Source organism: Ranitomeya imitator, chromosome 6, assembly GCF_032444005.1.
Source record: "Ranitomeya imitator isolate aRanImi1 chromosome 6, aRanImi1.pri, whole genome shotgun sequence".
NCBI lineage: Eukaryota > Metazoa > Chordata > Amphibia > Anura > Dendrobatidae > Ranitomeya > Ranitomeya imitator.
Genome location: NC_091287.1, coordinates 15073440 through 15217618, shown reverse-complemented (window position 1 = coordinate 15217618; position 144179 = coordinate 15073440). Strand labels below are relative to the sequence as shown.

Genomic DNA, 144179 nt, shown 5'->3' with positions numbered 1-144179 from the left:
CCAGTAGGAGAGACTGCCCTTGGTGAGAATAACTCTGTTCCGCTAAAGTCTGTGTCTGTTCCGGTGCCTTGTGGGAGCTTCAGCCCTGCAGATGTATTCAAGCTGCTAACCAGATGGAGTCTAAGTGTGGTGCCTGTTCCACAGCTCCAGAATCCTGTGAAGGTGTTTGGTGAATGCCAAGTCCTACTTATGAACAGTCCAGTGTCAAAGGGACTACTACAGCTCCAAATCGGAGCATTATATTCAGACAAATTTGATTTTCACTTGCTGACCAGTTTGCCCATTGGTCGTTCTGAACCGGGTACTCTACTGCCCAGTCCGGTCCGAAGACCCAGCATGGTGCTGCATTTTGAACTACCTAGTCTCCAGACGTCTCTAGTTCCTATAATGCAAGGTCAGTCTACAGTGTTGTAATCTTCTCCACCTGATCTGCTGGTTGTCATGGTGTGCTGACCTCACTGAAGTAAAGGAAGCAGTGGCATCCTCTCCGCACACCTCCAGTGACCAGTTCCCAGGAACATCCCTGTCACTCAAAAATTTTTCTCTGAACTATGGGCAGAAGATGCTTCCTGTAAAGATGCCTTCAGACTCCATGTGGCAGGTGGATGAAGAAGTTGAAGCAGAAGCTCTTGTATCTCTGTTCTTCACCAATCCGGAGGAAGAGATGGTCCAGTTTTGTCAGAGTAACAAGCTGATGGGGCTTCCTGAATGTATGCCTTCTGCTTCCAAGTGGCTACTTGATACTAAGACAGAGACTTACTCATCCTCCAATCCGAAAGAGGAGGTCCAGTTTTTTCAGGGTTCCAGGCTGAACATGTTTCCTGTACATATGCCTCCAGCTTCCATGTGGTCATTGGGTGAAGATCCCAAGACAGAAGTGTTCTCATCTCTTTCCACCAGTCTAAAGGAGGAGGTTCAATTTTCTTGAGATGATGGGCTTAAGTTGGATCCAGTGAAGGTGTCTTCAGTTTCCAAAGAATCAGATTATGTTGAGGTCAAATCAGAAGCTTCCAAGTTGCTGCTTTCAGTCAACCAGGTGAAAGACGTCCTGTCCCTTGTATCTTCTGTGTGGGAAGCTGATCTTACTGGACTCAAAGAGACAGGGCAACCTGAGATCTCTAATGTCTCATATACCTCATTCTACTAGAGGAATGTTGTGATGGTTCTGACTATGTGTGCTCCTATCCTTCTTCTACAAGTTATTCTGGCGGGCTTGAAGAAGAGGGGCAGTAAAAGGGGGGTACTGTAACAACTCTGCTGGCATCACGGCATGGCCTCTCATCTCTCACACTATCTTACCCACTGCTCCAGGCCATGATGCGGTTTCTGTTTCTTGCCAGCTCCATATTCTGTGCCTCTGCCCTCTGCATGCTTCCTGGCTGTGTGCATAGGGGGGCGGCGCCTGAACTCTCTGGTTCTTATAGGAATCAGGTGCACCTGTCTAATCTGTTGCTGACCAATTACCAAGAGGCTTCCAGTATTTAGTGCAGCTCCACCCAGTAGACTGGGCCTGTGCAATGTGTTAGCTCAGTTTGTGTTTAGCTTCTTAGTTTGCCAGGCCTTGCTCTGTGTTAAGGTACCGTCACATTAAGCAACTTACCAACGAGAACGACAACGATCCGTGATGTTGCAGCGTCCTGGATAGCGATCTCGTTGTGTTTGACACGCAGCAGCAATCAGGATCCCGCTGTGACATCGCTGGTTGTCGCTGAAAGTCCGGAACTTTATTTGGTCATCAGGTTGGCGTGATTCGTCCTGTTTGACAGCAAAAGCAATGTTTTTCCATGGAGCGAACAACCAGCGAGAACGATAAGTACGTCACTGGATCGCTCCTGCATCGTTCTGCTGTTACAGTGTTTGACGTCTGCTAGCGACCTAAACAGCGAAGCTGCAGCGATCAGCATCGTTGTCTATATCGCTGCAGCGTCGCTTAATGTGACGGTACCTTTACTCCATCTCTAGTGGTCTTTCGCTGTGTTCTTTCCTTGATCTTGTTGTCCGCCCTCCAGGAGGCAGATTATCCTGGTCCCTGCGTCTTTGTTCTTGTCCCTTGTCTGAACTTAGTCTTATCTCGGTCTCCTTTTCTATGGCTTCCTTCCCTGCTGTGTCTTTCCTTGTGTTCTCAGTCTGCTTACACTCCGCACTCTTGTGGCTCTGCCTGCTCCATACCCTTGTGGCTTTACCTCTGCTCCGCACTCCTGCAGTTCTGCTCTGTTCTACTCTGCTCCGTTCTCATTTCTGCAGTAATCTCTTGCTGCAGCTCCTCTCCGCATTCCTTGCGGTTCCGCTCTGCTTAGCTTCTGCAGAAACCTCTTGCTGCAGCTCCTCTCTACATTCCTTGTGGCTCTGCTCTGCTCTGCTTAGCTTTTGTTGCTACACTATCTCTTGCTGCTCTTCCGCTCCTATCTGCAGCCTTGCACTTTTCTTCCTGTGTGAACAGGTCCCAACCTGTTCCTTCATTCTCCTTTCCTTGTGTCTTGTTTCCGTACCTGCATCTCCTGTGTGAACAGGTCCCAACCTGTTCCTTCATACTTTATTCCTTTCTGCTTGTTTTCTTATCTGCACCTCCAGTGTGAACAGGTCCCTACCTGTTTCTTCATACACCACACCAACCAGCCCTGTGTTCTCTGCCGTGCCTGCCAGCCCTGTGTTCTCTGCCGTGCCTGCCAGCCCTGTGTTCTCTGCCGTGCCTGCCAGCCCTGTGTTCTCTGCCGTGCCTGCCAGCCCTGTGTTCTCTGCCGTGCCTGCCAGCCCTGTGTTCTCTGCCGTGCCTGCCAGCCCTGTGTTCTCTGCCATGCCTGCCAGCCCTGTGTTCTCTGCCAGTCCTGCCTGATGCCCGCACCTGTCCTAGTGTTCCTGTTCTCCAAGTGGGATCAGCAGCCACAGCAGACACCACCCTGGAGTAGCACCTGGCAGCTGCCTGCCGAAAAAGCCTGTCCTCACCATCAGAGGCTCCAGTGAAAACCCAGGCAGCTGTCATAGTCACACCCCTTCCAGGGTAGTCTGGTTTGTGGCACAGTGGGGCCACAAACCCCCTGAGCTCACGCCCACCAGTAAGGGCGTGAGCATGACAGGTGCGATGTACTGCTGGAGCAATGTACTGTGGAGCGATGTCATGGCTAACTCTCCACCTAAGGCAGTGTTCCCCAAGTTCGGTCCTCAAGAGCCACCAACGGGTCATGTTTTCAGGATTTCCTTAGCAATGCCCAGGTGAGAACTCCATAATCTAGACAGGCATCAATTCCATCACCTGGGCCATACTAAGGAAATCCTAAAAACACTTGTTGGAGGCTCTTGAGGACTGGAGTTGGGGAACACTGACCTAAGGTGTGGAGGATGGCAGGAGAGTCGATCTCTGCTGGAACCAGCTAATGATGTAAAACTACACACACTGACATCTCATGTAGATGGCAGAAGATGAAATCAACTACGTATTGTCCTGTGTAGAAGCAGACAGTGCTCAGAAGAGTAAGGTGAATGGTAATTCAGAGAGGTGGGGCTTGTCAGGAGGGGAGGGAGGGGAACGCAGCACTGAGGGGAAGCAGGCTGCTGTTAGGAAATGAAGTTTTAGGAGGTAAGATCATGACCATTCTGCTATGGGAACCTGGATGCACCCAGGGGCAGATGGAGATGAAAGAAGACGCAAACAAGAAAGAAACTTTATGGTGGGCTTACTCTCTATTATCACTAAGTCTGCAGTTACTGTGATCTGTGAAAAATAATAAAAAAAATGTGAATAGAAATTACCCTTTAAGTGACAATCCTCTGTGTGTCGTCCATAGATACATAACCGGAAGAGGCGAGTGATGCAGGCGGTGTTCTGTGAACATGTACGACAGGTTTAGTGACATATTACCATCTCAGGTATTCCTGGAATTGCATTCATGTCCGGAACAGACGGGAGACAATTTTTATCCATGTGCAACTTGTAATTTTTGTGTTGTCAGAGTTAAGTGCCGCCCTGTGGAATGAATGAGATATATATAACAATATATAGTCCTGGTCAGCGACACTTATCTGTCCGCTCTGTTGTATGATTCAGGTCTCATAATATTATATTCACACAACTATTATACGGTGCAAAGTAAAATGGGGGCACAGTACTGCACCCCTGCTGCACAGTCATACCATGAACATCCCTAGTTACAGAGGACATGTGGTCCTGAGCAGGGACTCCTTCTCCTCTTTGCTCCAAATTCTCTCGTTTTGTATTTGGAAAATGCAATTTTGCAACCAGACCTGGATCTCTGTTTATCTTCCCCTCATCCCACCCCTAATATTACAGTCGCTCATCATTGCCTCTCAGGTCGGGAGTCACACACTGTTCAGATTTGGCATTTTCAGGCTGTTTCCTCATTAATCTGCCACATCAGCAATTGCATCACCGGACATAGCAGGGAGACGAGACATAATTACATAGGAGCAGCCTGGTCATAGGCTGGATGTGCTCCACAATGTCACTGCGCGTGGTGACATCTGTCTATTATCTGTAGCTGTTGAAAAACTATCATTCCCAGCATGTCTTTACAGCCGTAGGGGTGAGACAAGGAGTCCTGACATCATAGACAGCCAAAGCACATTATATATCAATCAAAACATTCCTCATTATGTCCCACCCTGACATGATCATCACTGTTCAGTATTTGCATCAATAAAGTGTGTCCCAGCTAGAGAGCATGCCCATATTCAGTGCCCGAGCTAGAGAGCATGCCCATATTCAGTGCCCCAGCTAGAGAGCATGCCCATATTCAGTGCCCCAGCTAGAGAGCATGCCCATATTCAGTGCCTCAGCTAGAGAGCATGCCCATATTCAGTGCCCCAGCTAGAGAGCATGCCCATATTCAGTACCCCAGCTAGAGAGCATGCCCATATTCAGTGCCCCAGCTAGACAGCATGCCGATATTCAGTGCCCCAGCTAGAGAGCATGCCGATATTCATTGCCCCAGCTAGAGAGCATGCTCATATTCAGTGCCCGAGCTAGAGAGCATGCCCATATTCAGTGCCCCAGCTACAGAGCATGCCGATATTCAGTGCCCCAGCTAGAGAGCATGTCCATATTCAGTGCCCCAGCTACAGAGCATGCTCATATTCAGTGCCCTAGCTAGAGAGCATGCTCATATTCAGTGCCCCAGCTAGAGAGCATGTCCATATTCAGTGCCCCAGCTACAGAGCATGCCGATATTCATTGCCCCAGCTAGAGAGCATGCTCATATTCAGTGCCCCAGCTAGAGAGCATGTCCATATTCAGTGCCCCAGCTAGAGAGCATGCCCATATTCAGTGCCCGAGCTAGAGAGCATGACCATATTTAGGGCTCCAGCTAGAGAGCATGCTCATATTCAATGCCCCAGCTAGAAAGCATGCTCATATTTAGGGCTCCAGCTAGAGAGCATGCCCATGTTCAGTGCCCCAACTAGAGAGCATGCTCATATTTAGAGCTCCAGCTAGAGAGCATACCCATATTCAATTTATCATAGACTCAAATGGAGCTATTTCGGCACTAGTCCTTCCTGGTAATAGCATCAATTATTTCCACATGTGGAGCAGTTTGCCATACACAGAAACTATTGGTGCTGCTTGTGTTAGAAATAATTCAATGTCATCCAAGAAAAAGTGAAAAACGTCACTCACCGGGTCTGCGGTAAAATCCTTTATTGCATCAATGGAGCAAACAAAGCGGTAGGTAGGGAGTGAGCGGAATCCGTAGAAGCGCCATGTCAGCGCAAAACGTCCTTTGGCCCTCACAGTCTCCCGCTCACTCCCTGCCTACCGATTTGTTTGCTACATTGATGCAATATAGGATTTTACTACTGACCCGGTGAGTGCCGTCTTACACTTATTATTGGATGATATACCCATATACAGTGCCCAGATAGAGAGCATGCTTACATAAAGTGCCCCAGCTAGTGAGCTTACCAATTTACAGCGAGCGTTTACCCTTACAGTGCCCCTTTTAGAGCATGGCCATATGTAGCACACCTAAACAGCATGCCAATGTACCGTACAGTGGCCCAGCTAAAGAGCATGCCCATGTACAGTGCCCCGGAAAGATAGCATGCTCATATACTGTACACTGTCCTGATAGTGATGATGGCTATATACAGTATAAATCCCCATATACAGTGCCATAGTTCATAGATCCTTACAGATATAACAAAATACCCGCTACAAACTGTGCCACAATTGGGTTGATAAATAGTGATTACATCAGAGCATGGCCCTATATACTCAGTTCTTGCCCTCCGTTGCCAGAGTAAGAGAATGCCCTTTATCCAGTGCTGCATCCAGAGGATTTGTATATTCAGAGAACATCACAGAATCAGAAAATGCAGGATATGAGGTCCTGCAGAAGACGGATTATGGGATTATAGAAATTGTAACATACTGATGATGATTCCTTATAAATGTATTGTCATCAGAGGGGTGTGTGATATTTTGGGGAGATGCACCCAGGCTATAGTAGGGAGCAGGCTGAGATACTGATAATCTATTGATCCTCACATGCCAGACACAGAGATGAACTGACCTGCGGCATAAATATGATTTAAGATGCCAAATATGAAGGGAGTCAGACAGAACTGATTTCAGTAAGAAATTACTGTAAAGCCCAGCAGGAAGAATTAATCTCCATCCTAATCTCCTAATCTTACTATGTCATGCAGTGTATCTAAGGGTACCGTCACACAGTGGCATTTTGATCGCTACGACGGCACGATCCGTGACGCTCCAGCGTCGTAGACTGCTGTCACACTTTGCAATGTACGACGCTGGAGCGATAATTTCATGACGTATGTGCGATGTAGAAGCCGTTGGTTACTATGCGCACATGGTATACAATATCGTGCACACCTTTGTTACACCATGCGATCATGCCGCCACAGCGGGACACTAGATGACGAAAGAAAGTTTCAAACGATCTGCTACGACGTACGATTCTCAGCGGGGTCCCTGATCGCAGGAGCGTGTCAGACACTGCGAGATCGTAACTATATCGCTGGAACGGCACGAATCGTGCTGTCGTAGCGATCAAAATGCCACTGTGTGACGGTACCCTTACCCATCGTCTCAATCCCCCTGGAGCTCACAATCTAATGTTGCTATCTAAAAAAATGCAACACTCCTCCCATCATCCATGACCCCAGGAACTCACAATCAAATCTCACACAATATATCACTGACATAATCTTTGCCCCAGCAGCTTACAATCTAATCATAAGCACAATGTATCACTCTCATAATCCTTGCTCCTTAAGGTACCTTCACACTAAACGACGCTGCAGCGATACCGACAACGATCCGGATCGCTGCAGCGTCGCTGTTTGGTCGCTGGAGAGCTGTCACACAGACAGCTCTCCAGCGACCAACGATGCCGATAACCAGGGTAAACATCGGGTTACTAAGCGCAGGGCCGCGCTTAGTAACCCGATGTTTACCCTGGATACCATCCTAAAAGTAAAAAAAAAAAAAAAACGCTTCATACTTACCTTCCGCTGTCTATCCTCGGCGCTGTGCTTCTCTGTACTGGCTGTGAGCACAGCGGCCGGAAAGCAGAGCGGTGACGTCACCGCTCTGCTTTCCGGCCGCTGTGCTCACAGTGAGTGCAGGAAAGCACAGCGCCGGAGGACAGACAGCCGAAGGTAAGTATGAAGCGTTTGTTTTTTTTAACTTTTAGGATGGTATCCAGGGTAAACATCGGGTTACTAAGCGCGGCCCTGCGCTTAGTAACCCAATGTTTACCCTGGTTACCAGCGAAGACATCGCTGAATCGGTGTCACACACGCCGATTCAGCGATGTCAGCGGGAGAGCCAGCGACCAAAGAAAGTGCTGGCCCTCTAGCCCCAACCAACGACATCACAGCAGGATTCTGATCGCTGCTGCGTGTCACACTGAACGATATCGCTAGCGAGGACGCTGCAACGTCACGGATCGCTAGCGATATCGTTTAGTGTGAAGGTACCTTAAGAGCACAGTCTCTGTCACACAACTCATAGTCTCGGCTCACTCACAGTCACATTCAGAACCTTTGACACTCATGTCTTTAGAATTTACTTACATGTCACTAAAAATCTTGGTAACTTAGCTCTATTATGTACCTTCCCACAATGTGCTTTTTCTTTGTCATAGGAAATCAGAATCTTTCTAAATGAAGGCATATTTTTGCACATTATTCTTTTAACACAGTATTTTAGTACATGAAAATTGGTTTTACCAAGTATTAAACAATTTTGTGGTGGGACCGCCATGGACACGGCAGAAACCTCACTACGTGAAAGTTTCAGCTATATAGTGCAGCTTTATTTTTTAAGGGACCTGCTGTACATGACTGTAAGTACAGAGAAAAATTGTAACTGCTTAGTTATTGGATATGACGTAAATAGTAATTATAGAGAACCTCCATGGACTCTGCATTAACCACAGAGCAGGAAAGCCTTTATTGTGCTGATCATAAGCCATCTGTGGCTTCCACTGTCAATGTGAGGTTCCCTTACATAAGTGTAGCACAGTCGGTCTAATCTAATAATATGGGTCCGACCAATAGGCTGTTAGCCGGCAAAGTGCACTACATGTAGCTGTATGCCTGGCACTTTGGATGTGTAAGTGGTTGTTCATCAGTATTTTGCACCAGTGATACCTCCAAAAACATCTCATGTCTGTAGGATTCCTCTTTTTGTGTATCATCCTTTCAATCATTACACGTCCCAAAGCCCTAGGAGGAGTTGGTCTCCCAGGTTTACTATCATACTATAGAGCCGACCATCAAGGATTAGAGATTGGTGTTGACACTATTGAGCAATAAGCCTCCTATGGATCCAAACTTTATCACTATCACGCACACATACCACAATGGATCCCAATTGACGTTGCTCACACTATTCTCACAGATGGAGTTTTCTTATTCACCTTCTCAGTTTTTCCCTTTTGGGGATAATCTCTCCATCCCTTCTGGCTTGGGGGAGGCTCATTTTTATGTGGCGTATGGTCCATAAATGTAGAGCTCTTCACGTTTTTTAGAATAATAACCATCCTCTACTCTTTCTCCAGATTTACCGTAGACTCTTGTCCACTCGGAGTCTGGAGACATCACGTTTCATGTCATCTTCAATTGGCAGGAACTGTGCACTCTTTGAAGTGATTTTCTCTACTCGCCATTCTCTTTCTCATTTATGTACATGTCTCTTATCTCTCCTGCAAACTTATTCTTCCCAAATTATATTTCACCTTGGGAAAGAGACCTCAAAACTTTCACCTCTGAAGAAAAACCCAGATTTTGTTTTTGCTTTCTGCACAAGTCCTCGTTGTCAAGAGCATTTCAGATGGTACAGAGTCCCCTCTACACTGCATGTCCTTATGCACTGTGAGGCAGCGAGGGGGATCATATGCAGGGGTCAATATATGTCCCCCAGGATACTGGCGGAGTCCTATTAAACCCGACGGAGCACCTTGTGTTCACAGCAGAACGCCGTTGAAGGCAAAATAAAGCAAATAATGGATTGGGTCCAAGTAGTGACCAAGTCAGATTTTTAGGAAAACCCGTTAAGGGCTTTTTTTTCTTTTAGAGGGATTTGCAGGTTTGATAGTGGGGCGAATCTCTCTCTCCACTCCGGGTTTTGGAAGTGGATCTATGACCACTGTATGGCCACAATTCCATTTAAATCTGTCAGTTTTGCTCTGGGGATGTCAGCTTGGAGTTTGCAAGCTGCAGAGCAGGAGGCTCTGTGCAATCCCAGGTCTGTGTGGAGCTAACAGAGTCAGGCAGCTGACGCACCCAAGAGACACAGCGGTGCCATTGTCCATGACAACGGGTTTTGAACACGGACTGTATTTGTGGAAACTCGGCTTCGATCCGGAGGACATCACTCCTGTGTGTGAGTTCTGAGAATAAAGACACTGTTTATGTTGAACTTTCTGTGGTCTCTGCCTATCTGTCGCACTGCACCAACGCAGCTGCACTACAGCAGTTACGGTATCTTACCATTGTGCTGGAGAAGTGGGGAGAATACAGATACTCTCAAGCATATTGAACAGGGTCTGGAAAATAACTTCCAAACTCACTGATTTTGCCCTCTCTTTTTCTTTGGATCTCTCTCTGCTCCACTTTCTTCCTATCGTAAGTCAGTTGTCCGCCATTTAATAAATGTAGCCAGAGCCTCCAATCCAGCAATGCAGAAACAGAGGATCCTCCCTCATTATTATTATTATTATTATTATTATTTAGCATTATTAATTCCATGGTGCTGTACATGTGAAAAGGGGTTACATACAGGGTTATAGATATCGTTAACAGTAAACAAATTTACAGTGACAGACTGGTACAGAGGGGAGAGGACCCTGTCCTTGTGGACTTACATTCTTAAAGGGACACTGTCACCTGAATTTGGAGGGAACAATCTTCAGCCATGGAGGCGGGGTTTTGGGTTTTTTGATTCATCCTTTCCTTACCCGCTGGCTGCATGCTGGCTGCAATATTGGATTGAAGTTCATTCTCTGTCCTCCATAGTACACGCCTGCGCAAGGCAAGATTGCCTTGTGCAGGCATGTACTACGGAGGACAGAGAATGAACTTCAATCCAATATTGCAGCCAGCATGCAGCCAGCGGGTAAGGAAAGGGTGAATCAAAAACCCCACCTCCATGGCTGAAGATTGTTCCCTCCAAATTCAGGTGACAGGGTCCCTTTAAGGATAGTGGGGAAGAGACAGGAGGTTGGTGTGCTGCAGCACTGGTGGTGGTGAGGCGGCAGCTCGGGTGGTCGTGGCGGCAGCTCGGGTGGTCAGTGACATAGCGGCAGCTCGGGTGGTCGGAGACATGGCGGCAGCTCGGGTGGTCGGTGACGTGGCGGCAGCTCGGGTGGTCGGTGACGTGGCGGCAGCTCGGGTGGTCGGTGACGTGGCGGCAGCTCGGGCGGTTGGTGAGGCGGCAGAATGGTTATTGCAGGCTTTCCTGAAGAGATGGGTTTTCAGGTTCCGTCTGAAGGATCCAAGGGTGGTGGATAATCGGACGTGATGAGGCATGGAATTCCAGAGGATGGGGATTAAAATTTTGTCTTTCTAAGGTGCGGGAAGTACTGCAGATGAAGGACCTAACAGCTTCTTTGAGAGGCCTACGATTAATTCCTTAAAACCTAGCATAACCTTGCTTCCTCAATTATTTATTTTATGGATGTTTCGAGGACCATATTTTGACACTGTTTAATCTTTAGCTTAAAGAAGCGCTCTCATAAAACTTTTTATCCTCTAAACCTGTTCAAATGTGTATGTAATATAGTGTAAGAGTTACAATGTAAAAGCAACATCTAGGTCATGCATAAACCACTATGAAATCCAGTGAGTTGTATTTGCAGTCTTGTGTTTGAGAAGAGGTCCAGAGCAGTGTTTGAAACTGGAGAAGACGGCGATCAGCGAGTATATTAAAACACTTACACTACATTACATACACAATTACACTGGTTTAGGGAGTTAAAAAAATTATGGGAGCGTGTCTTTAAACAAAGGCAAAATTTTGCTTTTTACGTTTTACCTTCTAAAAATCTATGTGAATTTTTTTGCTTCTGGTATGCCAATTTTATCTCTAGTATGTAACCTGCTACAATGCATTTCTACCTGGTGATAGGATATCAGATATCAATTTGCATCTGATGTTCTGTTAACAGAGAAATTAGGTCAATGATAACTAATTTTTCTCTACAGAGGAAACCATGTTCCTTGGGAACCGCCATGGATACAGCAGCAACCCCAGAGCAGGAAAACTTCAGAAGTATAGTGCAGTCTGCACTGAACAGCATTACCTTTATGGGAAATAAACATAAAAGTAACTATTTAGCATTTCTGCAGAACCACTCCAGACTGTGCTGTAACTCCAGAGAAGGGAAGTTTATTTTGTACAGATCATAAGCCGATCTTGACTCGTAGCCACATGTGGTCTCTACAGAAACTAATTTCAACTTGGCTCTAGTGAGTAACTTACCAAAATTTACTGCTTTCCTGGTAATCCGAATATTTCTAAATGCAGCTTTTAATGTGACAAGAGAAGATATGTAGTATGAAGCCTCCAAGAAAAATAAAGCAAAGCATATATTTTTACTGGAGCGGCGATGTATCCCTCTGTATCTAGTATAGTGGTTGCAATCAATATACAGTACCTATTCTATTGGCCACGTCAGCAATCTGTGACAAATGGACAGGAGCCCCGAGAACCACCTCTTGCGTTACGGCAATCACGACTCTTCTTTTGATAGTTCAGCTTGGTGCAACTTCATTGTTGCAATAAAAATGCACATAGCACATCGTGCCTAGTTGGCTAATCAAAAGGAGAGTCGCGGATGCCTTCACTCCAGAGGCAATTCTCAGGGCTCCCGTCCAGAAGCCACAGTTTACTGATGTGGCCGACTCGATTTGCACCAAGTGTAACAACTAGTTATATTTGCAGTCTAGGAAAGTTGGATGACGTCTCTTGTAAGGGCTATAACTGTAGAAATATTGACTGTGACTCAGTTCCCAGAAGTAGATATAAGTAAGGAACAGCTGAAAAGAACTTGACAGCTGTTCAAGAAGTCAACTTAGTGTCCTAAATTTGGGGATGTCATGGTGGAAAATTATTAAGCAAATTTTTTTTTTTTTCTGGAAGTTATCAGGACCCAGCAAACAGAACAGCATTGATTACATTACTCGCTAGTGTGGTTACAATACACATGACATTAGTGTGAGACCGGAGCAGCTGTTTCCAAATATCATTGTCCCCAAAGGTCACTTAGAAGCAGGAATGTAACACAGAGTATGAGACATATCCGGGATTCCACCATATAATCCAGCCCAGAACCTGGCTTCTGCCATGCTGCTGCAGGGGAATTTCCAAAACCAGATATCTGCCTAGACATCACTTCATTAGGCATCAACTCCTGGAATTGTCTACTTCAGATGAGTCTGGTTATCAATTTGTACTTAATTTGGGGTCAAATAATAATAATTACAAGATATGAAATGTTATTAGGGAACTCACATGAACATAGCAGCAACCAAAGAACAGAAATGCTTCACCTGCATGTGAATCGTGCAGAAAAAAGGATAGCATTACTTTTTAGGGGACCGCTATGGACATTGCAGGAACCCCAGAGCAGGAAAGCTTAAACTGTAGAGTGCATTTAGGAACTCTGGATTGTGTTTCATGGCAGCAACTATCAAAGCGGTAAAGCTTCAGCTGCATAGTGTATTGGTATACAATGAATAGTATTCTACCTAAACTATTATGGCTTCGATGTAGCTCCCAGAACAAGAAAGATTAACTACATAGTGTATTAAGATGTAGTTCAGAGGGTTCCTAGGAAACTTTATACACATTACTGTGACTCTAGAGCAGGGAAGCTTAAGCTGCATAGTGCATTAGGATGCAGCAAATAGCATTTATAGGAAACCGCTAAGGACTACTTGGTGAATTGATTATGAAGTGAATAGTATTTCTACTAAATCCAAATCTCCATGAACTCTTCAGTAACCCCAGAGTTGGAACACTTTAGCTGTGTAGTGCATTAGGATGCACTGGATAGGGTTTTTATGGATCCTTATGAACACGATCGGTACCAGGAACCAGAAAAGCTTTAGCTTCACTGTGCAATAGGATTCAATGAATAGCATCTATAGGGAACTGTTATGGACTCTGCAGCAACCCCAAAGAAGGTAAGGTTTAGCTGCATAGTGCTATGGGATTTGGTAAAAAGTATTTATAGGGATCTGCTATGGACTTTTCAGCAACCCAAAAGAATGGATGTTTCAGCTGCATAGTGCACTGGGATGCAGCAAATTGCATTTGTAGGGAATGGCCACAAACTCTGCAATAACCCCAGAGCAACGAAGCTGCATATTGCATTAGGATATTGTGTCTTGCTTGTTTGTATGGAATTGCCAGTAATGTACCCAAAGTTCACTGAATTAAATGCTTCTTGCCATACACTAAACATAACTATGGGCCATCTTTTCAACCATGAGTGATTGCATCAAAAAATTATCTGCTCATGGATTCACAGAATTTGAAGATGTGATCAAAGCTGGGTGACCATAGCTGGGTAATTACCCACTATGATAGATATGATAGGATAACAACAATGCGATCGAAAGTCCAAAATCGGACATGCCCAATCAACATTTCCACCAACCATTAGTCGACCAGCGCCCTAAACACATTAGACCATTGACCAAATCTGTCAATATTGATGGGTTGAGCCGACCTTAGTCTAATGTACAGTATACGCGGACCTATTACAGGCACTGATGAGGTGGGCCACTTTCAGGCTGTTATCTAAAGAAGCTAGGTCAGTGTTACTCTACGACCATGCGGCACAATGAAAGATAGATATAGGATGGTCCTGTGGGTTATTAGAAGAACATGTGGTACCGCTAGTTGGGCAGTATAAGGGAGGGTTATTGGAACACCACGTGGCCTTGCTGTTTGGGCAGTATTATTGTAAGACTACCTTGTCATGGTATTCGGGCTATGTAGGACACTTTTATGTGAACACCTTGTGGTAGCATTATTTGGGATGTGTAGGACACTATTATTGGAGCACCATGTGGTAGTATTATTTGGGATGTGTAGGGCAGTTTTCTTGGAGGACCATGTGATAGTATTATTTGTGCTGTGTATGGTAGTATTATTGGAGGACCGTGTGGTGGTGTTGTTTGGGCTGTGTAGGGCAGTATTATTAGAAGACCATGTGGTAGCATTATTTGGGATGTATAGGGCAGTATTACTGGAGGACCATGTGGTAGTATTATTTGATCTGTGTAGGAAACTTATTGGAGGACTATTATTGGAGCACCATGTGGTAGTATTATTTGGGATGTGTAGGGCAGTTTTATTGGAGGACCATGTGATAGTATTATTTGGGCTGTGTATGGTAGTATTATTGAGGGCCATGTGGAGGTATTATTTGGGCTGTGTAGGGCAGTATTATTGGAGGACCGTGTGGTGGTGTTGTTTGGGCTGTGTAGGGCAGTATTATTAGAAGACCATGTGGTAGCATTATTTGGGATGTATAGGGCAGTATTACTGGAGGACCATGTGGTAGTATTATTTGATCTGTGTAGGAAACTTATTGGAGGACCATGTGGTAGCATTATTTGGGCTGTGTAGGGCAGTTTTATTGGAGGACCATGCTGTAGTGTTATCTGGGTGGTGTAGGGCAGTATTATTGGAGGACCATGTGGTAGTATTATTTGGGCTGTGTAGGGCAGTATTATTGGAGGACCATGCGGTGGTGTTATTTGGGCTATGTATGGCACTATTATTGGATGACCATGCGGGGGTGTTATTTGGGCTGTGTAGCGCAGTATTATTCGAAGACCGTGCAGTGGTGTTATTTAGGCTGTGTAGGGCACTATTATTGGAAGACCATGCGGTGGTGTTATTTGGGCAGTATAGGGCAGTATTATTGGAGGACCTTGCGGTGGTGTTATTTGGGCTGTATTATTGGAGGACCATGCGGAGGTGTTATATTTGGGCTATATTATTGGAGGACCGTGTGGTGGTGTTATTTGGGCAGTATTATTGGAGGACCTGCGGAGGTGTTATTTGGGCAGTATTATTGGAGGACCGTGCGGAGGTGTTATTTGGGCTATATTATTGGAGGACCGTGTGGTGGTGTTATTTGGGCAGTATTATTGGATGACCATGCGGTGGTGTTATTTGGGCTGTGTAGCGCAGTATTATTCGAAGACCGTGCAGTGGTGTTATTTAGGCTGTGTAGGGCACTATTATTGGAAGACCATGCGGTGGTGTTATTTGGGCAGTATAGGGCAGTATTATTGGAGGACCTTGCAGTGGTGTTATTTGGGCTGTATTATTGGAGGACCGTGCGATGGTGTTATTTGGGCAGTATTATTGGATGACCGTGTGGTGGTGTTATTTGGGCAGTATTATTGGAGGACCTTGCAGTGGTGTTATTTGGGCAGTATTATTGGAGGACCATGTGGTGGTGTTATTTGGGCAGTATTATTGGAGGACCATGCGGTGGTGTTATTTGGGTAGTATTATTGGAGGACCGTGTGGTGGTGGTGTTATTTGGGAAGTATTATTGGAGGACCATGTGGTGGTGTTATTTGGGCAGTATTATTGGAGGACTGTGCAGTGGTGGTATTTGGGTTGTGCAGGGCAGTATTATTGGAGGACCGTGCGATAGTGTTATTTGGGCAGTATTATTGTAGGACCATGTGGTGGTATTTGGGCAGTATTATTGGAGGACCTTGCGGTGGTGTTATTTGGGCAGCATTTTTGGAGGACCGTGCGGTGGTATTTGGGCAGTATTATTGGAGGACCGTGCGGTGGTATTTGGGCAGTATTATTGGAGGACTGTGCAGTGGTGGTATTTGTGTTGTGTAGGGCAGTATTATTGGAGGACCATGCGGTGGTATTTGGGCAGTATTATTGGAGGACCGTGCGTGTTGTGAATTCTGTGGCAGAGTTCACTCCTGGTACTTCGGCTGATTCTCTCTGGGATCTTCCGTTTGTGGAGGAAAGTGGTACTGCAGCTTCTGAGTTTCCTCCCTCAGGTGATCTGGTGAGCTCGTTATCTTCTTCTCTACTTAACTCCACCTGATGCTTTGATCTATGCTTCCTGTCAATGTTTCAGTGTGGGACTTGTTTTTTCCCTGGATCATTCCTGTGGCCTGCTGCTCTGCAAAGCTAAGTTTTGCTTATGTTATTTTGTTGCTATTTTTCTGTCCAGCTTGCTTTATTGGTTTTTCTCGCCTGCTGGAAGCTCTGAGACGCAGAGGGACCACCTCCGTAATGTTAGTCGGTGCGGAGGGTCTTTTTGTCCCCTCTGCGTGGTTTTTTATAGGTTTTGTGCTGACCGCAAAGTTATCTTCCCTATCCTCGTTCTGTTCAGCTAGTCGGGCCTCACTTTGCTAAATCTGTTTCATCTCTATGTTTGTGTTTTCATCTTACTCAGTCATTATATGTGGGGGCTGCCTTTTCCTTTGGGGAATTTCTCTGAGGCAAGGTAGGCTTATTTTTCTATCTTCAGGATTAGCTAGTTTCTCAGGCTGTGACGAGGCGCCTAGGTTCTGGTCAGGAGCGCTCCACGGCTACCTTTAGTGTGGTTTGATAGGCTTAGGGATTGCGGTCTGCAGAGTTCTCACATCTCAGAGCTTGTTCTATTATTTTGGGTTATTGTCAGTTCACTGTATGTGCTCTGACCTCCATGTCCATTGTGATTCTGAATTGCCTTTCATAACAGTACAGGAAGCCAAAAGTGCTAATGATTCTCAATAGAGGGAAAAAAGAAGTTCTGAGACCATTTTTTTTTCTTTGCACTGTGTTTTGTCTTTTTTTTCCCCTAGACATTTGGGTGGTTCAGGACACAGGTGTAGCAATGGACATTAAAGGTCTGTCTTCATGTGTGGATCAGCTCACGGCAAGAGTTCAAAATATTCAAGATTTTGTGGTCCAGAATTCTTTGCTTAAACCGAGAATTCCTATTCCAGATTTGTTTTTTGGAGATAGAACTAAATTTATGAGTTTCAAAAATAATTGTAAACTATTTCTGGCTTTGAAACCTCGCTCTTCTGGTGACCCAATTCAACAGGTTAGGATCGTCATTTCTTTTTTGCGCGGCGATCCTCAGGACTGGGCTTTTTCTCTTGCGTCAGGAGATCCTGCATTGAGTAATATCGATGCGTTTTTCCTGGCGCTTGGGTTGTTGTACGATGAGCCTAATTCAGTGGATCAGGCAGAAAAAAATTTGCTGGCTCTTTGTCAGGCTCAAGATGAGATAGAGGTATATTGTCAGAAATTTAGAAAGTGGTCAGTGCTCACTCAATGGAATGAATCTGCACTGGCAGCAATATTCAGAAAGGGTCTCTCTGAAGCCCTTAAGGATGTCATGGTGGGATTTCCTATGCCTGCTGGTTTGAATGAGTCTATGTCTTTGGCCATTCAGATCGGTCGACGCTTGCGTGAGCGTAAACCTGTGCACCATTTGGCAGTATTACCTGAGCTTAAACCTGAGCCTATGCAGTGTGATAGGACCTTGACCAGAGTTGAACGGCAAGAACATAGACGTCTGAATGGTCTGTGTTTCTACTGTGGTGATTCCACTCATGCTATCTCTGATTGTCCTAAGCGCACTAAGCGGTTCGCTAGGTCTGCCACCATTGGTACTGTACAGTCAAAATTTCTTCTGTACGTTACCTTGATCTGCTCTTTGTCATCATATTCTGTCATGGCATTTGTGGATTCAGGCGCTGCCCTGAATTTGATGGACTTGGAATATGCTAAGCGTTGTGGGTTTTTCTTGGAGCCCTTGCAGTGTCCTATTCCATTGAGAGGAATTGATGCTACACCTTTGGCCAAGAATAAGCCTCAATATTGGACCCAGCTGACCATGTGCATGGCTCCTGCACATCAGGAGGTTATTCGCTTTCTGGTGTTGCATAATCTGCATGATGTGGTCGTGTTGGGGTTGCCATGGCTACAAGCCCATAATCCAGTATTAGATTGGAAATCCATGTCGGTTTCCAGCTGGGGTTGTCAGGGGGTACATGGTGATGTTCCATTTCTGTCAATTTCGTCATCCACCCCTTCTGAGGTCCCAGAGTTCTTGTCTGATTACCGGGATGTATTTGATGAGCCCAAGTCCAATACCCTACCTCCGCATAGGGATTGTGATTGTGCTATCAATTTGATTCCTGGTAGTAAATTCCCAAAAGGTCGATTGTTTAATTTGTCCGTGCCTGAGCACACCGCTATGCGCAGTTATGTGAAGGAATCCCTGGAGAAGGGGCATATTCGCCCGTCATCGTCGCCATTAGGAGCAGGGTTCTTTTTTGTAGCCAAGAAGGATGGTTCGCTGAGACCTTGTATAGATTACCGCCTTCTTAATAAGATCACGGTTAAATTTCAGTACCCCTTGCCATTGTTATCTGATCTGTTTGCTCAGATTAAGGGGGCTAGTTGGTTCACCAAGATAGATCTTCGTGGTGCGTATAATCTGGTGCGAATTAAGCAAGGTGATGAATGGAAAACTGCATTTAATACGCCCGAGGGTCATTTTGAGTATCTCGTGATGCCGTTCGGACTTGCCAATGCTCCATCAGTGTTTCAGTCCTTTATGCATGACATCTTCCGAGAGTACCTGGATAAATTCCTGATTGTGTACTTGGATGACATTTTGATCTTCTCGGATGATTGGGAGTCTCATGTGAAGCAGGTCAGAACGGTTTTTCAGGTCCTGCGTGCTAATTCTTTGTTTGTGAAGGGATCAAAGTGTCTCTTTGGTGTGCAGAAGGTTTCATTTTTGGGGTTCATCTTTTCCCCTTCTACTATCGAGATGGATCCTGTTAAGGTCCAAGCCATCCATGATTGGACTCAGCCGACATCTCTGAAAAGTCTGCAAAAGTTCCTGGGCTTTGCTAATTTTTATCGTCGCTTCATCTGCAATTTTTCTAGTATTGCTAAACCATTGACCGATTTGACCAAGAAGGGTGCTGATGTGGTCAATTGGTCTTCTGCTGCTGTGGAAGCTTTTCAAGAGTTGAAGCGTCGTTTTTCTTCTGCCCCTGTGTTGTGTCAACCAGATGTTTCTCTTCCGTTCCAGGTCGAGGTTGATGCTTCTGAGATTGGAGCAGGGGCTGTTTTGTCGCAGAGAGGTTCTGGTTGCTCAGTGATGAAACCATGCGCTTTCTTTTCCAGGAAGTTTTCGCCTGCTGAGCGTAATTATGATGTGGGCAACCGAGAGTTGCTGGCCATGAAGTGGGCATTCGAGGAGTGGCGTCATTGGCTTGAAGGAGCTAAGCATCGCGTGGTGGTATTGACTGATCATAAGAACTTGACTTATCTCGAGTCTGCCAAGCGCTTGAATCCTAGACAGGCTCGTTGGTCGTTGTTTTTTGCCCGTTTTGACTTTGTGATTTCGTACCTTCCGGGCTCTAAAAATGTGAAGGCGGATGCTCTGTCTAGGAGTTTTGTGCCCGACTCTCCGGGTTTATCTGAGCCGGCGGGTATCCTCAAGGAAGGAGTAATTGTGTCTGCCATCTCCCCTGATTTGCGGCGGGTGCTGCAAAAATTTCAGGCTAATAAACCTGATCGTTGCCCAGCGGAGAAACTGTTTGTCCCTGATAGGTAGACGAATAAAGTGATCTCTGAGGTTCATTGTTCGGTGTTGGCTGGTCATCCTGGAATCTTTGGTACCAGAGAGTTAGTGGCTAGATCCTTTTGGTGGCCCTCTCTGTCGCGGGATGTGCGTGCTTTTGTGCAGTCCTGTGGGATTTGTGCTCGGGCTAAGCCCTGCTGTTCTCGTGCCAGTGGGTTGCTTTTGCCCTTGCCGGTCCCGAAGAGGCCTTGGACACATATCTCTATGGATTTTATTTCTGACCTTCCCGTTTCTCAAAAGATGTCAGTCATTTGGGTGGTCTGTGATCGCTTTTCTAAGATGGTCCATCTGGTACCCTTGTCTAAATTGCCTTCCTCCTCTGATTTGGTGCCTTTGTTCTTCCAGCATGTGGTTCGTTTGTATGTCATTCCAGAGAATATTGTTTCTGACAGAGGTTCCCAGTTTGTTTCGAGGTTTTGGCGAGCCTTTTGTGGTAGGATGGGCATTGACTTGTCTTTTTCCTCGGCTTTCCATCCTCAGACTAATGGCCAGACCGAGCGAACCAATCAGACCTTGGAAACATATCTGAGGTGCTTTGTTTCTGCTGATCAGGATGACTGGGTGTCCTTTTTGCCTTTGGCTGAGTTCGCCCTTAATAATCGGGCCAGCTCGGCTACCTTGGTTTCGCCGTTTTTCTGCAATTCTGGGTTCCATCCTCGTTTCCCTTCAGGACAGGTTGAGTCTTCGGACTGTCCTGGTGTGGATACTGTGGTGGACAGGTTGCAGCAGATTTGGACTCAGGTAGTGGACAATTTGACCTTGTCCCAGGAGAAGGCTCAACTTTTCGCTAATCGCAGACGCCGTGTGGGTCCCCGACTTCGTGTTGGGGATCTGGTTTGGTTATCTTCTCGTCATATTCCTATGAAGGTTTCCTCTCCTAAGTTTAAACCTCGTTTTATTGGTCCGTATAGGATTTCTGAGGTTCTTAATCCTGTGTCTTTTCGTCTGACCCTTCCAGATTCTTTTTCCATACATAACGTATTCCATAGGTCATTGTTGCGGAGATACGTGGCACCTATGGTTCCATCTGTTGAGCCTCCTGCCCCGGTTTTGGTGGAGGGGGAATTGGAGTATATTGTGGAGAAGATTTTGGATTCTCGTGTTTCAAGACGGAAACTCCAGTATCTGGTTAAATGGAAGGGTTATGCTCAGGAGGATAATTCCAGGGTTTTTGCCTCTGATGTCCATGCTCCCGATCTTGTTCGTGCCTTTCATGTGGCTCATCCTGGTCGGCCTGGGGGCTCTGGTGAGGGTTCGGTGACCCCTCCTCAAGGGGGGGTACTGTTGTGAATTCTGTGGCAGAGTTCACTCCTGTGGTCACAAGTGGTACTTCGGCTGATTCTCTTTGGGATCTTCCGTTTGTGGAGGAAAGTGGTACTGCAGCTTCTGAGTTTCCTCCCTCAGGTGATCTGGTGAGCTTGTTAGCTTCTTCTCTACTTAACTCCACCTGATGCTTTGATCTATGCTTCCTGTCAATGTTTCAGTGTGGGACTTGTTTTTTTCCCTGGATCATTCCTGTGGCCTGCTGCTCTGCAAAGCTAAGTTCTGAGACGCAGAGGGACCACCTCTGTACCGTTAGTCGGTGCGGAGGGTCTTTTTGTCCCCTCTGCGTGGTTTTTTATAGGTTTTGTGCTGACCGCAAAGTTATCTTCCCTATCCTCGTTCTGTTCAGCTAGTCGGGCCTCACTTTGCTAAATCTGTTTCATCTCTGTTTGTGTTTTCATCTTACTCACAGTCATTATATGTGGGGGGCTGCCTTTTCCTTTGGGGAATTTCTCTGAGGCAAGGTAGGCTTATTTTTCTATCTTCAGGATTAGCTAGTTTCTCAGGCTGTGACGAGGCGCCTAGGTTCTGGTCAGGAGAGCTCCACGGCTACCTTTAGTGTGGTTTGATAGGCTTAGGGATTGCGGTCTGCAGAGTTCCCACGTCTCAGAGCTCGTTCTATTATTTTGGGTTATTGTCAGTTCACTGTATGTGCTCTGACCTCCATGTCCATTGTGATTCTGAATTGCCTTTCATAACACGTGCGGTGGTGTTATTTGGGTAGTGTAGGTCAGTATTATTGGAGGACACATGGTGGTGTTATTTGGGCAGTATTATTGGAGGACCATGCAGTGGTGTTATTTGGGCAGTGTAGGTCAGTATTATTGGAGGACACATGGTGATGTTATTTGGGCAGTATTATTGGAAGATCGTTCGGTAGTGTAGGGCAGCATTATTGGAGGACCATGTGGTTGTGTTATTTGGGGAGTATTATTGGAGGACTGTGCAGTGGTGGTATTTGGGTTGTGTAGGGCAGTATTATTGGAGGACCATGCGATGGTATTTGGTCAGTATTATTGGAGAACCGTGCGGTGGTGTTATTTGGGCAGCGTAGGTCAGTATTATTGGAGGACCATGCGGTGGTGTTATTTGGGCAGTTTAGAGCAGTATTATTCGGACAGTGTTATTTCGGCTATGGTCAGACCATGTGGTGGTGGTTGGTGGTGTTTGGGCAGTATTATTGGAGGACCGTGTGGTGGTGTTATTTGGGCAGTATTATTGGAGGACCATGTGGCGATATTATTCGGACAGTGTTATTACGGCTATGGTCAGACCATGTGGTTGGCTTTTCTGTAAGCCCTGGGCCTCCACCCTCCGCGCCTCTCACGTTGTAGCAGCACATTCCTCGTTCACACGGTGCTGCTGTCAGATTGTATTTTGGGCTTCAGACCTCATCAGGCAATGACTCTACAGAATGATCCTCCCTCCAGAAGTGTGTCTGGTGAATCACGACCCATACGATCCAGCGTCTATCTGCAGGCGCTAATGTGTGTCAGAGCCCAGCCAGTCTGTGCATGCTCTGCAAAGCCTAGAGACAGGGACAGAATGCTGTGTGTGCACTGGGATCTACTGAGCTGGAGGATCCAGGACGGCCAGGAGGGAGTGTGGGATCCTAGATTTGGGTGCCATTATCCTACAGTGTGTGACGACGAGCTCGTTATATCGGGTCACACTCCAGAAATCCATGTAATAGGTTATTGATGTATGGTCTGGTCTATCGATCGGTGACGTGAACTCTCTATGAACTATGGGACGCTCTGCAGCACTGAGTGACACTCCACCTGATACATCACACAAAGCAGCAATGAAAGCTGCTGCAACTGCGCGCTTCTTTCTCCGTGTTCTCCCACAGTTCCGTTCTTTATTACGGAGGCCATAGCTGATAGATGTAACCATGAAATGACCCCCAGACCTTGCAGGCTGCACTTTACTATGCAGATGCCCATTGTAAAAAGACAACATACCATAGGCTATATGATTATTTATGTTTACGCATGGTATATATCTCCGCTGGTGGGCTCATACGCAGTGTACGCTGACCCTCGATCACATGTGACCTCGCTGCAGACAATCCTGTAATCACAATTGGCTGCTGACAACTGAGAAGTGACAGCTTGTCTGCATATCTGATGCTGGTTCTAGAGGCAGCAGCGCCATCTAGTGGCAGCCAAGTGTACAGACAAGGCAAAAGCCTTCTCCATATATGTGATATTGCCCAGGCTGTCCTTAGCAAAGATCAGGGCCGGCTCCAGGTTTATGATATTGCCCTGTGCTTACTTAAGATCCAAATCTGCTGCAACCTATCCACCACAGTATCCACACCAGGACAGTCAGAAGACTCAACCTGCCCTGAAGAGAAACGAGGATGGAAACCAGAATTGCAGAAAAACGGCGAAACCAAAGTAGCCGAGCTGGCCCGATTATTAAGGGCGATCTCAGCCAAAGGCAAAAAGGACACCCAATCATCCTGATCGGCAGAAACAAAACATCTCAGATATGTTTCCAAGGTCTGATTGGTTCGTTCAGTCTGGCCATTTGTCTGAGGATGGAAAGCCGAGGAAAAAGACAAATCAATGCCCATCCTAGCACAAAAGGCTCGCCAAAACCTCGAAACAAACTGGGAACCTCTGTCAGAAACGATGTTCTCTGGAATGCCATGTAAACGAACCACATGCTGGAAGAACAATGGCACCAAATCAGAGGAGGAAGGCAATTTAGACAAGGGTACCAAATGGACCATCTTAGAAAAGCGATCACAAACCACCCAAATGACTGACATTTTTTGAGAGACGGGGAGATCCGAAATAAAATCCATAGAGATATGTGTCCAGGGCCTCTTCGGGACTGGCAAGGGCAAAAGCAACCCACTGGCACGAGAACAGCAGGGCTTAGCCCGAGCACAAATCCCACAGGACTGCACAAACGAACGCACATCCCGCGACAAAGACGGCCACCAAAAGGATCTAGCCACTAACTCTCTGGTACCAAAGATTCCAGGATGACCAGCCAACACCGAACAATGAACCTCAGAGATAACTTTATTCGTCCACCTATCAGGGACAAACAGTCTCTCCGCTGGGCAACGGTCAGGTCTATTAGCCTGAAATTTGTGCAGCACCCGCCGCAAATCAGGGGAGATGGCAGACAAAATTACCCCCTCCTTGAGGATACCCGCCGGCTCAGGCAAACCCGGAGAGTCGGGCACAAAACTCCTAGACAGGGCATCCGCCTTAACATTTTTAGAGCCCGGAAGGTACGAAACCACAAAGTCAAAACGGGAGAAAAACAACGACCAACGAGCCTGTCTAGGATTCAACCGTTTGGCAGACTCGAGATAAGTCAAGTTCTTGTGATCAGTCAAGACCACCCCCTGACAACCCCAGCTGGACAAAGACATTGATTTCCAATCTAATACTGGGTTATGGACTTGTAGCCATGGCAACCCCAACACGACCACATCATGCAGATTCTGCAACACCAAAAAGCGAATATCCTCCTGATGCGCAGGAGCCATGCACATGGTCAGTTGGGTCCAATACTGAGGCTTATTCTTGGCCAAAGGCGTAGCATCAATTCCTCTCAATGGAATAGGATGCTGCAAGGGCTCCAAGAAAAACCCACAGCGCCTAGCAAACTCCAAGTCCATCAAATTCAGGGCAGCGCCTGAATCCACAAATGCCATGACAGAAAAGGATGACAAAGAGCAGATCAAAGTAACGGATAAAAGAAATTTCGACTGTACCGTACCAATGGTGGCAGACCTAGCGAAACGCTTAATGCGCTTAGGACAATCAGAGATAGCATGAGTGGAATCACCACAGTAAAAACACAGCCCATTCCGTCGTCTGTGTTCTTGCTGATCAGCTCTGGTCAAAGTCCTATTACATTGCATAGGCTCAGGTTTATGCAAGCGTCGATCGATCTGAATGGCCAAAGACATAGACTCATTCAGACCAGCAGGCATAGGAAATCCCACCATGACATCCTTAAGGGCTTCAGAGAGACCCTTTCTGAAAATTGCTGCCAGAGCACATTCATTCCATTGAGTGAGCACAGACCACTTCCTAAATTTCTGACAATATATCTCTACCTCATCCTGACCCTGACACAGAGCCAGCAAGATTTTCTCTGCCTGATCCACTGAATTAGGTTCATCATAAAGCAACCTGAGCGCCAGAAAAAACGCATCAATATCACATAATGCAGGATCTCCTGGTGCAAGGGAAAATGCCCAGTCTTGAGGGTCGCCACGTAATAAAGAAATAATGATCTTTACTTGTTGAACTGGGTCACCAGAGGAGCGGGGTTTCAAAGCCAGAAATAGTTTACAATTATTTTTGAAATTCAGAAACTTAGCTCTATCTCCAGAAAATAACTCAGGAATAGGAATTTTAGGTTCTAACATAGAACATAGGATTCTGAACCACTAAATCTTGAATGTTCTGTACACTTATAGCGAGATTATCCATCAAAGAGGACAGACCTTGAATGTCCATGTCTACACCTGTGTTATGAACCACCCTGATGTAAAGGGGAAAAGAAAGACAAAACACAGTGCAAAGAAAAAAAAAATGGTCTCAGAACTTCTCTTTTCCCTCTATTGAGAAGCATTAGTACTTTGGGCCTCCAGTACTGTTATGATCAGGTGATTCAGAACCACAATGGACCTAGTGGTTAAGAGCACACAAAGTAACCTGATAGTTACTAACATAGGACGAGCTCTGAGACGTGGGAACTCTGCTGACCGCAATCCCTAATCCTATCATACCACACTAGAGGTAGCCGTGGATTGCGCCTAACGCTCCCTATGCAACTCGGCACAGCCTGAGAAACTAGCTAGCCCTGAAGATAGAAAAATAAGCCTACCTTGCCTCAGAGAAATTTCCAAAAGGAAAAGGCAGCCCCCCACATATAATGACTGTGAGTTAAGATGAAAATACAAACACAGAGATTAAATAGATTTTAGCAAAGTGAGGCCCGACTTACTGAATAGACCGAGAATAGGAAAGATAGCTTTGCGGTCAGCACAAAAACCTACAAACAACCACGCAGAGGGGGCAAAAAGACCCTCCGCACCGACTAACGGTACGGAGGTACTCCCTCTGCGTCTCAGAGCTTCCAGCAAGCAAGAAAAACCAATATAGCAAGCTGGACAGAAAATATAGCAAACAAAAGTAACACAAGCAAAACTTAGCTTATGCAGGGCAGACAGGCCACATGAATGATCCAGGAGAAAGCAAGACCAATACTGGAACATTGACTGGAGGCCAGGAACAAAGAACTAGGTGGAGTTAAATAGAGCAGCACCTAACGACTTAACCTCGTCACCTGAGGAAGGAAACTCAGAAGCCGCAGCCCCACTCACATCCACCAGAGGAAGCTCATAGACAGAACCAGCCGAAGTACCGCTCATGACCACAGGAGGGAGCTTGACCACAGAATTCACAACACCTGTCCTTAGCTAAGATCAGGGTCGGCTCCAGGTTTATGATATTACCCTGTTCTTAACTAAGATCAGGGCCGGCTCTAGGTTTATGATATTACCCTCTCCTTAGGAAAGATCAGGGCCGGCTCCAGGTTTATGATATTACCCTGTCCTTAGGAAAGATCAGGGCCGACTCCAGGTTTATTATATTGCCCTGTCCTTAGCTAAGATCAGGGCTGGCTCCAGGTTTATGATATTGCCCTGTCCTTAGCTAAGATCAGGGCTGGCTCATAGTAACATAGTAACATAGTTAGTAAGGCCGAAAAAAGACATTTGTCCATCCAGTTCAGCCTATATTCCATCATAATAAATCCCCAGATCTACGTCCTTCTACAGAACCTAATAATTGTATGATACAATATTGTTCTGCTCCAGGAAGACATCCAGGCCTCTCTTGAACCCCTGGACTGAGTTCGCCATCACCACCTCTCAGGCAAGCAATTCCAGATTCTCACTGCCCTAACAGTAAAGAATCCTCTTCTATGTTGGTGGAAAAACCTTCTCTCCTCCAGACGCAAAGAATGCCCCCTTGTGCCCGTCACCTTCCTTGGTATAAACAGATCCTCAGCGAGATATTTGTATTGTCCCCTTATATACTTATACATGGTTATTAGATCGCCCCTCAGTCGTCTTTTTTCTAGACTAAATAATCCTAATTTCGCTAATGTATCTGGGTATTGTAGTTCTCCCATCCCCTTTATTAATTTTGTTGCCCTCCTTTGTACTCTCTCTAGTTCCATTATATCCTTCCTGAGCATCGGTGCCCAAAACTGGACACAGTACTCCATGTGCGGTCTAACTAGGGATTTGTACAGAGGCAGTATAATGCTCTCATCATGTGTATCCAGACCTCTTTTAATGCACCCCATGATCCTGTTTGCCTTGGCAGCTGCTGCCTGGCACTGGCTGCTCCAGGTAAGTTTATCATTAACTAGGATCCCCAAGTCCTTCTCCCTGTCAGATTTACCCAGTGGTTTCCCATTCAGTGTGTAATGGTGATATTGATTCCTTCTTCCCATGTGTATAACCTTACATTTATCATTGTTAAACCTCATCTGCCACCTTTCAGCCCAAGTTTCCAACTTATCCAGATCCATCTGTAGCAGAATACTATCTTCTCTTGTATTAACTGCTTTACATAGTTTTGTATCATCTGCAAATATCGATATTTTACTGTGTAAACCTTCTACCAGATCATTAATGAATATGTTGAAGAGAACAGGTCCCAATACTGACCCCTGCGGTACCCCACTGGTCACAGCGACCCAGTTAGAGACTATACCATTTATAACCACCCTCTGCTTTCTATCACTAAGCCAGTTACTAACCCATTTACACACATTTTCCCCCAGACCAATCATTCTCATTTTGTGTACCAACCTCTTGTGCGGCACGGTATCAAACGCTTTGGAAAAATCGAGATATACCACGTCCAATGACTCACCGTGGTCCAGCCTATAGCTTACCTCTTCATAAAAACTGATTAGATTGGTTTGACAGGAGCGATTTCTCATAAACCCATGCTGATATGGAGTTAAACAGTTATTCTCATTGAGATAATCCAGAATAACATCCCTCAGAAACCCTTAAAATATTTTACCAACAATAGAGGTTAGACTTACTGGCCTATAATTTCCAGGTTCACTTTTAGAGCCCTTTTTGAATATTGGCACCACATTTGCTATGCGCCAATCCTGCGGAACAGACCCCGTCGCTATAGAGTCTCTAAAAATTAGAAATAATGGTTTATCTATTACATTACTTAGTTCTCTTAGTACTCGTGGGTGTATGCCATCCGGACCCGGAGATTTATCTATTTCAATCTTATTTAGCCGATTTCGCACCTCTTCTTGGGTTAGATTGGTGACCCTTAATATAGGGTTTTCATTGTTTCTTGGGATTTCACCTAGCATTTCATTTTCCACCGTGAATACCGTGGAGAAGGTATTTAATATATTAGCTTTTTCCTCGTTTATATTATCCTGTCCTTAGCTAAGATCAGGGCCGGCTCCAGGTTTATGATATTACCCTGTCCTTAGCTAAGATCAGGTCCGGCTCCAGGTTTATGATATTACCCTCTCCTTAGCTAAGATCAGGGCCGGCTCCAGGTTTATGATATTACCCTGTCCTTAGCTAAGATTAGGGCCGGCTCCAGGTTTATGATATTACCTTGTCCTTAGGAAAGATCAGGGCCGGCTCCAGGTTTATGATATTACCCTCTCCTTAGGAAAGATCAGGGCCGGCTCCAGGTTTATGATTTTGCCTTGTCCTTAGGAAAGATCAGGGCCGGCTCCAGGTTTATGATATTACCCTGTCCTTAGGAAAGATCAGGGCCGGCTCCAGGTTTATGATTTTGCCTTGTCCTTAGGAAAGATCAGGGCCGGCTCCAGGTTTATGATATTACCCTCTCCTTAGGAAAGATCAGGGCCGGCTCCAGGTTTATGATTTTGCCTTGTCCTTAGGAAAGACCAGGGCCGGCTCCAGGTTTATGATATTACCCTGTCCTTAGGAAAGATCAGGGCCGGCTCCAGGTTTATGATATTACCTTGTCCTTAGGAAAGATCAGGGCCGGCTCCAGGTTTATGATATTACCCTCTCCTTAGGAAAGATCAGGGCCGGCTCCAGGTTTATGATTTTGCCTTGTCCTTAGGAAAGATCAGGGCCGGCTCCAGGTTTATGATATTACCCTGTCCTTAGGAAAGATCAGGGCCGGCTCCAGGTTTATGATATTGCCCTGTCCTTAGGAAAGATCAGGGCCGGCTCCATGTTTATGATATTGCCCTGTCCTTAGGAAAGATCAGGGCTGGCTCCAGATTTGTGATATTACCCTGTCCTTAGGAAAGATCAGGGCCAGCTCCAGGTTTATGATATTATCCTGTCCTTAGCTAAGATCAGGGCCGGCTCCAGGTTTATGATATTACCCTGTCCTTAGGAAAGATCAGGGCCAGCTCCAGGTTTATGATATTATCCTGTCCTTAGCTAAGATCAGGGCCGGCTCCAAGTTTATGATATTACCCTGTCCTTAGGAAAGATGAGGGCCGGCTCCAGGTTTATGATATTACCCTCTCCTTAGGAAAGATCAGGGCCGGCTCCAGGTTTATGATATTACCCTGTCCTTAGGAAAGATCAGGGCCGGCTCCAGGTTTATGATATTACCCTGTCCTTAGGAAAGATCAGGGCCGGCTCCAGGTTTATTATATTACCCTCTCCTTAGCAAAGATCAGGGCCGGCTCCAGGTTTATGATATTATCCTGTCCTTAGGAAAGATTAGGGCCAGCTCCAGGTTTATGATATTACCCTCTCCTTAGCTAAGATCAGGGCCGGCTTCAGGTTTATGATATTACCCTCTCCTTAGGAAAGATCAGGGCCGGCTCCAGGTTTATGATTTTGCCTTGTCCTTAGGAAAGATCAGGGCCGGCTCCAGGTTTATGATATTACCCTCTTCTTAGGAAAGATCAGGGCCGGCTCCAGGTTTATGATTTTGCCTTGTCCTTAGGAAAGACCAGGGCCGGCTCCAGGTTTATGATATTACCCTGTCCTTAGGAAAGATCAGGGCCGGCTCCAGGTTTGATATTACCCTGTCCTTAGCTAAGATCAGGGCCGGCTCCAAGTTTATGATATTACCCTGTCCTTAGGAAAGATGAGGGCCGGCTCCAGGTTTATGATATTACCCTCTCCTTAGGAAAGATCAGGGCCGGCTCCAGGTTTATGATATTGCCCTGTCCTTAGGAAAGATCAGGGCCGGCTCCATGTTTATGATATTGCCCTGTCCTTAGGAAAGATCAGGGCCGGCTCCAGGTTTATGATATTATCCTGTCCTTAGCAAAGATCAGGGCCGGCTCCAGGTTTATGATATTGCCCTGTCCTTAGCTAACATCAGGGCCGGCTCCAGGTTTATGATATTACCCTGTCCTTAGCAAAGATCAGGGCCGGCTCCAGGTTTATATTACCCTGTCCTTAGGAAAGATCAGGGCCGGCTCCAGGTTTATGATATTACCCTGTCCTTAGAAAAGATCAGGGCCGGCTCCAGGTTTATGATATTACCCTGTCCTTAGGAAAGATCAGGGCCAGCTTCAGGGTTATGATGTTGCCCTGTCCTTAGGAAAGATCGGGCCGGCTCCAGGTTTATGATATTACCCTGTCCTTAGGAAAGATCAGGGCTGGCTCCAGGTTTATGATATTACCCTGTCCTTAGCTAAGGTTTATGAGGCTCCATTGGCAACAGCGTCCCCTTTTATTTTTTTTAGTTAATATAGCTGTAACATGACTTTTTTGCATTATGAGCTGCAATTTATATCATTACCATTTTGGGTTCCAAAATTCCATTTTTTGGAAAGATTAAGAAACAAAAAAAAAATAGCGATGTTAATTCAGGGGTTCACCATATGGGACAAATGTTTAGTAATTTGGACAGTCATGCATGCAGCATTAACAAAATGTTTATATTTTTTTTAGAATTTATTGAAAAATTGGGAAAAGAGGAGCGATACTATTTTTATTTTTTTTTTAACCTTTTTAAGTATACTCAATTCCAGCCACAGGACTAGAACATAACAATGCCATCAGCACCCCGGAATCGTGGCGGCAGATGACATTGGAAGGGACACCATATCACCACCCCAAATTGTCAACCTTAAATACCGCTGTGATGTTTAATGGGGGTAAACTGCTTAGATCGGAGCTGGTATAACAGCCGGTGATGGCGCTACGGATTCAGGTCCTGATTCCACATTATACAAACATGACATATGTTAGCCAAACATTATTTATTATTGTACTTGCTTATATAGCGTCATCATATACCGCAGCTCTGTACAGACACCATTGTCTCCATTGGGGCTCAAAACCTAGATTTCCTATCAGTTTGTCTTTGGAATGTGGGAAGAAACCCACGGGGATACAGGGAGAACATACAGACTCCCTGCATATGTTCATGTTGGGATTTGTATTCAGGACCCCAGTGCTAACAACTGAGCCATTGTGCTGCCCTAGATAGTACAGTGCTAACCACTGAGTCATCGTGCTGCCCTATATATATATATATATATATATATATATATATATATATATATATATATATATATATATATATATATAGTACAGTGCTAACCACTGAGCCACCGTGCTGCCCTATATACATAGTACAGTGCTAACCACTGAGTCATCATGCTGCTATATATATTACAGTGCTAACCACTGAGTCATGGGGCTGCTATATATATATATATATATATATATATATATATATACATACAGTGGGGCAAAAAAGTATTTAGTCAGTCAGCAATAGTGCAAGTTCCACCACTTAAAAAGATGAGAGGCGTCTGTAATTTACATCATAGGTAGACCTCAACTATGGGAGACAAACTGAGAAAAAAAAATCCAGAAAATCACATTGTCTGTTTTTTTAACATTTTATTTGCATATTATGGTGGAAAATAAGTATTTGGTCAGAAACAAAATTTCATCTCAATACTTTGTAATATATCCTTTGTTGGCAATGACAGAGGTCAAACGTTTTCTGTAAGTCTTCACAAGGTTGCCACACACTGTTGTTGGTATGTTGGCCCATTCCTCCATGCAGATCTCCTCTAGAGCAGGGATGTTTTTGGCTTTTCGCTTGGCAACACGGACTTTCAACTCCCTCCAAAGGTTTTCTAGAGGGTTGAGATCTGGAGACTGGCTAGGCCACTCCAGGACTTTGAAATGCTTCTTACGAAGCCACTCCTTCGTTGCCCTGTCGGTGTGCTTTGGATCATTGTCATGTTGAAAGACCCAGCCACGTTTCATCTTCAATGCCCTTGCTGATGGAAGGAGGTTTGCACTCAAAATCTCACGATACATGGCCCCATTCATTCTTTCATGTACCCGGATCAGTCGTCCTGGCCCCTTTGCAGAGAAACAGCCCCAAAGCATGATGTTTCAACCACTATGCTTTACAGTAGGTATGGTGTTTGATGGATGCAACTCAGTATTCTTTTTCCTCCAAACACGACAAGTTGTGTTTCTACCAAACAGTTCCAGTTTGGTTTCATCAGACCATAGGACATTCTCCCAAAACTCCTCTGGATCATCCAAATGCTCTCTAGCAAACTTCAGACGGACCCGGACATGTACTGGCTTAAGCAGTGGGACACGTCTGGCACTGCAGGATCTGAGTCCATGGTGGCGTAGTGTGTTACTTATGGTAGGCCTTGTTACATTGGTCCCAGCTCTCTGCAGTTCATTCACTAGGTCCCCCCGCGTGGTTCTGGGATTTTTGCTCACCGTTCTTGTGATCATTCTGACCCCACGGGGTGGGATTTTGCGTGGAGCCCCAGATCGAGGGAGATTATCAGTGGTCTTGTATGTCTTCCATTTTCTAATTATTGCTCCCACTGTTGATTTCTTCACTCCAAGCTGGTTGGCTATTGCAGATTCAGTCTTCCCAGCCTGATGCAGGGCTACAATTTTGTTTCTGGTGTCCTTTGACAGCTCTGTGGTCTTCACCATAGTGGAGTTTGGAGTCAGACTGTTTGAGGGTGTGCACATGTGTCTTTTTATACTGATAACAAGTTTAAACAGGTGCCATTACTACAGGTAATGAGTGGAGGAAAGAGGAGACTCTTAAAGAAGAAGTTACAGGTCTGTGAGAGCCAGAAATCTTGATTGTTTGTTTCTGACCAAATACTTATTTTCCACCATAATATGCAAATAAAATGTTAAAAAAACAGACAATGTGATTTTCTGGATTTTTTTTTCTCAGTTTGTCTCCCATAGTTGAGGTCTACCTATGATGTAAATTACAGACGCCTCTCATCTTTTTAAGTGGTGGAACTTGCACTATTGCTGACTGACTAAATACTTTTTTGCCCCACTGTATATATATATATATATATATATATATATATATATATTAGAGTAGTGCTAACCACTGAGCCACCGTGCTGCCTATATATAGTACACAGCTAATTACTGAGCCACCATGCTGCCCTATATATAATACAGTGCTAACTACTGAGCCACCATGTTGTAAAATATATACAGTGGTAACCACGGAGCCACCCTGCTGCCCTATATAGCAGTGCTAACCACAGAACCTCCGTGCTGCCCCATAGTACCTTTGCTATCAACGACCATGCTGCCCTATAGTACCTTTGCTATCCACTGAGCCACCATGCTGCCCTGTAGTACAGTGCTAACCACTGAGCCATTGTGCTGTAAAATATATATAGTACAGTGCTAACCACTGAGCCATTGTGCTACCCTATATATAATACACTGCTAACCACTGAGCCTCCATTCTGCCCTATACATAGTACAGTGCTTACAATTGAGCCACCGTGCTGCTAATTGGAACCTGGGCAGGGTCAGGGCTTTTGCGTGCTTTGATGCTCATGAATATATTTCTTTCTTGACAGGTGGTACATGCTCCGTAGATTCCAGCTTTTCTTCTATAGTAGTCATCTTCTTGTTACTTTACAGTGATATTGCACATGCGTGGCTGTACTGTCCTCATTGCACGATGTGGACATGTGCACCTGCTCCAATCAAAGGAGGAACATCCCCCCCTCCCCACTGACTACATTGTCCGATAGTGTAGTCAGACCTTTAAAGGGAAGGTACCGCGTTTGTAGATCATTAATAAATCAATGTAATGTAGCGTAACATGGTGTTATAACCAAGTTTTGATTGCATTTGAAACATATTTTGTGTTATAGATTACAGGCAGCACTGGAGGCTGACATCTTGTTTTCATATTAGCAGCACAACACTATCAGTGTTATAATACGGCACCCCATGGTCATAGGAGATAACAGAGGGATGCTGACCCTATCTATTGTAATAATGTCACTGCTGTGAACTGGGCACACCTCTGTGGGCTGCACAATTCACAGTAGTGGGAGTGTTCTGCTGCCATATTCATGGAGCCCTCATATCTGCTAACATAAGCAGCACTGCTTCCAGCAGAACAGATCCTAGATTGAAGGCTGAGGGGAGTAAAATGCAGGAGAATAGCAAGGGCAGAATAGCAGAGACATCAAAGAGGAACAGTGTACCCTTACAGGAGCTGTGATTCATCCCTCAGTAAGATAAGACGCTGCAGGACTGCAGTGAATGACCAGACATTGTGGAGGGGGTGAGAGAATCATGTCATCTGGGTGAGAGAAACAGTAACTGCTGGTGAAAGCAGATCACAGGGCTGTCCCCCACAAAATGGTGCTGCCCTGTGATGCTACACTTCATTCTGCCCCAGGGATACTAGACCACCCGAAAGGGGAAGGAAATGGTGATGTCAGCAGTTACTGCCCCAATTTTGCTGCTAACAGTAAAGCTGGTAAGTCTTACTACAGCTGCTCGAGGTCTAAAACGGAAAATGCTCCCCCAAATGATAAATACCGTATATACAGTACAGACCAAAAGTTTGGACACACCTTCTCCTTTAACCCCTCCATGACCCAGCCTATTTTGACCTTAAAGACCTTGCCGTTTTTTGCAATTCTGACCAGTGTCCCTTTATGAGGTAATAACTCAGGAACGCTTCAATGGATCCTAGCGGTTCTGAGATTGTTTTTTCGTGACATATTGGGCTTCATGTTAGTGGTAAATTTAGGTCAATAAATTCTGTGTTTATTTGTGATAAAAACGGAAATTTGGCGAAAATTTTAAAAATTTTGCAATTTTCACATTTTGAATTTTTATTCTGTTAAACCAGAGAGTTATGTGACACAAAATAGTTAATAAATAACATTTCCCACATGTCTACTTTACATCAGCACAATTTTGGAAACAAAAATTTTTTTTGCTAGGAAGTTATAAGGGTTAAAATTTGACCAGTGATTTCTCATTTTTACAACGAAATTTACAAAACCATTTTTTTAGGGACCACCTCACATTTGAAGTCAGTTTGAGGGGTCTATATGGCTGAAAATACCCAAAAGTGACACCATTCTAAAAACTGCACCCCTCAAGGTACTCAAAACCACATTCAAGAAGTTTATTAACCCTTCAGGTGCTTCACAGCAGCAGAAGCAACATGGAAGGAAAAAATGAACATTTAACTTTTTAGTCACGAAAATGATTTTTCAGCAACAATTTTTTTATTTTCCCAATGGTAAAAGGAGAAACTGAACAACGAAAGTTGTTGTCCAATTTGTCCGGAGTACGCTGATACCTCACATGTGGGGGTAAACCACTGTTTGGGCGCACGGCAGGGCTTGGAAGGGAAGGAGCGCCATTTGACTTTTTGAATGAAAAATTGGCTGCACTCTTTAGCGGACACCATGTCACGTTTGGAGAGCCCCCGTGTGCCTAAAAATTGGAGCTCCCCCACAAGTGACGCCATTTTGGAAACTAGACGCCCCGAGGAACTTATCTAGATGCATAGTGAGCCCTTTAAACCCCCAGGTGCTTCACAAATTGATCCGTAAAAATGAAAAAGTACTTTTTTTTCACAAAAAAATTCTTTTAGCCTCAATTTTTTCATTTTCACATGGACAACAGGATAAAATGGATCCTAAAATTTGTTGAGCAATTTCTCTCGAGTACGCCGATACCTCATATGTGGGGGTAAACCACTGTTTGGGCACACGGCAGGGCTCGGAAGGGAAGGCGCGCCTTTTGACTTTTTGAATGGAAAATTAGCTCCAATTGTTAGTGGACACCATGTCGCGTTTGGAGAGCCCCTGTGTGCCTATGCATTGGAGCTCCCCCACACGTGACCCCATTTTGGAAACTAGACCCCCCAAGGAACTTATCTAGATGCATACTGAGCACTTTAAACCCCCAGGTGCTTCACAGAAGTTTATAATGCAGAGCCATGAAAATAAAAAATAATTTTTCTTTTCTCAAAAATGATTTTTTAGCCTGGAATTTCCTATTTTGCCAATGGTAATAGGAGAAATTGGACCACAAATGTTGTTGTCCAGTTTGTCCTGAGTACGCAGATACCCCATATGTGGGGGTAAACCACTGTTTGGGCGCACGGCAGGGCTCAGAAGGGAAGGCACGCCATTTGGCTTTATAAATGGAAAATTAGCTCCAATCATTAGCGGACACCATGTCGCGTTTGGAGAGCCCCTGTGTGCCTAAACATTGGAGATCCCCCACAAATGACCCCATTTTGGAAACTAGACCCCCAAAGGAACTAATCTAGATGTGTGGTGAGCACTTTGAACCCTCAAGTGCTTCACAGAAGTTTATAACGCAGAGCCATGAAAATAAAAAAAAATTTTTTCTCAAAAATGATTTTTTAGCCCGCAATTTTTTATTTTCCCAAGGGTAACAGGAGAAATTTGACCCCAAAAGTTGTTGCCAGTTTCTCCTGAGTACGCTGATACCCCATATGTGGGGGTAAACCACTGTTTAGGCACATGCTGGGGCTCGGAAGTGAAGTAGTGACGTTTTGAAATGCAGACTTTGATGGAATGCTCTGCGGGTGTCACGTTGCGTTTGCAGAGCCCCTGATGTGGCTAAACAGTAGAAACCCCCCACAAGTGACCCCATTTTGGAAACTAGACCCCGAAAGGAACTTATCTAGATGTGAGGTGAGCACGTTGAACCCCCAAGTGCTTCACAGAAGTTTATAACGCAGAGCCGTGAAAATAATAAATACGTTTTCTTTCCTCAAAAATAATTTTTTAGCCCAGACTTTTTTATTTTCTCAAGGGTTACAGGAGAAATTGGACCACAAAAGTTGTTGTCCAGTTTCTCCTGAGTACGCTGATACCCCATGAGTGGGGGTAAACCACTGTTTGGGCACACGTCAGGGCTCGGAAGTGAGGGAGCACCATTTGACTTTTTGAATACAAGATTGGCTGGAATCAATGGTGGCGCCATGTTGCGTTTGGAGACCCCCTGATGTGCCTAAACAGTGGTAACCCCTCAATTCTACCTCCAACACACCCCTAACCCTTATCCCAACTGTAGCCGTAACCCTAATCACAACCCTAACCCCAACACACCCCTAACCACAACCCTAACACACCCCTAACCCTAACCACAACCCTAATTCCAACCCAACCCTAAGGCTATGTGCCAACGTTGCGGATTCGTATGAGATTTTTCAGCACCATTTTTGAAAAATCCGCGGGTAAAAGGCACTGCGTTTTACCTGCGGATTTACCGCGGATTGCCAGTGTTTTTTGTGCGGATTTCACCTGTGGATTCCTATTGAGGAACAGGTTTAAAACGCTGCGGAATCCGCACAAAGAATTGACATGCTGCGGAAAATACAACGCAGGGTTTCCCCGCGGTATTTTCCGCACCATGGGCACAGCGGATTTGGTTTTCCATGTTTACATGGTACTGTACACCTGATGGAACACTGCTGCGAATCCGCAGCCAAATCCGCACCGTGTGCACATAGCCTAATTCTAAAGGTATGTGCACACGCTGCGGAAAACGGTTCAATGTAAACCTATGGGAAACAAAAATCGCTGTACACATGCTGCAGAAAAACTGCACGGAAACGCAGCGGTTTACATTCCGCAGCATGTCACTTTCTGTGGATTCCACAGCGGTTTTACAACTGCTCCAATAGAAAATCGCAGTTGTAAAACCGCAGTGAAATGCGTAGAAAAACCGCGGTAAATCCACAGCGGTTTAGCCCTGCGGATTTATCAAATCCTCTGCGGAAAAATCCGCAGAGGACCAGAATACGTGTGCACATCCCGAACCCTAACCCTACCCCTAGTTCTTACCCCAACATTAGTGGAAAACAAAAAATTCTTTATTTTTTTTTTTTTTATTGTCCCTACCTATGGGGGTGACAAAGGGGGGGGGGGGGGGGGTCATTTACTATTTTTTTTATTTTGATCACTGAGATCTCAGTGATCAAAACTCACTTTGGAACGAATCTGCCAGCCGGCAGATTCGGCGGGCGCACTGCAAATGCGCCCGCCATTTTGGAACATGGCGGCGCCCAGGAAAGACGGCCGGACCCCGGGAGGCCAGGTAAGTATAAGGGGGGGGGGGGAAGATCAGGGCACGGGGGGGGTGGATCGGAGCATGGGAGGGGTGGATCGGAACACGGGGGGGTGGATTGGAGCACGGGGTGGGGGATCGCTGTGCGGGGGGGGGGAATCGCTGTGCGGGGCGGGGGGTGATCGGAGTGCAGGGGGGTTGGATTGGAGCACGGGGGGTGGGATTGGAGCACGGGGGAGCGGAGCACAGGACGGAGGGGAGCGGACCACAGATCGGGGGGCTGGGGGGGCGATCGGTGGGGTGGGGGCACATAAGTGGTTCCAGCCATGGCCGATGATATTGCAGCATCGGCCATGGCTGGATTGTAATTTTTCACCAGTTTTTTAGGTGAAATATTACAAATCGCTCTGATTGGCAGTTTCACTTTCAACAGCCAATCAGAGCGATCGTAGCCATGGGGGGGGGGGGGGGGTGAAGCCACCCCCCCCTGGGCTAAACTACCACTCCCCCTGTCCCTGCAGATCGGGTGAAATGGGAGTTAACCCTTTCACCCGATCTGCAGGGACGCGATCTTTCCATGATGCATATGCTGCGTCATGGGTCGGAATGGCACCGACTTTCATGACGCAGCGTATGCGTCAAAGGTCGGGAAGGGGTTAAAGGTTCTTCAAAGTAGCCACCTTTTGCTTTCATGACTGCTTTGCAGACTCTTGGCATTCTCTTGATGGGCTTCAAGTTGTAGTCACCGGGAATGGTCTTCCAACAATCTTGAAGGAGTTCCCAGAGATGCTCAGCACTTGTTGGCCCTTTTGCCTTCACTCTGCGGTCCAGCTCATCCCAAACCATCTCGGTTGGGTTCAGGTCTGGTGACTGTGGAGGCCAGGTCATCTGGAGTAGCCCCCATCACTCTCCTTCTTGGTCAAATAGCCCTTACACAGCCTGGAGGTGTTTGGGGTCATTGTTGAAAAATAAATGATGGTCCAACTAAACACAAACCGGATGGAATAGCATGCTGCTGCAAGAGGCTGTGGTAGCCATGCTGGTTCAGTATGCCCTCAATTTTTAATAAATCCCCAACAGTGTCACCAGCAAAGCCCCCCCACACCATCACACCTCCTCTTCCATGCTTCACAGTGGGAACCAGGCATGTAGAGTCCATCCGTTCACCTTTTCTGCGTCGCACAAAGACACGGAGGTTGGAACCAAAGGTCTCAAATTTGGACTCATCAGACCAAAGCACAGATTCCCACTGGTCTAATGTCCATTCCTTGTGTTCTTTAACCCAAACAAGTTTCTTCTGCTTGTTGCCTGTCCTTAGCAGTGGTTTCCTAGCAGCTATTTTACCATGAAGGCCTGCTGCACAAAGTCTCCTCTTAACAGTTGTTGTAGAGATGTGTCTGCTGCTAGAACTCTGTGTGGCATTGACCTGGTCTCTAATCTGAGCTGCTGTTAACCTGCGATTTCTGAGGCTGGTGACTCGGATAAACTTATCTTCAGAAGCAGAGGTGACTCTTGGTCTTCCTTTCCTGGGGCGGTCCTCATGTGAGCCAGTTTCTTTGTAGCGCTTGATGGTTTTTGCCACTGCACTTGGGGACACTTTCAAAGTTTTCCCAATTTTTCGGACTGAGTGACCTTCATTTCTTAAAGTAATGATGGCCACTTGTTTTTCTTTACTTAGCTGCTTTTTTCTTGCCATATACAAATTCTAACAGTCTATTCAGTAGGACTATCAGCTGTGTATCCACCAGACTTCTGCACAACACATCTGATGGTCTCAACCCCATTTATAAGGCAAGAAATCCCACTTATTAAACCTGACAGGGTACACCTGAGAAGTGAAAACCATTCCCGGTGACTACCTCTGGTAGCTCATCAAGAGAATGCCAAGAGTGTGCAAGGCAGTCATCAAAGCAAAAGGTGGCTACTTTGAAGAACCTAGAATATAAGACATAATTTCAGTTGTTTCACTTTTTTTGTTAAGTATATAATTCCACATGTGTTAATTCATAGTTTTGATGCCTTCAGTGTGAATGTACAATTTTCATAGTCATGACAATACAGAAAAATCTTTAAATGAGGTGTGTCCAAACTTTTGGTCTGTACTGTATATTTGTAAGCAAATATATTTTTCATAAAGAAATGTTTGCAAACATTGCATTAACCCATTTTAATTACTATTTTATGCTTCATTTCACAAAAACTACAAGAACACTGGTGGCACCTTCCCTTTAACACCGTGTTGCTCGGTGAAGCCTGCACGGATCCAGCATCTTGCTTGTGGTGAATTGGATGGAGGTTTGGGAATGTGGAGACATGCAGTCCTTGATCTTTCTGTCATATTCCTCAGACTATTATCCTGCCATTAAAGAATCCCGCAGCCGTGAAAGGGGGGACTGTGCAATGTTAGGTAGGTAGTCTCATTTCCATGATGCAGGTAGAACATTGCACCTCTCATCCCATAGTGGATCCTAGCACCATCTCGCACAGAAATGTTGTGCATAGCCCACATCATCCCCATGATGGAAACCATAATCCATCAGACCGGGCCGCCACCTCATACTCAAGTGCCCATTGTAGGCGCTAACAAACACGGACAAGGGTCAGCATGGACAGGGACCGGCCCGCAGCGGCACAAGGGAACTGTCACTCTTCTGTAGGATTGGATCAGACGTCTTCCCTCTAGACTCACATAAATGATCCCCGGGCGCCCAGAACTCTGACCCTGCTTCCTTTTGGCTTTTCTTCCATGGTCGATATAAACCACTGCATACCAGGAAATTCACTTAAGACGCCCCGGAACCCCTATATCAGGAGCCCACCACCACACCTGCTCTTTTGGAGACAGACCCTCGTACCCAGTCATCAATATTTGACCCAAGTCAGATCCTCCCGCTTGCTCATATTTCCTGCTTCCAATAAAGCGTCAAGAAATGACTCAGTCGTTCCTGCAAATAAAGTGTGTGAATGCCAACTATTATTGCACAAAATATAATATAAATGCGTTTATAATAATAAAATACCCAAAAGGTGTTCAAATTATTTAACCCCTTATAAAGCCAGTTAATCCATAGGGTAAATATGAAAAACTTTTAACATCGGAATCATAGCACAGGTGAAGGCAATGGATGACCACGGTCCACAAACCCCACCCTGGTCCCCAACGTGAGCTCATGAGAAATTTCATGCTGGTGAGACAATTCTTCAGAATGGACCAAGATCCGTCTCAAGCAATCTACTCCGATAATTAGAGCTTTGTATGTGCCCTGCCCAGAGGGTTCAACAGCAAGTATGCCAAAGAGAGAGAGGGGGGGGGGGAATATATATATATATACCCACATCTGATCTGTATATATCAAGAGCCTCAGACTTAACTCAGGAACGGATTGTGAAACCCCCAAGAGGTTGTGTAGTGGCAAGAAAGTTGAAACTTTTCCCAACTGGCAAGTCCACCATCACTGCTAAAGTTTGGACGCAGGATAAAAGCTTTTGTTCAACAAAAAAAAATAAAAAATATATATATATATATAAATAAAACCCCTCAATTAAAACCGTTCTATAGGATAAGGAAGTTTCCCTGTGGTCCGAGGACAGCATTGAGAACTACAGCACATTTATGAACACTGGAGGCTCCACAGGAATCCTTGAAAGTCCATCATCATCGCCACCACAAAGTTCTGTGAGCTGGTAAGACAGGAAAGTGGAGATAGAGGTGTAGAGCTGCCATAAAGTAGCCTGGGTGATGGATGGACGTTACCAAGATGATGGTTCCTGGAAAGCTTCTTGGCAGGCATTTCTACAGGTAAGATACACACGTTGGCTTTGGTCTTGGCAACCAGTTGAATTCTGCTCAAATCCAATGTTAGGAACAGGTTTGACAGGGAAAAAAACCCAAAACTAATTCCTGCCCATACGGGTGGTCAGAGCACTGGATTCTGAGTAGTTCCAGAAGTCTGGACTTAGTTTTTGATTAGAGACCATCTTGTGTATTTTGAATAAAAATCCAAAACTATGAAGTGGTTAGGAAAGACCCGAGAGGAGGAAATAAAAACCTGATATATATTTATTGAAGTCCAGACATTGGAGTGGATGGTTATCTTCCCGAGAACATTTTTTTTCTTAGTCTTTGTGCTTAAAGAAAAAAAAAAAAAAAAAAAAAAAAAAAAAAATCTTGTGGAAAGATCTACAAACTGAAATCCCAAGACTTGGACAATGAAACAGGGATCTGGGGGAGAAGATCAGGGCGTCTGTGTCCTAATACACTGGGGTGATAGAACTTCTTGTCTGAGTTGTAGAGGTCATTTTTATCATTACTGCCGTATAATTTCTTCTGCTGATTAGGGGGCAAAGATGATCACCCACTCTGATGTCCAGGGATAGTGAAGGCAAGGGCAAAAAAACAAAAAAAAAAAAACAAAAAACAAGTTGCCATGTGATTCAAAGATGTTCAAGAGGTCTCAACCCAGATCAGCCAAGGAAGCAGCAATAATCCTGTCCACGATGGAGCCTATATAAGCTTTTGCTCAGTCTCTAGGTCTTAAGATCTGAGATCTCTTGATACAAGTCCTTGTAATTGGAGAAATCAGTAGTGGAAATGCAGTAAGGAGTGAAACCTCCAGGTAAAGTTGTTCAGCTAGTCCAGTGTTCCCCAAAACTCCAGTCTTCAGGGGCCCACCAGATCATGCTCTCTTTAGTATTGCACAGGCCTTAGAGCCCACAGCCATTTGATGCCTCGATGCTTCCATCACCTGTACAATATTATGGGAATCTTTATATCCAATCAGTTGGGGCTGTGAGATTGAGTCTCCAGAATATTTGGCCACTGACTGCAGGGAGGATTGTACCTAGACCAATCCAGAGGTGGGGAGTCTAAAGTGAAGGTGGTGGTCTCGTAATAAGTAGGGTTGGAGGAGCCAAGGCCAGCCCGGTTATACCATCCCAGTTGTTACAGAGATACAGACACATGGGTGATGTTTTATGTCATTTATTTTCCTGTAAGAAAAATTATAAAATATGCAGAGATACAAGACTGCATATTCCTACAGGACGCTGCAGACCTCGAGGAGTCAGCGGACAGACATGAGCTCCGTGACGTCACATACAGACCAGACGTACGCAGAACAGCAAAACCCAGATATACTCTTGGGGAAAAGGTTACACTAATCATCCATAAAAGTTACTTCATCGGCTAAACTGGGGCAGTAATATCGCTGCCGATACCAAAGTAGTGGCGTTCAGTAGACCTTGTGTAGGAAAGATGGAAACACCGACATTGATAACCGCAGCTCGGACGCTGCACGTACCCATCAGGTATAGTGGTTGCACAAAAGTAGAGACGAGCGCTTATTCCAAAAACTGACAGTGGGACTCCTGTGCACAGATTGCTACTGGTAAGTGAATGTGGATACAGTGTGAGTCTGCACAGAACGACTGGTCATACCAAGCACAGGTGCTTAGAGCACCCGACGGTAGACGTTCATGTGCACCTTCCACCCGCTTGTTTTCCATCCATCTCTGCTCATAAAGAGAAAGAGGAGGACTACGGGGATAAAGTGAAATAGTGGGAGTGTGCACTTAAGTGTTTGATGGTGCACCGAGCGCCTGCTGTGAGGAACAGTCGTTCTGTGCTGACAGAATCCTTTCAAGACGCAAAGTGACCGAACACCACAGTGCAGAGAGGTGGTGCAGTTTCTGGATGAGAAGTCATGTATTTTTTCTTCTAGACTTTAATGGAGAATCCAGCTGTTTTCTGCAGATAGTAATGGAAAAAAAAAAATCCCCAGTATAGATAAACCTCATTTAAACAGCATGATAATAGACCAATTATGTAGACTCACTACTTGTATCCTGTATTATACTCCAGAGCTGCACTCACTAATCTGCTGGTGATGCACTGTTACAAAAGATTCTTCTGCCTGATCTTGTGATAAATGTACTAGGTTATGCTTTTTTGGCAGTCAGAAGGAGGGGGAAAAGCAAAAAAAAAAAAAAAAAAAAAAAAAAAAAAAGCCATCATTGGAAGAGAACTGGGTTAGACAACGACTCCACCAGCAGAACAGTGAGTGCAGCTCTGAGGTATAATACAGGATGCAGCTCCAGGTCGGTGCAGGATGATACCAAGCACAGCGGTTCTGATTATGTAGATTAACGATATATTAAGTGTGCAAAACCCGAAAATTAAGTGCACAAAGTTGTCTCTGGTCCTGGGTCACACACACCTATCGAACATGTCATTACTACATAATCAGGACTTCAGATTTGTTCCCCCCACCCTAATATAAAAGGGGTATAGGTTAAAACCTAAAACTTGCTTATATACACGAATCCATGATTCAATAAGAACTCCCAAACTGAGAAAGGGTAAAAAAAAAAAAAAAAAAAAAAAAAGTATAAAAATTGAGTACAGGATAAAACTAACAAGACCTCCACACGTGTTCCCCTGAGGGGGTCTCCGCACCATGCACAGCTAGTTAAAAACGGGGTGGATCTCTGAAGATCCTGCTGTGCGTTGTGATTGACCATTTTTGTCCCGTGAACCCTGCCAAATGTGAGTCAGTGGCAGTTGAAGAGTGCAAGCTGCAGACAGAACAGCCCAGAGTTTAAGGATTTACATGTGGCTGCACCAGGCAGTCACAAATAAATCCACTTTCCCAGCTCTGTGCATTGCAGGAACACCGTCTGCTCCACCTCTGGGGTCCGTTCAAGTCTGGAACATTTGTAAAGGTTCCCGGGCGGTGGACAGTACATACAGTGCGTTCAGAGCTTCTTCAGACGGCTGTACAGCTCCCGCTTACTCTTCTCTCCCGCCCACGTCCGGCTTTTCATGCGAAACTTCCGCAAATCTTCTTTAAAGTCTTCGTGGTGCATGGGACGGTAATTTTCTGGATCACAATGAGACTGAAGAGGAAAATAAATAAATAAAAACCAGTATGCAAGAAAAGACAGTCCAGGAGGGCCAAACATGACACACCCTGCTAATGGGGACTTGCACTATAATATGGAGTAGATCTATGTGTAGACTGGATGACCACAGCTGTGAAGTGCCAATCTGCTAACTTCAGAGCAGACAGACCTCACTGGACAGAACCTGCTCAGAAATTGCTCTACAAAGTGCATTTAAAGGCAGCCTGAAGATTTTAGAGATATTTCTGTACAAAGACAAATTTTTAAATAGTCAGAATATCTATGATAAAAGTTTAAAAGCTAAACAAACCATGAAAAGCTTAAAAAAATTTTTTTTAAAATATATATAAAAAAAAACCAAGTTACCCTGCACTTCTGGAAGAAATCCTTGTAGCCCCCCAACAGGATGTATAGCTCGGGGTAGTGCAGGTGGGGGTACTCGTTCAGGTCTCGATCTTTCTCGCGCACAAACTTGCACCTGTTATAGAAACGGAATATTCAGATTAAATTATAAACTTTATTTCTAGAGTCGGGGGAAGAATGGCAGAGACTAACAGCAGGCGACAAAGCATTTAATCTACACAATGCTCCAACTACAGGACTAGATCTGCTGGCAGAGTCAGAGTACAAGATACGACAACCACATTCTGACAGCAAGCAGATCATGAAAACGGCAAAGAATTGAAATAAGAAGCTACAACTCACATTCTGGGTCCTCGCTCGGAGGAGAACTCGCAGTGGAAGATGATAATCACTCGCTTGGATCCTTGTGGCAGGATGGGAGTCTTCAGGAGAAGATCTTCTACCTCTTGCTCCATATACAGATTGATGGCTCCCTGCAAAATAGATTTTAATCCTGCATCAGCCGAGGGATGATTGAAAACTGTCTACTGCACACCTTCTTGCCAAAACGTAGTGGCTAAAGCCTGGTATCCACGTGCCAATGACAAGCACTTTAGTGTTTAGGATAATACTGAGATCTGGTACCACACCTATCTATGCCAGGCTCAGCATGCTCAAGACATTTCATGGACATTGATCTGCTTTCACTAAAAGCTCATTATGCAGCTACAAATAATCGAGAGGCAAAAATCTATTGCTTGAACCAAAACAATTGCAGCAGTCAGCAATGATCTTGAAGATAACCAATGGTCTATACAAGCCCGTGTAACTTCCTTAAAAAAGCTTTTGATGTTGACAGGCAATGAGTTGAGTGGTTATTCTCTGTATGCAATCCTCTTCAAAAGGATGCAACTTGTGTGACCCCCAAAACAGCTGGCGCCCAACATGGGACTAGGACGAGGCGTCCAGATGACAGCCGCACCTAAACAGACCACACCACAAGGTGAAGACTGCAGCTCGGTATAAAGTAATAAAGTTATTTATCTTGCCTAGCACCCTTCTGTCTCCATGCAGGTGTAGAGACAGTAGGCTGTCACTGACGAGTCCTAACCTGAACCCAGTCATAAGCGTTTCCTTGTCTGCACAAATGAAGGTCTTAGCCAGACAGAAAAGATGGATACATTGTCAGTAGATAATCCACCACTCTGGTTCCAGCCTCTGATCTGGCTGATGACCAACATTTCCCACCCAAAACTGCCTAAGATCTGAATCCCAGCTGCAACACGGACAGATGGATAATTAAAATGAAGCTATTGCAGTCTCCCGGTTTAGGACGCATACGTTGAGACGACCTTGTTATTTCGGCCTCAGACTGGAAGATAACGAGGACTCTGGGTGCGCCCTTCACAAGAGAGGAGACCAGTTAAAAACTGTTCTTAGATAGGTATCCAGGGCTAAGTGTCCAGATTGAACAGTAATGGCCGGATAATGTTAGAGAATCCAGAAGGGACATAAATTCCATTCAGCGGCTTGAGAACGCACTAAGATAACAGCTCTAAATCCAGGAGGTAACATTACTACAGGAGATTACATAGTCCCGTATATACAGCCTTCGGGTGTAGAAGAAATCAGGAGCAGTTCAGAGAGGAAACGACCCCAACAGAAGCAGCAGCAGAATTACAGCATTTAAGATTCAGATTATAACATGGCGGTAACCATTCAGTACCAACAGTACACGCCAAAAGCACTAGTGGCGGAAAGAGAAGGGAGGAAGCATGTGAAAAATGCCTATCAGAAAAAAATAATCGCTACATCTAATATAGCTCAATTTCATAAAAAAAAAAAAAAAAAAAAAAAGGAACAATTGGTTATCTTTCCGTTTAAATACCGTTCTTAAATAACTTTGCAGATTCGCATATAGAGAATGTGATTGGATAGTTATCGTAATGTCACCATATCCCCTATCCTCTTCCCTTCCCTAATCCCCATAACGTTGTGTTAATTATTAAGAATTTAATGTCAATAAGATGTAATGCTTGACACAATTTGTAAATAAATAAAAATTTATGTTTCAAAAAAATAAAAAAGAAAAATGTAAACACCCTACTCAAAATGTCAGGGCCATTACCTCCTGGAGGAAGGCTAGATGAGAAGGAATGGAAGGATGCATTAATAGAGAACTCCTTAGGAAACATGACGCCCTAACAGAACAGCAAGAATGAGAGAAGACAGAAAAAGATGTTTATACCAGATGTTCCACTTAGCGCATCCAAACAGTCCAGACTGACCCAAGATGCCCAGAAATGGACAACCATGGTCTGCCACAGACCCTAGACTGGCATGACCCCTGCTCCATCTGTGGGGCGCCACATCCACACAGACCTACCTCTCTGTACCCGGTTATCACAGATGGCACATCAGACTCAGAAACTTAGCTCCAGTGACTACTGAAATCAGTCCCAATGGGGAGGGGCAAAGCCACCCTGTGGAGGCATATGCCCTTTACAATGACATTCAAATCAGCCCCTGCTATTACACAAGAGAATAAAGGTACCGTCACACATAGCGACGCTGCAGCGATACCGACAACGATCCGGATCGCTGCAGCGTCGCTGTTTGGTCGCTGGAGAGCTGTCACACAGACAGCTCTCCAGCGACCAACGATCCCGAGGTCCCCGGTAACCAGGGTAAACATCGGGTAAGCGCAGGGCCACGCTTAGTAACCCAATGTTTACCCTGGTTACCATCCTAAAAAGTAAAAAAAACAAACGCTATATACTTACCTACCGCTGTCTGTCCTCGGCGCTCTGCTTCTCTGGTCTGGCTGTGAGCTCCGGGCAGCCAGAAAGCAGAGCGGTGACGTCACCGCTCTGCTTTCCGGCTGACCGACGCTCACAGCCAGAGCAGGAGGAGAGCAGAGCACAGCGCTGGAGGACAGACGGCTGTAGGTAAGTATGTAGTGTTTGTTTTTTACTTTTAGGATGGTAACCAGGGTAAACATCAGGTTACTAAGCGCGGCCCTGCGCTTAGTTACCCGATGTTTACCCTGGTTACCAGCAAAGACATCGCTGAATCGGTGTCACACGCCGATTCAGCGATGTCTACGGGGAGTCCAGCGACGAAATAAAGTTCTGGACTTTCTTCCCCGACCAGCGATCTCCCAGCAGGGGCCTGATCGCTGCTGCCTGTCACACTGGACGATATCGCTAGCGAGGACGCTGCAACGTCACGGATCGCTAGCGATATCGTCTAGTGTGACAGTACCTTAATGCTCATGAACAGTTGACCATACCCAGACACAAACCATGATAATGAGCCAGATACAGATAACACGCTCTGCCTCATGAATGGACTCCCTGAAATCAAGGCAGGAGATTTTTGCCAGTGATGCGACCGGCTCTGGAGCCAGAGTATCCACAAAGAGTGGCTGATATGTGCAGCAGGACAGGATTTCCTCTGTAAATGTTTTACCCAGGATAAGGACAGCTTGGCGGATCAGGCCACTTCTCTGCAGGAGGTCATGCAACAAGAAAGGAGAAAATAGAGGAGTTCTTCCACTGACTGAATCAGATGTTTGTAGATCTGATTCTATGAGTGGGAGAAATCCCATAAGCAAATCTGAATAAAGGCTTTTGTTCAAGGCCTCTGGAACTTAAGAGGAAAGTTAGACTACAAGACCCGGATACCGAAAACTGGATATGGACGACCTCTTCCGAGTGGAAGTGAACCAAAAGCCAAGCCTCCTTGTACCAACCTTCTAGTGGCACAAAATCTTCAGTGGAACATGGAAGGGTCACCTGCTACAACTGCGGCAAAGCGGGACATCTGAAGAGGAACCTGGACAGCAGAGGCAGCCACCCCAGGGACCACAAGGCCCCAAAACACAAAGCCACATCCAGAGCTGCATTCAAAAACGCATGATAAAGCGGACAGACTTGGCTAAAGATAAAGTGAGCAGGCATCTTAGCAGGGAGCGTTTAAGGTGACAGCACAAGCCTGCAGGTGACCAGAGAAGACAACCAGCTCAAAGCTGCGGTTAACCCCCTGAGGAGGGTCCAATAAAGAGGTAAATGACCTATAAAGTTTTACAGCAAAAGAATAGACCAGAGACTCACCCTTATGTGTCCCCCGTTGTACTCATACGGGTATCTGCAGTCAATGATCACACAGCGATCAATAAGAGAATCGTACCGCCCGGTCAGGATCAGCGCCATCTGCAGGAGATAAGACATCAGTACAGGAGCCACAATCCAGCTCACAGGCGCGCGCCTCCGCACTGCGATGCACTCACCATCTCCGGAGTGATGTATTTCAGCTCCTGATGTCTGCCGCTCACCGTTGGAAATAAAAACGCCTAAGAAGTGGAGAAAATTAAATAAAGATATACACACAGGGTACAAGGTTATAAATCCAGAGCACAAGTTCTGATAGTCATTGCACAGTGTTGCAAGCGCGCCTCCATGCTACACTGCGCAAAACTATTGCAGTCGATTTGAGAGACGTTGGCGCAGTCTGGATCATCAAATCGTTTGGGCAGCAATGTCCATGACCAAACGAAAAAGCAGGTACTACATAAAGTGCTTTTTGTACATTACAGCACCCTTAATGAAAAAAGTGTTAATGATGCATATTGCTTCACTTACAATGGACAGATGACAGTTTAAATGCTAAAAAAGGAAGCAATTTTTTTTATTGGCGGGGTGGGGGTTAGGCTAGGTTCACATTGCGTTATGTGAACCTGTTTAACGGACTACGTTACACCGCGGCATAACGTAGTCCGTTAACGCCGCCATTGCTTGTAATGGCGAACGCATCGCTAGCGCACGCCCACATTGGCCATACGCTAGCGATGTGCTGTCATTTGAGTGATGGACCTCGAACGCTGCTTGCAGCATTCGGTCCGTTCCTCGCTAGCGCAGATCGGGCATCTGCGCTAGCGGGATCAGCTAACATGATCCCTTTTGGGACATTGCATTAGCGCAGTCCGTAGAGCTATGCGCTAGACAGACTGCCCTAACACAGTGTGAACCTAGCCTTAAGACTAGATTGAACATCGTGTGCCTTTACCTTTGAGAAGTCTCCAATAAGATCTCTTTGGTCACCATCTAATATACTTTCAATAGTTTCTTTAGAAAAGGACTTCGACCGCATCAGACACGGACCCTGTAAGATAAAGTAGGTCGGTCATTGTTCACCAGCAGGCGGCAGCCCACCTGTAGAATGACGTAGATCTGGGGATTTATTATGATGGAATATAGGCTGAACTGGATGGACAAATGTCTTTTTTCGGCCTTACTAACTATGTTACTATGTTACCTATCGTTATATCAGACCCTCACCTTCTCAAGCTCATTATCCTCTGTCACCTCGAACATGCTGCGGCGCCTCTTGATTTTCTCCGGAATATCTCCGTGAGCAATCTCTGGCCTCTTTGTAGCAAGTCTACCAGAAGGACAGGATCCAACATCGTAACACTGGAGGGGGCAGAAGCGCACGACTTATAACTGGTCAACATGAGCTGTATGTAATAAAGTAAAGAAATGGAGCAAGAACTTACCAGCTTGGGGCGACTCAAGACCAAGGGAGCGGTCCATAGACTGGCAACACCGCAAGGGATCTCAGCATCGGTCTAGAAGACGACATTTCAGGGTAATCCATTATAATCCTGAAGCTTTAACAATTAACCCCATCCTCCCAAAAAGATGGAGCCCCGTAACTATCCATAGCTTTATTGAAGCAAATGCTGATACATGGTATGTAGGCATGTATGTAGGTAGGTATGCACACAGCCAAACTTTTTTTTTTTGTTTAAATAGTTTTTTTATTGAAAGCAAACATGCACAATACAATTTATGCACTGTCCAGTATTTTACAAAAATTTTAACATTTTCCAAACCCCCAACAATCCCAACCATACCCAAACCTCCCCCTCCCCTGACAGCTCCTTCCCAGTTATACTTTTGTTACCAGTATTGATGGTTCCTTGAGCCATTTGACTCACTTATGTTCGCTTGTTCCTTTGGCACTCTTCCTTTCAGAGGCTCTCACTCTCCCATTTCCCATAACTATTCATCCCAGCTCGAGCCACGGAGACCACATTTTGTCAAACGTTTCTATTTTCCCACGTCTTTTATAGACCCCCTTTTCCAGATTGAGACCATGTTTAACATAATTCAGGAATTCACCCCTCGTAGGCGGTTCCTCCTTGATCCAGTTCCTTGCTATTACCTTCCTTGCCATGTATAATAGCCTAGCTATTGCTATCTTCCAGATGTTATCCACTCTAATTTCCTCTACATATCCTAGTATACACACTATCGGATCTCTCGGCACTCTGCATTTATACGCCCCTTCCACACGGCTCATTACCACCAACCAGAAAGCAACCAGTCTTGGACATGTCCACATCATGTGGTATATTCCTGCATTCCCATTCTTACATCTCGGGCATTCAGAGTCAGCACGCAACCCCGCTCTGCACAACACTTCCGGTGATTTATAGACTCTGTGCAAGATGTACAGCTGCGATAGTCTATACGGCTCGCTCAGCGACACTCGTGGAACCGACTCCAACACCGACTCCCAGGTTTCATCCTCCATTGGGCCTAAATCTTTCCCATTTCGCTCTCGCTTTTAAAGGGAAGTCTAACAAATATGCATGTAGAAGGTCCTTATAAAGGGTGGTAATGACTCCCCTTGTGGACCCTTCCCCACACACGTATTCCAGAACTATGTCCTCTTGGATCTCAACACCACCGCTCCTGTTTTGAGCTTTAAAAGCATGTTTCATCTGAGCATATTGATACTCCCCAGTCGGTCTCAGTCCAAACTCCCCTTGCAGCTGCGAAAAGGACTTTAATCCTCGTTGTTGAACTATCTGAGCCACCAAGTGGATTCCTTTGGCCCTCCACTCCGTCAGCACTCCAAGGGCCGCAAACTCAACCAAATTATTATTAAACCATATCGGTGTAAATTTAGTCAGCCCCGTAACCCCCCGAATCTGTCGCAGTCTGGTCCATACACAGCCAAACTTTGACTTGCAGCACTCTGGCTATGCTATGGATGAGCACGTGCTCATTTACATATACAATTAATACTCACTGCACAAGTCATTTTGGAGACTTACTACCTGCAGGACCTTACCTCCTGATCATCTCCATCCAACATGTCCAGGAAGCCATCATCACTGCTCTCCGTTGTGGTAGAAGTGCAAGAGGACTTTCTTGACAAGGCCAGATCGTGCCTTCTGGATGCAGAGTCCTTCCCAGGAGAAGAAAACTGCAAATGGAAATGTTTTGAGACATATCGCAAATGCTGAATTGGGTACTAAACTTTATGGCACATCCACAGACTGCAGATGTGACTGGCTCTGTACGCAGCGCTGCCATTCTCTGCATGGCGGACAGGCGCAGGAGCCACCTGCCATGCACCATTGTGGCCTGGAAATTAGACTATTGCATGCAGAAATTATTCCACATGGAAAGAAGTAGGCCAATTAGGATTCTGTAAGGAGTCTGAGAGGGCAGCAGGTGTAAATGCACTCATATGAGCTTAGTCTAGGAGTCCCACCGGCAGTGGGTCAGTCGTAAGGAAGCATTGCCGGCAGCTCACCATACATCCTGGAGCCGATTTCTGCCTTTGCACAAGCACTTCCTTGCCCTCTACCTGGCACCGTGGGCGTGTGAAGCTTTGGAAGTTTGGTCTGGCTGGGATCTTGAATTGGAATGGTTCCTAGAAACAAGGAAACTAAAGTGAATAAACTGCAGAACACAAGGGTCAGAGTCTGAACCAGTGAGTAGCTATAACGTCCGGTCATTTACAACCTGCAGAAATACAGAACCAGAGAATAAATGGATTCTGTGCACAAAGGAAGTGGTTGGTATAAATGTTAAGTTTGCAAGTAGCAGATCAGATATATATTTCTGCTCTCTCAGTATTTATTCTTGCTGTCAGTGAATGAACCATCATTCTGACCACAAAAGCTGAAGGTTTGTTGCATTACATCAGTAATGTGAAGCCTGGAGCACAGGATGACAGCAATGTATGGCAACAAGATCCGTTATGAAGCCTCTGGTGTCGTTCTGCTTATATGTGAACAGGAACGAGGACATTCACTGACCACAAGCAGAGATCTTGCCAATGGAAAAAAAAAAAAAAAAAAAAGTGTGACTACTGTATTGTGACACATTACTCACATTTTCTTTGTTCTCGTCATCACCAAAGTGAAATACTTCACAATCCAGCGAATCAGAAAGATTTCTCTTGAAGGCCGGGCTGGAACCAAGGAATTTTTGCTGCAGGAGGAAAAAAAAAAAAAAAAAAAAGATAAAAATCAATCAGAAAGCAAAAGATATTTAGCAAAAAGATTTACATCAGGAAAGTGGAGTCTCTACAACACAAAGCTGAGCGCCATTATAACACTACATAAATGAATGTCCCCCCAACTTTAACCCTTACTCATCTGATTATACATCATGGAAGAATAGTCAAATGCAAAAATACCAATAGTATGAACTGCACAACCCATAAACTACATTTCATCCGGTCTATTGTGTTGAGATTAAGGAACAAGCATATTAAATGTCTCTAGCCAGCTAATCCGACACCATTAAGCATTTAATCCAACCTCCCCCTTCCTACTGTTTCCCCAAATGTATCTGTGTTCCCTTTATATAGACCCATTTTCCACTAAACAAAGTGCTGTTTAGACCTCCCACTATTTCTTCTATTAGGAGGGGCATTATTTGCCAACCAATGCCTATAGTCCTAGTCTGATCTAGAATCTGGGCTATTGGAAATAGTATAGGAGGCGAGCCCTAACCTCCCCCACCGTATAGGAGGCGAGCCCCTAACCTCTACCACATACCCTGGGAGCTACAGAAATAGAGGTTAATAATCCTGATATCAGCTACCATTATCTTCCTCCAGCCCAGATAGATGAGTACAGGCACGCCTGGAAGAAGCTACGGCGAAACGTACGTTGGGGGGTGGTGATATCACCTTTGGTCCTGGCACTTGGTCCCTGTCTCAGTGCTCCTCAAATTTTACTCTACATGCAGTTAACGTTTCTTATTTTACATCCCTAGGTGTCTGAGGTGTTAATATTCTGTTAGGCTACGTTCAGACTAGCGTTGTGCGCCGATGCGTCGGCGACGCAACGCACGCAAAAAGCCTGCAAAAACGCTGCGTTTTGCGACGCGTGCGTCGTTTTTTGCCGAAAATCGGACGCAAGAAAAATGCAACTTGTTGCGTTTTCTTGGTCCGACGCTTGCAGCAAAAAAGACGCATGCGTCGCAAAACGCAACAAACAAAAACGCATGCGTCCCCCATGTTAAACATAGGGGCGCATGACGCGTGCGTCGCCTGACGCACACTAGCACAACGCTAGTCTGAACGTAGCCTAATATACTTGAATCTTCCCTTTTATGAGCCTGATAATATCTACATACTTCTAGACCTTTTTTATTATTAGGACCTGGCCTTAAGTCACTAGTTCTAGGTGTTCTTATAGGGGTTTAATTCCTTATGCTTAACATATAGAAAGTCCATTTTACTTCACATTAATTTTATTCTCCGTTACTGAACATTAGTGCTGCATATTACTACTCTTATTCTGTGTATACTGAGGCGAGGGCTCCCCCTACTGGACAATTGGTTAATTTTTTGTAATATTTATAATAAAGCTGTATATTTTAACCAATATGTAGTTCGCTTCTTTGGACTTTTTGTAAGCAAGTCGGTGGTAACATTATCTGAAGTGCCGTAGCTGATGCTCTATATGGAATATTTCTGATGAGACGAGTACAGGACAAGAACATATGGAATTAATCTGCCCCCCCCCCCCACATACTGGACCCCGATCATCTGCCCCAATGCCCATTCTACACCATATTCTAGCAGTGCTGCAGGCAGTTGTGTATAAAGAAAAGCCTCTATGGGTCGTATTTATAGATCTTTTTCCCGGTGACTCCAGGATATCCTCCCACATCCCTCTCCCATTTAGGTTTATCTGTAGCCATAGTATCTCCCAAAATATGTAATAGAATTACAGAGATGAGACCGCTCTGCAGTTATCACCGAGTCCAGAGTCCCACTCAGAGAAATGGTCAAATCTGAGACCCCTGAGCCTTAACGCCGTGTCACAATGGTAGCCATCCGAGACCCCCGAGCTTTCCCAGACAAATACCCCAACAACTGAGATGATTCAGCCCTAGACAAGTGCAATTTATAATAAACTGCACATATCTTCCAATGTCAGTAACATAGAAGTCTGCACCTCTGATTTATCAATATCACATCACATTTTCTTGGGCCTGCGCCATCCTTGCAGGTAGCAGACCATAGAAAGGTTCTATAAACATTAGCCACTTGTTCTATATGTAAAGGTTTTAGTTGACCAAAATTCCTTTAAGGATTTGATTATACAAAGAGTGAAACTGTCTCTGCAGAGCGGTGTAAACATTGAATAAAAAAAAAAAAAGTTAATTACCGGCAGGGATCGTCTCCTTCCCAGAGGCAACTTCGCACTAGAAAGAAAATAAATTTATCATAAATTAACCATCTTTAGATTAAGGGAATATGTCTCAGGCCGGAGTCAAATTTGTGTTTTGCTGTTCCAACTACAGAACATAAATCCACCTCATAAGCACACACATTTTTCCAGGTGGATTGCACAAACCCCCATCCAGCGTTTCCCTGCGCGTCTTCAGATAGTAAAGTCTATGTGCATAGACCCCGGGAGAGCTGGGGTTATAGTAAGAGCCTCAGAGTAACACAGGGAGCGATTGCACTTTACATCCATCCCTTGGCATCTGGTTTGTTCTCAGACAGTGGCCACGGAGTATAACCCCCACCAGACAGCTGCAGTTTCCTTTGGTACCCTGGAGGCACAGGACTGCACAAGAGCAGAAGCAAAGCGGAATCTACGGAGGGACTCCATCTTAAAAAACAAAAAAAAACCCACACCACTACGTGAGGGTCCAGCAATTGTTCCTTTATGCCACTTCGCATTGTCTTTACCACGAGGGCAGTGTGGTCACAGGGAGATATATAGAGCAGCCCAAGGACGCGCCGGAGGATCCCGAGAGACACTGCCCTTTGTAAAGAACAAAACGTTAGCAGCTAGATGGGCTCTGGAAGCATATGGTGGAGAACGAAATAACTGTACTCCGAGGAAAGGAGCAGGAGAAGGCCGGGGTCACTTGTGAGTGTAATACGAGATACTCACATCGATACCCGGCACCGGAGCGTGCGGCTCCATGTATTTCTACGCAGCTGAACGCTCCGGTCTCCAGTGCCAGGTATTGACGAGTTTCTCTCATTGCACTTGCAAGTGACCACGGCCTTAATACAAGAAACTGGCAACGGGTCCTTAAAGTTTGTTGCATTTGATCAGTGTTGGAAAAAAAAAAAAATTTCCAAATTAATACTGAAGTTGTGTCACCTACTTTATAACTCGTCCAGAATCGAGCAGAGCCTTCTCAAACCTGAAACCAGAGAGAACTAGCGTTAGTCCTGAGCGGTGAAGTGCGGGTTTACACGTTACGACAGTTAGGCCACCAGTAGATGGTGCAGCGCACGGCCATCACGGTGCTCAGCAGCACATACCGGTCACACCGGATGACAAGCTGGCGGAACCAAGACTTTGTATGAACTAATAGCGTCACCTGAGGCTGGATGGACTCCCTGCCCACTACTCTGGTAGAGCTGGTTGGAGTCCATACCTTACACATTAATATGTTGTCTTGCGATTCGTCTAACATCTACGTTATAGTTATAATATTTTGTATTTATTCTTCTTTTATTTTGACTATGCACCTTGTCAGGAATATTGCCGCTTACCCCTCATCAGTTGTGTGCCATGTAGGCAGCTCTGCATGAAGAGAAGATTATTTTATCTATATTTCCCTGCCTTGCACTTTCCTTCTTTTTTCCATTACATTTAGTCTCATCTTATTACACTTCCCCACCTTGTTTAGGAAACTCGTCGTTACTTTGATAAAACTGACGTCATGTGCGGATTTAAGATTTGTTACTGCAAAAAAAAGGCGCTTTTTTTATCTGCAGACTTTTTCTTTCGATCGTTCAAATCTTTTGGGAAAAGTCTGCACATAAGAAGCATACACAATAAAAGCCAACCAGTGATGACCACCACAGGGGTCTTCAGCAGAACCCCCTCCACCCCCGATCACCACACCCATACTTCCTACCATAAGTGTAAGGTGCATAGGACAGAGGAGGGGAGCACAGAAGCAAATACTGATGGAGGCACTTACGTCTCTTCTAGGTCCTTTAAGTTCCTTGCTCTGGGGGATTCAAGACCAAGACCTGAAAGGAAAACAAAGCGAATAATCCACTGACGTGGCTGCCAGGTAATCAGACTGTGGATGTGACCGCAGCTCCGCAGGGATCCCGACAGGACCCATGATAGCGGCCATATTGGTCAGCAAACACTGCTCCTCAAAGCAGATTACTTCCTATTCCCCAAGAATCCACATGCTTTACAGCCGACAAGCACCAATTACAAATGAGGGAGTTATAAGGGTTAAAAGTTGACCAGCAATTTCTCATTTTTACAACAATTTTATTTTAGGGACCACATCACATTTGAAGTCATTTTGAGGGGTCTATATGATAGAATGGTGTCACACTTGGGTATTTTCTAAAAACTGCACCCCTCAAGGTTCTCAAAACCACAATCAAGAAGTTTATTAACCCTTCACGTGCGTCACAGGAATTTTTAAATAAAAATGAACATTTAACTTTAACAAAAGATTTACTTCAGCCCCAATTTGTTTTATTTTTATCAAGGGTAACAGGAGAAAATGGACACCAAAAGTTGTTGTACAATTTGTCCTGAGTACACCGATACTGCATATGTTGGGGTAAACCCCTGTTTGGGCACACGGGGAGAGCTCGGAAGGGAAGGAGCGCCATTTCTTTTTCAACGCAGAATTGGCTGGAATTGAGATCGGACGCCATGTTGCGTTTGGAGAGCCCCTGATGTGCCTAAACAGTGAAAACCCCCCAATTATAACTGAAACCCTAATCCAAACACACCCCTAACCCTAATCCCAATGGTAACCCTAACCACACCCCTAACCCTGACACACCCCTAATCCCAACCGTAAGTGTAAAACAAACCCCAACCCTAACTTTAGCCCCAACATGAAAATAAATACATTTTTTTAATTTTTCCCTAACTAAGGGGGTGACGAAGGGGGGTTTGATTTACTTTTATAGTGGGTTTTTTAGCGGATTTTTATGATTGGCAGCCGTCACACAATAAAAGACGCTTATTATTGCAAAAAAATATTTTTTTGCGTTACAACATTTTGAGAGCTATAATTTTTCCATATTTTGGTCCACAGAGTCATGTGAGGTCTTGTTTTTTGCGGGACGAGTTGACGTTTTTATTGGTAACATTTTTTGGGCACGTGACGTTTTTTGATCGCTTTTTATTCTGATTTTTGCGAGGCAGAATGACCAAAAATTCCCTGCAGGACCCAGATGCAGCCCCACGGCCATTTTGGATCCGGGCCTGCTGCAGGGAGGAAGGTAGGAGACCCTCGGAGCAATGTGATCACATCACGCTGCTCCGGGGGTCTTAGGGAAGCCCCCTCCCTGCACGATGCTTCCCTATACTGCCGGAACACTGCGATCATGTTTGATCGCAGTGTGCCGGGGGTTAATGTGCGGGGGTGGTCCTTGACCGCTCCTGGCACATAGCTGACATCCGACCACGATCGTCCACGTTCCCGTGAGCGTGGCTGATCGCGCTGGATGTACTATTCCGCCCTTGGGAAGTAGGGCCCACCCCACATGGATGGAATAGTATGTCCAATGACAGAAAGGGATTAAAAAGAAAGGATTTTTTTTTTTTTTAAGTCTAAATCACCCCTCTGCATGAAGTGACTGATGGGAAGAAGATCCGGTACCACGAGCGCCATTCATCTATTGCAGAGGTTATACTGAGCCCCCGGGAGAAAGAAGGGAAAACAATAAGGTCAGAAAGTTATAAATTATTACCGGCATCCACAGAGTCAGAGGAGTCTGTTCTTTGAAAAGAAAAGCGGTCGGAGAGCTTCCTCTTTGGGGTTTCACATTGACTGCAAGAAAAATAAAAAAATTATTGTATAAGTAATGAGAGACATCCACAGGTTACAGTCAGCAAACTCAGCAAGACTGCAGAATAGTGAGTGCAGCTCTGGAGTATAATACAGGATGTAACTCAGGATCAGTAATGTAATGTGTGTACACAGTGACTGCACCAGCAGAATAGTGAGTGCAGCTCTGGGGTATAATACAGGAGGTAACTCAGGATCAGTAATGTATGTATACAGTGACTGCACCAGCAGAATAGTGAGTGCAGCTCTGGGGTATAATACAGGATGTAACTCAGGATCAGTAATGTAATGTATGTACACAGTGACTGCACCAGCAGAATAGTGAGTGCAGCTCTGGAGTATAATACAGGATGTAACTCAGGATCAGTAATGTATGTACACAGTGACTGCACCAGCAGAATAGTGAGTGCAGCTCTGGGGTATAATACAGGAGGTAACTCAGGATCAGTAATGTAATGTATGTACACAGTGACTGCACCAGCAGAATAGTGAGTGCAGCTCTGGAGTATAATACAGGATGTAACTCAGGATCAGTAATGTAATGTATGTACACAGTGACTGCACCAGCAGAATAGTGAGTGCAGCTCTGGGGTATAATACAGGATGTAACTCAGGATCAGTAATGTAATGTATGTACACAGTGACTGCACCAGCAGAATAGCGAGTGCGGCTCTGGGGTATAATACAGGATGTGACTCAGGATCAGTAATGTATGTACACAGTGACAGCACCAGCAGAATAGTGAGTGCAGCTCTGGAGTATAATACAGGATGTGACTCAGGATCAGTAATGTATGTACACAGTGACAGCACCAGCAGAATAGCGAGTGCAGCTCTGGAGTATAATACAGGATGTAACTCAGGATCAGTAATGTATGTACACAGTGACAGCACCAGCAGAATAGCGAGTGCAGCTCTGGAGTATAATACAGGATGTAACTCAGGATCAGTAATGTAATGTATGTACACAGTGACTGCACCAGCAGAATAGTGAGTGCAGCTCTGGAGTATAATACAGGAGGTAACTCAGGGTCAGTAATGTAATGTATGTACACAGTGACTGCACCAGCAGAATAGTGAGTGCAGCTCTGGGGTTTAATACAGGATGTAACTCAGGATCAGTAATGTAATGTATGTACACAGTGACTGCACCAGCAGAATAGTGAGTGCAGCTCTGGAGTATAATACAGGATGTAACTCAGGATCAGTAATGTAATGTATGTACACAGTGACTGCACCAGCAGAATAGTGAGTGCAGCTCTGGGGTATAATACAGGATGTAACTCAGGATCAGTAATGTAATGTATGTACACAGTGACTGCACCAGCAGAATAGTGAGTGCAGCTCTGGGGTATAATACAGGATGTAACTCAGGATCAGTAATGTAATGTATGTACACAGTGACTGCACCAGCAGAATAGTGAGTGCAGCTCTGGAGTATAATACAGGATGTAACTCAGGATCAGTAATGTAATGTATGTACACAGTGACTGCACCAGCAGAATAGTGAGTGCAGCTCTGGAGTATAATACAGGATGTAACTCAGGATCAGTAATGTAATGTATGTACACAGTGACTGCACCAGCAGAATAGTGAGTGCAGCTCTGGGGTATAATACAGGATGTAACTCAGGATCAGTAATGTAATGTAATGTATGTACACAGTGACTGCACCAGCAGAATAGTGAGTGCAGCTCTGGAGTATAATACAGGAGGTAACTCAGGATCAGTAATGTAATGTATGTGCACAGTGACTGCACCAGCAGAATAGTGAGTGCAGCTCTGGGGTATAATACAGGATGTAACTCAGGGTCAGTAATGTAATGTATGTACACAGTGACTGCACCAGCAGAATAGTGAGTGCAGCTCTGGGGTATAATACAGGATGTAACTCAGGATCAGTAATGTATGTACACAGTGACTGCACCAGCAGAATAGTGAGTGCAGCTCTGGGGTATAATGGGGGCATCTCGGGGTCCGCACAGAACCTGCACTCTTCCCCTCCCCCCAGGAACATGTGTTGCACGTTACCTCCCCAGGCCTGCTAGCCGGTCCATGTTGAGAGCCAGGTTGGAGACCGGAGACGCGGCGGTGTCCGCCTCACAGGAGAACAGGGCCTTCACCACGGGCAGTCCTGAGAGGCGGCTTCCTTCCCTGACATGAGCTGGGGCCGAGCGGTACGTCTCCATCCTTGCACAGAAAGCTTTGCGGTCGGGCACAATAACTATAAAGCAAAGTATCCACAGATCAGTGACTCCCCATAAACACAGAGCAGAGATAAATCTTATGTGTCACATACACGCGATCGGTCAGAAAGAAAGCCAATTAAACATTTTGTTTCACAGCTATAAATATACTTATTTGGTAGTGAGGTCGGTCACAGAAAAAAAATAGAGAGGAGGCCCCGGCCGTGACAGACGCACAACTCGTACCTTACCGGCGCTCACTGCAACCTCCGAGATCTCAGGTGCACCAGGACTCCGCTAAGCAACCTCACGGCAGGACAAACGAAGACTCTACCGGGCTCGGCCCGCAGCTCCCTTCTTAACCCTCACCGACCACCATTTCCACCGCCCAGCCCGCCTTGGATTTGGCGCCATAAACGAATAACCAATCAGAACTCAGAACGACAAAACCATCCAGCCAATCAAATGCTGAATTAAAAGCCATCCCCACAGCCACGGTCTAATCGATGGCGCCAGTCATTGAAGCCATTGATTGGTTAATGAAGGAGAAAAGACTTGAGTGGCAGCTACTGCATCCAATAAAATCCAAAGTAGTCTATCACGTGATCTATGAGTGACAGAACATTTATCCAATAGTTGATATCGTAACAACGAGAGACATCGTCCAATCACTGCTCACGTCGCCTGGTGAGTAAAACGCGTACTCCGAGGGAAAGTGAAGGGTCCGCTCCGGCCGCTGAGCCAATGACGGCGCAGAGGTTGCGATGATTGACAGGAAGGTGGGAAGTCAGAGAAGAGAGAATGCAAATAGGCAAGACGAGGCCAGAGCCGAGCAGCTGTCGGCCCCGAGGTAATGATTGACGAGCCGTGCAGCTGACCAATCAGATTTCTGCACTCATTTTTCCCACTCTGACGTGAAGATGAGAGCTGCCACCTGATTGGTTAAAAAGTACATTGTTTTCCTTTGTTCGCCTAGTCACCATCTACTGCCCCCTTGTGGTCTGAGCGATTAGTGTCACATTTTACCTTATGGAAAATAGCGATGAAATAACGGAGCTGAAACGCGGCGGAGACTTGTGCTGGGGGAATCCGGGCGCTAATGGCGCGGCGTAATAACGGTGGGACGGAACGATCACTTTTCTGGTCACAGCTTCACTAATGAATCCTTTCTTTCATGTTTTACAGAATAACGCAACAAATTCTGCTCTGGCGGCGGAGGCAGGAGGAGTAGAGGTATGTAATGGTGCGATTGGTGCGCCAGGACCCTAGGAAAGCCTAATAACATCGCCCGTGGGGCAGTAATCAGGGCCAAAGGCTGCACGGGGCCCACCGGGGCAAGTCCACGACAGCTGGGGGGGCACTCAGCATAGGCCTCAGTAGGCGACGTCCACTGCAGCTGTTTAACCCCTTAAATACTGTGGTTAATTGTGACTGCGGCATTTAATAGGTGGGAAATGCGGGAGAATTGGTCCTTTATGACCCCCCACAACATATGGAAGGGTGCCGATGGTGTTGTCGTGGCAGCAGGGTGCCGATGGGGTTGTCGTGGCAGCAGGGTGCCGATGGCGTTGTCGTGGCAGCAGGGTGCCGATGGCGTTGTCGTGGCAGCAGGGTGCCGATGGCGTTGTCGTGGCAGCAGGGTGCCGATGGCGTTGTCGTGGCAGCAGGGTGCCGATGGCGTTGTCGTGGCAGCAGGGTGCCGATGGCGTTGTCGTGGCAGCAGGGTGCCGATGGCGTTGTCGTGGCAGCAGGGTGCCGATGGCGTTGTCGTGGCAGCAGGGAGCCGATGGCGTTGTCGTGGCAGCAGGGTGCCGATGGCGTTGTCGTGGCAGCAGGGTGCCGATGGGGTTGTCGTGGCAGCAGGGTGCCGATGGCGTTGTCGTGGCAGCAGGGTGCCGATGGCGTTGTCGTGGCAGCAGGGTGCCGATGGCGTTGTCGTGGCAGCAGGGTGCCGATGGCGTTGTCGTGGCAGCAGGGTGCCGATGGCGTTGTCGTGGCAGCAGGGTGCCGATGGCGTTGTCGTGGCAGCAGGGTGCCGATGGCGTTGTCGTGGCAGCAGGGTGCCGATGGCGTTGTCGTGGCAGCAGGGTGCCGATGGCATTGTCGTGGCAGCAGGGTGCCGATGGCGTTGTCGTGGCAGCAGGGTGCCGAATGGCGTTGTCGTGGCAGCATGGTGCCGATGGCGTTGTCGTGGCAGCAGGTTGTCCGCCATATTTTTACAATACATTATATTACAGTACACCGCGGTTTTGTATTTCTGATCACAGGTTTGAAAAAGTGTAAAAAATATATATATTTTAATCTAAGCGTTCCTTTTTCTAAACATAAAATGAACGTATTCGTCATCGCCGCCGGCGTAACTGTCCCAAATAATAATATATCCAAAGATTAGTCACATACGGCAATTGCTGAAAGAAAAAAAAATTAAAAAGGTAAAAACGACGCGTTTTAGTCGCTTCGCCTTTTTAAAAAAAATAAATAAATAAAAATGGAATAAAAAGAAATCAGAAAGTCAATCAGACTCCAAATGGTAAAAATAAGAAATACAGCTCGTCTCACAATAAAAGTCATTCAACAAAAAAAAATAAAAGAAGAGGGCCCCCTGGAGCCACGCGATGGCATCCATATTGATTTTCCACTTTTTGGGGAGTCTTTTCCTCAGTTTTGCCGTTCAGGACATGAGGTCGGGGGTCTTTTTAGAGTTGTGTGCAGGGGCCCTGGTACAAGTTCGTGTTGGGCCCCCCAGAGCTTCCAGTTTAACAACATTTTTTCCATTCCCTTTGTCCTGGGATCAGAATGTGAATGTGATTATTTTACATTGGAGGCCTCCGACATTCAGTTGGAAATACCTGGGTCCTGTTGTTGGGTGGGAGACAAGGTTGGGCTGGGAGGGGGCGGCCACTGGCAGCAGTACAAGGGTTTATGTGCAAATCCCATTATGTTAAATCGCTCCCTGCTGGGTGGAGGCCATTAGATGCAGGAATTCATTAAAAAACCCAAACATTCACCCCCATGGTGGCGGCTTGTTAACTATTTACTGACTGACAACCAACATGGCTGCCATCACTCCTCTTCCTCTATATACATAGGCGTCAGTAAGTAATATATACAAAGCGACTCAATATTAATGCTATACACGAGATATACGAGTCAAATAATTGCCATGAGTACTACTAGCAAAATATATTTATTAGATTTTCACTGAAAATCATACATATCATATATGGTAGAAAATAGATAAAAGGATGTGACTGCATCCACAGGTGCAAAAAGTCCAGGTATAGCCGACAAAAACACAATAAGTTACAATGCATACATAATATTAAGGTATACAAAAAATGCAAATAGCCCATGTGTGTGGCAGACAAAACATCAAGGTGGGTGTTATCTATACATAGTAATCCTGATAATGCCTCATGTAACTGCCACACATTAAGTATACATAGACCGCATTACATAAACAGCTAGTTAGCAAAGTAAAGAGTTAATTACCCATAGTTTGTGTCCTGTCTGGCTCCTGGATGAACCCCAACCTTTCCGGCTGACCGACGCTCACAGACAGTACAGGAGGAGTGCAGAGCACAGCGCTGGAACACAGACGGCTGTAGGTAAGTATGTAGTGTTTTTTTTTTTTTTACTTTTAGGATGGTAACCAGGGTAAACATCGGGTAACTAAGCGCGGCCTTGCGCTTAGTTACCCAATGTTTACCCTGGTTACCGGCATCGTTGGTCGCTGGAGAGCGGTCTGTGTGACAGCTCTCCAGCGACCAAACAGCGACGCTGCAGCGATCCAGATCGTTGTCGGTATCGCTGCAGCGTCGCTTAATGTGAAGGGGCCTTTACATTCTACAGGATTATGGGGAAGGAGACAGTAGGTTGAGGGTTGCAGGAGCTCCGGTGTTGGTGAGGCGGTAGCTCCGGTGTTGGTGAGGCGGTAGCTCTGGTGTTGGTGAGGCGGTAGCTCCAGTGTTGGTGAGGCGGTAGCTCTGGTGTTGGTGAGGCGGTAGCTCCGGTGTTGGTGAGGCGGTAGCTCCGGTGTTGGTGAGGCGGTAGCTCCGGTGTTGGTGAGGCGGTAGCTCCGGTGTTGGTGAGGCGGTAGCTCTGGTGTTGGTGAGGCGGTAGCTCCGGTGTTGGTGAGGCGGTAACTCCGGTGTTGGTGAGGCGGTAGCTCCGGTGTTGGCGAGGCGGTAGCTCCGGTGTTGGTGAGGCGGTAGCTTCGATAGTGATGAGGCAGCAGCAGGGTCAGTGCAGGCTGTAGGCTTTCCTGAAGAGATGAGTTTTCAGGTTCCGTCTGAAGGATCCGACTGTGGTTGATAGTCGGACGTGTTGGGGCAGAGAGTTCCAGAGGATGGGGATATTCGGGAGAAGTCTTGGAGGCGATTGGATGAGGAGCGAATAAGTGTGGAGGAGAGAAGGAGGTCTTGGGAGGACCGGAGATCACGTGAGGGAAGATATCGAGAGATTAGTTCATTAGTTTATTCCATCATAATAAATCCCCAGATTTGACCGACATCCGGATCGCCCAGCGCAGTGTGAAGTTATTTCTGCCCCCGTGACACCAGAACATGGCGGGGTCTAGGAAGCCCCAGGTGCCGGCCAGAGATTGGGCAGCGCAGAAGTTTGCACGGCCCAGGTCCGGCCACCATGTAGGAAAGATCAGGACGGAAGATCAGGGCGGTTTTCATCTCTTTAACCTCTAGGTGTAAACAGAAATGTTATAATTCACCAACAGCAAGCAGAGATCTCGGCAATGGTGAGAACATAAACACAAAGGGAAGAAGTTATCGTCCTGCTATGCCACAACGTGGTGCACAGAGCTGGATCACTCCCCCGACGTCTGCTGAAAGTTGTAAAAGTTTTCAGGATTTGGCCTCAAAATAAAACCTGATTAAAGCTAAAAGTTCTGTGCGCTCCGTGTCCTCCGCAGAGGTCCTGATAACACTGTGGGTGGGGCAGCTTCCCTCGGGGATCCGGCAGGCGAGCAGGTACAGGTCCTGAGAACGCTTCGGGGCGGAGCAGCCTCCCTCGGGGATCCAGCAGGTACAGGTCCTGAGAACGCCCCGGGGCGGTGCAGCCTCCCTCGCGGATCCGGCAGGCGAGCAGGTACAGGTCCTGAGAACGCTGCAGGGCGGTGCAGCTTCCCTCAGGGATCCAGCAGGTGAGCAGGTACAGGTCCTGAGAACGCTCCGGGGCGGTGCAGCCTCCCTCGCGGATCCGGCAGGCGAGCAGGTACAGGTCCTGAGAACGCTCCGGGGCGGTGCAGCTTCCCTCGGGGATCCGTCAGGCGAGCAGGTACAGGTCCTGAGAACGCTCCAGGGTGGTGCAGCTTCCCTCAGGGATCCAGCAGGTGAGCAAGTACAGGTCCTTAGAACGCTCTGGGCGGTGCAGCCTCCCTCAGGGATCCGTCAGGCGAGCAGGTACGGGTTCTGAGAACGCTCCGGGCGGTGCAGCTTCCCTCAGGGATCCGGCAGGCGGGCAGGTACAGGTCCTGAGTACGCTCCGGGGCGGTGCAGCTTCCCTCGGGGATCCAGCAGGTGAGCAGGTACAGGTCCTGAGAACGCTCCAGGGCGGTGCAGCTTCCCTCGGGGATCCGGCAGGCGAGCGGGTACAGATCCTGAGAACGCTCCAGGGTGGTGCAGCTTTCCTCAGGGATCCGGCAGGTGAGCAGGTACAGGTTCTGAGAACGCTCCGGGTGGTGCAGCCTCCCTCGGGGATCCAGCAGGTGAGCAGGCACAGGTCCTGAGAACGCTCCGGGCGGTGCAGCCTCCCTCGTGGATCCGGCAGGGGAGCAGGTACAGGTCCTGAGGACGCTCCGGGGCGGTGCAGCTTCCCTCGGGGATCCAGCAGGCGAGCAGGTACAGGTCTTGAGAACGCTCCGGGCGGTGCAGCCTCCCTCGTGGATCCGGCAGGGGAGCAGGTACAGGTCCTGAGAACGCTCCGGGGCGGTGCAGCTTCCCTTGGGGATCCGGCAGGCGAGCAGGTACAGGTCCTGAGAACGCTCCAGGGCGGTAAAGCCTCCCTCGGGGATCCGTCAGGCGAGCAGGTACAGGTCCTGAGAACGCTCCGGGCGATGCAGTGGGGCGGTGCAGCTTTCTCCGGGGATCCGGCAGGCGAGCAGGTGCCATCTGACGCTTCTCTCTGTAAGTGACTGCTTACTTTTCCTTTATGAGTGACTACATGAAATAATGGAGGCGCAAGAAGATCCGGTGTAACAGGCCAGTTTAACCCCCCGCCCAGAATATACCCGGGGTTAAAGTGGCCTAGGCCAGATTATACCCCGGGTATATTCTGGCCTAGCCCAAACTATACCCCGGGGTATAAATTGGACTAGTCCAGTTTATACCCCTCTGGGCCAGAATATACCCCAGCTGCTGTAGATCAGGCAGCGCACAGGGCCCCAGGCAGCGCACAGGGGCCCCAGGCAGCACACGGGCCCCAGGCAGTGCACGGAGCCCCAGACAGCGCACGGTGCCCCAGGCAGTGCACAGGACCCCAGGCAGCCCACAGGGGCCCCAGGCAGTGCACAAGGCCCCAGGCAGCGCACAGGGGCCCCAGGCAGCACACGGAGCCCCAAACAGCGCACGGTGCCCCAGGCAGCCCACAGGTCCCCAGGCAGCCCACAGGACCCCAGGCAGCCCACAGGGGGTCCCAGATAGAGCACAGGGGGGCAGAGACAGTGAGCAAGGGGGTAAGAACGCGCAAGGGGGGAAAATAGACAGAGCGCATGTCCCCTGTACGCTGTCTGGGCCCCCTGTGCGCTATCTGGGACCCACTGTACGCTGTCTGGGACCCACTGTATGCTGTCTGGGACCCCCTGTACGATGTCTGGGGCCCTGCTCTTGAGTATATCACTCAATCCTAGTTTCACATCTGCGTACAGCCGTGCGCATGTGTACGCTCTCAGTGAAGCCTTGACCACTGCTGCGTCCTGCCAGTTAAGCTCCGCCGACGTTCTTTTGACGGTGCTGCAACCCGCGGCGAAGGCAACAAGCTGGATTTTCTTGTGTTCACCAAATCGTCAAAACAACGCATGCGGACACAAACGCAAACATCCGCAGGGCCTACGTACCCAATGATAAAGATAGGGTAAGCAGGCCACATGCGCACCTGGGCGGAGCTTAATTGGCGGGTGCAACAATGGGCGGGGCTTCACTGAGAACGTACACAGCCGTGCGCAAATGTGAAACTAGCCTAAGATGTCTAGGGCCCCTGTGTGATGTCTGGGGCCCCTGTGCGATGTCTGGGGCCCCGTTCTTGAATATATCACTCAATGGTTCTCATAAGCGCGAAAAATCGGATCTTTAATATGCTTTAATCTTTAATATACTCAAGAATGGGGCCACAGACATCAGACAGGGGGTCCCAAACAGCACACATGGGATCCCAGACATCGTCACTTCCCCCTCCCTTGTGCACTGTCTCTGCCCCCCTGTGCGCTGCCTGGGGCCCCGTGCGCAGCCTGGGGCCCCTGTGCGCTGTCTGGGCCCCCGTTCTCTGCCTGGGGCCCCGTGCGCTGCCTGGGGCCCCTTGTGCTGCCTGGGGCCCTGTGCGCTGCCTGGGGCCCCTTGTGCTGCCTGGGGCCCTGTGCGCTGCCTGGGGCCCCTTGTGCTGCCTGGGGCCCCTGTGTGCTGCTTGGGGCCCTGTGGGCTGCCTGGGGCCCTATGCGCTCCCTGGGGCCCTATGCGCTCCCTGGGGCCCCTGTGTGCTGCCTGGGGCCCTGTACTCTGCCTGGGGCCCTGTGCGCTGCCTGATCTACAGCAGCTGGGGTATATTCTGACCTGGAGGGGTATAATCTGGCCTAGGCCACTTTAACCCCGGGTATATTCTGGGCGGTGGGGTTAGTCTGGCCTGTTACAACAGGACCACCGCCCCGTACAGTGACGGGCTACCTACAAAAACGGGGGGATCATCAGGAAAATGGGGAAATCCTATTAACTACACATATCCAGCGGCGGCAGAGAGTGCAGCAGACCCTTCATACTGCAGTGCGGGGGGGCTTTACTCCCCGTTTTAGGCTTTTACAGCTTTTTACAATCCCGGTGACCTGCACTGTATTGCCTGCGTTACCTCTGCCCATTCAGCAGCACAATGCTTCCCGCCACCGTCCAGATCTCTTCTTTCATCCTCCGGATCTCTTCTCATTGTTCTCGAGAATATTTGTTTAACCCCTTTAACGCTGCATGACAGATATCATGGCACCGGTCAGGGTGTGTGGCGGGGTCCAGGATCTTAGCCCGATCCATACACAGCAGGTGGCGGCTGCATCAATGGAAAATTAAAAAATCAAGACGACGCACAGCACTTTTTTTTTTTGTTTGAAAAAATTCTTATTTTTATTAAGTAAAATAATAATACAAAAGAGGATGGACGTTCTGTGTCTCCAGACTCGCACTGAGGGCGCAGACAGGCGGCTGTATAAATCGCACCATAGTGCACGGACGGCAGCTCTCCCGACCCGAGCGCCACAGCTTCATACGTTCCTATGGCCGCAGCCAGTCCGAGCATTGCGGTACGTTTTATACGGCCGTCTGACGGCACTGACCTGCAGAATCACCGCTCCTGGACACGTTTTCTCCATTTCTCAGCACATTATACGGTAACGTGAATGGTGACATTGAAAATTACCCCTCGTCCTGCAGAAAACATAAACCCTCATTCAGTGATGGGGACGGAAAAATAAAAAAATGTAAAATGTATGGCTCTAGGAAGACAAAGATGAAAAGATCAATAAAAAAAAATATATGGGCAAAGTGAAGGGGTTGGGGAAGCGTTGATTTCAGCGGCTCGTCTCCTCCGCTCCCGTCTGCCGATGACTCCATTGTTTCCACGTTTTATCCATTGATGGCATGTTGGAAGGTCGGACGTCTCAGGAGAGGTAGAAGCAGCTTTTTATCTTTGCTTTTTTCTTACATATTGCCAACTTATATTTATTTATTTTACTCACTTAGATAGCGCCATTAATTCCACAGCGCTTTACAGACCTTATTGGCACTGTCCCCATCGGGGCAATCACAATCTAAATTCCCTATCTGTATGTCTTTGGAATGTGGGAGGAAACCGGAGAACCCGGAGGAAACCCACGCAAACACGGGGAGAACATACAAACTCCTTGCAGATGTTGTCCTTGGTGGGATTTGAACCCAGGATCCCAGCGCTGCAAGACTGCAGTGTTAACCACTGAGCCACTGTACAGTGCTAGCCAATGAATCTGTACAATGCTAACCACTGAGCCACCGTACAGTGCTAGCCATTGAATCTGTACAATGCTAACCACTGAGCCACCGTACAGTGCTAGCCAATGAATCTGTACAGTGCTAACCACTGAGCCACCGTACAGTGCTTGCCATTGAACCTCTGTACAGTACTAACCACTGAGCCACCGTACAGTGCTAACCACTGAGCTACTGTACAGTGCTAACCACTGAGCTACCGTACAGTGCTAGCCATTGAACCTTTGTAAAGTGCTAACCACTGAGCCACCGTACAGTGTTAACCACTGAGCCACCGTACAGTGCTAGCCATTGAACCTCTGTACAGTACTAACCACTGAGCCACCGTACAGTGTTAACCACAGCCACCGTACAGTGCTAGCCATTGAACCTCTACAATGCTAACCACTGAGCCACCGCAGTGTTAACCACTGAGCCACCGTACAGTGCTAGCCATTGAACCTCTGTACAGTACTAACCACTGAGCCACCGTACAGTGTTAACCACTGAGCCACCGTACAGTGCTAGCCATTGAACCTCTGTACAGTGCTAACCACTGAGCCACCGTGCTAAATATGATTTATTTGGCATCGCATCCAGAAATGTAATTTCTATATCTGTGCATGACCCTGGTATGGAGGGGTCACCCAGTACGTACTTCTGGCGTCCATTGCCCTATTGGGGGCCTGTACCGCACCTCCGCTTCCCTCCATACAAAACGTGAGATAAAAAAAAGCAGCATGTTCCCATCCCATCGTTTCCACCTGTGGCAGGTAATAAGATTGTGCCACCATATGGTGCGCAGCATGTTCCCGAGCCGCACACTGACACTTTATAGGATAGGAACAACCGCTTAGCCCCTTAGTGTGAGCGTCTGATACGGTGCCCCGGTACATCTGAGTGACAGATCAGTCTCTGAAGGGGTCGTCCTCTCCGTACCGTGTAGATCTCCGCTCACCTCTGTTTTGGAGGCCGAAGAAAATGGAGACGGGATTGTGATTTAAGTCAGAGATCACAGTCTCCCATTCAAATCAAATGGTCTCTAACAAAAAAAGGAGGATGAGGAGGAGAAGAGCGCGTCGAAGAGGAGAAGAGCACGCCGAGGAGGAGAAGAGCGCGTCGAAGAGGAGAAGAGCACGCCGAGGAGGAGAAGAGCGCGCCGAAGAGCGTGCCAAAGAGGAGAAGAGCGTGCCAATGAGGAGAAGAGCGCGCCAAAGAGGAGAAGAGCGCGCCAAAGAGGAGAAGAGCGCGCCAAAGAGGAGAAGAGCGCGCCAAAGAGGAGAAGAGCGCGCCAAAGAGGAGAAGAGCGCGCCAAAGAGAAGAAGAGCGGGCCAAAGAGGAGAAGAGCGCGCCGAGGAGAAGAGCGTGCCGAGGAGGAGAAGAGCGCAGAAGAGGAGAAGAGCATACCAAGGAGGAGAAGAGCGTGCCAAGAAGGAGAAGAGCGCGCCAAAGAGGAGAAGAGTGCGCCGAGAAGGAGAAGAGCGCGCCGAGGAGGAGAAGAGCGCGCCGAGGAGAAGAAGAGAAAGCAGAAGAGGAGAAGAGCGCCAAAAAGGAGAAAAGCGTGCCGAGGAGGAGAAGAGCGCCGAGGAGGAGAAGAGCACGCCAAGGATTAGGAACTAACACATTGACCAAAGATGGAGGAACATAGGTCCTTTTTGTCCTCATCTGCACAAGACCTTACAGAAGACAAACAGATCTGGACTCGGCAGATTGTCCATGGTTTCCCTGCAGGAGCAGCAGCTCCACATCTGAACATGGCTGTGTCTGACATCTGGTGATGCTGCCCCCGAACAGATCTGGAGCAGAAGAAAAAAAAAAAACGCTGCAACAGTCTGCTGGTGACAGATCCAAGGCTCCTGCTGAGATCGGGTCGTGAATACAATCGTCCGGGTTATGGTCACAAGGCCGTATTAATCAGACAGTATTGCACGCAATTGCCAGGGGTCTCGTATGTATATGATCATCTGACAGCTTTAAATATAAGCTCCATATGATTTTTCTGCAACAACTAGCCTACTTCTTGATGGTCTCCAGGTATCGGCAGCTTGCCTACTTGTTGATGATCTCCAGGTATCGGCAGCTTGCCTACTTGTTGATGATCTCCAGGTATCGGCAGCGAGCCTACTTGTTGGTGGTCTCCAGGTATAAACACCAGGCTGGTGGGATTTAAGCCTGATAGCAAATGAATGAATTGAATACAAGGTGCTGACGACGCAGCGGAGATAAACCGTGGTCACTGAGCACGACAGATCACGGAAGCAGAGATGAAGACCCCCGAGGAGACACTGGTAGGCGGGAGGGATAGGCAGAAGAGTAGGGTACTGCTGGGGAAAGTGGTTTTACATTGTGGCGGGTACGATGAGTACAACCAAGAGTCTATGGAAACCAGCAAAACTCGTCCACCTCCATTCAAAGCTACGACTTTATGAAAATGTCCACCTGCTGTAAAGGCAGAGCTGCTTTATATAAAGCCGCAGGATGCATTAGTATTCACACCCCAGACACAGCAGGACGAGCTCCCCCTCTGTATGTATGTGTATATATATATATATATATATATATATCCCTCCCCCCCCCACAGGTGGCTGTAATGACGAGCGCCCCACCCTCACGATCAGTGGCAGCGGCTGCCGGCAGTTGAGGCTGATTATATAGGAGGCGGCCGGCCCTCGCTCTGTAACCCGGTGTAGTCGGCAGATCCTGTCTGCCATGGCCAGAACGCTGCCGCTGCAGGTAATGCCGATATTTCTCATGTCCTCACGTCGTGGTTAATTATTGGTATCTGGGAGCCAAGGAAAAAAAAAAAGGGTCTTGTCTGATGTATCAGGGGCTATTGATTATTTATTGGGGGGGATAGATATCATTGATATCAGGCAGTGTGACGCCTGCGCCGCTCTGCGCGGAGGACTCCCTCTGTTTGCACTAACGTCATCACTCCATCGACGGCGGCGCTGTTCCTCCTCTGCCCCACTTTATAGCGAATGTGAACAAAGCCTTATTCTGTTTTCAGATATTAATGTCTCATTTAGTTTTATTTTCTGTATTTTGGGGGTATTTATCAAAAATGCAACTTTTCCGCACCACCTAGATAAAACCTTTACTCGGAAAAGAAGCGGCAATCTGCAAATATAAAATGATGGGATTATGCAGAAAAATGGCAAAATATTGACGTTGTGGATATTGGGAACGGGGGATGATTTCACTCTGGTTTCCGATCGGCGCCCCCTGCAGGAGGTAATCCAGCTATGCACACTTAGCACCCACATGGTGGAAGGGGAACATCCGGGGTCTTTGTTAATATTTCTCCCCCCGCTATGGTGTGTATTTAAGACCACCGAGTGATCGGTATCAGAGCACATACGCTGCATTGTTCTCGGCAGCACATGACGATCATACAGAGCGATGTGCTGCTGAGAATCAGGATTTTTACACCCAACAAGCGAGGATTGTCCTTGTTCCCCGAGTGATTATCATCCTGTCTGAACAAGTCCGCAATCAGGAAATGTCCTAGGACCCAATTATCACCAGTGGAGAATTCGCACCACATTTCTCTTATGGGCAGCATGGCGGCTCAGTGGTTAGCAGTGTACTGTACATCGGCTCAGTGGTTAGCAGTGTACTGTACATCGGCTCAGTGGTTAGCAGTGTACTGTACATCGGCTCAGTGGTTAGCAGTGTACTGTACATCGGCTCAGTGGTTAGCAGTGTACTGTACATCGGCTCAGTGGTTAGCAGTGTACTGTACATCGGCTCAGTGGTTAGCAGTGTACTGTACATCGGCTCAGTGGTTAGCAGTGTACTGTACATCGGCTCAGTGGTTAGCAGTGTACTGTACATCGGCTCAGTGGTTAGCAGTGTACTGTACATCGGCTCAGTGGTTAGCAGTGTACTGTACATCGGCTCAGTGGTTAGCAGTGTATTGTACATCGGCTCAGTGGTTAGCAGTGTACTGTACATCGGCTCAGTGGTTATCACTGCAGCTTTGCAGCGCTGGGGTCCTGGGTTCAAATCCGACCAAGGACAACATCTGTTTGCGTCGGTTTCCTCCGGGTTCTCTGGTTGCCTCACACACTCCAAAGACTGATGGGGAATGTAGATTGTCACTGTCCCCATCGGGGCTCCCAATGTCCGTAAAGCGCTGCGGAATATCATAGCGCTACATAAGCAAAGCATACATAAGCACACGCTGTATACGGGGGAGGGCGATGGGAGCATATCCTCTACTAAAAGGCTCAACTTTAATAAGTCTTTAATAATAAAGGTGACAAGTTACTCACATACTATAATGGCCCCAATATCACCGGGGGCAGCAGACGGTCCCAGAAGAGATGGGGGGGGGGAGATATTGGTCGGGAATTTCAGACTTCCCACTGCAATCACTTCCGGATGAGCTCCGACAGAAACAACTGGTGACGACTCTCCCATAGAGGACACAGGAGCGATCGACCGAACAAACATTGCTGTGCGTGCGCGAGACATCCAAGAGAGTTAGCGGCCAACTGTACGGCCAAAGTTTTGTATGGTGAACACCCATTCAAGGTGTAGAGAGGAGTTAACGGCTTGCTTATTTTTAGCACATTTAATGTAAATAAAAAGTCATAAATGTCTGCAAAAATGATGGATTAATACATGAGGGCAGTATTATAGTAGTTATATTCTTGTACATAGGGGCAGTATTATAGTAGTTATATTCTTGTACATAGGAGCAGTATTATAGTTGTCATATTCTTGTACATAGGGGCAGTATTATAGTAGTTATATTCTTGTACATAGGGGCAGTATTATAGTAGTTATATTCTTGTATATAGTGGCTGTATTATAGTAGTTATATTCTTGTACATAGGGGCAGTATTATAGTAGTTATATTCTTGTACATAGGAGCAGTATTATAGTAGCTATATTCTTGTACATGGGAGCAGTATTATAGTAGTTATATTCTTGTATATAGGAGCAGTATTATAGTAGTTATATTCTTGTACATAGGAGCAGTATTATAGTAGTTATATTCTTGTACATAGGGGCAGTATTATAGTAGTTATATTCTTGTACATAGGAGCAGTATTATAGTAGTTATATTCTTGTATATAGGAGCAGTATTATAGCAGTTATATTCTTGTACATATGAGCAGTATTATAGTAGTTATATTCTTGTATATAGGAGCAGTATTATAGCAGTTATATTCTTGTACATAGGAGCAGTATTATAGTAGTTATATTCTTGTACATAGGAGCAGTATTATAGTAGTTATATTCTTGTACATAGGAGCAGTATTATAGTAGTTATATTCTTGTACATAGGAGCAGTATTATAGTAGTTATATTCTTGTATATAGGAGCAGTATTATAGCAGTTATATTCTTGTACATATGAGCAGTATTATAGTAGTTATATTCTTGTACATAGGAGCAGTATTATAGTAGTTATATTCTTGTACATAGGAGTAGTATTATAGTAGTTATGTTTGTTACGTGTTTGTATGTATAATAGGTTCCATGTGAGATGCATGTCCCTAATGCATCAGCCCACAGGCTGCGCCCCTGGGCAGAGGGGACATGATATTCCTCTTTTGTCCGCCCCCACCTTTGTAATTCCCACAGTAAATATCGGCAGGCTCCGACCCCCTGCGGCTATTGTAATGTATGTCTGGCCTGCCGCTTTTCTATTGGCCTGCCCTGTGTATCTGTGTGATATATTCTGTGTCCTATGAGTAAAGTGTTGTCAGACTGGAAATACACGGAGAAGCAGTGATCTTTTATATGCACCCATGTAACCAAGCAATGACAGCCAGCGTCCTTCATTCAGACTCCAGCCAAAGCGGAGTGGACCTCCTGAAACACGGGGTGGTACTGAAAGAGGTACCCCAGCTTGGTAGACCCCGTTACACTGGTGGCAGACAGCGGGATATGATATCCCTTCTACAGGAGGAAAGGAATGAATGGAAAACAACTACCAGAAGTTAAAGAGGACTAAATTAAAAGATCTGGTGGAAGCCCGAGGGTTGATCGCCAGCAACAAAACAAAAGCGGAATTGATAGCAGCCATCATGGAACACGACAGTGCAGCGCCCCCCCCCCCCCCCCCCCCCCCCCCCAATGTGAACGTGGAGGAGACTGAATTCCAGAGGGAGGTAAAGAACAGACTGGCGTTCTATGGCCCAAACCCTGCAGTAGAGATCATACGAGAGGTGATGGCTGATGTGCGTACTGATCTGAAGGAAAAGATGGCCGAGCGGACCAGGATAGAGCTAACCAAGATGGAGATGGCAGAGCGGACCAAAGTGGAGCTGGCCAAGATGGAGATGGGAGAGAGGAGAGTCAGCGAGCAGGGGGAGCTCTGGCTTCCGCCCAGGTACCTTCAACAGTAAGCCACAAAAAGATCCAGTATAATGCCTTCCGACAGTTGGGGGAGGCAGAGGTAGACATTGATGGCTTTCTGCAGGACTTTGAGCGGCAGTGTGCCCTTCATCAAGTGAAGCCGGAGGAACGGGTTCAGATTCTGGCCAGCAAGCTGACAGGCCGGGCAGCGGACACCTATCGCACGGTACCTGATGAGGACTGTATGGACTATGAGCGGATCAAAGAAGTGATCTTGGCCCGGTATGCGCTGACACCAGAGGTAATCTATGATGTTCGTCAATACTGCCAGACCTGTGACAGTTGCCAGCGCATTGGCAAGAGGGGAGATCGATGCAAGGCCAAATTACGCCCCCTCCCCATTGTGGAGGAACCATTTAGCCGAGTAGCGGTCGATCTGATAGGGCCGTTAGCCAAACCCAGTCCGTCAGGGAAAAGGTATATATTGACAGTGGTAGATTATGCCACACGGTATCCAGAGGCGGTTGCGTTACCTAACATACTGGCAGAGACGGTGGCGGCTGCCTTGCTCCAGGTTTTCCCACGGGTTGAATTTCCTCGGGAGATTATCTCGGACCAGGGTACCCAGTTTACAGCAGAGGTGACCAACCAACTGTGGAAGCTGTGCGGTGTAAAGTCCATTAGAAGCGCCCCTTACCACCCGCAAACCAATGGGTTGTGTGAACGCTTTAACGGGACGTTAAAACAACTCATTGGGACTTTTACCAGGACCTACAGGGACTGGGAGAAATTCTTGCCTCACCTCCTGTTTGCCTATCGGGAGGTGCCCCAAGAATCCACAAGGTTCTCCCCGTTCGAGCTGGTAAACGGGAGACGGGTAAGGGGACCCCTAGACTTAGTGCTAGAACACTGGGAAGGGGAGGGCATCATAGAAGGGGTACCTATTGTACCCTATGTGCTGGAATTCCGGGACCGCCTACAGGAGCTGACCCAGGCTGTACGTGGGAACATGCAGGTGGCCCAGCGGCGCCAGCGCGTATGGTACGATCGGAGGGCCAGAGAGCGCACCTTGGAAATAGGCAGAAGGTCCTGGTGTTAGAGCCCACTAGGCAGAACAAGTTCCAAGCTGCATGGCAGGGGCCCTACCAGGTAGTGGGGAAAATAGCCGACACCACCTATAATGTCGCCGATTGTGACGACCCCAGGGTTATCCGCATGTTCCACGTGAATATGCTGAAGCCCTATCGGAAGCTCCCTGAAGAGGTAGTGGCCATCTGTGCACCTGAAGCAGAGGATTTAGCTGGACTTCCCTTGCCTGATGTCTTAGGGGAAAGGACTCAGTCTAAGGCCGGGGTCACACTAGACCGTAATACGGACGAGTGCAATGCGATAAAAAAATCGCATAGCACTCGTCCCAATGTTAATCTATGGGGCAGCTCCCATCATCCGATATTTTCTCGGCCGTATTCAGGATCCGAGTGAAATCGCAGCATGCTGCGATTGTCAGCGTTTCGCGGCCGAGAATCGCCAATGAAAGTCTATGGAAGCCCCAAAAATACGGATCATACACGGACCAGCAGTGTGACTTGCGAGGAATACGCAGCGCTGTTAGAGAGAAAAGCCGGCAATTCAGTGCGGTGTACAGTAAAATCACACTGACAGCTTAGAATAGAATAGGTCGAATAAATGTGTACACATAAAATAGGTATATATATATATATATATATATATATATATGTGTCAGTGAGACACATATATATATATATATATATATATATATATATATATTAATATTTCATCCAGCGCGATATAGCAGAAAGCCGGTAATTTAATTGCCGGCTTCTGCTTTCTCCTTCCTAAAACCCGACATGATTTGAGACCTGGTTTACATACAGTAAACCATGTCTTCTCCCCATTTTTTTTGCATATTCCACACTACTAATGTCAGTAGTGTGTCTATGCAAAATTTGGCCGTTCTAGCTATTAAATTAAGGGGTTAAATGGCGGAAAAAATTGGCGTGGGCTCCCGCACAATTTTCTCCGCCAGAGTAGTAAAGCCAGTGACTGAGGGCAGATATTAATAGCCTGGAGAGGGTCCACGGTTATTGGCCCCCCCCTGGCTAAAAACACCTGCCCCCAGCCACCCCAGAAAAGGCACATCTGGAAGATGCGCCTATTCTGGCACTTGGCCACTCTCTTCCCATTCCCGTGTAGCGGTGGGATATGGGGTAGCTCCCAGGCTTTCTAGGAAAGTTCCCACGATCTATGAACAGCCAGCAGAGGGCGCCTCACCGCAAATGAAGCTAAATATAGATCATTGAACTATATTTAGCCTCATTCCCCGGGGTTTTGCAGCAAGGAGCAGCCTGCATTAGCGGAACTCCTTGCTGCAAAATATTTTAACCCCTTCAGATGGATTTACATCGTTGGACGTTCCAGATCTGCGGAGGGTAAGGATATTGGTGGTTTATTATGTTTTTTTACTTACAGAACGAGGGTCTTCAGTGACTGGATTGGGCGTAGAATAAAATACTCCAACAACCATTGTTTTTATTTCATTAAAATAATTTTAAATAATGTGTTTGTCTTTTATTTAACCCTTTCATTCAATTGGATTAATAATGGATAGGTGTCATAATTGACGCCTCTCCATTATTAATTAGGCTTAATGTCACCTTACAATAGCAAGGTGGCATTAACCCTTCATTACCCCATATCCCACCGCTACACGGGAATGGGAAGAGAGTGGCCAAGTGCCAGAATAGGCGCATCTTCCAGATGTGCCTTTTCTGGGGTGGCTGGGGGCAGATGTTTTTAGCCAGGGGTGGGGGCCAATAACCGTGGACCCTCTCCAGGCTATTAATATCTGCCCTCAGTCACTGGCTTTACTACTCTGGCGGAGAAAATTGTGCGGGAGCCCACGCCAATTTTTTCCGCCATTTAACCCCTTAATTTAAGCTAGAACGGCCAAATTTTGCATAGACACACTACTGACATTAGTAGTGTGGAATATGCAAAAAAAAATGGGGAGAAGACATGGTTTACTGTATGTAAACCAGGTCTCAAATCATGTCGGGTTTTAGGAAGGAGAAAGCAGAAGTCGGCAATTGAATTACCGGCTTTCTGCTATATCGCGCTGGATGAAATATTAATATATATACATATATGTGTCTACTGACATATATATATATATATATATATATATATATATATATATACAGTATATATGTTTGTTTTTTTTGACACATGGATCCCTTGTATTGGCGTATGTTGGTTTTGCAAGCCTGCGATAAAAACACGCAGTACGCATGCCATACGGATGTCACACGGATCATTTGATGCGAGAAAATCGCATCCTCGCACTGCACTCGGATCACTGTTTTCTGCGATTCTCCTCCGTCAAAAACGGACCGTTTTTTTTATACGTTGTGTGTGTCCCCGGCCTAAAACATGGAACCAGGTACACTGGGGTGAAGACTTAGGTCCCCGGGAGAGACAGCAGGCGGAGGAGTTGTTGAGGCAGCGACAGAGGGTGTTTTCGGGGAAACCCGGGTACACTCACCTGGCACAACACAAGGTTGAGACCCAGGATCAGACCCCCCTGCGACAAAACCCCTTCCGCATCCCTGAGTCTGTACGAGAAGGGATGCGACAAGAGATACAAGAGATGTTGCGTTTAGGGGTCATTGAAGAGTCAGATAGTCCCTGAGCATCCCCCGTAGTGTTAGTGCCCAAGAAGGATGGGGCTAAACGGTTTTGTGTAGACTATCATAAGCTCAATGAGAAAACAGTGATGGATGCGTATCCCATGCCGCGTGTGGATGAGTTGTTAGACTGGCTGGCGTGGGGCAAAGTATTTGACCATCGATCTATGCAAAGGCTACTGGCAGATTCCCCTTAGTCCTGATGCTATTCCCAAGTCGGCATTTGTCACCCCGTTTGGCTTATTCCAGTTTCGAGTTATGCCATTCGGGATGAAGACTGCCCCGCGACCTTCCAGAGGCTGGCTGACCGGCTTCTGGATGGTCTCCAGGACTATGCGTGTGCCTACCTGGACGACATCGCCATCTACAGTGCAACATGGGAAGAGCATCTAAATCACCTAGAGACAGTATTAGACAGGATCCACAAGGCCGGAATCACCCTGAACCCAAACAAGTGTCACGTAGGCAAAGCAGAGGTTCAGTATTTAGGGCATTGGGTGGGAAGTGGGAAACAGAGACCAGAACCAGCCAAGATTGAGGCCATAGCCAAATGGCCCACCCCACGCACTAAAACCCAGGTCATGGCGATTTTAGGGACAGCGGGGTATTACAGGAAATTCGTTCCCAATTACAGAAGCGTAGCCAAGCCCCTCACTGATCTGACCCATAAGAACCAACCCTGCCAGGTAACCTGGACCCCAGAGTGTGAGGAAGCCTTCCGCCAGCTAAAGGACGCCCTCACCAATACCACTGTATTGGCCGCACCCGATCCAGCTAAACGTTTCCTTGTCCCCACAGACGCTTCTATGTTTGGATTGGGGGCAGTACTGAGCCAAGTCGGGCCGGACGGCCAAGAGCACCCGGTAGCTTACCTGAGTCGGAAACTACTGCCCCGTGAAGTAAGCTATGCGGCCATCGAGAAGGAGTGCATGGCAATAGTATGGGCACTCAAAAAGTTACAACCATATTTGTATGGACGACAGTTTTCCCTCCTAACGGACCATAATCCCCTAGTCTGGCTTAATCGGGTCTCCGGAGACAACGCCAGATTACTGCGGTGGAGTTTAGCCCTACAACCTCTGGACTTCACCATCCACTACCGACCCGGCAAACAAAACGGTAACGCCGATGGACTAAGTCGACAAACGGAACTCGTACCAACCCCATAAACTTCGGTCATCCCCAAACCGATCCGTTAAGGATCAGACTCTGTATGCCGATCGCGTCGCTGAAAAGGGGAGCCGTGTTATGGAACCACTCAGCACCCAGAATATGTTGTGCAGTTATATGTATGTATAATAGGTTTCATGTGAGATGCATGTCCCTAATACATCAGCCCACAGGCTGCGCCCCTGGGCAGAGGGGACAGGATATTCCCCTATCTGACCTCCCCCACCTTTGTAATTCCCACAGTAAATATCGGCAGGCTCCGAGCACCTGCGGCTATTGTAATGTATGTCTGGCCTGCCACTTTTCTATTGTCCTGCCCTCTGTATCTGTGTGATATATTCTGTGTCCTGTGAGTAAAGTGCTGTCAGACTGGAAATATGTGGAGACGCAGTGATCTTTTATATGCGCCCATGTAATCAAGGAAGTCCAGCCAGCGTTCTTCATTCAGACTCCAGCCAAAGCGGAGTGGACCTCCTGAAACACGGGGTGGTACTGAAAGAGGTACCCCAGCTTGGTAGACCCTGTTACACTGTTCTTGTACATAGGGGCAGTATTATAGTAGTTATATCCTTGTATATAGGGGCAGTATTATAGTAGTTATATTCTTGTACATAGGAGCAGTATTATAGTAGTTATATCCTTGTACATAGGGGCAGTATTATAGTAGTTATATTCTTGTACATAGGGGTAGTATTATAGTAGTTATATTCTTGTATATAGGGGCAGTATTATAGTAGTTATATTCTTATACATAGGGGCAGTATTATAGTAGTTATATTCTTGTACATAGGAGCAGTATTATAGTAGTTATATTCTTGTACATAGGGGGCATGTTGTGAATTCTGTGGCCGAATTCACTCCTGTGGTCACAAGTGGTACTGCAGCTTCTGAGCTTCCTCCCTCAGGTGTTCTGGTGAGCTCGTTAACTGCTTCATTACTTAACTCCGCCTGATGCTGCTATCCTTGCTCCTTGTCAATGTTTCAGTGTTGGATCTGAGCTTCTCCTGATTGTTCCTGTGACCTGCTGCTCTGTATAGCTAAGTGCTTTTTGCTTTTTTTGTTGCTTTTTTTCTGTCCAGCTTGTCTTTTGTTTTGCTGGAAGCTCTGAGACGCAAAGGGTGTACCGCCGTGCCGTTAGTTCGGCACGGTGGGTTATTTTTGCCCCCTTTGCGTGGTTTTGCTTTAGGGTTTTTTGTAGACTGCAAAGTTCGCTTTACTGTCCTCGCTCTGTCCTAGGATATCGGGCCCCACTTTGCTGAATCTATTTCATCCCTACGTTTTGTCTTTTCATCTTACTCACAGTCATTATATGTGGGGGGCTGCCTTTTCCTTTAGGGAATTTCTCTGGGGCAAGTCAGGCCTATTTTTCTATCTTCAGGCTAGCTAGTTTCTTAGGCTGTGCCGAGTTGCCTAGGTAGTTGTTAGGCGCAATCCACAGCCGCTTTTAGTTGTGTTTAGGATAGGATCAGGTGTGCAGTCTACAGAGTTTCCACGTCTCAGAGCTCGTTCTTGTATTTTTGGGTATTTGTCAGATCACTGTGTGCGCTCTGATCGCTAAGCACACTGTGTTTCTGGATTGCCTTCATAACACCTGTCATTTGCAAACATAACAGTACAAGGAGCCAAACTAATGATTCTCAATAGAGGGAAAGAAAAAGTTCTGACATCATTTTTTTTTTTTTTTTTCTGCTCTGTGTTCACTTTTTTTTTTTTCCCCTAGACATTTGGGTGATTCTGGACACAGGTGTGGACATGGATATTCAGGGTCTGTGCTCTTCAATGGATAATCTCGTTATAAATGTACAAAAAATTCAAGATACTATTGATCAGAAATCTATGTTAGAACCAAGAATTCCTATTCCTGATTTGTTTTTTGGAGATAGAACTAAGTTTCTAAGTTTCAAAAATAATTGTAAGCTATTTCTGGCCTTGAAACCTCATTCTTCTGGTAATCCTATTCAACAGGTTTTGATTATTATTTCTTTTTTGCGCGGCGACCCTCAAGACTGGGCATTTTCTCTTGCGCCAGGAGACCCTGCATTGAGTAGTGTCGATGCGTTTTTCCTGGCGCTCGGATTGCTGTACGATGAGCCTAATTCAGTGGATCAGGCTGAGAAAAATTTGCTGGCTTTGTGCCAGGGTCAGGATGATATAGAAGTATATTGTCAGAAATTTAGGAAATGGTCCGTACTCACTCAGTGGAATGAATCTGCGCTGGCAGCTTTGTTCAGAAAGGGTCTCTCTGAGGCTCTTAAGGATGTCATGGTGGGATTTCCTATGCCTGCTGGTTTGAATGAGTCTTTGTCTTTGGCCATTCAGATCGGTCGACGCTTGCGCGAGCGTAAATCTGTGCACCATTTGGCGGTACTGCCTGAGGTTAAACCTGAGCCTATGCAGTGCGATAGGACTATGACTAGAGTTGAACGGCAGGAATACAGACGTCTGAATGGTCTGTGTTTCTACTGTGGTGATTCCACTCATGCTATTTCTGATTGTCCTAAGCGCACTAAGCGGTCCGCTAGGTCTGCCGTCATTGGTACTGTACAGTCCAAATTCCTTCTGTCCATTACCTTGATATGCTCTTTGTCGTCGTTTTCTGTCATGGCGTTTGTGGATTCGGGCGCTGCCCTGAATCTGATGGATTTGGATTATGCTAAACGTTGTGGGTTTTTCTTGGAGCCTTTGCGGTGTCCTATTCCATTGAGAGGAATTGATGCTACACCTTTGGCCAAGAATAAACCTCAATACTGGGCCCAGCTGACCATGTGCATGGCTCCTGCACATCAGGAAGTTATTCGCTTTCTGGTGTTGCATAATCTGCATGATGTGGTCGTGTTGGGGTTGCCATGGCTACAAACCCATAATCCAGTATTGGATTGGAATTCCATGTCGGTATCCAGCTGGGGTTGTCAGGGGGTACATGGTGATGTTCCATTTTTGTCGATTTCGTCATCCACCCCTTCTGAGGTCCCAGAGTTCTTGTCTGATTATCAGGATGTATTTGAAGAGCCCAAGTCCGATGCTCTACCTCCGCATAGGGATTGTGATTGTGCCATCAATTTGATTCCTGGTAGTAAATTCCCTAAAGGTCGATTATTTAATTTATCCGTGCCCGAACACGCCGCTATGCGCAGTTATGTGAAGGAATCCCTGGAGAAGGGACATATTCGCCCATCGTCATCACCACTGGGAGCAGGGTTCTTCTTTGTAGCCAAGAAGGATGGTTCGCTGAGACCGTGTATTGATTACCGCCTTCTTAATAAGATCACTGTTAAATTTCAGTATCCCTTGCCATTGTTATCTGACTTGTTTGCTCGGATTAAGGGGGCTAGTTGGTTCACTAAGATAGATCTTCGTGGTGCGTATAATCTGGTGAGAATCAGGCAAGGAGATGAATGGAAAACTGCATTCAATACGCCCGAGGGTCATTTTGAGTATCTAGTGATGCCGTTCGGACTTGCCAATGCTCCATCTGTGTTTCAGTCTTTTATGCATGACATCTTCCGTGAGTATCTGGATAAATTCCTGATTGTTTACTTGGATGACATTTTGATCTTCTCAGATGACTGGGAGTCTCATGTGAAGCAGGTCAGAATGGTTTTTCAGGTCCTGCGTGCTAACTCTTTGTTTGTGAAGGGATCAAAGTGTCTCTTCGGTGTGCAGAAAGTTTCATTTTTGGGGTTCATCTTTACCCCTTCTACTATCGAGATGGATCCAGTTAAGGTCCAAGCCATCCAGGATTGGATTCAGCCGACATCTCTGAAAAGTCTGCAAAAGTTCCTGGGCTTTGCTAATTTTTATCGTCGCTTCATCTGTAATTTTTCTAGCATTGCCAAACCATTGACCGATTTGACCAAGAAGGGTGCTGATTTGGTTAATTGGTCTTCTGCTGCTGTGGAAGCTTTTCAGGAGTTGAAGCGTCGTTTTTGTTCTGCCCCTGTGTTGTGTCAGCCAGATGTTTCTCTTCCGTTCCAGGTCGAGGTTGATGCTTCTGAGATTGGAGCAGGGGCGGTTTTGTCACAGAGAGGTTCTGATTGCTCAGTGATGAAACCATGTGCTTTCTTTTCCAGGAAGTTTTCGCCCGCTGAGCGTAATTATGATGTGGGCAATCGAGAGTTGCTGGCCATGAAGTGGGCATTCGAGGAGTGGCGTCATTGGCTTGAAGGAGCTAAGCATCACGTGGTGGTATTGACTGATCATAAGAACTTGACTTATCTCGAGTCTGCCAAGCGCTTGAATCCTAGACAGGCCCGTTGGTCGTTATTTTTTGCCCGCTTCGACTTTGTGATTTCGTACCTTCCGGGCTCTAAAAACGTGAAGGCGGATGCTCTGTCTAGGAGTTTTGTGCCCGACTCTCCGGGTTTATCTGAGCCAGCGGGTATCCTCAAGGAAGGAGTCATTGTGTCTGCCATCTCCCCTGATTTGCGGCGGGTGCTGCAAAGATTTCAGGCGAATAAACCTGATCGTTGTCCAGCAGAGAAACTGTTCGTCCCTGATAGGTGGACTAATAAACTTATCTCTGAACTTCATTGTTCGGTGTTGGCTGGTCATCCTGGAATCTTTGGTACCAGAGAGTTAGTGGCTAGATCCTTCTGGTGGCCATCTCTGTCACGGGATGTACGTACTTTTGTGCAGTCCTGTGGGATTTGTGCTAGGGCTAAGCCCTGCTGTTCTCGTGCCAGTGGGTTGCTTTTGCCCTTGCCGGTCCCAAAGAGGCCTTGGACACATATTTCGATGGATTTCATTTCTGACCTTCCCGTTTCTCAAAAGATGTCAGTCATTTGGGTGGTCTGTGATCGCTTTTCTAAAATGGTCCATCTGGTGCCCTTGTCTAAATTGCCTTCCTCCTCTGATTTGGTACCTTTGTTCTTTCAGCATGTGGTTCGGTTGCATGGCATTCCTGAGAATATTGTTTCTGACAGAGGTTCCCAGTTTGTTTCAAGGTTCTGGCGAGCCTTTTGTGGTAGGATGGGCATTGACCTATCCTTTTCCTCGGCTTTCCATCCTCAGACTAATGGCCAGACCGAACGAACCAATCAGACCTTGGAAACATATCTGAGATGTTTTGTTTCTGCAGACCAGGATGATTGGGTGTCCTTTTTGCCGTTGGCTGAGTTCGCCCTTAATAATCGGGCCAGCTCGGCTACCTTGGTTTCTCCATTTTTTTGCAATTCTGGGTTCCATCCTCGTTTCTCTTCAGGACAGGTTGAGTCTTCGGACTGTCCTGGTGTGGATTCTGTGGTGGATAGGTTGCAACAGATCTGGACTCAGGTAGTGGACAATTTGATCTTGTCCCAGGAGAAAGCTCAACTTTTCGCTAATCGCAGACGCCGTGTGGGTCCCCGACTTCGTGTTGGGGATCTGGTTTGGTTATCTTCTCGTCATATTCCTATGAAGGTTTCCTCTCCTAAATTTAAACCTCGTTTTATTGGTCCGTATAGGATTTCTGAGGTTCTCAATCCTGTGTCTTTTCGTTTGACCCTCCCAGACTCCTTTTCCATACATAATGTATTCCATAGGTCGTTGTTGCGGAGATACGTGGCACCTATGGTTCCATCTGTTGAGCCTCCTGCCCCGGTTTTGGTGGAGGGGGAATTGGAGTATATTGTGGAGAAGATTTTGGATTCTCGTGTTTCTAGACGGAAACTCCAGTATCTGGTTAAATGGAAGGGTTATGCTCAGGAAGATAATTCCTGGGTTTTTGCCTCTGATGTTCATGCTTCCGATCTTGTTCGTGCCTTTCATGCGGCTCATCCTGGTCGGCCTGGGGGCTCTGGTGAGGGTTCGGTGACCCCTCCTCAAGGGGGGGGTACTGTTGTGAATTCTGTGGCCGAATTCACTCCTGTGGTCACAAGTGGTACTGCAGCTTCTGAGCTTCCTCCCTCAGGTGTTCTGGTGAGCTCGTTAACTGCTTCATTACTTAACTCCGCCTGATGCTGCTATCCTTGCTCCTTGTCAATGTTTCAGTGTTGGATCTGAGCTTCTCCTGATTGTTCCTGTGACCTGCTGCTCTGTATAGCTAAGTGCTTTTTGCTTTTTTTGTTGCTTTTTTTCTGTCCAGCTTGTCTTTTGTTTTGCTGGAAGCTCTGAGACGCAAAGGGTGTACCGCCGTGCCGTTAGTTCGGCACGGTGGGGTTTTTTTTGCCCCTTTGCGTGGTTTTGCTTTAGGGTTTTTTGTAGACTGCAAAGTTCGCTTTACTGTCCTCGCTCTGTCCTAGAATATCGGGCCCCACTTTGCTGAATCTATTTCATCCCTACGTTTTGTCTTTTCATCTTACTCACAGTCATTATATGTGGGGGGCTGCCTTTTCCTTTGGGGAATTTCTCTGGGGCAAGTCAGGCCTATTTTTCTATCTTCAGGCTAGCTAGTTTCTTAGGCTGTGCCGAGTTGCCTAGGTAGTTGTTAGGCGCAATCCACAGCCGCTTTTAGTTGTGTTTAGGATAGGATCAGGTGTGCAGTCTACAGAGTTTCCACGTCTCAGAGCTCGTTCTTGTATTTTTGGGTATTTGTCAGATCACCGTGTGCGCTCTGATCGCTAAGCACACTGTGTTTCTGGATTGCCTTCATAACGCCTGTCATTAGCAAACATAACAGGGGCAGTATTATAGTAGTTATATTTTTGTACATAGGAGCAGTATTATAGTAGTTATATTCTCGTACATAGGGGCAGTATTATAGTAGGTATATTCTTGTACATAGGGGCAGTATTATAGTAGGTATATACTTGTACATAGCAGCAGTATTATAGTAGTTATATTCCTGTACATAGGGGGCAGTATTATAGTAGTTATATTCTTGTACGTAGGAGCAGTATTATAGTAGTTATATTCTTGTACATAGGAGCAGTATTATAGTATTTATATTCTTGTACATGGGGGGCAGTATTATAGCAGTTATATTCTTGTACATAGGGGCAGTATTATAGTAGTTATATTCTTGTACATAGGAGCAGTATTATAGTAGTTATATTCTTGTACATAGGGGGCAGTATTATAGTAGTTATATTCTTGTACATAGGAGCAGAATTATAGTAGTTATATTCTTGTACATAGGAGCAGTATTATAGTAGTTATATTCTTGTACATAAGGGCAGTATTATAGTAGTTGTATTCTTGTACATAGAAGCAGTATTATAGTAGTTATATTCTTGTACATAGGGGGCAGTATTATAGTAGTTATATTATTGTACATAGGAGCAGTATTATACTAGTTATATTCTTGTACATAGGGGGCAGTATTATAGTAGTTACATACAGTAAACCATGTCTTCTCCCCATTTTTTTTTGCATATTCCACACTACTAATGTCAGTAGTGTGTCTATGCAAAATTTGGCCGTTCTAGCTATTAAATTAAGGGGTTAAATGGCGGAAAAAATTGGCGTGGGCTCCCGCACAATTTTCTCCGCCAGAGTAGTAAAGCCAGTGACTGAGGGCAGATATTAATAGCCTGGAGAGGGTCCACGGTTATTGGCCCCCCCCTGGCTAAAAACACCTGCCCCCAGCCACCCCAGAAAAGGCACATCTGGAAGATGCGCCTATTCTGGCACTTGGCCACTCTCTTCCCATTCCCGTGTAGCGGTGGGATATGGGGTAGCTCCCAGGCTTTCTAGGAAAGTTCCCACGATCTATGAACAGCCAGCAGAGGGCGCCTCACCGCAAATGAAGCTAAATATAGATCATTGAACTATATTTAGCCTCATTCCCCGGGGTTTTGCAGCAAGGAGCAGCCTGCATTAGCGGAACTCCTTGCTGCAAAATATTTTAACCCCTTCAGATGGATTTACATCGTTGGACGTTCCAGATCTGCGGAGGGTAAGGATATTGGTGGTTTATTATGTTTTTTTACTTACAGAACGAGGGTCTTCAGTGACTGGATTGGGCGTAGAATAAAATACTCCAACAACCATTGTTTTTATTTCATTAAAATAATTTTAAATAATGTGTTTGTCTTTTATTTAACCCTTTCATTCAATTGGATTAATAATGGATAGGTGTCATAATTGACGCCTCTCCATTATTAATTAGGCTTAATGTCACCTTACAATAGCAAGGTGGCATTAACCCTTCATTACCCCATATCCCACCGCTACACGGGAATGGGAAGAGAGTGGCCAAGTGCCAGAATAGGCGCATCTTCCAGATGTGCCTTTTCTGGGGTGGCTGGGGGCAGATGTTTTTAGCCAGGGGTGGGGGCCAATAACCGTGGACCCTCTCCAGGCTATTAATATCTGCCCTCAGTCACTGGCTTTACTACTCTGGCGGAGAAAATTGTGCGGGAGCCCACGCCAATTTTTTCCGCCATTTAACCCCTTAATTTAAGCTAGAACGGCCAAATTTTGCATAGACACACTACTGACATTAGTAGTGTGGAATATGCAAAAAAAATGGGGAGAAGACATGGTTTACTGTATGTAAACCAGGTCTCAAATCATGTCGGGTTTTAGGAAGGAGAAAGCAGAAGTCGGCAATTGAATTACCGGCTTTCTGCTATATCGCGCTGGATGAAATATTAATATATATACATATATGTGTCTACTGACATATATATATATATATATATATATATATATATATATATATATATATACAGTATATATGTTTGTTTTTTTTGACACATGGATCCCTTGTATTGGCGTATGTTGGTTTTGCAAGCCTGCGATAAAAACACGCAGTACGCATGCCATACGGATGTCACACGGATCATTTGATGCGAGAAAATCGCATCCTCGCACTGCACTCGGATCACTGTTTTCTGCGATTCTCCTCCGTCAAAAACGGACCGTTTTTTTTATACGTTGTGTGTGTCCCCGGCCTAAAACATGGAACCAGGTACACTGGGGTGAAGACTTAGGTCCCCGGAAGAGACAGCAGGCGGAGGAGTTGTTGAGGCAGCGACAGAGGGTGTTTTCGGGGAAACCCGGGTACACTCACCTGGCACAACACAAGGTTGAGACCCAGGATCAGACCCCCCTGCGACAAAACCCCTTCCGCATCCCTGAGTCTGTACGAGAAGGGATGCGACAAGAGATACAAGAGATGTTGCGTTTAGGGGTCATTGAAGAGTCAGATAGTCCCTGAGCATCCCCCGTAGTGTTAGTGCCCAAGAAGGATGGGGCTAAACGGTTTTGTGTAGACTATCATAAGCTCAATGAGAAAACAGTGATGGATGCGTATCCCATGCCGCGTGTGGATGAGTTGTTAGACTGGCTGGCGTGGGGCAAAGTATTTGACCATCGATCTATGCAAAGGCTACTGGCAGATTCCCCTTAGTCCTGATGCTATTCCCAAGTCGGCATTTGTCACCCCGTTTGGCTTATTCCAGTTTCGAGTTATGCCATTCGGGATGAAGACTGCCCCGCGACCTTCCAGAGGCTGGCTGACCGGCTTCTGGATGGTCTCCAGGACTATGCGTGTGCCTACCTGGACGACATCGCCATCTACAGTGCAACATGGGAAGAGCATCTAAATCACCTAGAGACAGTATTAGACAGGATCCACAAGGCCGGAATCACCCTGAACCCAAACAAGTGTCACGTAGGCAAAGCAGAGGTTCAGTATTTAGGGCATTGGGTGGGAAGTGGGAAACAGAGACCAGAACCAGCCAAGATTGAGGCCATAGCCAAATGGCCCACCCCACGCACTAAAACCCAGGTCATGGCGATTTTAGGGACAGCGGGGTATTACAGGAAATTCGTTCCCAATTACAGCAGCGTAGCCAAGCCCCTCACTGATCTGACCCATAAGAACCAACCCTGCCAGGTAACCTGGACCCCAGAGTGTGAGGAAGCCTTCCGCCAGCTAAAGGACGCCCTCACCAATACCACTGTATTGGCCGCACCCGATCCAGCTAAACGTTTCCTTGTCCCCACAGACGCTTCTATGTTTGGATTGGGGGCAGTACTGAGCCAAGTCGGGCCGGACGGCCAAGAGCACCCGGTAGCTTACCTGAGTCGGAAACTACTGCCCCGTGAAGTAAGCTATGCGGCCATCGAGAAGGAGTGCATGGCAATAGTATGGGCACTCAAAAAGTTACAACCATATTTGTATGGACGACAGTTTTCCCTCCTAACGGACCATAATCCCCTAGTCTGGCTTAATCGGGTCTCCGGAGACAACGCCAGATTACTGCGGTGGAGTTTAGCCCTACAACCTCTGGACTTCACCATCCACTACCGACCCGGCAAACAAAACGGTAACGCCGATGGACTAAGTCGACAAACGGAACTCGTACCAACCCCATAAACTTCGGTCATCCCCAAACCGATCCGTTAAGGATCAGACTCTGTATGCCGATCGCGTCGCTGAAAAGGGGAGCCGTGTTATGGAACCACTCAGCACCCAGAATATGTTGTGCAGTTATATGTATGTATAATAGGTTTCATGTGAGATGCATGTCCCTAATACATCAGCCCACAGGCTGCGCCCCTGGGCAGAGGGGACAGGATATTCCCCTTCTGACCTCCCCCACCTTTGTAATTCCCACAGTAAATATCGGCAGGCTCCGGCCACCTGCGGCTATTGTAATGTATGTCTGGCCTGCCACTTTTCTATTGTCCTGCCCTCTGTATCTGTGTGATATATTCTGTGTCCTGTGAGTAAAGTGCTGTCAGACTGGAAATATGTGGAGACGCAGTGATCTTTTATATGCGCCCATGTAATCAAGGAAGTCCAGCCAGCGTTCTTCATTCAGACTCCAGCCAAAGCGGAGTGGACCTCCTGAAACACGGGGTGGTACTGAAAGAGGTACCCCAGCTTGGTAGACCCTGTTACACTGTTCTTGTACATAGGGGCAGTATTATAGTAGTTATATCCTTGTATATAGGGGCAGTATTATAGTAGTTATATTCTTGTACATAGGAGCAGTATTATAGTAGTTATATCCTTGTACATAGGGGCAGTATTATAGTAGTTATATTCTTGTACATAGGGGTAGTATTATAGTAGTTATATTCTTGTATATAGGGGCAGTATTATAGTAGTTATATTCTTATACATAGGGGCAGTATTATAGTAGTTATATTCTTGTACATAGGAGCAGTATTATAGTAGTTATATTCTTGTACATAGGGGGCATGTTGTGAATTCTGTGGCCGAATTCACTCCTGTGGTCACAAGTGGTACTGCAGCTTCTGAGCTTCCTCCCTCAGGTGTTCTGGTGAGCTCGTTAACTGCTTCATTACTTAACTCCGCCTGATGCTGCTATCCTTGCTCCTTGTCAATGTTTCAGTGTTGGATCTGAGCTTCTCCTGATTGTTCCTGTGACCTGCTGCTCTGTATAGCTAAGTGCTTTTTGCTTTTTTTGTTGCTTTTTTTCTGTCCAGCTTGTCTTTTGTTTTGCTGGAAGCTCTGAGACGCAAAGGGTGTACCGCCGTGCCGTTAGTTCGGCACGGTGGGTTATTTTTGCCCCCTTTGCGTGGTTTTGCTTTAGGGTTTTTTGTAGACTGCAAAGTTCGCTTTACTGTCCTCGCTCTGTCCTAGGATATCGGGCCCCACTTTGCTGAATCTATTTCATCCCTACGTTTTGTCTTTTCATCTTACTCACAGTCATTATATGTGGGGGGCTGCCTTTTCCTTTGGGGAATTTCTCTGGGGCAAGTCAGGCCTATTTTTCTATCTTCAGGCTAGCTAGTTTCTTAGGCTGTGCCGAGTTGCCTAGGTAGTTGTTAGGCGCAATCCACAGCCGCTTTTAGTTGTGTTTAGGATAGGATCAGGTGTGCAGTCTACAGAGTTTCCACGTCTCAGAGCTCGTTCTTGTATTTTTGGGTATTTGTCAGATCACTGTGTGCGCTCTGATCGCTAAGCACACTGTGTTTCTGGATTGCCTTCATAACACCTGTCATTTGCAAACATAACAGTACAAGGAGCCAAACTAATGATTCTCAATAGAGGGAAAGAAAAAGTTCTGACATCATTTTTTTTTTTTTTTTTCTGCTCTGTGTTCACTTTTTTTTTTTTCCCCTAGACATTTGGGTGATTCTGGACACAGGTGTGGACATGGATATTCAGGGTCTGTGCTCTTCAATGGATAATCTCGTTATAAATGTACAAAAAATTCAAGATACTATTGATCAGAAATCTATGTTAGAACCAAGAATTCCTATTCCTGATTTGTTTTTTGGAGATAGAACTAAGTTTCTAAGTTTCAAAAATAATTGTAAGCTATTTCTGGCCTTGAAACCTCATTCTTCTGGTAATCCTATTCAACAGGTTTTGATTATTATTTCTTTTTTGCGCGGCGACCCTCAAGACTGGGCATTTTCTCTTGCGCCAGGAGACCCTGCATTGAGTAGTGTCGATGCGTTTTTCCTGGCGCTCGGCTTGCTGTACGATGAGCCTAATTCAGTGGATCAGGCTGAGAAAAATTTGCTGGCTTTGTGCCAGGGTCAGGATGATATAGAAGTATATTGTCAGAAATTTAGGAAATGGTCCGTACTCACTCAGTGGAATGAATCTGCGCTGGCAGCTTTGTTCAGAAAGGGTCTCTCTGAGGCTCTTAAGGATGTCATGGTGGGATTTCCTATGCCTGCTGGTTTGAATGAGTCTTTGTCTTTGGCCATTCAGATCGGTCGACGCTTGCGCGAGCGTAAATCTGTGCACCATTTGGCGGTACTGCCTGAGGTTAAACCTGAGCCTATGCAGTGCGATAGGACTATGACTAGAGTTGAACGGCAGGAATACAGACGTCTGAATGGTCTGTGTTTCTACTGTGGTGATTCCACTCATGCTATTTCTGATTGTCCTAAGCGCACTAAGCGGTCCGCTAGGTCTGCCGTCATTGGTACTGTACAGTCCAAATTCCTTCTGTCCATTACCTTGATATGCTCTTTGTCGTCGTTTTCTGTCATGGCGTTTGTGGATTCGGGCGCTGCCCTGAATCTGATGGATTTGGATTATGCTAAACGTTGTGGGTTTTTCTTGGAGCCTTTGCGGTGTCCTATTCCATTGAGAGGAATTGATGCTACACCTTTGGCCAAGAATAAACCTCAATACTGGGCCCAGCTGACCATGTGCATGGCTCCTGCACATCAGGAAGTTATTCGCTTTCTGGTGTTGCATAATCTGCATGATGTGGTCGTGTTGGGGTTGCCATGGCTACAAACCCATAATCCAGTATTGGATTGGAATTCCATGTCGGTATCCAGCTGGGGTTGTCAGGGGGTACATGGTGATGTTCCATTTTTGTCGATTTCGTCATCCACCCCTTCTGAGGTCCCAGAGTTCTTGTCTGATTATCAGGATGTATTTGAAGAGCCCAAGTCCGATGCTCTACCTCCGCATAGGGATTGTGATTGTGCCATCAATTTGATTCCTGGTAGTAAATTCCCTAAAGGTCGATTATTTAATTTATCCGTGCCCGAACACGCCGCTATGCGCAGTTATGTGAAGGAATCCCTGGAGAAGGGACATATTCGCCCATCGTCATCACCACTGGGAGCAGGGTTCTTCTTTGTAGCCAAGAAGGATGGTTCGCTGAGACCGTGTATTGATTACCGCCTTCTTAATAAGATCACTGTTAAATTTCAGTATCCCTTGCCATTGTTATCTGACTTGTTTGCTCGGATTAAGGGGGCTAGTTGGTTCACTAAGATAGATCTTCGTGGTGCGTATAATCTGGTGAGAATCAGGCAAGGAGATGAATGGAAAACTGCATTCAATACGCCCGAGGGTCATTTTGAGTATCTAGTGATGCCGTTCGGACTTGCCAATGCTCCATCTGTGTTTCAGTCTTTTATGCATGACATCTTCCGTGAGTATCTGGATAAATTCCTGATTGTTTACTTGGATGACATTTTGATCTTCTCAGATGACTGGGAGTCTCATGTGAAGCAGGTCAGAATGGTTTTTCAGGTCCTGCGTGCTAACTCTTTGTTTGTGAAGGGATCAAAGTGTCTCTTCGGTGTGCAGAAAGTTTCATTTTTGGGGTTCATCTTTACCCCTTCTACTATCGAGATGGATCCAGTTAAGGTCCAAGCCATCCAGGATTGGATTCAGCCGACATCTCTGAAAAGTCTGCAAAAGTTCCTGGGCTTTGCTAATTTTTATCGTCGCTTCATCTGTAATTTTTCTAGCATTGCCAAACCATTGACCGATTTGACCAAGAAGGGTGCTGATTTGGTTAATTGGTCTTCTGCTGCTGTGGAAGCTTTTCAGGAGTTGAAGCGTCGTTTTTGTTCTGCCCCTGTGTTGTGTCAGCCAGATGTTTCTCTTCCGTTCCAGGTCGAGGTTGATGCTTCTGAGATTGGAGCAGGGGCGGTTTTGTCACAGAGAGGTTCTGATTGCTCAGTGATGAAACCATGTGCTTTCTTTTCCAGGAAGTTTTCGCCCGCTGAGCGTAATTATGATGTGGGCAATCGAGAGTTGCTGGCCATGAAGTGGGCATTCGAGGAGTGGCGTCATTGGCTTGAAGGAGCTAAGCATCACGTGGTGGTATTGACTGATCATAAGAACTTGACTTATCTCGAGTCTGCCAAGCGCTTGAATCCTAGACAGGCCCGTTGGTCGTTATTTTTTGCCCGCTTCGACTTTGTGATTTCGTACCTTCCGGGCTCTAAAAATGTGAAGGCGGATGCTCTGTCTAGGAGTTTTGTGCCCGACTCTCCGGGTTTATCTGAGCCAGCGGGTATCCTCAAGGAAGGAGTCATTGTGTCTGCCATCTCCCCTGATTTGCGGCGGGTGCTGCAAAGATTTCAGGCGAATAAACCTGATCGTTGTCCAGCAGAGAAACTGTTCGTCCCTGATAGGTGGACTAATAAACTTATCTCTGAACTTCATTGTTCGGTGTTGGCTGGTCATCCTGGAATCTTTGGTACCAGAGAGTTAGTGGCTAGATCCTTCTGGTGGCCATCTCTGTCACGGGATGTACGTACTTTTGTGCAGTCCTGTGGGATTTGTGCTAGGGCTAAGCCCTGCTGTTCTCGTGCCAGTGGGTTGCTTTTGCCCTTGCCGGTCCCAAAGAGGCCTTGGACACATATTTCGATGGATTTCATTTCTGACCTTCCCGTTTCTCAAAAGATGTCAGTCATTTGGGTGGTCTGTGATCGCTTTTCTAAAATGCTCCATCTGGTGCCCTTGGCTAAATTGCCTTCCTCCTCTGATTTGGTACCTTTGTTCTTTCAGCATGTGGTTCGGTTGCATGGCATTCCTGAGAATATTGTTTCTGACAGAGGTTCCCAGTTTGTTTCAAGGTTCTGGCGAGCCTTTTGTGGTAGGATGGGCATTGACCTATCCTTTTCCTCGGCTTTCCATCCTCAGACTAATGGCCAGACCGAACGAACCAATCAGACCTTGGAAACATATCTGAGATGTTTTGTTTCTGCAGACCAGGATGATTGGGTGTCCTTTTTGCCGTTGGCTGAGTTCGCCCTTAATAATCGGGCCAGCTCGGCTACCTTGGTTTCTCCATTTTTTTGCAATTCTGGGTTCCATCCTCGTTTCTCTTCAGGACAGGTTGAGTCTTCGGACTGTCCTGGTGTGGATTCTGTGGTGGATAGGTTGCAACAGATCTGGACTCAGGTAGTGGACAATTTGATCTTGTCCCAGGAGAAAGCTTAACTTTTCGCTAATCGCAGACGCCGTGTGGGTCCCCGACTTCGTGTTGGGGATCTGGTTTGGTTATCTTCTCGTCATATTCCTATGAAGGTTTCCTCTCCTAAATTTAAACCTCGTTTTATTGGTCCGTATAGGATTTCTGAGGTTCTCAATCCTGTGTCTTTTCGTTTGACCCTCCCAGACTCCTTTTCCATACATAATGTATTCCATAGGTCGTTGTTGCGGAGATACGTGGCACCTATGGTTCCATCTGTTGAGCCTCCTGCCCCGGTTTTGGTGGAGGGGGAATTGGAGTATATTGTGGAGAAGATTTTGGATTCTCGTGTTTCTAGACGGAAACTCCAGTATCTGGTTAAATGGAAGGGTTATGCTCAGGAAGATAATTCCTGGGTTTTTGCCTCTGATGTTCATGCTTCCGATCTTGTTCGTGCCTTTCATGCGGCTCATCCTGGTCGGCCTGGGGGCTCTGGTGAGGGTTCGGTGACCCCTCCTCAAGGGGGGGGTACTGTTGTGAATTCTGTGGCCGAATTCACTCCTGTGGTCACAAGTGGTACTGCAGCTTCTGAGCTTCCTCCCTCAGGTGTTCTGGTGAGCTCGTTAACTGCTTCATTACTTAACTCCGCCTGATGCTGCTATCCTTGCTCCTTGTCAATGTTTCAGTGTTGGATCTGAGCTTCTCCTGATTGTTCCTGTGACCTGCTGCTCTGTATAGCTAAGTGCTTTTTGCTTTTTTTGTTGCTTTTTTTCTGTCCAGCTTGTCTTTTGTTTTGCTGGAAGCTCTGAGACGCAAAGGGTGTACCGCCGTGCCGTTAGTTCGGCACGGTGGGGTTTTTTTTGCCCCTTTGCGTGGTTTTGCTTTAGGGTTTTTTGTAGACTGCAAAGTTCGCTTTACTGTCCTCGCTCTGTCCTAGAATATCGGGCCCCACTTTGCTGAATCTATTTCATCCCTACGTTTTGTCTTTTCATCTTACTCACAGTCATTATATGTGGGGGGCTGCCTTTTCCTTTGGGGAATTTCTCTGGGGCAAGTCAGGCCTATTTTTCTATCTTCAGGCTAGCTAGTTTCTTAGGCTGTGCCGAGTTGCCTAGGTAGTTGTTAGGCGCAATCCACAGCCGCTTTTAGTTGTGTTTAGGATAGGATCAGGTGTGCAGTCTACAGAGTTTCCACGTCTCAGAGCTCGTTCTTGTATTTTTGGGTATTTGTCAGATCACCGTGTGCGCTCTGATCGCTAAGCACACTGTGTTTCTGGATTGCCTTCATAACACCTGTCATTAGCAAACATAACAGGGGCAGTATTATAGTAGTTATATTTTTGTACATAGGAGCAGTATTATAGTAGTTATATTCTCGTACATAGGGGCAGTATTATAGTAGGTATATTCTTGTACATAGGGGCAGTATTATAGTAGGTATATACTTGTACATAGCAGCAGTATTATAGTAGTTATATTCCTGTACATAGGGGGCAGTATTATAGTAGTTATATTCTTGTACGTAGGAGCAGTATTATAGTAGTTATATTCTTGTACATAGGAGCAGTATTATAGTATTTATATTCTTGTACATGGGGGCAGTATTATAGTAGTTATATTCTTGTACATAGGGGCAGTATTATAGTAGTTATATTCTTGTACATAGGAGCAGTATTATAGTAGTTATATTCTTGTACATAGGGGCAGTATTATAGCAGTTATATTCTTGTACATAGGGGCAGTATTATAGTAGTTATATTCTTGTACATAGGGGCAGTATTATAGCAGTTATATTCTTGTACATAGGGGCAGTATTATAGTAGTTATATTCTTGTACATAGGAGCAGTATTATAGTAGTTATATTCTTGTACATAGGGGGCAGTATTATAGTAGTTATATTCTTGTACATAGGAGCAGAATTATAGTAGTTATATTCTTGTACATAGGAGCAGTATTATAGTAGTTATATTCTTGTACATAAGGGCAGTATTATAGTAGTTGTATTCTTGTACATAGAAGCAGTATTATAGTAGTTATATTCTTGTACATAGGGGGCAGTATTATAGTAGTTATATTATTGTACATAGGAGCAGTATTATACTAGTTATATTCTTGTACATAGGGGGCAGTATTATAGTAGTTATATTCTTGTACATAGAAGCAGTATTATAGTAGTTATATTCTTGTACATAGGGGCAGTATTATAGTAGTTATATTCTTATACATAGGGGCAGTATTATAGTAGTTATATTCTTGTACATAGGAGCAGTATTATAGTAGTTATATTCTTATACATAGGGGCAGTATTATAGTAGTTATATTCTTGTACATAGGGGCAGTATTATAGTAGTTATCTTCTTGTACATAGGGGCAGTATTATAGTAGTTATATTCTTGTACACAGGAGCAGTATTATAGTAGTTATATTATTGTACATAGGGGCAGTATTATAGTAGTTATATTCTTGTACATAGGGGCAGTATTATAGTAGTTATATTCTTGTACATAGGAGCAGTATTATAGTAGTTATATTCTTGTACATAGGGGCAGTATTATAGTAGTTATATTCTTATACATAGGGGCAGTATTATAGTAGTTATATTCTTGTACATAGGGGCAGTATTATAGTAATTATATTCTTGTACATAGGAGCAGTATTACAGTAGTTATATTCTTGCACATAGGAGCAGTATTATAGTAGTTATATTCTTATACATAGGGGCAGTATTATAGTAGTTATATTCTTGTACATAGGGGCAGTATTATAGTAGTTATATTCTTGTACATAGGGGCAGTATTATAGTAGTTATATTCTTGTACATAGGAGGCAGTATTATAGTAGTTATATTCTTATACATAGGGGCAGTATTATAGTAGTTATATTCTTATACATAGGGGCAGTATTATAGTAGTTATATTCTTATACATAGGGGCAGTATTATACTAGTTATATTCTTGTACATAGGGGCAATATTATAGTAGTTATATTCTTATACATAGGGGAGTATTATAGTAGTTATATTCTTGTACATAGGGGCAGTATTATAGTAGTTATATTCTCGTACATAGGGGCAGTATTATAGTAGTTATATTCTTGTACATAGGGGCAGTATTATAGTAGTTATATTCTTGTACATAGGAGCAGTATTATAGTAGTTATATTCTTATACATAGGGGCAGTATTATAGTAGTTATATTCTTATACATAGGGGCAGTATTATAGTAGTTATATTCTTATACATAGGGGCAGTATTATACTAGTTATATTCTTGTACATAGGGGCAGTATTATAGTAGTTATATTCTTATACATAGGGGAGTATTATAGTAGTTATATTCTTATACATACTGATGAGCTTATTATTGGCCCCTATTTAGTTTCATTCAGTATATCCACAGGCCTCACAGTTTTGTGTTGTGTATGTACTGACGCACTCACCTCCTTATACTGATCAGTCTGATGTCGTCGGTCGGTTTCTTTCTGACTCTTTCTCTCCTCTCTCTGAAGATGCATCTGACGTTTGATGACGTGGCCGTGTATTTCTCAGAAGAAGAATGGAGAAACTTGAGCCAAGGCCAACGGGATCTGTACAAAGACGTCATGATGGAGAACTACACAAATCTGCTGCTTTTGGGTAATGATATTGCTGTCATAAGTCAGGAGTGTGTATATTGGGGGGCGATCACCAGATCCGAGGGTATGAGGGGTTCTGTGTGTAATGACACCCGCAGTGCGCTCCTGTAAAGGAGAACGTCGTCCACCGCAGGAGAGCACTGATAAAGCCGCAGTAAGCTCTGCTCTCCATTAGGGGGCACTATTGTGGTGTTCTGATCTGTACCTGACGGACCACTGGGCTTAATGAAAACGCAATGAGGAGCCCGGGATGGCGGCAGGTAGGAGGCGACGTGCAGGGCTCCCGTCTGGTGGACCGGGATCTGTGAATTGATCACTCATCACTAGTGCATTACATCGTGATCCTCCGTCACCTGGTGAATGGGAATCTGCATCATGTATTTCAGGAGCTGACACTGACCTTCCCGACGTCTTCTATCAGATTGAGAAGTGGGAGAACCCGGGCGCCTCCGACATCAAGAAACATGAAGGATCCCGATCCTCGTCGCGTGCCGGTACGGACGTGATGAGCCCCGAAGGTGTCCGTACTGTGCGCCGTTCCCCGAGTCCTGCCGATCATAGCGATGTTACATTTGGTTCCTGTTCCTAATTTTTGAGGTCGGCAGCTCCATCGATGGGGCCGCGCCAGGACTTGTTTTCATCTCGTCATTTTTTTTTTTCCTAGTTTTTATTCATAAAATTCTGGAGCACACAAGGCTTTCTGATCACCTCTGATTGCACTTAATTCTGGCTGTGCAGCGACCAAAGAATCCTGGGTGGGAGTTTTACAGACACCACAATACCAAATATATTTTCTGTTTTATTATTTTCTAATTTCCTTATTTTCATGGGAAGATTGTTACTTTTCAATTTTTTTTATATATATCTTTAAAAATAATAATAATAATAATAATAATCTTTATTTATATAGCACCAACATATTCCGCAGCATTTACAGTTTAAGTAGTAACTTTTTTTTTTAAACTTTTATTTATTTTTTATTACTTTTCGCTTTATTCCCCCCCCCCCAGGGGATATGAAGCTGTGATGATTTGTTCCCTTGTACTTTTTGCTGCAACACTTTATACCTTGTTGAATCCATATTCGTTTTTATTTCTTAGAAATCAAGAGGCCGAAGAGTAAGACCAAATCCTTCCAGATAATCATTAGACCGCAGAGTATTCCGACTGTCTTGGTGGTACAGCCCGTCCCTGTTTACAGCATCACCCGTAAGTGACCCATGATCAGCGGATCAGCGTTATCTGACATTCTGGGATCTATGGGACCCAGGGAGGGAATATTGTACGAGGCCGAGATATCACAGGTTCAAGTTCCCTAAGGGGACTAAGAAAATAAAGGGAAACAAAAAAGGGTAAATATTTGGACTGCCTACCCTTATAAAAATAATGAAATAATAAAAAAAATATATAATAATCTGTTTTTCCTCACTTCCATAAAAGTCCAATCTTTTCATATATCAATCAATATATAAAACTAATTAACCCATACGGTAAAAGAGAAAAGAAGAATCAAAATGGCAGAATTGCATTTCTTGATGTTGCCCCCTCCTTAAAAAAAAAAAAAAAAAAAAAAAAAAGCTATAAAAATTTATTTTTTGTGTGTTTTTTTTTCTACAAAGTTCCCTTTTTTAAACCACCAAAATAAATAAATAAAAACCCACTACAAGTTTGATATCGCCCTAATCGTACTGACTTGGAGAATCTTACTATTGTTGCCGCATTCTAGACATTGTTAACATGAATTCTAAAAACAACAATAGGATTATATATATAATCTACTATATAATTGTCTACGGGTCACTTCCGTCTTTCTGTTTGTCCTTCTGTCTGTCACGGATATTCATTGGTCGCGGCCTCTTTCTGTCATAGAATCCAAGTCAATGATTGGTCTCGCCATCTGCCTGTCATGGCTGCCGTGACCAATCAGCGACAGCCACAGTCCGATTAGTCCCTCCCCTGCAGTCGGCGCCCGCTCCATACTCCCCGCAGTCACCGCTCACACAGGGTTAATGCCAGCGGTAACGGACAGCGTTATGCCGCGGGTAACGCAGTCCGTTACCGCCGCTATTAACCCTGTGTGACCAAGTTTTTACTATTGATGCTGCCTATGCAGCGTCAATAGTAAAAGGATCTAATGTTAAAAATAAGAAAAAATATAAAAAAATCATTATATACTCACCTTCTGCCGCCTTTCCCGCTCCTCGCGACGCTCCGGTAACCGCTCCATGCAAGCGGCAGGTTCCGGTGGCAAGGATGGTATGCGACAAGGACCTGCCATGACGTCACGGTTATGTGACCGCGACATCATCACGGGTCCTGCGCTACCAACCCTGGGACCGGAAGCTGCCGAGTGCACCGCACACAGGCGACATTGTTGAGGAGAGCCATAAGATCAAATACTTAATTAACCCCAAGACATAAGAGATTGAGAGAAGCGACCCATAACGTGTATTGTTTGACCTTACATAAGCTTTCTCAGATCAAAGTGAGACCCTAAAGATGGCTGCCATTTCCTGTATCAGCATACCATGTGGCTGCCTGGCTGGTATCCAAGATGACGCCCACCCTGGTGACCTCATGGATCCACCCACAGTGACGCCCACCTTGATGACGTCATGGACCAACCCACCCTGATGACCTCATGGATCCGCCCACAGACTTGCTCATTGCCCAACCCACTAACCAATGGAATGCATCCGATCACTCCCATTTTAGAGCTAACCGAGCCCCCCTTACAGGGGATATATAAATCTGTGTCTTGCCTGAATAAAGTCGCTTTTTCCCTTGCAGCTGGGCCATAGATTGATCATGGAGAGTTTACATATGACTGTGTGTTGTTATATGTTTGTTTCTTTGGTGCGCACCTGATCAATATCCATTAGGCCAGGAGTAGGCAACTTAAGTGAAGTGAACATTTTATTAAATTGTTCAACCTAACAACATGACTACAAGGGCTCCCTCGGAAGGTGAGTATATGTTTATTTTTTAACCTGTGACATACGTGGCTGGGCAAAATACTACGTAGCTGGGCAATATACTACGTGACTGGCCAATATACTACGTAGCTGGGCAATATACTACGTGACTGGCCAATATACTACGTGGCTGGGCAATATACTACGTGACTGGGCAATATACTACGTGGCTGGGCAATATACTACTTGGCTGGGCAATATACTACTTGGCTGGGCAATATACTACGTGGCTGGGCAATATACTATGCGGCTGGGCAATATGCTATGTGGCTGGGCAATATACTACGTGTCTGGGCAATATACTACGTGACTGGCCAATATACTACGTGGCTGGGCAATATACTACGTGGCTGGGCAATATATTATGTGACTGGGCAATATACTACGTGGCTGGGCAATATACTACGTGACTGGCCAATATACTACGTGGCTGGGCAATATACTACGTGGCTGGGCAATATATTATGTGACTGGGCAATATACTACGTGGCTGGGCAATATACTACGTGGCTGGGCAATATACTAAGTGGCTGGGCAATGTACTACGTGGCTGGGCAATGTACTACGTGGCTGGGCAATGTACTACGTGGCTGGGCAATGTACTACGTGACTGGGCAATATACTACGTGGCTGGGCAATATACTACGTGGCTGGGCAATATACTACGTGGCTGGGCAATATACTACGTGGCTGGGCAATATACTACGTGGCTGGGCAATATACTACGTGGCTGGGCAATATACTACGTGACTGGGCAATATACTACGTGGCTGGGCAATATACTATGTGGCTGGGCAATATACTACGTAGCTGGGCAATATACTACGTGTCTGGGCAATATACTACGTGGCTCTGTGCTGTATACTACATGACTGGGCAATATACTACGTGGCTCTGTGCTGTATACTACATGACTGGGCAATATACTACGTAACTGGGCAATATACTACATGGACATGCATATTTTAGAATACCCGATGCGTTAGAATCGAGCCACGATCTAGTGTGTGTATATATATATATATCTATAGTACAGACCAAAAGTTTGGACACTCCTTCTCATTTAAAGATTTTTCTGTATTTTCATGACTATGAAAATTGTACATTCACACTGAAGGAATCAAAACTATGAATTAACACATGTGGAATTATATACGTAACAAAAAAGTGTGAAACAACTGAAATTATGTCTTATATTCTAGGTTCTTCAAAGTAGCCACCTTTTTCTTTGATGACTGCTTTGCACACTCTTGGCATTCTCTTGATGAGCTTCAAGAGGTAGTCACCGGGAATGGTCTTCCAACAATCTTGAAGGAGTTCCCAGAGATGCTCAGAACTTGTTGGCCCTTTTGCCTTCACTCTGCGGTCCAGCTCACCCCAAACCATCTCGATTGGGTTCAAATCTGGTGACTGTGGAGGCCAGGTCATCTGGAGTAGCCCCCCCATCACTCTCCTTCTTGGTCAAATAGCCCTTACACAGCCTGGAGGTTGAAAAATAAATGATGGTCCAACTAAACGCAAACCGGATGGAACAGCATGCCGCTGCAAGATGCTGTGGTAGCCATGCTGGTTCAGTATGCCTTCAATTTTGAATAAATCCCCATCGAAACCTTCAAAAAGAACCTGAAGACCCACCTCTTCAGACAAGCCTACAACCTGCAGCTACCACTGATCGACCAAACCGCTGCATGACCATCTCTACCCTCACCTACTGTATTCTCACCCATCCCTTGTAGATTGTGAGCCCTCGCGGGCAGGGTCCTCATTCCTCCTGTATCAGTTATGACTTGTATTGTTTAAGATTATTGTACTTGTTTTCATTATGTATACCCCTCCTCACATGTAAAGCGCCATGGAATAAATGGCACTAAAATAATAATAATAATAATAATAACAGTGTCACCAGCAAAGCCCCCCCACACCATCACACCTCCTCCTCCATGCTTCACGGTGGGAACCAGGCATGTAGAGTCCATCCGTTCACCTTTTCTGCGTCGCACAAAGATACGGTGGTTGGAACCAAAGATCTCAAATTTGGACTCATCAGACCAAAGCACAGATTTCCACTGGTCTAATGTCCATTCCTTGTGTTCTTTAGCCCAAACAAGTCTCTTCTGCTTGTTGCCTGTCCTTAGCAGTGGTTTCCTAGCAGCTATTTTACCATGAAGGCCTGCTGCACAAAGTCTCCTCTTAACAGTTGTAGAGATGTGTCTGCTGCTAGAACTCTGTGTGGCATTGACCTGGTCTCTAATCTGAGCTGCTGTTAACCTGCGATTTCTGCGGCTGGTGACTCGGATAAACTTATCCTCAGAAGCAGAGGTGACTCTTGGTCTTTCTTTCCTGAGGCAGTCCTCATGTGATCTAGTTTCAAAGTTTTCCCTATTTTTCGGACTGACTGACCTTCATTTCTTAAAGTTATGACGGCCACTCGTTTTTCTTTACTTAGCTGCTTTTTTCTTGCCATAATACAAATTTTAACAGTCTATTCAGTAGGACTATCAGCTGTGTATCCACCAGACTTCTGCACAACACAACTGATGGTCCCAACACCATTTATAAGGCAAGAAATCCCACTTATTAAACCTGACAGGGCACACCTGTGAAGTGAAAACCATTCCTGGTGACTACCTCTTGAAGCTCATCAAGAGAATGCCAAGAGTGTGCAAAGCAGTCATCAAAGCAAAAGGTGGCTACTTTGAAGAACCTAGAATATAAGACATAATTTCAGTTGTTTCACACTTTTTTGTTACGTATACGTATATAATTCCACATGTTAATTCATAGTTTTGATTCCTTCAGTGTGAATGTACAATTTTCATAGTCATGAAAATACAGTAAAATCTTTAAATGATAAGGTGTGTCCAAACTTTTGGTCTGTACTGTGTATATATACTTTTTTCACTATTTTAATTTGTTATATGTGTTACAGTGCAAAAATAAAAATTGGGCACGTCGGGTAGGGGTTAATATGATCATTTTGTTCCCATACTCCATGCCCAATGTCGGCAATGTACTCCCGTGTAAGACGATCACATCAGGTGACGGAGAAGGGTTTTGCTGGCTGCCCGGCGCCATGTTTCATGGTCAGTGATCGGGTTGAGTCGTCTTATAAACGCTCGTTCTCCGATTATCTCCCCGTGTACACGCGCCTCCTTTGTCTTACTCTGCTCCCATCATGCAGGCAGTGCCATTAGCTGGTGAACTCCAAGTAATGTATCAGTGTTTAATATGCCGAAATATCGGAATCTCACGGGGAATGATCGCGTCTTGATTTAATGATATCCTTCTCATTTGCTTTTTAGAAAGTGTCTCCACCAGTGAAGTCCAACCCCAGATGGTAGCAGTCCGTGACTGTGAAATTCCAGCTAAGAAGATAAGATTAAAAGATCAGGAACCGCAATGTCTGACGTGCAAAGGCGTCTACAGATGCTACTGCAGCTCCGCCAAACGCAATAAACAGTTCGTCTGCCTTGACTGCGGCAAAGGTTACAACCAAGAGGGTCATCTCCTCGCCCACCAGAAGGCCCACTACCACAAGCAACCGCATCAGTGCTCCTTGTGCGAGAAGAGTTTCAAGAAGCCCGGCCACCTCAAGAGACACGAGAAGACCCACCAAGTCATCGAGTACAAGTGTCGCAAGTGCCAGCTGGTCTTCCATAACACCAGTGACCTGAAGAATCACAAGTCGACCCACCGTAAAGTGAACATGTGTGAGAAGTGTGGCGAGAAGTTCATGAGTTTCCAGAAGCTGATGCTACACATGAAGGAAGCCCACTCGCCGCTATATGATTGTCACCTGTGTCACCAGCGCTTCCGTTTTAAGACTGCACTGGTGAACCACCAGCGAGAGCACATGAAAAATGAGGTCTACAAGTGTCATAAGTGCGAGAAGGTCTACACCAAGCTGCTTTACCTTCTCAAGCATGCCAAGGTTCATTTCCAGGACCAAGGTGGTGACGGTGACCTCCAACCTACGAGTCCACCGATGGAACCAGAAGCAGATGAAAGCCGTTCCCCAGCCTACATCCAGGATGTAAAGCCACTGCCTACCCAAGATGATGGGGCCACCAGTTGGCCATCTGAAGAAGTTCCCCCCTGCATCATTCCGCCAGATTCTGTAAAGGACCATGGCAAGAAGTGTAAGAAGAAGAAAAAGAAGGTTCATTACTCGGAACAGCTTCTTAATGGTCTTCATGTAGAGGGGCTCTTCAAGTGCAAAACCTGCAAGAAATGTTTCCGTTATCGGTGCACATTAATGAGGCACCGCCTGTCCCACAGACAGGTATATGTGTGTCATGACTGTGGGAAAAAGTTTGGAAAACTGCTAAAACTTTTCCTGCACCATTGTAAACATGAAAGAAGGAGACCATACAAGTGCAAGTTCTGTGAGAGATCCTTTAGCTTCCAGTCTCTGCATGATCTGCACCAGCACACACACAATTTTACCAAACCCGGTCCTCCTGAGGCAAAGTCCTCCAAACCCTCCGCTTTCCCATGCGAGAAGCTCTCTCCAAACGTGAGGCAGATAACATCACTATCAGGTCGTCCTGTGAATCAGAAATCCCATTGGATCCAGGAGGCTAATAGCTCATCTGCTGCGGGATCACAGGACGTCAGCAATATTCGGATATCTCCAACTTCTCCGAGCAAAACTGAACAAAAGAGACCGCATCAGGAAATGGTGTCCTGCAAGGACTATGTGAAACGCGTCTCTTACTGGCCCTGTGAGTCCAGTGCCACCATGTGAAGTCTGAGCCAGTCTATTTATTAAGAAAAGAGAAAATGTAATAAATGCATAAAGCACAATGTCTGTCCATCACCAGGTCGTGTCTGTGTCATGTCTGTCATTACAGTAAAGTCCGAAAAGTATTATACAGACGCCTGCAACATCCTCAACCACGACCCCGTCCATTCCCTACAAAATACAGTCATCTGATGTATGGAAAATTGTACTTTGTGATTGCACCAGCAGAATAGTGAGTGCAGCTCTGGAGTATAATACAGGATGTAACTCAGGATCAGTAATGTAATGTATGTACACAGTGACTGCACCAGCAGAATAGTGAGTGCAGCTCTGGAGTATAATACAGGATGTAACTCAGGATCAGTAATGTAATGTATGTACACAGTGACTGCACCAGCAGAATAGTGAGTGCAGCTCTGGAGTATAATACAGGATGTAACTCAGGATCAGTAATGTAATGTATGTACACAGTGACTGCACCAGCAGAATAGTGAGTGCAGCTCTGGGGTATAATACAGGATGTAACTCAGGATCAGTAATGTATGTACACAGTGACTGCACCAGCAGAATAGTGAGTGCAGCTCTGGGGTATAATACAGGATGTAACTCAGGATCAGTAATGTAATGTATGTACTCAGTGACTGCACCAGCAGAATAGTGAGTGCAGCTCTGGAGTATAATACAGGATGTAACTCAGGATCAGTAATGTAATGTATGTACACAGTGACTGCACCAGCAGAATAGTGAGTGCAGCTCTGGAGTATAATACAGGATGTAACTCAGGATCAGTAATGTAATGTATGTACACAGTGACTGCACTGGCAGAATAGTGAGTGCAGCTCTGGAGTATAATACAGGATGTAACTCAGGATCAGTAATGTAATGTATGTACACAGTGACTGCACCAGCAGAATAGTGAGCGCAGCTCTGGGGTATAATACAGGATGTAACTCAGGATCAGTAATGTAATGTATGTACACAGTGACTGCACCAGCAGAATAGTGAGTGCAGCTCTGGAGTATAATACAGGATGTAACTCAGGATCAGTAATGTAATGTATGTACACAGTGACTGCACCAGCAGAATAGTGAGCGCAGCTCTGGGGTATAATACAGGATGTAACTCAGGATCAGTAATGTAATGTATGTACACAGTGACTGCACCAGCAGAATAGTGAGTGCAGCTCTGGAGTATAATACAGGAGGTAACTCAGGATCAGTAATGTAATGTATGTACACAGTGACTGTACCAGCAGAATAGTGAGTGCTGCTCTGGGGTATAATACAGGAGGTAACTCAGGATCAGTAATGTAATGTATGTACACAGTGACTGCACCAGCAGAATAGTGAGTGCAGCTCTGGAGTATAATCTGCACAAAATATGAAAATAAATTGCAATTTGTATGAACTTTTTGCACAAGGGACAGTTTTAAACACCGTAACGAGGATACATATATGGTAAATATTTCTCCTCGATCTGATAACCGTTCCATCTGCTTAGTGGTAAGATAAGAGCCCAGCATGGAAATGTTCCCCCTTGATTCTTAGGCTGCCGTCACACTATCAGTATTTGGTCAGTATTTTACATCAGTATTTGTGGCCAAAACCAGGAGTGGGTGATAATACAGAAGTGGTGCATATGTTTCTATTATACTTTTCTTCTATTTGTTCCACTCCTGGATTTGGCTACAAATACTGATGTAAAATACTGACCAAATACTGATAGTGTGACGGCAGCCTTATTTATATTATGGGAGACATTTAATGAGCAAAATGTATCAAAATTAGAAAACTATGTTTTTATTATTTGTCTTATGACAGGGACGGAGATCAGTGGGAGGGAATGATCGAGTGTGGCTCGTCAAATCAAAATCTACTTAACGAATGCAGAAGCCTGCGCCTCTTAGTGAGATGGAGGCATATTACTCCAGCAGACCCTGTTATGTGGGCAGTGTTCGGGGTAGCCTGGCAGCTGTTGTTAGTAATGATTGGCAAAACCGACCAGTAACTTTCGGGGTCTGTACCAGACGCCTAATGTCCGTGCACGGACCCTGAACAAGGACTTTTCATGAAAGTCTGTTACTGTTACTCCAGCCGTAAGAAAGCTTGTTGAAAGGCGCTGAGATCTACCTCTCCGGCCCAGACGTCACCGCTCTGCTGTCCAGAATCCCAGAGTGTCCATCAGCCATATCCTCCAAACTCAATGTGGAGAATTGTGAACTCATCCTTCCTCCATCATCCCGACCTTCCCTACCTGAGCTACCGCAGTGTTCAAAATACCAGCCGTCCAGTATGACTGACCAGATTAATCGCTGTTGGTATAAATTATATCACCACGTCTCACTATTTAACAGTTGTGCAGTAGATAAGAGAACCACCAGTCTCCGCATTCATGATCTGCAGGTTTCCGAATTTGTGGATTAGAAGAATTCATTGAAAGGCAATGTTCACAATAATATCAGTCTGGAGATCAATCAGTGCGGTCAATGATTCTGTGAAGACAGGGGTGAATCCGGTGGCCCTTATCTAAGGGTGAAGCCAGGACATGTTGTACACGTATTTCTCCTTAAAAGTCTGAGAAATTTGTTTGAGACATTGTTCAGAAAAACAGCGTACTCTGATTAACAAGTTGATTGGAGAGGGTAAAACTTAGAGTAGTGCAGACAATGATCGGCCGATCAGCTACAATGATCTCCAATGCTTTAAAGTGAACCTGTCGCCAAGTTTGGTCAATATGAGTTAAAGCCACTGCCTTCCAAGGCTGATATACAACATTCTATAATGCTGTATATCAGCCCCCAACCGGACCTGTAAGAGAAGAAAAATATCTTTTATTATACTCACCTGCAAGGCGGTCCGGTCCGATGGGTGTCACTCTTCTCGGTCCTGCGCTTCCCATCTTACGATCCCCGTCCTCCTACTTGCTCCATGTGGATAATGCGTCCCTGCATCAACCACACAGGCTGCTCGGCATCGCGCTCCTGCACAAGCGGATGTCTCTGTCCTATTGAGGGCAGAGCACAGGTGCTGGGAAAGGTCAGAGATGACTTTGCAGGATGCTAATCTCTTAATAATAAGTCCCCACAAAATTTTAAAAAATGACGTACTGAAGCTGATACAATTTGCCAAAAAAACCCACATCAACTGGCCTAAAGAGAAACAGAAACATTTTGTGGACTGATGAAATTGAAATAGTTTTTTTTTCGTCCATGCGCCACAGACAGTTCATCAGACGACCCCCAAACTCTGCAATCAGCCACAGTACACCCTGCACACAGTGAAGCATGGTGGTGAAGCATCATGATATGGGCAGGTTTCTCTTACTATGGTGCCGGTCTATTCACCGCACACCAGGGATCATGGACCAGTCTGCAGATATTAGAATACTCGAAGAGGTCATGACGCCTTACACTGAAGATGTTATGACCAAGAAATGGGGGTTTCACCAAAACAACGACCCTAAACACACCAGTAATGAGCAAAATCTTGGTTTCAATCCAATAAAATTGAAGTTATGGAGCGGCCGGCGCAATCCCTGGACCTTAATCCATTAGAATATTTGTGGGGGGACATAAAAAATGACGTTTCTGAGGCAAAGCCAACAAATGCCAAAAAGTTGTGGGATGCAGTCCGAGCATCCTGGGCTGGAATAACAGGTGACCGGGGCAGAAGTTGGTGACTCTGTGCAACATAGAGGTGAAGCCGATCTAAAAACTGTGGGGAACAACTAAATATTAGGTCAGTGATTCACAGAAATGATAAATCCACAAAAAATACATATTGTGACTGTGAAGATAAATGCAGACACTGCTGTTTTCTTAGAACGGTCCAATGTTTATTTTTTTAAATTTTCTGTAAAGTAGTTATAAATAATCTACATTTCTCTTCATGTTGTGAATTAGAAATCAGCGTGCAATGTTCCCAGTGCTGGAAATAACAACTAGGAGAAAGTTTCTGTGATTAACTGATGTTTCTGAACACTCTGCTATTATTTTAAACACTACTGTAGCTATCCCAATAAACCTCATCACGCTTTCCCCGTACCAGAAATCTGATGCCTCGGAGTAACCCTTGACTCTGTCCTGTCCTTCAAACCGCACATCCAAGCTCTCGCCACCTCCTGTCGCCTCCAGAAAAAATATTTCCAGAATCCGTCCTTTCCTCAACAGTCAATCTACTAAAATGCTTGTGCACGCCCTCATCATCTCCTGCCTTGACTACTGCAACATCCTTTTCTGTGGCCTCCTTGCCAACACCCTCGCACCTCTCCAGTCTATCCTTAACTCTGCTGCCCGACTAATCAATCTCTCTCCTCACTACTCCTCCACTTCTCCCCTCTGCAAATCTCTTCACTGGCTCCCATTCCCTCAGCGTATCCAGTTCAAAGTACTAACACTGACCTACAAAGCCATCCACAACCTGCCTCCTCCATATATCTCTGAACTAATCTCCCAATATCTTCCCTCATGTAATCTTCGGTCCTCCCAAGACCTCCCTCTCTCCTCCACACTTATTCGCTCCTCATCCAACCACCTCAAAAACTCCTGAATATCCCCCATCCTCTGGAATTCTGTGCCCCAACACATCTGATTATTCACCACATTCGGATTCTTCAGACAGAACCTGAAAACCCATCTGTTCAGGAAAGCAACAGCCTGCACTGACCCTGCTGCCTCCTCACCTCTACCGGAGCTACTGCAACCTCCAACCTGTCTCCCTCCCCATCATCCTATAGACTAAGTCCGCTAGGGCCGGGCCCTCTACCTTCTGTACCAGTCTATCATTGCCCTGGTGTGTTGGCAAGTGCGATAATGGTTTTGGGGTTGATGACAGTTGTGTAATGTCCATTGACATTGAGCACTGGGGTTAGTAATGGAGAAACATCTATAAGACACCCCCATCACTAACCCCATAGTCAAAAGCAATACACACAGAATAAAAATCTTATACTTGTGAAAAAAAACAAACACTTCCTGACCCTCTTTTACCCTTTTATTACCTTTAAAAAACAAAATAATCAAAAGGGGTCCTCCGTAAATCCATCCAATATCCCACAATGACCCCAGACTCTGCTGCTGTCATTGTATTCCGGCTGCCGTGCTGAGCGGTCACATTACTGATGTCACCACTCAACACACCATCCGGATGTAGCAGAGTCGGGGATCGTCCCGAGATGAATATTTTATTTTTTTAATAGGTAATACACGAGTTAAAGAGGGTCGGGGAGAGTTTTTTTTTACAATTAAAGGATTTTTTTCTGTGTGTGTTATTATTGCTTTTGACTACGTGTTCGTAATGGGGGTGACTAATAGATGCCTTTCCATTACTAAACCCTGGGCTTGATATCCGCATACAATACACAGCTGATGTCAACCCCAAAACCATTACCGCACCTGCCAACGCACCAGGACAAGTGAAAAGAGCTGAGGCTAAGTGACAAAATTGGTGCCTCTAATGGTTGTGCCATTTCTGGTGTGGCTGGCGGCTGGGAGGGGTTCAATATCCATGCCCTATTTCCAGTGTATTAATTTTAGCCCACAATTGTCTGCTTAGTCTTTCCTGGCTATTTAAAATAAAGAGGACTCTACGTCATTTTTATTTTTTTTGTGGCCCTCCTTTTTAATAACCAGTAAAGGCTATGCAGATAGTTGTGAGCTGTTATTGATAGGCTCTGAAGATTCATGGTCCTTTCCCAGAATCATTACACCAGCTCACAGCTGTCTGCTTTTCCTTGGCTGGCTATTAAAAATAAGAAGAACCCCACGTCTTTATTTTCTTTTCCATTTATATATTAGTAATAAAACAAATGAAAAAAACTGAGTAGGGCCCCTTTATTTTTAATAACCAGCTAAGGTAAAGCAGACAGCTACGGCTTGAATTAATAGACTGGGAAGGTCCGTGGTTAGTGGGTCATTCCCAACCTACTAATATCAGCCTACAGCTGCCCCAGAAGCGGCACATCATATCTGATGCCCCAATTCTGATGCTTAATCTCAGCTCTTCCCGATTGTCCTGGCGCAGTGGCAACAGGAGCAATTGTTTTAGAGGTTAGTAATGGAGTGGGTTCAGTCAGACACCCCTATTACTAACATAATATAAATATAAAAGAAGATAAACAATAATAGAGCCTAACAGTCTGAAAATGGTAATTTTCCAAAGTGGATACTTTATTAGACAAATCAGCTCTTAAAATAGTACAAAAACAAGGACCATCCCCTGAGGAAGCCATCTTCGCGAAACGCGCGTTGGGGCCCTACTTCTCAGTCTGTCGTGGTCTCTCCCTATCGCCCACATGGGTAAGCATTCTGTATATTGCGTCCGATGAGTGTAGCAACTCCAGCGTTACCAGCTGGGGCATATACATACACACAGGCTCCCGGTGTTACCGTCCCCCTTTTTCCAAGTATGGGATGTCTGATTTCAATCCACTCTGAGTATCCATACATAGGGATGGACCCTCTTTCGGCAGACTGATTTTGTTCTTTATGTGTTTTTTTTCCCCTTTGTCTTTTTGTCATGCATTTATACATTTGGGCTTTTTAGCCGTTTTTGTACTATTTTAAGAGCTGGTTTGTCTAATAAAGTATCCACTTTGGAAAATTACCATTTTCAGACTGTTAGGCTCTATTATTGTTTATCTTCTTTTATATTTATGTTATGAGGGTATACTCCTGTTCTGTTGTAGGTTATATATATTTCGTGGAATCGCAGCTGCGCTCTCATTTCATGGTTTAGCATTAGAGGACCATATACATTTTATATATACCCAGTATGTCAGTCATTGTTAAACCCCTATTACTAACCCAGTATTAAAAATAAACACGCACAGAATTTTTTTTATTTTAATAGACTCCCCCACACTAGACCTCGTACGCCATTTATTAATTAAATGATCCCATGAAGTAATCCCAATTCCATGTCCATCTTGTCTCCGGTGCCTGTAGATAAAGCCGCCGCTATGCACAGGTACTGTCTGGTGAATACTCTCATCAGCTTTGCCAGTTCTCTCTGTCATCAGTGAGAGGAAGAGACTGTTGACAGTAGTAATCAGCCGACGTCTGACCAGCGGTAACCTTTTCACCACCGATAAGTCACTGGCTCACATGCTGAAACGTGATACCCAGCGGGTGTGACCAGTAAGGTTACAGCAGTCAAATTCAGTTTCCACTTCGTGGTTCTTAGTAAGGCCCCCTGGCGAGATTGGAGACAGAAGACTGTCTTCTCAGGATAACATATGCTGTGACCCCTGTGAGACCTGCTGTTTCAGGACAGATGTTAAATTACTGCTAGTCACACATATATACCTATACATATTTTACTACACATCCCTCCTTATGAATGTGCATGGGGGTTGACTTACAGGTCAGCTCCCGAGCACGCATCTGGTTCCACCCCACCTTGGCAAGATAGGCCATCAGCATTGCCATGATCGACTCCCTTCTTATGCTGAATTGTGAAATCATATTGCTGTAATATCAGACTGCATCTAAGCAATTTCCCGTTGTCCCCAACTACTCTGTTGAGCCAACTCAAAGGGTTATGATCTGTCATCACGGTGCAGTTGCGCCCATAGAGGTATGGTTGCAGCTTCTGCAGAGCCCACACAATTGCCAAACATTCCTTTTCAATGGTGGCATAAGCCACTTCTCTGGGCAGGAGTTTCCTGCTTAGGTACAGAATTGGGTGCTCCTCACCTTGCTGATTTAGCATCTCCCTTACCTGTTTCCTCATGTGTGTCTTCACCTCTGCTGACACCAGAGACTCCACATACTGAGTCCCGGCCCCCACATCCAGTAACAGATCAGCCTCCCCCTCTTCAGGCAGGCTACAGACAGGTAAGACACAGGTCTCCCTGTCATGATGAGCCTTCAACATATTTACATGAAACACTTTCTGACGCTTTTACTATGTAAGAAGAAGCGGCAACACTCACTGGTCCTGTGTGGTCCAAGTTTTTATTGATAAAACACAAACATGGTATCTTCACGGCATCGGGAAACAGACGAACAAGGAGGTGAGCAGGATGTGACGACGGCCGTTTCGCGCCGACGATAGTGCTTCCACGGGTCTAAGGAGCAGGAGCGAGACGCGGGTCTAAGAAGGAAGGTGAGGGAAAAAGAGCCCCTCCCCTCCTCCAGATCCCCGCCCACTGCACCCACAGACAAGGTAATCATACGTGACAGGTGAGTTAAAAAAGAGCCGGGGCTAATCCGGATCATTAACACCATAGCTCCCAGTTAAAAATATGAACGTAAACAAAGAGATACAAAACCCCAACGGCCGAAACGGGCATGAGGATCAGATGTGACAATACCATCCTCTTACAAAGCGCAATGAGTCAATCGCATAATATCAAATACGTTTTATAACCATTGTGATAATATCAATACCCCACCACGGAAAGGTAATACGTCCAACATACACAAATTGTAGCACATAGAAATCTGCCACGCGTGCGGTTGGTCCAGCAGGCTTAAACGATAAAATCGATATGGCTGTCTTTTTGGGATAAGTTGCTTTCCCTGGCTTTTTGTTCCGCTTTATGGCAGATTTCTATGTGCTACAATTTGTGTATGTTGGACGTATTACCTTTCCGTGGTGGGGTATTGATATTATCACAATGGTTATAAAACGTATTTGATATTATGCTCATTGCGCTTTGTAAGAGGATGGTATTGTCACATCTGATCCTCATGCCCGTTTCGGCCGTTGGGGTTTTGTATCTCTTTGTTTACGTTCATGTTTTTAACTGGGAGCTATGGTGTTAATGATCCGGATTAGCCCCGGCTCTTTTTTAACTCACCTGTCACGTATGATTACTTTGTGGGTGCAGTGGGCTGGAGGAGGGGAGGGGCTCTTTTTCCCTCACCTTCCTTTTTAGACCCGCGTCTCGCTCCTGCTCCTTAGACCCGTGGAAGCGCTATCGTCGGCGCGAAACGGCCGTCGTCACATCCTGCTCACCTCCTTGTTCGTCTGTTTCCCGATGCCGTGAAGATACCATGTTTGTGTTTTATCAATAAAAACTTGGACCACACAGGACCAGTGAGTGTTGCCGCTTCTTCTTACATAGTACCAGTTGCATGACTTGTTTCCAGCGTGCACCTCGACCGGAGAGTCGGACCCATAAGAAGTGACACGTACACCGTGTGTATCGCTGTTGGTTAAGGAAGGGCTGTGCGGCGGCTTTGTTCTAGATTGACTTTCTGACGCTTTGCATGCTCATCTAGTGTCACCACATAATTAACATAATTCAGCCGCTTATGTACAGTATATGGTCCCTCCCATGCGGCCTGCAATTTATTCTGTAACACAGGGACCAACACCCAAACCTTCTGCCCTTCCTCGTAGGCCCTCAATCTGGCATTACGGTCGTACCAGACCTTCTGGTTGATTTGGGCCTGGGTCACGTTCTCATGGGCCAGGTTGCTCACTTTTTGCATTCTTTCTCTGAGTCGCAGTATATATTCGACCACTGAGACTCCAGTAGTTCTGGGGTCGTCCTCCCAACAGTCCTTAATCAAATCCAGTGGCCCCCTGACCCTCCTCCCATAAACCAGTTCAAAGGGGGAGAATCCAGTAGACGCCTGGGGTACCTCTCTGTAGGCAAACAAAAAATGAGGGAGGTACCGCTCGCAGTCTCTACCAGCATTTTAGCATTTGTTTTAATGTTCAGTTAAAACGCTCGCAGAGTCCGTTGGTTTGGGGATGATAGGCGCTGGCCACAAAATGCTGTACTTTCACAGAGGCTTTCCATCAGATCAGACATGAACTGGGTTCCCTGATCGGTCAACATTACCCTGGGGAAACCCACACGAGAGAACACAGTCAGTAAAGCATCCGCCACTTTGCTCGGATGGAGGACAGTGCCACAGCTTCCGGTATCGTGTAGCATAGTCCACCACTGTGAGGATGTACTTTTTACCAGAGCTGCTAGGGATTGCAAGTGGCCCTATGATATCCACAGCCACTCGCTGGAAAGGCTCATCGATCACTGGCAGTGGTATCAATGGAGCTTTCTGTATATTCCCGGACTTTCCAACTCGCTGACAAACTACGCACGATCGGCAGTAATTGGCAATATCTGTCCCCATCTTGGGCCAATAGAAGTTATGTGTCAGGCGAGCTTTAGTCTTTTGTATTCCAAAGTGTCCAGAGGATTCTCATTAATTGTTCCCTAAATAGAAAAGGAACGACCAGCCGCTTTTCACAGTCCCAAGATTCTGTAGTGTCCGTGGGGATAGTCTCTGTATACAGTCTGCCCTGGTCCCAGTATACTCTCTCTTTGCCAGAAGTAGGGGGTCGGTCTGCAAGACATCAGAGCTCCTCCAGACTGACATCTGTCTGCAGGGCCTCCTGGACGTGCTAAGGCTGCCCTCACACGCTCAGTATTTGGTCAGTATTTTACATCAGTGTTTGTAGCCAAAACCAGGAGTGGAACAAATAAAGGAAAAGTATAATAGAAACATCTGCACCACTTCTGCATTTATCACCCACTCCTGGTTTTGGCTACAAATACTGATGTAAAATACTGACCAAATACTTCTAGTGTGACTGCCAGGCCCTGGTCTGAAGCTGAGTTTCCAGTGTCTGTTATCAGGGACCTTGGTGGGTCTGCCATGTATGGAGGCTCCGGGACCACAGTATGGGCCTCCTGTCCTGGCAGTTCTGTCTGAGACTCATCCTCTACTCTCTGGGCCTGAGTCTGAGCGGCAGCCTGACTCCGGGTCACAGCTGCCACATAATTACAGTCCTGTGCATTGGGACATTTTCCTCCTCGCACGGGATCTCAGGTGGGTCACTTTCTTCCGCCTTCTCTGCATCATTTACTTGCAAGGGAGGAACATAGTGGGACACCATCCTCCCCAGGTCTGTGCCTAGCAACACATTGGTGGGAACAGCCTCTGATACTCCCACTTCTCTCAGTCCTTCCCCTGCTCCCCAGTCCAGGTACACACGGGCCACGGGCACGGCAGGGCTAACCCCTCCAATCCCGGTTATAGACATAGTCTTTCCTGGTATGATATCGGTAGGGGTCATCATGGCTGGACGCACCAGGGTCACCTCTGCCCCAGTGTCTCTGAGACCAATGGTGACTTTATTGCCAACAGTGACAGATTGACAGTTCTCATTAGCCCTCGCATCAGAGCCGACCACAAAGGGGACAGACGGTGGGGACACGGACAGCTTTGTGGTTGTAGTTGGCCGTTTCTCCCTATCAGCGCTAACATGTCCCACTTTGTTGCAGGAGAAGCACCGGCGTACATCACCTAAAGAATGTATAGTCCCCGCAACCCCATAGGAGGTGGGCTTGGACAGCACTGGTGATCGGCCGGCAGAGGGAGAAGGGTCCCCGTTTGGCTTACCTCCCCTCCAGCTGAATCCCGATGGCTTCCGCAACTCAGGCATCCTGTTAGCCACATAGCAGTCCGCAATCTTTGCAGCCTGATCTGCAGTTTGTTGCTCCCGATCAAGCACAAATTGTCTTAAATCCGTGGGGCACATGTGAAGAAATTGATCCTTGACCATAAGATCCGTTAAGTCCTCAAAACTGTTAACATAAAGTCCCCTGATCCATTGGTGGAACGTGGTTCTCAAGGTGCTCACAACATCCGCATAGCTGTCAGTTGATCCACGTTGTAGGTTCCAGAACACTCCTGGGGTTAAGTTGTATTTCCTGATCCGGGCCTCTTTTATTGCCTCATAGTTCTCATCTAGCTCTGGTGGGAGGCCAGCAAAAACTTCCACGGCTTTGCCTCTCAACCCTGGGGTTAGATACTACGCCCACTGCTCACAAGGTAGATGGTATTGCCTGCAGGTTTTTTTCAAACCCCGAAGTATCTAAGTCCGTATCCTTCTCCATCATAGGGAAGTTTTTCAGACCTGATCTCCTTCGATTTATGTTCTGGAAGGAGGTCAGCTGTGGGATGTTACCCCTTTCTATTTGAGCCATCTGTCACGGTTCACCAGGAGGATACCTTTATCATCCCCACCGCTCACACCAATTTGTCATGAACCATGGTTGTTTGGTAGCCCAGTTCTTTCTGAAGGGGATTTATCTATATCCCACTTCCCAGATCCGATTTGGAACTTGCAGCTCTCTGACGCCCCCCTTACTCTCAGGCCAGACAAAGTACTGCACCTAGGATAATTAGTCACCAGAAAGGCTGCCTTACTTTGTACTGGCTAATGGGCACACTGCAGCAAGGGCGATAGAACTACTCCCACTCAGGCGGGAATAATAATTATCAACGCCGTTCGTCGCTACAAAGCCTCCCAAATGCACAGGTAAAAACCGCTGTCACCAGCTCTGATTTCTTGATTATTAATGGGGCCGGAGCCAACCCAGATTAGTAGCATAATTCACTTTAGAGGACGGGACAGTTCGTTATAAAGCCAGGAGAAACAAAGCTAGTAATTTATATATTTTACTCCAAAAAGGTAGGCAGTGTTTACAAAAGTATAAAAAGATATTATAAAAGTAGACAAGTATCGTATGTACAGTACAGTTACAAATAAAAAAGGATTAAATTTGAAAAACACAGTTCGTTATGTCATTTCATCTCATGGCTGACCATGTTCTGTGGGGGATGGGAACACATCTGGATGCATCACAGATCTGTCTCGCAGCTACCAGGACAAAAGACTAGGGAAGACTGATGTCTCACTCAGTTATCTCCTTGCACAAAACCAAGGCTCTCCCCCTGTGGTGACCTCACTCAGAGGCTGAATACTCCCCTTTCTTAGAGTTATGACAAGCCATTTCTATACATAACTCACTGTATGAACCTCGAGAGACGAACGACACAATGATCATGATGTTCACTACATCATGAGGGTTCTTTTAACCTTCGTCAGGCTAAATAATTTTACAACGTTAACAGGCTGCAGAGGTACAATTGTACCTTCATATATATTTTATTGAAATTTGGCCAATATATTCTGGACCAAAACTGCAGAGATGTCACGAAATTTCAGCCCTCTACGGCTTTTCGAAAAAAAAAGTTATTGCAATTTTAAAATGGAATAGTTACAATTGTACCTACTCAGCCGGACGAAGGTTAAGTACATGGCGTAGATATATGACTCACTTACCAAGGAATCCATTCCTTGCATTTTGTTGGCTTAGATCCTAGCGATTTCAGTGAGTTATAGATTTCTTGGTGGACATCAGGAATATGTAACTTTTACATCGCTATCCCTGATCGGTGCCCTTGTACATAACTTTTCAAGAACAAAATAGTCCCATGCGTTTTGAAATTTGCTGTACCAGTCATGCTGGTATCAGGCGGGATGAGGGGTTTAGGGAGAGGACTGGCTTTAGCAGCACAAAGCCATAAAAATTCCTGAGTGGAGCTGGCACGCTGGTCTCACATTACAACTATATAGCAGGGGGAGGGAGGAAGAGAGGCTTAGAATTCCAGCCTTGTGCTGGCAGACAGAGGAAACTGCAGCTGAGAGCTATTTATGTGTAATTGAAGTAATCAAACCTTCTTCCTATTTCCTGACACCATCTGAAGCTTGAAAGCTCTCTCCTCCCGGTGTCCTGCAGCTGCTCTCTCCTCCCGGCGTTCTGCAGCCTCTCTCTCCTCCTGGTCCCGGCGTTCTGCAGCTGCTCTCTCAGCCTGGTGTTCTGCAGCCTCTCTCTCAGCCCGGTCCCGGCGATCTGCCGCCTCTCTCTCAGCCTGTCGGTACTGTAGAATAAGCTGCATGCGCAGATTGGGATCACTTGTTCCCAGCTGTTGTAAGTCCATTTGTAAAGTACAGTCCATGGGCTCCTCAGCACTGGCATTACTGGCATTTCCATCAGGTATCTCCACTGCAAGAGCTGGCATTGCTGGGTCTCTCTGAGGTGGACTCTGTCCTTGGCCAGATGTTCCAGCACCTTGCTCTATGTCCTGCTCGACCAAGGCGCGTATCAGCAGCTCCTTGGATTTGTCGGCTGTCTCTATTCCTCTCTGCTCACAGAAGTCGGTCAGAGACTCTTTGCTCTGCTTCTTGTACTGGGCTGCCATATCAATGAACAGCCTTTGCCAAATAAAAGATTGAAAAGAAAAACGTGGAAGGGAAACTGTTTGCAAGTATGTCTAAGTAAGCACTGAGTTGAACCTTGTAGAACTGGTGCAGTCCTCGCAAGGATACCAATTCTTCAGTACAGGGAGTAATTGCTTACAACATGAACTAATGCTCTAATAGAAATTACTTCTATCCCACCGCTCGCCACCATTTTGTCATGTACACACTTCTCAGCACGTGACTTGGGGTTGCGCCTGCAAGGCTTAATCTATCTCCTCTCACTCAGTCCAGCATTCAACCTCTGTCCTATGCTGTAATGAGAGCATAAATCACACACCGACCCAGGCCACACACCCGCTCATACACTGCCACCACTTACCGAACACACGGGCGATGAATCCCAGAAATTTTACTACTACTGTCTGCCAATCATAAGAATCACACACTCTAAGGCTATGGATTCTTTTAGAGCGGTCCTCAAGACCCCACAACAGGTCATGTTTTCAGGACTTCCTTGGTATTGCACAGGTGATAATTTCATCACCTGCTCAAGCATTAATTCCATTGCCTATGCAATAATAAGGAAATCCTGAAAACATGACCTGTTGTGGGGTCTTGAAGACTGGAGTTGAGAAACACTGTTTTAGAGCATACAAGGGTCAGACTTATTAAAGTTTTAAACTTTAATAGAAAAGGTAGAGTGCTTACAATAAAAAGGGTATAAAAATATGGGAATAAAAAGTGACATACAAATATGCAAAAACAGTGATAAAATAAAAGGATAACTTACAGAAATATCGAACTTTGCATTCGGATTCTCTATCCCTGGGGGAGGGAGAAATATGGAATGGATCATATCAGCTTTCCAGGCTGCCCCCACATGTGAACATCTAAGTGTAAAGGCCTAATTTATAGAGGCCTGGAGGTCAAATCTCTAGACCAGCCTCTCAGGTTAATATTATAATTGCTGGTTTGTGACTGGACCACGGCCACTCCACCAATTAATATAGTATTTCCTCTGAAACTCTTTGTGTAACGTTTCTCATAGATAGATAGTGTCAGGCTGTAATTGGCATCTCTCTTCAAAACAGCCAGAATGTGTGAAATGTTTCCACTTCGTGGTTCTTAGCAAGCCCTCCTGGCGGATTGGAGACAGGAGACTGCCTTCTCAGGATAACATATGCTGTGATCCCTGCAGTCTCAGGACAGATGTTAAATTACTCCTAGTCATACATCCATACCTATACATATTTCACTACAGGGAATAAGAAAGGGGAGCCCGAACACTAGGGAAGTGGAGAGTGGAGACCCCCTAGGCAGATCTAAAGTCACCCTGTCTGCCCTAAACGTCTCAATATAGGTTCTGTGTGATGCTAGTAACTGCTCACAGCCAAGCCGTGAGTCAGAATGGGCAAGGAGTCCAAGGTCAGAAGCCAGGAAGGTACGTCATAAACAGAAGGAAGAGACAAAACATAGTCAGGTAATGTTCCGAGGTCAGAGTACTGGCAGGATAACAGATCACAGCAGAAGGGGTTAAATAGGCGGATGGTCACAAAGAAGTCCAGGGTCAGGCAACAGATCAAGCATGCAGAACTCAAGGCACAGGGAGCACAAACCTCACAAGCTGAATGTACATCTGACAGAGATCTGGGAGATATAGCTCAGTTCAGTAGCATGGCAATTACCTGGAATAATTAACACATGGAGACATCTGACGCCTCACAGTCTCAAATTGGATAGTCGAGCTGTCAATCAACACACTGACAGCTCAGCCCGCCCCTGTACCAGATTGGATAGCCAAGCTGTCAATCAAAATACTGACAGCTTCAGCACACCCTTATACCAGTTTGGACGGCCGAGCCGTCAGTAGCTGCACACACACACTGAGGGGTGGAACTGTGACATTCTGCACCTGTCGCCGAGCAGGAACCTAATCCCTGCCTGACCCTAGCAATTGGCCCTACATAGGGAGTGGACAGGGTAGCACTAGTCAGTCCCAACTACAACTAAAGAGAGGGAAGACGGATCGGGGAAAACACTTAGTTTGAGAAGACAACCAAGACGTCACACCAGCAATCCTCCACATTTCCTCAGGGCAAGACACTAGCCGCCTGCTAGATCCTCCAACCAGACTGGGGTACATAAGAGATAACAACCACACCATGCTGCAGCAATTGAATGTATTTAAACCTTCAGCACAGGTGTGTGATTAGGAGCAGAAGGTGGAGGCAACTATTGGGTCATAGAGGAAGAAGGATATCGCTTCATAACAGAGATGCAAAAATCAAGAAGGTGCTTGAGCTAAATGCAAAGACCTTCTACAGCCAGATCTAGGATGACTGTCACACCTGACACAACCGTGACAGTACCCCACCTTCTACGAGTGGCCTCCGGACACTCAGGACCCAGTTTCTCAGGATGAGAGGCATGGACCTAACGAACCAGTCTAGAGGTATTCACCTCTGATGCTGAAACTCACATCCTTTCTTCTGGACCATAATGCCTCCAGTGCACCAAGTACTGCAGGGAACGACGCTGAAGACAAGAATCAACAATACTCGAAATCTGGAACTCCAAATTACTATTAACAATGATTGGGAGCGGTGGCAGGGGAGGTGACTCAAGAGGTTCCACATACTTCTTGAGCAGAGACCTGTGGAACAAGAGCCTGGGGTAACTCAAGACAAAAAGCTGCAGGGTTAATGACGGTGGTTATTTTATAGGGGCCAATAAACCTAGGTCCCAATTTCCAGGAAGGGATCTTCAACCTGATATTCCTGGGCTGCCATCAGGGCATTACGGCCCTTACTCCTGTATGGGGCCTGGTGAGCAGCAGCACAGAGGGGGCCCACAGGTCCAGGGCCCCGCTCTTGTGCCTCTGCTCACCGGGTCCCATCGTGCACTGAAGTGCGGCGCACAAGTCGGCGCTGGAGCCCGGGAGCTTTCTCGAAGTGTGCACAGCCATCTAACCTTGATAGCTGCGCAGCTCCCATCCCATCCATCTTCTCTGTACTTCCGTTCAGGCGAAGGCACATACCGATGAAGTTATCGCGTACGCGCTGACATGTACCGGATGCTAGAAGCAGACATGCACCTGCAAGGGATCGTCAGGGCGGTAAGTACAAAAAAACATTTGTTTTATTTATAAAAAGAATTAAATGGGTGAGGGGAGGAGGGCGAACTGCAAACGATGAAGTGGGGGTAAAGGGGACTGCACATGATGAAGTGGGGAGGAGGGGGACTGCACATGATGAAGTGGAGAGGGGGACTGTACATGATGAATTGGGGGTGAGGGGGACTGCACATGATGAAGTGGGGAGGAAGGCGACTGCACATGATGAAGTGGGGAGGAGGGGGACTGCACATGATGAATTGGGGGTGAGGTGGACTGCACATGATGAAGTGGGGAGGAGGGGGACTGCACATGATGAATTGGGGGAGGGGGACTGCACATGATGAATTGGGGGTGAGGGGGACTGCACATGATGAAGTGGGGAGGAGGGGGACTGCACATGATGAAGTGGGGAGGAGGGGGACTGCACATGATGAAGTGGGGAGGAGGGGGACTGCACATGATGAATTGGGGGTGAGGGGGACTGCACATGATGAAGTGGGGAGGAGGGGGACTGCACATGATGAAGTGTGTGTGGAAAAGAAGGCGCAGGGACGCCATTTACCAGGGGACTAACCCCAAGACAAAACAGCCGCATCCACTTCTACAATAAAAGGTTGAGAAACCTCGGGTTGTCTGAGTATAGGTTCAGTGTCAAAACAACTCTTTAAGGAGGAAAAAAGCCGCTGAGCAGCATCCATTTAGAAAAATCAGACCCCTTCCATGTCCTGTAAGTAAGGGGTTTCACCATTAACGAATAATTTTGCATAAACTTCAGGTAAAAATTATTAAAACCCAGAAAACGCTGTAATGCCTTCAGGCTCTCGGGATGGTCACAATAAAGTACCGCATGAACCTTCTCTGGATCCATCCGAAAACCTGAACATGACAACAGGAACCCCTAGAAGTGGACCTCCTGGATGGCGAAAACACATTTCTCTAGTTTGGCATAAAGCTTGTTATCCCATAATATCTGAAGCCTCTGTCTTACGTGCCCCCCGATGTGTCTCCAAATCAGGTGAATAAACCAAAACATCAGATAGACCACCACAAACCTGACCACCAAATGATGGAAAATATTAAAGGGAACCTGTCACCTCCAAAATGGAAGCTGAGCTAAGCCCACCACCATCAGGGGCTTATCTACAGCATTCTTGAATGCTGTAGATAAGCCCCCGATGTATCCTGAAAAATGAGAAAAAGAGGTTATATTATACTCACTCAGGGCGTTCCCGGGCCGATGGGCGTCACGGTCCGGGGCCTCCTATCTTCCTACGATGACGTCCTCTTCTTGTGTTCACGCTGCGACTTCGGCACAGGCGTACTTACGGTATATTCCCTGTCAGAGAGCCCCGGTGCCTGCGCACTGCAGTACTTTGCTCTGCCCTCAACAGGGCAAATCAGTACACCTGCACTGGAGCTGCAGCATGAAGACAAGAAGAGAACATCATCGTAAGAAGAGGCGCCGGACCGGACCGCGACACCCATCGGACCAGACCGGGACAGCCCCTGGGTATAATCCAACCTCTTTTTCTCATCTTTCAGGATACATCAGGGGCTTATCTACAGCATTACAGAATGCTGTAGATAAGCCCCTGATGCCGGAGGGCTTAGGTCATCTTCCATTTTGGGGGTGACAGGTTCCCTTTAATGAAAGGCTGGAAGACCACAGGTTCATTGGTCAGGACGAAAGGCATGACTAGACTCTCGAAATGCCCCTGGGGGTATTGAACGCCGTTATCCATTCATCCCCTTCTCTGATTCTAACCAGGTTGTAGGCCCCCCTTAAATCCAACTTGGAGAATACCTTAGTTCCCACAACCTGGCTGAGCAGATCCGGAATCAGAGGAAGAGGGTATGGATGTATGTTTTTTTATGTATGGAACATTATACGGGGCCATTATACTGTATGGAGCATTATATAGGGCTATTATACTGTATGGAGCATTATATGGGGCCATTATACTGTATGGAGCACTATATAGGGCCATTATACTGTATGGAGCACTATTTGGGGCCTATTGTATTTTATGGAGTAATATAAGGGGCCCATTATACTGTATGGAGCATTATATAGGGCCCTTTATACTGTATGGATCATTATATGGAGTACTGTGTGGGGTCATTATACTGTATAGAGCACTATGTGGGGCCCATTATACTATATGGAGTATTTTATGGGGCCTATAATACTGTATGGCGTAATATATGGGGCTCATAATACTGTATGTGTAATATATGGGGGCCATTATTCTGTATGGAGCAATTTATGGGATGTTGTATACTGTATAGAACAATATATGATACCCATTGCTCTATATGGAGCAATATATGGGGGCCACTATACTGTATGGAGTGCTGTATGGGGCCATTATACTGTATAGAGCAATATATGGGATATTATTCTGTATGGAGCAATATGTGGAACCCTGTATAAAGCAATTTATGGGGGCCATTATTCTGTATGGACCAATATATGGGGCCACTATACTACATGGAGGACTGTGGATCCATTATACTGTATGGAGCATTATATGGTGCCCATTATAGTGAGCTATTATTCTGTATGGAGCAATATATAGGGCTCATTATATTGTATGAAGCATTATATGGGGCCCAATATACTGTATGGAGCATATGTAACCCGTTATACTGTATGGAGGACTATGTGGGGCCCATTATACTGAATGGAGGATGATACGGTGTGGTCCATAGTGATAAGGCTGTAGTCACACTGTGCGCTCCAAGGATGCTCCAGTTTCTGCGATATTGTAGAATTTACACTAGATATCACTCATGTAATGAAAGAAGTAAATTCTTTGGCATTGTACTATAAATATATTTATCATCTGTGCCTCATGAATTGTGGTTTGTGTTAAATGGGCCCACTTTCGCCTAAGGCCCATGAAAACCTGGAGCCGGCCCTGGGGAGGAGGCAGGGTGCTCCCTCTACACTTATTCTCAATAGCAATGGAGCCTTTGGCAGCAGAGCTGAGAATATCAGCAATAGTGAAGGGTTTAAACACGGTTCTTTGATTGACAAAGTCGCTCTTTTTGCGGACGATCTGTTACTATTTCTCCATAATAAGTCACCTTGGAATCTTTCAGGTCTTACAATTCATTGGGCTAAGTCTTCTCCTATGACCCTCGGCCCGAAGCCGCCGGCATATACGCAACTCTCAGGTCACCTACAACTAGTGACGCCATTTATGTATTTGGGAATTAAAATCAGTGAAGGATTGACCAACTATGAGAAGGGAAATCTATTCTCAGTTGTGCTCAGATTCCAACAAAATCCAATGCGAGGAGTAAACTCCCGACGTCTGCAGTAGGGCGAGAATGGTTCTTGTGCCACAAGATCCGTGTACTGGGTATAATGCCCCAGGACAACTGCGCGGCGGATCTTCGATAAAATTGACAGTATTTTTCGTGACTTGATATAGAAGGGATTCAGAGGATTAAGCTACAAGCCAAAGATCTACTTTATCTATATAATCATCTAAGGGGTACTTCCGTCTGTTTGTAACAGAAATCCCGCGTCAATGATTGGTCGCGGCCGGCAGCGACAGGATTAGTCCGGCTGCGAATTGACCCCTCCTTACTCCCCTCCAGTCAGCGCCAGTGTGTCGCCCCATCCCGGACCAACTTTTTACTATTGATGCTGGCTATGCAGCATCGATAGTAAAAAGATATGTTAAAAATAATTTAAAAAAAAATAAAAATTGTCCTATTCTCGCCTTCCACCGATGCTGCCGCCAGCTTCCATTTCCAGTGATGCATTGCGCAATTACCCAGATGACTTAGCGGTCCACTGGAAATGGAAGCTGGCGGCAGCATCGCGCACATTGGCACAGCTTCGCAGTGGGCTGTGCTATATACTGCGTGGCTGCTATAAATTACGTGCCTGTGCGTTACGTGGGCTGTGCTATATACTGTGTGGGCTGTTATATACCGCATGGCTGCTATATATTACGTGGATGTGCTATATACTAAGTGGCTGTGTTACTTGGGCTGTTATATACTACATGGCTGTGCTAAGCGCTACGTACATATTCTAGAATACCCGATGCGTTAGAATTGGGCCACCATCTATAATATAATGCTGGGAGCGTCACTCTGTCCGAAACCTTTATAGACTGCGCAAGCGCCGGCGCAGTCTGGGCCTCACAGTGACGCTCCCAGGAGATCGCGGTATGCGTAAACACTGAACGCACACCGCGATCTCCACCGGAGAGGCAGGGACCACCAGGACGGTGAGTATATTCACCTGTCCCCCGTTGCAGCGCTGCGTGCGGCTCCGTCTCCCGGGTCCTCTGCTGTGACGTTTCCAGTTCAGAGGGCGCGATGACGCGCTTAATGCGCGCCGGCGCCGCCCTCTGACTGAACAGTCACAGCCAGAGGAGCTGGAAGATGGCGGCGCGCAGCGCTGGAACGAGACAGACAGGTGAATATAGCAAGTGCTGGGGGCCTGAGCTAGCGGTGATACTGGCACCTGACCCCCACAGCGCGCCGGTGTCCCCGCCTGCTCAGGCCCCCAGCACTCGGCGCCCAGCGACCATAGGGGAGTATGGTATTTTTTTTTATATATATGGCAGCAGCATACGGGGCATATATAATGGAGCATCTTATAGGGGGCATATAATACAATGGTGGCGCAGGATGGTAGCAGCACATGACAGAACGGGCGCAGGATGGCAGCAGCATATGACAGAACGGGCGCAGGATGGGAGCAGCACATGACAGAACGGGCGCAGGATGGGAGCAGCACATGAAAAAACGGGGGCACAGGATGGGAGCAGCACATGACAGAACGGGGGCGCAGGATGGGAACAGCACATGACAGAATGGGCGCACGATGGCAGCAGCACATGACAGAACGGGGGCGCAGGATGGGAGCAGCACATGACAGAACGGGGGCGCAGGATGGCAGCAGCACATGACAGAACGGGCGCAGGATGGGAGCAGCACATGAAAGAACGGGGGCACAGGATGGGAGTAGCACATGACAGAACGGGGGCGCAGGATGGCAGCAGCACACGACAGAACGGGGGCGCAAGATGGGAGCAGCACATGACAGAACGGGGGCGCAGGATGGCAGCAGCACATGACAGAACGGGGGCGCAGGATGGCAGCAGCACATGACAGAACGGGGGCGCAGGATGGGAGCAGCACATGACAGAACGGGCACAGGATGGCAGCAGCACATGACAGAACAGGGGCGCAGGATGGGAGCAGCACATGACAGAACGGGGGTGCAAGATGGGAGCAGCACATGACAGAACGGGGGCGCAGGATGGCAGCAGCACATGACAGAACGGGCACAGGATGGCAGCAGCACATGACAGAACAGGGGCGCAGGATGGGAGCAGCACATGACAGAATAGAGGCGCAAGATGGGAGCATCACATGACAGAACGGGGGCGCAGGATGGCAGCAGCATATGACAGAACGGGCGCAGGATGGGAGCAGCACATGACAGAACAGGGGCGCAGGATGGGAGCAGCACATGAAAAAACGGGGGCACAGGATGGGAGCAGCACATGACAGAACGGGGGCGCAGGATGGCAGCAGCACATGACAGAACGGGGGCGCAGGATGGGAGCAGCACATGACAGAACGGGCACAGGATGGCAGCAGCACATGACAGAACAGGGGCGCAGGATGGGAGCAGCACATGACAGAACGGGCACAGGATGGCAGCAGCACATGAAAAAACGGGGGCACAGGATGGGAGCAGCACATGACAGAACGGGGGCGCAGGATGGGAACAGCACATGACAGAATGGGCGCACGATGGCAGCAGCACATGACAGAACGGGGGCGCAGGATGGGAGCAGCACATGACAGAACGGGGGCGCAGGATGGCAGCAGCACATGACAGAACGGGCGCAGGATGGGAGCAGCACATGAAAGAACGGGGGCACAGGATGGGAGTAGCACATGACAGAACGGGGGCGCAGGATGGCAGCAGCACACGACAGAACGGGGGCGCAAGATGGGAGCAGCACATGACAGAACGGGGGCGCAGGATGGCAGCAGCACATGACAGAACGGGGGCGCAGGATGGCAGCAGCACATGACAGAACGGGGGCGCAGGATGGGAGCAGCACATGACAGAACGGGCACAGGATGGGAGCAGCACATGACAGAACAGGGGCGCAGGATGGGAGCAGCACATGACAGAACGGGGGTGCAAGATGGGAGCAGCACATGACAGAACGGGGGCGCAGGATGGCAGCAGCACATGACAGAACGGGCACAGGATGGCAGCAGCACATGACAGAACAGGGGCGCAGGATGGGAGCAGCACATGACAGAATAGAGGCGCAAGATGGGAGCATCACATGACAGAACGGGGGCGCAGGATGGCAGCAGCATATGACAGAACGGGCGCAGGATGGGAGCAGCACATGACAGAACAGGGGCGCAGGATGGGAGCAGCACATGAAAAAACGGGGGCACAGGATGGGAGCAGCACATGACAGAACGGGGGCGCAGGATGGGAACAACACATGACAGAATGGGCGCACGATGGCAGCAGCACATGACAGAACGGGGGCGCAGGATGGGAGCAGCACATGACAGAACGGGGGCGCAGGATGGCAGCAGCACATGACAGAACGGGCGCAGGATGGGAGCAGCACATGAAAGAACGGGGGCACAGGATGGGAGCAGCACATGACAGAACAGGGGCACAGGATGGAGCAGCACATGACAGGATGGGAGCAGCAAATGACAGAATGGAGGCGCAGGATGGGTGCAGAACATATTAGAATGGAGGCGCAGGATGGGTGCAGCACATGTCACAATGGGGGCGCAGGATGGGAGCAGCACATGACAGAATGGGGGCGCAGGATGGGTGCAACACATGACAGAATGGGGGCGCAGGATGGGTGCAGAACATATTAGAATGGAGGCGCAGGATGGGTGCAGCACATGTCACAATGGGGGCGCAGGATGGGTGCAGCACATGTCACAATGGGGGCGCAGGATGGGAGCAGCACATGACAGAATGGGGGCGCAGGATGGGTGCAACACATGACAGAATGGGGGCGCAAGATGGGTGCAACACATGACAGAATGGGGGTGCAGGATGGGTGCAGAACATGTCAGAATGGAGGCGCAGGATGGGTGCAGAACATGTCAGAATGGGGGCGCAGGATGGGTGCAACACATGACAGAATGGGGGCGCAGGATGGGAGCAGCACATGACAGAATGGGGGCGCAGGATGGGTGCAGAACATGTCAGAATGGGGGCGCAGGATGGGTGCAGCACATGTCACAATGGGGGCGCAGGATGGGAGCAGCACATGACAGAATGGGGGCGCAGGATGGGTGCAGAACATGTCAGAATGGGGGCGCAGGATGGGTGCAACACATGACAGAATGGGGGCGCAACACATGGCAGGATGGGGGCGCAGGATGGGTGCAGCACATGACAGGATGGGGACGCAGGATGGAGCAGCACATGTCAGAATGGGGGTGCAGGATGGGTGCAGCACATGTCAGGATGGGGACGCAGGATGGAGACCATATACCAATATAGATGCTCGCCACCCGGGCGTAGAACGGGTTCAATAGCTAGTCTAGTATAATAGTTGTCACCGAGCCTCATTAATGTGGAAAAACTACTTGGCGCTTAATAAGGCTAGTTTCACACTAGCGTTTTGAGGAGCTGCGGACTTCCTCCGTGAAGCCCCGCCCTAGGCCACTAGCTCCACCTACTTCTTCATGCAGCGTGCATACCTATCTTTAACATTAGGTACACAGGTCGTGTGGCTGTATGCGGATGGTGCCGCATGTGTCGTTTTGACGATGCGGAGAAAAAAAAATTGCTAAAAGCTGCGTTCTACGCTGGTGGCCGCATCGTCAAAACAACGCATGCAGAAGCATCCGCATATAGCGGCACGACCTGCGTACCTAATGTTAAAGATAGGTACGCAGGTCGCATGCAGAAGTAGGCAGAGCTAGCGGCGGGGCTTCATGGAGGAAGTCCGCAGCTCCTCAAAACGCTAATGTGAATCCGGCCTAAGTGAACAGAGTTTGATCTTTGGAAATGAAAAAGTATGTGCACAATAACCCAAATGTAAAGTGAGGGGGTCAGATAGGACCCCGCGATTGAGAGCTCAAGACGCTAATGTGCCTCATTAGAATAAGTGTTGGCAGCGCTCGCACATTGTGGAACGGCTGGAGACATCAAGTGATAAACAATAGGGGAAGCACGGTGGCTCAGTGGTTAGCACTGCAGCGATGCGCTCCCCGTGTTTTGTCCCGATTCTCCGGTTTACTCCCAAGGACAAACTGATAAGGAATCTAGATTGTGAGCCTCATTGGGGACAGTGATGATGTGGGATTAATGGCGCTATACAAGTATGATTAATATAAATAGATGACGGAGCGCAGGTTCACTTTTGGGCTCTCTGCTCCGTTATAGCAGCGCTCTTCACCGATCAAGACCGTGCGGCTCCCATAATCATGTATTGACCATTTCTCCAGTGTGTATAGGGAAGTCCTGACCGAGGCTGGGGTCAGAGGATGGGGCAGCAGAACATTGATATGACCGATCTGTAGTTCTAACAAGAGAAAAGTCATTCAGTGTCTGAACAACTCCACTCTCCCCGTTCTGAGCTCAGTGATACGTGGAACTAATGGTGTCAGCGAGAACATGAAACTATGTTAAGTGTAAGGCCAGCTGTACACATAGGTACTATAACGCTACAGCAGGGAACTACAAACCCCAGCATGCTAATAATTTATATAATAATAATTTTTATTTATATAGCGCCAACATATTCCGCAGCGCTTTACAAATTATAGAGGGGACTTGTACAGACAATAGACATTACACCATAACAGAAATACAGTTCAAAACAAATACCAGGAGGAGTGAGGGCCCTGCTGCTCGCAAGCTACAAACTATGGGGAAAAGGGAAGACACTTGAGGTGGATGCTATTAAAATGAAGGATGTCAGGACAACCTGATATAAATGTTCAATGCAGAAATCTTATACATAATTGTCTAAGGGTCACTTCCGTCTGTCTGTCACGGTTATTCATTCGCTGATTGGTCTCGCCAGCTGCCTGTCATGGCTGCCGCGACCAATCAGCGACGGACATAGTCCGGAAGAAAATGGCCGCTCCTTACTCCCCGCAGTCAGTGCCTGTCGCCCGCATACTCCCCTCCGGTCGCTGCTAACACAGGGTTAATGCCGGCGGTAATGGACCGCGTTATGCCACAGGTAACGCACTCAGTTACCGCCGCTATTAACCCTGTGTGTCCCCAACTTTGTACTATTGATGCTGCCTATGCGGCATCAATAGTAAAAAATGTAATGTTAAAAATAATTAAAAAAAAAAACCTGCTATACTCACCACCCTCTGTAGTCACTCGTACCGGCCGCCATCTTCCGTTGCAGGTTCCGGTGGCAAAGATGGTATGGGAGAAGGACCTGCCATGACATCACGGTCATGTGACCGCGACGTCATCACAGGTCCTGCGCTCATACCAACCCTGGGACCGGAAGCTGCCGTGGACTACAAGGGGCCCTCGGAAAGGTGAGTATATGTTTATTTTTTAACCTGTGACAAACCTGGCTGGGCAATATACTACGTGGCTCTGGGCAATATACTACGTGGCTCTGGGCAATATACTACGTGGCTCTGGGCAATATACTACGTGGCTCTGGGCAATATACTACGTGGGCTGTGCAATATACTACAATACCCGATGCGTTAGAATCGGGCCACCATCTAGTAAAATATAAGGTCAGTAGTGATGAGCGAGCTCGGGTGCTATGTTCGGGTCCCTGCAGGGATTGCCCGTTTGTTAGGGGATCCTGTGCGCAGGCGTCTGACAACCACAAGTCATGCAGCCGCGGGAACTAGAACATAATGTACGAGCTCGGATAAGACGTCCTAGAACGTTCACTCATCACTAATGGTCAGGCATAGACTGGCCCCACCAGAAAACGACATATTAGGAAGAAATACTAGGATGGCCAACGTCGGGAATGTTGAGGTTGATCTTGTGGCCCTTCGCCTCCTTCACACTTTGCAGAGTTATTTCTCTTATCACCTCTCTCCTCCTGGATTGTCAGCTCTTGTGAGCAGGACTCTCACTCATCTGATTTTTCTTCTACTTGCATCCCCCGAATTACAAAGTGTTGTGGAATATATACATATATAAAAAAAATAAGACCAGAGACGATGTAGAAAAAACAACTAAAGCAACTTTATTGAAGAGCCCATGACACACACCCAGCGTTGGCTCCAGATCACTGGAAATGCACAGAATTCAGATCAAGTGGAAACTATAGAACAAGCTGAACAAACAATTCTCCGTGAGTCGTACGGACTGAAATGAAATCTTATTTTCTCTTCCTCTTCTGCCCCCGAATTACTATGTAAATAGATCCTCACTAACTGCTACTAGCATAAACCTCCAGTAAAGGAGAACCAAGGCGACGAGCTCCGCTGCGGAACGTAGTGATCGATGAAGCCGCAGAGCAAAATGCACAAAGATGATTAAAGTCAATGAGAAAATCAGCCCTCAAGCTGCTCGTTCACCTCATGCGTCTCCATCTCAGAAGCACTCGATAAATGTCCAGTTTTTCTTTACCAGTCCCCGAAATTTCATATCCTTGCATTGTGACTGGTTCCAAAAAAAGTAACTCCCTCCCTCCCCCCATCCAAGAAAAAAAATTTTTTTTTGAGTACTATTATCTACAACTGGAGAGGTCTAGTATGTTGACCGGATGGCATGCAACTCTCTCCATCCAAAACCCCTGGAGTGTCACCAGTTCCTCCGGCTGACGTCCCCGTCCAGTAAGCGCGTATATGGATTAACTATAGGAAAGTTCCTTGCCCTCTCGCTTACATGGTGGACAAGTAGATAACATTACCAATGAACAAGGCATCGGACGGCTCGCTGGAAGAATGATGGGGGTTGGCTTGAAAATTAAAATCTGAGTGTAAAAGCAATTAATTCAAGGATTTTGGCTTCTCAGCATTCTGCATGTTGTGCACCCGGATGTGCGCCTGCAACGTCTCCTCCTTGTTGAAGCTCCTCTCGCACTGGTTGCATGGGAAGGGTTTGTCAGGGGCGTGAGTGGCCTGGTGGGCGACCAGCTGGGTTTTCAGGAAGAAGCTCTCGCTGCATTGAGTGCACTTGAAGGGCTTAGTGTCTGTGTGCACTCCCTCGTGGGTGATGAGCAGGGACTTGTCGTTGAAGCTCTTCTCGCAGTGCCGGCACTGGTAGGGTTTGGGTTTCAGGTGGCACTCGCCGTGAGCTTCCAGGCTGCTACGGTTCGGGAACCATTTGTTGCAATGGTTGCACTTCTGAGGCTTTTCCCCGGTGTGGGTTCTCTTGTGGGCGACAAGAAGAGACTGGTCGTTGAACTTCTTTTCGCACTGGTCACAATGGAAGGGTTTTCCTTCGCGATGGATGTTGCTGTGAGCCGCCAGCAGAGCCGGTTTGGAGAAGCTCTCATCGCACAATGGACATGGGTAGGCCAGTTTCCCAGTATGGATCCTTTGATGGGCTTCCAGAATGGACTTATCTCGAAACCTCTTCTCGCAGTAGTTGCACTGATGAGGCTTGTCGTCCGACAGCAGGAGGGGGCTGTTGCTGGCACTTGAGATATCGTTTTCGGTCACGGTTCGGATGATGATAGTGTTGGTCACTGGAACTTCAATACGATTGATAGTATTGATCGTATTGATGGGATTGATGGAATTAATGGGAGTAATCACCATAGGCATAGTTTGCTGGTGGCTCTGGCGATGAACCATCAGGTCGGACTTGGAGAGGAATCGAGCGTTACAGACATCGCATGCGTTGTTCTTCTCGGCTTTGTGAATCTTGCGGTGAGCTTCCAGAGAGGCGCTGTGCTTGAAGCACTTCTCACACTCCGAGCAGTAATACTGTCTCCGTCTTCTCAGGTTCCTCCCGTGGGTTGGGGGAGAGTAGTCGCTATCTTCATCGTCATCATGAATGTTGTCCTCATCCAGTTCCTCATCTAGGGGCACAAAGTCTTCGTCCCTACGTGATCTCTTCACCGGCCTTCTTGTCTCCTCCTCCTCTTCTGGGTCCGGCTCAATGTAGACGTCAATAGTTTCTACATGAGTGGGACTGTCGTCCATTTTCCTGGGAATTCAGACTTGCGTCCTGCCGGCCGCTTCTATAAGGACAGCTGAAATTAAGAGAAGATGATAAATCAGGTTAAGTTGGCGACTGCTCTGAGGATCCACAAGATCATCTCCACTTCACTAAAAGCAAACGGCATTTATACAGCTGCACATATAAACTACAGCACAGAGTAAGGAACTCACCAGAAGTGGAAAAAACCCTCAGTAATGATCAACAGGGATCACAGCTCCGAACTGGAGGCAACCCTGAGGAAAGAAAGGAGACTGACATTAAACAACGGCACAGACTTCTATTAATACGGCAATTGTCAGAAAGTTCCAATAATCAGGCACATAGTAATCATGGATAACTGCTACATTTTATATCTTGTAAAGCTGTAAAGCACCAGTAGAGGTGGTAATGCATGCAAATATTCAAACTACATGAATTCATAACTCCAGAGCTGCACTCAGTATTCTGCTGGTGCAGTCACTGTGTACATACATTACATTACTGACCCAGAGTTACATCCTGTATTATACCCCAGAGCTGCACTCACTATTCTGCTGGTGCAGTCACTGTGTACATACATTAGTGATCCTAAGTTACATCCTGTATTATACTCCAGAGCTGCACTCACTATTCTGCTGGTGCAGTCACTGTGCACATACATTACATTACTGATCCTGAGTTACATCCTGTATTATACCCCAGAGCTGCACTCACTATTCTGCTGGTGCAGTCACTGTGTACATACATTACTGATCCTGAGTTACCTCCTGTATTATACCCCAGAGCTGCACTCACTATTCTGCTGGTGCAGTCACTGTGTACATACATTACTGATCCTGAGTTACCTCCTGTATTATACCCCAGAGCTGCACTCACTATTCTGCTGGTGCAGTCACTGTGTACATACATTACATTACTGATCCTGAGTTACATCCTGTATTATACCCCAGAGCTGAACTCACTATTCTGCTGGTGCAGTCACTGTGTACATACATTACATTACTGATCCTGAGTTACCTCCTGTATTATACCCCAGAGCTGCACTCACTATTCTGCTGGTGCAGTCACTGTGTACATACATTACATTACTGATCCTGAGTTACATCCTGTATTATGCTCTAGAGCTGCACTCACTATTCTGCTGGTGCAGTCATTGTGCACATACATTACATTACTAATCCTGAGTTACATCCTGTATTATACTCTAGAGCTGCACTCAATATTCTGCTGGTGCAGTCACTGTGTACATACATTAAATTACTGATCCTGAGTTACCTCCTGTATTATACCCCAGAGCTGCACTCACTATTCTGCTGGTGCAGTCACTGAGTACATACATTACTAATCCTGAGTTACATCCTGTATTATACTCTAGAGCTGCACTCACTATTCTGCTGGTGCAGTAACTGTGTACATACATTACTGATCCCGAGTTACCTCCTGTATTATACTCCAGAGCTGCACTCACTATTCTGCTGGTGCAGTCACTGTGTACATACATTACTGATCCTGAGTTACATCCTGTATTATACTCCAGAGCTGCACTCGCTATTCTGCTGGTGCAGTCACTGTGTACATACATTACTGATCCTGAGTTACATCCTGTATTATACCCCAGAGCTGCACTCACTATTCTGCTGGTGCAGTCACTGTGTACATACATTACATTACTGATCCTGAGTTACATCCTGTATTAAGGTACCGTCACACTAAGCGACGCTGCAGCGATACCGACAACGATCCGGATCGCTGCAGCGTCGCTGTTTGGTCGCTGGAGAGCTGTCACACAGACAGCTCTCCAGCGACCAACGATGCCGGTAACCAGGGTAAACATCGGGTTACTAAGCGCAGGGCCGCGCTTAGTAACCCGATGTTTACCCTGGTTACCATCGTTAAAGTAAAAAAAACAACCACTACATACTTACCTATATGACGTCACCGCTCTGCTTTCCGGCCGCTGTGCTCACAGCCAGAGCAGAGAAGCAGAGCGCAGGGGACAGACAGCGGTAGGCAAGTATGTAGTGGTTTTTTTACTTTAACGATGGTAACCAGGGTAAACATCGGGTTACTAAGCGCGGCCCTGCGCTTAGTAACCCGATGTTTACCCTGGTTACCAGCGAAGACATCGCTGAATCGGTGTTACACACACCGATTCAGCGATGTCAGCGGGAGATCCAGCGACGAAATAAAGTTCTGGACTTTCTTCCCCGACCAGCGACAGCACAGCAGGGGCCTGATCGCTGCTGCGTGTCACACTGGACGATATCGCTAGCGAGGACGCTGCAACGTCACGGATCGCTAGCGATATCGTCTAGTGTGACGTTACCTTTATACCCCAGAGCTGCACTCACTATTCTGCTGGTGCAGTCACTGTGTACATACATTACAATACTGATCCTGAGTTACATCCTGTATTATACCCCAGAGCTGCACTCACTATTCTGCTGGTGCAGACACTGTGTACATACATTACTGATCCTGAGTTACCATCTGTATTATACTCCAGAGCTGCACTCACTATTCTGCTGGTGCAGTCACTGTGTACATACATTACTGATCCTGAGTTACCTCCTGTATTATACTCCAGAGCTGCACTCACTATTCTGCTGGTGCAGTCACTGTGTACATACATTACATTACTGATCCTGAGCTACCTCCTGTATTATACCCCAGAGCTGCACTCACTATTCTGCTGGTGCAGTCACTGTGTACATACATTACTGATCCTGAGTTACATCCTGTATTATACTCCAGAGCTGCACTCACTATTCTGCTGGTGCAGTCACTGTGTACATACATTACTGATCCTGAGTTATATCCTGTATTATACTCCAGAGCTGCACTCACTATTCTGCTGGTGCAGTCACTGTGTACATACATTACTGATCCTGAGTTACCTCCTGTATTATACCCCAGAGGTGCACTCACTATTCTGCTGGTGCAGTCACTGTGTACATACATTACTGATCCTGAGTTACCTCCTGTATTATACCCCAGAGCTGCACTCACTATTCTGCTGGTGCAGTCACTGTGTACATACATTACATTACTGATCCGGAGTTACCTCCTGTATTATACTCCAGAGCTGCACTCACTATTCTGCTGGTGCAGTCACTGTGTACATACATTACTGATCCTGAGTTACATCCTGTATTATACTCCAGAGCTGCACTCACTATTCTGCTGGTGCAGTCACTGTGTACATACATTACTGATCCTGAGTTACCTCCTGTATTATACTCCAGAGCTGCACTCACTATTCTGCTGGTGCAGTCACTGTGTACATACATTACTGATCCTGAGTTATATCCTGTATTATACTCCAGAGCTGCACTCACTATTCTGCTGGTGCAGTCACTGTGTACATACATTACTGCTCATGTATTTTCCTCCAGAGCAGCACTCACTATTCTGCTGGTGCAGTCACTGTGTACATACATTACTGATCCTGAGTTACCTCCTGTATTATACCCCAGAGGTGCACTCACTATTCTGCTGGTGCAGTCACTGTGTACATACATTACTGATCCTGAGTTACCTCCTGTATTATACCCCAGAGCTGCACTCACTATTCTGCTGGTGCAGTCACTGTGTACATACATTACATTACTGATCCTGAGTTACCTCCTGTATTATACTCCAGAGCTGCACTCACTATTCTGCTGGTGCAGTCACTGTGTACATACATTACTGATCCTGAGTTACCTCCTGTATTATACTCCAGAGCTGCACTCACTATTCTGCTGGTGCAGTCACTGTGTACATACATTACTGATCCTGAGTTATATCCTGTATTATACTCCAGAGCTGCACTCACTATTCTGCTGGTGCAGTCACTGTGTACATACATTACTGCTCATGTATTTTCCTCCAGAGCAGCACTCACTATTCTGCTGGTGCAGTCACTGTGTACATACATTACATTACTGATCCTGAGTTACCTCCTGTATTATACCCCAGAGCTGCACTCACTATTCTGCTGGTGCAGTCACTGTGTACATACATTACATAACTGATCCTGAGTTACCTCCTGTATTATACTCCAGAGCTGCACTCACTATTCTGCTGGTGCAGTCACTGTGTACATACATTACTGATCGTGCATTTTTCTCCAGAGCTGCACTCACTATTCTGCTGGTGCAGTCACTGTGTACATACATTACATTACTGATCCTGAGTTACATCCTGTATTATACTCCAGAGCTGCACTCACTATTCTGCTGGTGCAGTCACTGTGTACATACATTACATTACTGATCCTGAGTTACATCCTGTATTATACTCCAGAGCTGCACTCACTATTCTGCTGGTGCAGTCACTGTGTACATACATTACTGATCGTGCATTTTTCTCCAGAGCTGCACTCACTATTCTGCTGGTGCAGTCACTGTGTACATACGTTACATTACTGCTCGTGTATTTTCCTCCAGAGCTGCACTCACTATTCTGCTGGCCTCTCCCTGCACATACTCGTGAGCCCCCGGATGTGACCGGTGCCGGCCGTGTGGTGCGGACGCTGCCGGCATTGTGCGCGGTCCCGGTGTGCGCGCTGAGCTCTCGGGTTCCCGCCTCCCGCGCACTCGGCTCCCGCCTGTCTCCTGTCACCCCTCCCGCGCTCGCTCCTCGGCCGCCCGGCTCTCCGTCTGCTCACCACGTTCCCCCGCCTCCCGCCTCGGCCTTCCCAGCCGCGCTTTCTGTAGGCGGACGCAGTGCCCTGGCTCGGAGCGCCCTGTACAGGGTGATATACCGCCCCGATAGCCGGCACTACAGCGCTAGAGCCGGAGAAAGGCGACTCGCGGGCGACAATCGCTCCGTCCCGGTCACCCACCCGGAGAGCGGTGTCCTCCGACCGCGCGGCGAAGAAGATGAAGCGCCAAAGAGAGCGGCGACGAGAGAAAGAGACCGGAGGTGACGACACTGCACGTATCCTGCGCCATGACGTCACTGCTCGCCCCGCCCACCGCCTTTCTGTGTGAGGAGACTGAGGCGGCGGCCCGGGGCTGCACTGACAGGAAACCGCGCGACGTGCTGATGGCGCCGATCCTGAGGGAGAATCGTGATAGTGCCCGAGTCCTGACATGTCACAGTCACCCAATATACCCACATAATAATAAAGAGCCCCTCAGTGTAACATAATAGTGTTATAATAATACAGGAATGACCATTATATCATAATTGTGTTATAATAATACAGCGTCACCCGTCATATCGTAATAGTGTTATAATAATACAGCGTCACCCGT

General features: G+C 46.5%; 4 protein-coding genes and 1 pseudogene across 5 annotated transcripts; 2 read left to right on the top strand and 3 right to left on the bottom strand.

Annotated features, from left to right (window-relative positions):
• Window positions 1-43815: 43815 nt before the first annotated feature.
• CDC25A (cell division cycle 25A) lies at window positions 43816-62814 on the bottom strand. 2 transcript variants are annotated; one of them, XM_069729220.1, is made up of 17 exons: window positions 62649-62814; window positions 62248-62440; window positions 60121-60200; window positions 58368-58419; window positions 57540-57578; window positions 56582-56618; window positions 54288-54386; window positions 53704-53823; window positions 53236-53370; window positions 51650-51721; window positions 51432-51566; window positions 51160-51255; window positions 50384-50446; window positions 50208-50306; window positions 46456-46586; window positions 46117-46228; window positions 43816-45744 (listed from the first exon to the last, which is right to left on the bottom strand). In XM_069729220.1, the coding sequence occupies exons 2-17, from the start codon at window positions 62403-62405 to the stop codon at window positions 45604-45606; spliced, it is 1569 nt and encodes a 522-aa protein (XP_069585321.1). In that variant the 5' UTR covers window positions 62406-62440; window positions 62649-62814; the 3' UTR covers window positions 43816-45603. The 2 variants fall into 2 exon arrangements, with proteins under 2 accessions (XP_069585321.1, XP_069585322.1); XM_069729221.1 differs by having other exon boundaries at window positions 62654-62814.
• A 258-nt stretch (window positions 62815-63072) lies between these two features.
• On the top strand, window positions 63073-109748 carry LOC138641658 (zinc finger protein 140-like). Its single transcript, XM_069729218.1, has 6 exons — window positions 63073-63252; window positions 63588-63635; window positions 101830-101956; window positions 102342-102449; window positions 103056-103163; window positions 108232-109748. Exons 3-6 carry the CDS (start codon window positions 101830-101832, stop codon window positions 109674-109676), a joined length of 1788 nt encoding a protein of 595 aa, XP_069585319.1. The 5' UTR covers window positions 63073-63252; window positions 63588-63635; the 3' UTR covers window positions 109677-109748.
• Window positions 72671-73231, top strand: LOC138643282 (uncharacterized). The gene has a single exon (XM_069732212.1). The coding sequence runs from the start codon at window positions 72671-72673 to the stop codon at window positions 73229-73231; it is 561 nt and encodes a 186-aa protein (XP_069588313.1).
• A 10038-nt stretch (window positions 109749-119786) lies between the features above and the next one.
• LOC138643281 (uncharacterized) lies at window positions 119787-121532 on the bottom strand (annotated as a pseudogene).
• Window positions 121533-137006: 15474 nt separating this feature from the next.
• Window positions 137007-143871, bottom strand: LOC138641657 (zinc finger protein 271-like). The gene is made up of 3 exons (XM_069729217.1): window positions 143765-143871; window positions 139128-139190; window positions 137007-138988 (listed from the first exon to the last, which is right to left on the bottom strand). Exon 3 carries the CDS (start codon window positions 138936-138938, stop codon window positions 137778-137780), a length of 1161 nt encoding a protein of 386 aa, XP_069585318.1. The 5' UTR covers window positions 138939-138988; window positions 139128-139190; window positions 143765-143871; the 3' UTR covers window positions 137007-137777.
• Window positions 143872-144179: the final 308 nt, after the last annotated feature.

Bases quoted from the DNA above. Each gene is read 5' to 3' on its own strand.
- CDC25A (XM_069729220.1), bottom strand. From the start codon at position 62,405: ATGGAGACGTACCGCTCGGCCCCAGCTCATGTCAGGGAAGGAAGCCGC. The intron at 57,579-58,367 runs GTAAGTGCCTCC...CTCTGGTTTCAG, and splicing joins TTAAAGGACCTAGAAGAGAC to GTTTGAGAAGGCTCTGCTCG. The intron at 46,587-50,207 runs GTGAGTCTCTGG...TCTATTTTGCAG, and splicing joins ACAACGGGGGACACATAAGG to GGAGCCATCAATCTGTATAT.
- LOC138643282 (XM_069732212.1), top strand. From the start codon at position 72,671: ATGAGGAGGAGAAGAGCGCGTCGAAGAGGAGAAGAGCACGCCGAGGAG.
- LOC138641658 (XM_069729218.1), top strand. From the start codon at position 101,830: ATGCATCTGACGTTTGATGACGTGGCCGTGTATTTCTCAGAAGAAGAA. The intron at 101,957-102,341 runs GTAATGATATTG...CATGTATTTCAG, and splicing joins CACAAATCTGCTGCTTTTGG to GAGCTGACACTGACCTTCCC. The intron at 102,450-103,055 runs GTACGGACGTGA...TTTATTTCTTAG, and splicing joins CCGATCCTCGTCGCGTGCCG to AAATCAAGAGGCCGAAGAGT.
- LOC138641657 (XM_069729217.1), bottom strand. From the start codon at position 138,938: ATGGACGACAGTCCCACTCATGTAGAAACTATTGACGTCTACATTGAG.